Source organism: Caloenas nicobarica, chromosome 5 (genome assembly GCF_036013445.1).
Source record: "Caloenas nicobarica isolate bCalNic1 chromosome 5, bCalNic1.hap1, whole genome shotgun sequence".
In the NCBI taxonomy this organism is placed as follows: domain Eukaryota; kingdom Metazoa; phylum Chordata; class Aves; order Columbiformes; family Columbidae; genus Caloenas; species Caloenas nicobarica.
In genome coordinates this window covers 37,249,514-37,371,081 of record NC_088249.1, presented here as the reverse complement: position 1 = coordinate 37,371,081, position 121,568 = coordinate 37,249,514, and the positions used below count along the sequence as shown (strand labels likewise).

The window sequence follows — 121,568 nt, the reverse complement described above, 5'->3', positions numbered from 1 at the left end:
GGGACAGGACCCAGGAGCTTTCACTAGTGCTGGGCACTTCATAACCTCAGCTTTTGCCGAGTCTGGTGGCAGAAGCAGCTCCTGCAGTCTCAGTGCTTAGTGCTCAGCACCTTTTCTGCAACCAGAAAGCTTTCTCTGGAGCAGCCTGTCATAACTGTTTGCCAACTGATTTCTCACCCACGTGCAATTCTGACATTAGGACCATGCTATTCTTGCAGCCACATGTCAGTACTTTTGGGTTAGTCTGAAGTATTTTTCCCTTCACAAGTTACATGCAAGGTAGAGCAGCCACTTTTTTTTCTCCCTGATTATACACATACCTCCGAGCGGTGCTATTTCAAGCAATGTCCATCATTATCCTCCTTCCCATCGAACTAAACATGGAACAGACTTTTAAAAAAATGTTGTTGGACAGTGCAGTAGTGAAAGTGTCTGGAGAGCCTAAGAATTTGCTATATTAACCTGCTACTTACGCAAGTCCTTTCTGGACTTGTATCTACACAGTCGTCAGGATGTAAGTGCTATCTAATTTCTCCCCAGAATGACAGGGCTTTCGGGACTAGGGAGAAGCTGCCATGAGAGCGTTTGAGCATCAATAATGTTAAGTATTGCATAAGCAACTGGTAAGGGTGTTGGAAAAGGTTTTCCTTTCCTCGTCTAAACCATGCAGTGATTGGGTAGCAGCTGGCAAGCTTGCACACAAGCTTTCTAGAATAAGAGCGGAGATTTGGGACCATGTGGCTAAGGAAACCTGAACACCCTGACCAGCTCTGTGCAACTCCTGTTTTGTCTCATCCACCAGAAGATTCCCCTTGGGACTGTAGGGCATGTCTGAACTGCCTCACTTTGATACAGTTCTTAGCACTTTGGGCTTCACCTCAGACTGGCACTCTTATCCTTGTGGCAGACCCTTTGGGAACTTGCTCTGCTCCAAAGGTTTTGGTGTGCATCAGGATGCTGCCTGTACATATTCTAAACAAAATCAGCTGAGAGCAAGGTGTGCTGGTCAGTAACATCCCCATCAGCCCCTGTTCTGTGACTGAAGCACTATGCAAACCATCACTTTAAGTGCCATAGACCTAGTCCTATAACTCAGACAGCCGTTTTCTTTGCCAGGGCGTCTGCTTCAGTTTGCTGGGATCGTCTGCTGAGATCCACCATGGGAAAGCAGGCGGAAGCGGGGAGACCTTATTGCTGGCTGAGCACTTGGATTCATCTTCCTGATGTGTTTCCTACACGGCCCATTACACCCCTACTTTAACTGCTTTTAGAATGGGGATGTTTATTATACACATACTTCTCAGTAGACCGTGATGCACAATATACCAGATATTTTTTTTATTTACTCTGTGTGTGGGAGTAAATGTGATTTAGATTATACAAGGCTCTTAGCTTTCTTCAGTTTTGTTTTATCTAAAGTGACTCTTCACTAAATTGACTGAGGTGATAGCTGAGTGTTTCTCTTGATGGGTTGTTAAAACAGAAGCTGTTTAGGTTTGTGCCCCGTGGTGGCTGTGCATATGGGGAGGTAAACCTCTCTGCTGGCATCCTGAAAGCTTTTACGACCCACGGTTTGGTCTGTTTCCCTCCTACTTGAGGCTTTAATGGGACAGGGAGTTAAGCTGCTTGGACCCTGCCCCCCATCCCTTAGGAAGGTGCATTTGCCTGGCACTCATTACTGTTATACCCAGGTACCTAGTGGATGTGTCTGAGCTTTTCAATGCAGGCAGAGGAGCAGAATAAGTGCAGCACACATGTGGGTTTCCTTTGCTTGCTCTTGCCTGTGTCTGGGGCGGCACACATGTGTGTATGGCTCTCTTACTGCGTGGGTTGTACCCCGGGGTCTCACCGTTAGCCACAGTTTGACCTCAAAACATCAATGCTCCCTTTGTGCGTCTGGGGCTCTGTACCGCGACCTCAATTCTAATCAGGAAAACAATACATTAGGAAATCACTCTGAGACCCACACCTGGGTCCATGCAGGTGTGCAGGGGGGCTGGCTATGTAGCCACTGGTGAATCAGAAATGTGCAAATTCCTCTTGACATTCTGCTCATGTCTGCCTGACACCTACCCCCCATCCCTCAAAGACCTTGTTCATCCTCACTTACAGGTGTGTCCCTACCTTTGGCTTTTAATACAGCTCAGTGACTGTGCCACATATTTGTTCTGTCATAGGAATGAATAAAGTATTCATCTAGGTCTTGGTATCAGGCTGGAGTTTGAGGGATGTGTGTTAAATTTAGAGTAAAAGGGACAGGCAAGCTACGTGGATTTGAACATGCAAGGTGTATAGGATTCTTCACTGGCTGGATTAATTTTATCCTCACGAAACACTGGGAGTTGACACTTGATGCCCCTGCAAGTCACCATGCTGCCAGGATAGTTTTCTTCCTTTCTAGAATGAAGGATTTTGGCGAGCACAGTGCTGCTGCAGCTGGGAACAGTGCTTAAAATAACACCGAGGCTCCGGCTCAGATTGGTAGCCTCTGGCAGCTGCACTGTGGATTGCCAGGAAGAAACTGTTTGCATCCTCAAACTGCAGGCAATGTTCCTACCGGTGCAGAAATATTATTAATTGCTAAACACTTTGTGCCATGACAGGCTGGTAAGGAGGTGGATTTTCTGTAAAAAGGCAACCTGGGGTATAGACACCAAGTTTGTGCTGCTGCGAGGCTGGATGACTCAGGCTGTGATGGTCTGTGTCCTGCTTAAGAACTTGAAGGGCAAAATGTGCTGCAATGACTCTATCATTTTCTCACTTTAGTGCCCCCACATCTACATCTCAGTGCTGTGCTGTGTCAGTGACAGACCAAAAATAAAACTCTTCCTTTTTTGCACAGGCATTGGACAAAATGGAAAAGGAGCCTTGCTCAGACAGGCCATTGGGTTTAATTTGCTTCATGTCACGAGGTAACCAGCAGCCAAACAGAAGCCACCACCCTATCCAAGACCTGTTGCACACCTGAAGGGTGTTTTATCTGGGCATTCCAAGCACGGGATATGGCACTCACATGACCCTCAGTTTTCCTCCTTGCAAACAAAGGGCTCCTGCTCCCTCCAGGAGGAGAGTTCTCTGTGGGAGTGGGGGACATCTTGTCTCTGAAGCCTTTCCCTTTGCTGGTAGGTGTGATGGTGGCGGTGGGTTTTAATTACAGATGATTATGTGCTCTTTTTACTGCTAGTTGCCTCGCTCTGGGGCAGAACTGAAGCATGCTGCTTGGACAGCATCTATCCCAGAGCTGAAAGCTCCTTATCTCCAGGTCCGTGCAGCAACTCTGAACATCAGCAGAAAGGGGATGTGAATACTGTAGTGGCCATCTTGCATAACCTTTCTGGAGCTTCTGTTGGAAGACCCTGGGAACATGTGTGTATTTACTTTTCTGTTTTATATTCATTGCCCCAGTCCCTTATCTTTCAGAGTACTCAGCCTTTATTTAAAAATAGATTAAGAGTTTCTTGCATTACTATTAGCCGAGAAGCAGCCTTTGATGTGGCTCACCTGGTGCCAGTTCGGTGCAGATGAAGGGGAAGTGGGAAGAACAGCACTAGCAGGTGACAAGTCATGCGGGGCCCCACGGGTGTTACACCTGTCCTTCCATTCAACACCCCTTGTCACTTGTCCAAGGCGGCTGGTGACAGGGCAGGGCTGTTCCCAGGGTGTTACGCCAGACAGCAGTTTTGCAGAGGATATGGGCGGTTTGCTGATCCCGACCCTGGACGTAGGGCATGGTGAGAGAGCAGCTCGGGCTCTTCCAAGGGTCACACAGCTGCATACGGGCAGATAAGGGCTGGGAACAGGAGCAAGGCTTGAACGTGCCTGTGTCTCTGATGCCTGCGGCTGATAGAGGGACTTGCTGATTGTTTTCCTGTCAGGAGCCACATGCCTCTGTGGCAGCTGAAAGATAAAAGGGCTGCTGTGGATAGAGAGGAAAACACCCAGAGCTCACATCTGGGTTCTGCAGCCTGAACCGCACCGGAGCAGGGCTCCACAAAGAAGAGAGGATGCCATAAAGGATCCGTGGGAGGGATCGGCTGGGCTCTGGCCCCGTCGCCCAGGCAGGGTGGGAGCTGTGGGTCCACAAGGAGCAGGTGTGTGCCCAGTCCCTGCACCTTGCTGCCCTCCTGTCGTCCGACATGCAGCTTGTGTGGAAATGGCATTTCACCGAGGGCTTGAATTTTACAGTAGGCGTTCGGTGACTCACCAGCACGGAGCTACTGCCTTCGAAAGCTGCAAAATGTTGTCTTTCTCAGGTGCTGCGGGGCTTTCGGTGTTTCCTGCAAATAGCCTTACACACAGGTCAAGAGCGAGTGGTCAGACAGAAGGACGTCTGCACATCCCAGGCTGGTGACTGGGCACCGTGAAACCCTATGTCCCGTGGCCAACTCCGGGAGCAATGAGCTCCCCACGTGCTCCCTATCTGCCCCTCCTGTCCTACTCTGGCTCCCGTGTGTACCCATGCAGTTTCCCAGTTCCCACCCAGTCGTCTTGGATGCGTTTCCAGAGCCTCATCTGCTAGCACTCACTTTTGCAGCTTGTGTGGCTGTGCCTTTTTCTATGTTTTCAAGTGGATGAGATACTAATTGGTGTAGATCACATCTATTTCCAGCTGAACTGACTTTCTGTATTTATAGGTGCCAATCACAGACTGGTAACTAGGTACAAAATAATAACCAAGGTGAGCGTATGACTGTCACAGAACTGGGTTTTGCTCTTGCAGCTGCTTACATTTGATTTTGTAATGGCTTTTCAATTCTTTTTCTTCTGTTTCTTTCTATCAAAGCTCAGCCTTTTGTCAGTTTTGTCCCAGGCACAGGCTAAGGCTCGTGCTGACTTTGTCTGGCAGTGACCATCACAATTCAAATGCAAAATTATGTGCAATTTATGTGCTTCCAGCTCCCCAAAATGTCTTCCTGACCCTTGTGGTTTCTGTAAGTTGTTCACTGTCTGAATTACCTCGGTGAGCTGTGAGTGGTGTTTTGGCTACCCTTACACATCTTTGAGGTAGTCAAAGCCATAACATATCTCCAACCCAGCAAAAAAGCAACTCTGACAATAAGGACAAGAAACCATAGCAATGCACTGCTGTGACCTTCTTCCCCATCATTGTGGCCCAAGGATCAGGAACACTTGGCAACTACACGGAGTAGTTGTGAGGCACACATTTCTGTGTGCTCCTTTCCTTTCCTGATGAGGAAAATGATTGTCATCTCACTGTCTTTCCTCTTAGAATTGCTTTCCTAACAGATGTCTCTGGCTGCAATTTAAATGAGTGCACATAATAACCAAAAAGGAGGAAAAACTCATAAGAAGAAAAAAATTCAGGATGGAGAGTAGGAGAAGGAAATCAATAGAATTGCCAAAGTGTGATTAAGGGCCATAGGAAGGGCAGACCAACTTTTGTGTGTGTGCACTTAGCACCTTAAATCCAGGGTCTTTGGAAACACTGTTTAATATTCCAGACAAGCCTCTTCAAGGGGTCACTCTACGCTTCAGACACTGAGGAAAAAGGAGGTTAAAAAATATTTTCCATGGTGCAAGCTCCAAGCAGGACTGAAAGTAGAGCCTGGGAGTCCTGCCTCTAAATTCCCTTTTCTGGCCACAGCGCTCTTCTTCGATTTTCTACAAGTCTTTTTTAAATTGAGGTATACATTAGCTTGCTCTCTTGGACAATTACATTCAGTTGTTAGCAAGGATAATGATATTAAAACAAAATGGCTGGATATCTCTGAAGGTCTACAGGGAAGCCCAGGATGCTCCTATAAGAGCAGCACTACCAGGAAAGTGATGAATGTTCTAGCTAGGTACTGAGCAATGTAGCGCAAGAACCAGCCTTTTAATAGCCCATTAAGAAGAAAAATGACATACAGAAGTTGAGGCTATTTTTGGTTTTCAATAATTGTTTCCTAAGAAATCGTTGCATTCTACCCAGATCAGTCAGACGTTTCATTGTGAGTTTTGTGGGCTTTAGCTAACCAAAGGGAAGTTACTGTGTGTGAGTACAGAATGATAAAGCTTTTCTCTTGGTCAAAGTTTAAAATACCCAGCGCGTGTCAGCATCCCTCAGTGGTGGTGTATGTTACACATAGCATCTCTGAACCAGAGTGCTGAGCCCACATAACCCGAGCTGCGCGCTCCCTTACGCATGCCACCAGAGATGATCTCTGTGCAGTGCTTACTGTCCCCCCACCCCGAGCTGGGGGTAGCAGGCTCTTCTTGCCCTTTGGAGAAGGGCACTGGGCCTCCCGAGCACACCAGACCCAGGGATTCAGAGGGGAGCTGGTAAACTGAGGCAGATTGTGGTTGTCTGCCGCACAGTCTGGTGGGCAGAGCGAGTGATCCATCCTTTACATCGGTGGGGCCTGAGGACACCCAAATTATTTTGAAGTCAGAGTACATGGGGTCTTTGCTTCTTCTAGATTTCACTGCATATGCTAATATTTTTAAACCCTTGTTCTCACACACTCTAGTCATATAAAAATAATATTAATGCCAAATGCTCTTCTTTGCATTTTGCCCTTTATTTTGCTCACATTTCAGAGGATCAATGCTCAGCATACAGGGGATGCCTCTGGAAAAGTCCATATTGGTACCTCTGCATCAGCGTGTCTGTGGAGACAGGGAGGCAGGGGCTGGGAGCTTGCCATAGGATACATAGGGAGGGGATATAGATGCGTCTGAAGCTTTACTGGGGAAGAACCATCATTTTTCATGTTAGTGCCCTCCAGGAGGCCACTTATATGTCTTTCATCATCTTCCTACTACAGTTTGGCCATTTGCCTGGTGTTACTGATCTGGGAAGACTAGACAAGTCTGGGCTTAAAGTGTCCTTTTTGGGGCAGGTACTAGTCCTTCAGTGTGTGATGCTGGTACAGCTTACAGTAGCATGTTACACACCTCAGTGCTGATATCCTGGGTTTGAGCTCAGAACCTCTTCTGAATAAGCAAGTCTTCAGATAAATTAGGTGGAAATAATGAGACTGGATATACTGGGAGGTAGAGAGCTAGCTAGCTGGGCATCATCTCAAATGCTCATTGCATATATGGGCTGGGCATATATTTTAATTGAGAGCATCTTCCTTCCTCAGAGTTTCATGCAGCTGTAATCAGACTTGCAGAAAGGACAAAACTGGGTAACACCAGCGTTTGAGGGGAAAGGAAAAGTATGCAGATATGAAATCTGTGAGCTGCAGAAAAAGTAAGAAATCAATAACATGAGGTTTAGTGAAACAAATATAGCGTGATTGAATGTTTTCACTCCATACAATATTTACTGTTTGCAGTAATTCATCCTGGACACAGGCTGTGGTCTGGAGTTATTCACAGGCATTCAAGGATGCAGTTTCTATGAAAGATGCCATCCTAAATAAAGCTGTATTGATTCAAATGAAGGGAATAAACTTTACGGGAGCTTATGAAAGGAGCAGGAAAATGCCAGCTGAGAAGCAGAACCTCAGAAAAGGAGCTGAGGCTGGAAATAGGGTTGCCTCCGGATTAACATCAAATGCTAACATAAAAGTGAAAATGTCAAAATGCTGTTTGGTGGAGAAAGGGGCAGGGCTCTCATCATAACCTGAGGAAGAAAAGTCCTGCTCAGCTCTACAGCTCAGAACCACTTAGGGCCCACAGAGCGGCTAAAGGATGTGAATGATTCAGGTCAGATGGACTTAAATTGCAAACTGTAATTGGAAGTTAATGTGTCCTCCACTGAAGGGCAAAGGAGTGAGGGGATGAGAGCCCAGGGAACAGAAGGTGCTTTTGCCTTTGTTCATAGTACTAATTTATCCTGGAACTGCCCTTACCCTGGGAGCTGGTCTTTGATGCTCTTCTGCATGTTGGAGATGGGGTTTCGCTTTGTGAAGTACCAGGTGTTCCTAACAGCTACTCTGTGCCAGTTTCTAAGTCTTGATCACATTTAATACCCCTCTGATTGGCATTATGGGGTGAATACATCCTTCTTGTACCCAGTCTTTTTGCTGTTCTAGCTCCATCTGGGGACGAGGAAAATAATTTCTGACCTCCCCTAACAGATGGTTGTTTGGCATGCTAGAAAACATCCTCCCCTATAAATAAGAAAGAGATAGGAAAGTCAGACACTGTCACAACTTTTAATCGAAAGAAAGAAGATAATTATTTCATCTTGAATGGCAAGGGGAGGAAGAGATCCCCAATTTTCCTAGACATGTCCTTCTCTCCCTATGCCCTTGCGCTCTCTTACCTATGTGCCTTTGACAAAGACACATGATATTCTGGGCATCACTCCAATAAACAACCTCAGGCTTGTACCAAAGAACAACAACATGTAAAAGGCTGGGCACTCCAGTGGTATCGCTTAGGGGTAAGACTGAGGGCAGAGTGGGAATAGCTGAGCTGGTGAAAAATGGCTGAGGAGAGACATCTCTGAGATGGAGAGCAGGGGACACACAGGAGACCAAGGATCTGTCGGTGTCGTTGGGTCCCCCAAGTCAAAACGAAAATTGATAAACTTAATCTGCATGAGATGAAGTCTGATCCAGAACTAAAATCAGTTTCAGTGAGGGAGGAAATAGCCAAGCAAAGTCTGGAATAGCTGCACACCGAGTTTCAAAGGCCAGGATTCAACAATCTCCTTTTACAGGTGGGATAAGGCTGAGGGAAATATAAAATGCTTCTCAAGTGTATATGTGCCTGTGCATTCACACCCTTTCCCATATGTGCACCCAAGCATGCATGTGTTGGGGGAGGCATCTACACCCAGCTCAGAACTGCACATCTGTTCTTTATAGTTTCCAAGAGAAGTTATAGCTGGTGTCACAGCAGCCACTAGAGAACAACCCAGAACAACTCTGGTACGCTTCTCAGCATCGTGAAATTGTGAATTAAAACCAAACCAAAATTCTCCCCTCACTTCTAATGATGTTAGCATTCCTAGTAACACTTGCTTATTATAGAATATAATTCTAAAAAAAGAGGCAGTTTACTTTTTTGATTTTTCTACACTTCTAGGGAATATCTGTTTTCAGGCTTTAAGACTTGATTTAGATTAAATGCGATGAAAATGAAAAAAAATATAAGTAAAGCATTTAGCTGCTTTCTGGATCATGCTGCAGTAGTTTGCTTTCACAAAATGGTGGGTCCTCCTACAGCTAAAGGAGCTCTGCAGTGCAGGGGCAGTACAAGCTAAGATGAATTCACCACATCTCCCCTCTCCTGCTAAGTCAGTGGGATTCAGACTGAACTCCGGAAGTGAAAAAAGCCACCTCTTTTTCTAACGGATTGTGGATATAATGCAGAGCATGAAATGTGGGGAGGAGGTTACCAACCTGATAGAAAGCCCAGGGTACCCCTGTGAGAAATACTCTGAGAGTGGAAGGAGAGCTCAAAGACTTTTTACCTTAGGAAGGGAAGGGCTCTGGCACTGTAGGCAAAATGTGCAAGGGGACCAAAACATTTCTACATGAACAAGAGGTGCTCTGAGAAGGAAGTTGTCAGGATTTCTGCCCTTGGGGCTGTGGGCTGCAGCATTTCAGTAAGCACAGTCAAGCTATGATCAAACATATTCTTTTTATTGCAACAGATAGTTTTTCAGCAGACATTCAATTATTGTGTGAAATAGACGGTTGAGCATAAGGGAAAAGTTCTCTTTCCAGATAAAGCTGTTCTTCACTTGGGACTCCTGTAATCAGAAAGTGTATTTCTAGCTGCTGGATACTCATGCCTGTGCCAGTTTTTTGGATCTACATCAGAATTTCAAAGGTACGGGCTTTTGAAAGTATCTCTGAGTTACTGGACTCTAATGTCAGACTAAAGTATGTAACATGCTGCAGTGTGGGTGAATAATAAATAGTGGCTTTCCAGCACTGTGACCTTCTTAAGAGGAACAGTAAAAAAAAAAATGGTGTTCCTTTTCTTCTAAATTTATCATCCGTCAGTGACTGCCGGGTGAGATCCACTGTTGATACAAGGAGTGAGCATCTGCACTCCCACCGCCCCTTCCTCCTCGCCCTCTGCCTCACTGGCACTGGCAGCCAGGGTTCCCGGTGGCACTGGGAAAATGCCACCAGGCTGAGGGGACCTCGCCAAGCCAGCGCTCCCCGTGGCAGGGCAGCTCACCCACTGCTGCTCTCCGCCACTTTGACACAGGCTGTGGGCTTGACAGCCACTTTCAGGCCTCTCTTAAAATTAGGCAGTGGCTCTTCCTGCCATGCTGAAGTTGTTTCTGATTCAGAGAGCGATGTTCCCGTGCTTTGATGGCCACGTTGGGATTGCCTGACTGTGCTGTTCCAAGCAGATACCTTGCTCACCTGCTAACCCACCTCTGCCCTGGAAGAAGATTCCTTGCTGTTAGAAAATGAAAGGTTTAACTCTTCTTGATAATTTTGTTTTGTGTACCTTGCTTTCCTTACATATGTGTTTGGGAGATAGGGGATGTCCAAACCTTCCAGGTCCCAAACAAGGTTCCATTGTCCTGTCTGCAAACCTGCCAGGGCAATGGCAAACCCATGACTAAGCACAAGTGCGGCTCAGGATGAACAAGTACAATGGCAGAGCAGATCAAGGTAGATCAATATCGATCCAAGAAAGCAAGCCACCTGCAACTTCCTATATTAAATAGCGAGTTGTTTTAAATGAAAGTCTCCAAGAAGAAGTACATGAAAGAAAACTAATGAGAATCTTTCCAGTGATGGGAAATAGAGAGGTTCTCGAATTCCCTCCATTCTTTGTGGGATTCAATTGTAGAAACTGGTGTAGAGCTTGCGTGGAGTTGGATTAGCTATTTAAGTATCTCCTGCAAACCAAACCCAACCAGATTATTCATTGTGGTTATCCTGCAAGTATACATGTGTGTGTGCCTACCCTGGAATACGTTGAGAATTTCTGAGATGTTAACAAAAAAATTCTCGCTGCAAAGTCACTGTTTATGTTCAACCTGAAGTATTTTACTCACTTGTTGTAGAGCCAGCTCATGTTGATCAGCCAGTTCTCCAGCCTCTACATCACATCAGCACGGCTTCAGTAGTGTCACAAGACAGATACACAAACCAGCTCTCTCATCTACAGCCACCTGAAAGACACATCAGGGGTCACGGCTTCAAGTGTCAAGGAAACTAAACCATTGTAGTGTTTCCTGAAAGGGCATTATGGACAACAGTGTGATGAGCCAATTATCTGTTGTCTCAAAGGTGACTGCATAAATGGCATCAGAGGGTTTCTGGTTGATTCTTTTTCTGTGTCACTTCCCAGTCAGATGTGTCCAGCTTGCAAGTAAACATTGCTTTGTATCTCAGGAGCAAGGAGGTACCTCAGTAGATGAAAACTTGTTCAGTTTGGTTTTGACTGTTACCAGCAATACAATTTCTGCTGTTAATGCTTAGGTGACCAGATTATGGAGCTAAATCAAAGTGTTGAAAAGCCAAGAGACGGTTTGCTGCATTGCTGAGTCTACCTCTGTTTATTGCTGCTGTATTAGTTCCTCCAGGCAGAATCTCATGGCAAGTTGTTTGGATTCTTTCCCATTTAAATACATATATGGATAAGAGTAAATAGATGGATTTTCATCCTGCAGAGCAAACCCATGCCTGCCGAAGAGCTTTTTCTTTCTCTGATATCTAATCCTTTCCTTTGGCAAAGTAAAGAATGAGACAGTTCTACAGATCTGATTAAGCTCCATGCCCCTTTTTGTATGACAGAAGATCAATACTATTTCTAAATCCATTAACCAGTCCTTCACACTTCAGTTGTACTCTGTCTAGGATATATGAGAAAGAATAGAAGGGTATTTTGGCCATTATAAAGAAAATGTATGAAAAAGCCCCTTCTCATGTTCCACTTTTTCTCCCTGGCTCCAAGCTACCCATATCTTCCAGGTTCCTCATCCTTTGAATCTGGCCCACAGGCCAGAGACCTGGTCTGCAGGAGGGACTTTCATCTTTCAATCTCTCAAGCCAGACTTGAATCCATCAGTAGTATCTGGAAGTTCTGGTTTTTGTTTACTCTGATGACAAGTGAGCTGAAGTAAGCCTCAGCTTCTGGTTTAGTTTTTGGTTTAGTGCCTTGTTTTGCTGGCACACTGAGAACTTTCACAGTCCCCAGGTGAGAATCAGGGCACCACAGCTCTGTGCACATAAATGACAATACAGTTTTGCAGCAGTTTTGAGGTCTCATATCCATTTTCAAGCCAATGATTGACCATGTGTGAGGAAAGGAGATAACCTTAAGGACACGCATGGGTTTTCTTCCCAAGCCAGAGTAGAGGAAGGTTTTCTGTGTGGTTTGATGAAGAACAGAGACTTGTCTCTAGAGCTCCCAACTGCAGGCTGGGCTCTGTGCATGCTGGTAACTTTTTTTCAAATGGGTCTCTGAGAGAGGAAATGTCCTTGACATTTTAAAAAACTGCCACAGAAAACTTTGGTGTCCACAATGTGGCACATTCATTGGGAATGAACACCTCCGCCCATTCCTCCTGTCAGTAAAAACAATATTGCTGTGACAAGTCAGTGCCTCCCAGTCATCACCAGTTACTGCTTCTACACCCTTACCAGGAGGTCAAGCAGTCAAGCACCAAAAAAGCTGGGGACATTGAATACCCTTTGTTCACCAGAGATGGTCTCTCCAAATCAGGTAGTCCTTTGGTATCTCAAAAGTTAAAGGCAAAGTGTTATAATAATTCAGAAAATCACGTATGAAACCGGACACAGATCCGTGCTTGTTTGTGGCGCGATGTGACCCCCCAGCCAACTTGAGAGCTCCATCTGTATCCTGCTCCCTGCAACCGCTCTGTAATTATGTCTCATTGTACTGCATTTTGTTCAACAACTCGCTGGCTGTTTTTCACATCGGATGAATTATTCAGCAGCAGACTGTGTTCTTGTTTCTAACAACGGCAGGAACAATGCTTCATGCTCCTAGAGTCCCTTCAAAAGTGTGCTGGAAACTCTATTTTCTGAATTCTTCCACACCCAGCAATAGAAGATGGGGCTAGTTCAATGCAGGGAGAAATGGGGCTCAGCACAGCTCTCTGACATGGGCCAAGTAAAGCAGGGAGCTGCAGAACTAGGAGAGAAGTCGAGCTTCTACTGTTCTACACAACTTCCCCTCTGAGCTACTTTTCAGCAATGTAGCCATATGCCAGATCCTCAGTTACTTTAATCAGCATTATTTCTTTCAATGCCTTGGGGAGATGCCAACATTTGTCTGGATCCAGCCCACATTTTCAGGCTAAATTCCCACGGATTTCTCATGGATACTTAACGGTTTTTTAGATGTCTTTAGCTTACTGCTGCCATTACGAGTGGTGAGTGTTTGGATTATTTCCTCTCTGGGCAGAAGCCAAACCCCACCAAGCTGGGTTACGACAGGCTACGTTTTTGTGTGCAACACACTATTCAGTGAAGGTGGATGCTGCATGTTTGTGTCTGGCCACTTCATGCGCACTTCAAAAGTACACTTGGAACCTGTGTTTGCCTGAAGATCTCACACAGCAGCATACATCACAGGCTTTACGCCATTATTGGTAGCCTTGGAGAGTGAGGGACCTACCTACTCTGCAAGAAAGATCTGGTCTCAGCAATTAACACCTTTTAACATGAATTTGGGCATGGAGCCTGCAATGGGTAGGGAGTTCTCACAGCATCCTACGGTCTGGTTCAACGTAGCCAACCAACTACGGATTTGACTCCGCACTTGCCACAGCTCTCCCATAGAATATCAGATCCAAGTCAAAGCTGGCTTTGCCCTGAAATTAGATGTTCAGTCACGTTAGGAGATCACTAACATCACTTCAGTGCCTTCAGAAACTTCATCCTACCTGTGACTTGTGTGGGACTTGTTTCTTCATTGTTCATTAAAGAAGGAAACACTGGAATGCGTGCATTAAATCCCATGACCTACCAAACCAAGTCCTCTGTTGCATGTACTTTCTACTGTTGGGAAAGAGCAAACAGCAAGCAAATGTCTCTCTGGATGACACTTGAGCTACTCCCTACCTGTGAATACAGGATAAAGATCTGTGAAGAAAAGATCACAGAATCACTGAATGGTTAGGGTTGGAAGGGACTTCTGGAGATCATCTAGTCCAACCCACCTGCTAAAGCAGGTTCACCTAGACCAGATTGCACAGGAATGCATCCAGGTGGGTCTTGAATGTCTCCAGAGAAGGAGACTGCACAACCTTTCTGGGCAGCCTGTTCCAGTGTTCTGTCACTCTCAAGGTAAAGAAGTTTCGCCTCGTATTCAGACGGAACCTCCTATACTTCAGTCTGTGCCTGTTGCCCCTCATCGTATTGTTTGACACCACTGAGAAGAGTTTGGTCCCATCCTCTTGACACCCACCTTTGGGATATTTGTAAGCATTGATAAAATCCTCTCTCAGCCTCCTCTTCTCCAGGCTGAACAGACCCAGCTCTCTCAGCCTTTCCTCATAAGAAAGATGGTCCAGACCCGTAATCATTTTTGTTGCTCTCTGCTGGACTCTCTCCAGTCATTCCTTGTTGTTCTTAAACTGGAGAGCCCAGAACTGGACACAATACTCCAGATGTGGTCTCACCAAGGCAGAGTAGAGGATGAGGAGAACCTCCCTCGACCTGCTGGTCACACTTTTGCTAATGCACTCAGGATACAATTGGCCTCTTGGCCAAAAAGGGCACATAGTTGACTCATGGTCAACCTGTTGTCCACTGGAACTCCCAGGTCCCTCTCTGCAGTGCTGCTTTCTAGCAGGTCCATCCCTAACCTGTACTGGTGCCTGGGGTTATTCCTCCCCAAGTGCAGGACCCTACACTTGCCCTTGTCAAATTTCATCAGATTCTTCTCTGCCCAGTCCTCCAGGCTGTCCAGGTCTTGCTGAATAGCAGCACAGCTTTCTGGTGTGTCAACCACTCTTCCCAGTTTGGTATCACCAGCAACCTTGCTGAGGGTGCACTCAGTCTCTTAATCCAGCTCACTGATGAACAGGTTGAACAAGACTGGACCCAGTACTGGACCCTGGGGAACACCACTAGCTTAGCTACAGGCTTCCAGCTAGACTCTGCACCATTGATCACAACCCTCTGAAGAGTATCCAAAGCATAATCTTCACTGGAATCTAGACATAGATGAATAATTTTTTTTTTTTTTTTTTTTATTTCATTAATCTTGAGCATCTTCTAGTTTTCTGTTCATGGTCAGGTGCATGAGCTGCTAAAAAAACAAGACACCCAGGAGAGCTGTGGATTCCAAACTATGGGTTGCATTGCCTGTGAGCTCTGCTTAGAAGGTTTTGAAAGAAACATTTATCTCTGTCTGACTGAGGGATGCTGGGGAAAAAACTTGCAGGGTGTGGTGAACAATATGCTGGCTCTCAATATTTGTGCTGTTGATCTTGAATGCTCCCATCTTACTCGGGCATTATTAATCCTACTTGTTTTGTATGATCTGAATGTACCTGACTCTGCCAGGTAATCTAAAAGAGCGAAAGGAATTGCTATGCCTGGTGGAAGAAAAGTGTGAGTGATGCTCCCAACAGACTGTGACTCTCAACTGTCACACAGTGTATTTCTGAACTGCTAAAGCTCTGCAGACCTTGTGCAGCTGTACAACATGTTAGCAATACTACAAAAGGGGAACAGGTATATTGATTTCCCGCCATCCAAAAGCTGGTACTTTATGCTGTCTGACTTTTCTTTGCCTTAAAATTTGACCACATCTATCCTTTAAAAAGCAGAGAGATGCAGATCTGTTCTTTCTGTGGAAAAAGAATTGTGATTTCTGATTTCCTGGAATCTAATAATGTCTCAGTCAAACACGATGCAACTCAGTAAGCAGTGTTGGCCGCACAGATACAAAAGAATCTGATGGTGACACGGCAGAAGAAAAACTGGGATGAGTCAAAGCCGTCTGGGGAGAGACTTGCCCATGAGTCAATAATGTCTTGCTAGTGCAAAGAAAATTATGAGTAGGTGTATCGTATGTAGGACTTCTGAAATAATGCTTCTGCTTTATCTTACGCTGGAAAGCCACACCTGGAGAACTGTCCTGCTTTCAGCACTACACTCCAATAAAGATGTAAATCACCTGGAAGAAATCCAGAGGAGAATGAGGAGAATAAGCAAGGAGCTAAAAACCTTGCTGAGTTGTAGAAATGTTGATGGAAGCTGAAAAAGAATAGTCATAGAGAAGAGCCTTTCACAAAGATCAGGAAATGCTGCAAAGCAAGACAATAATTTTTTGGTTGTATCTGCTGTAGCTGAAACAATAATTGGTTTAAATCACTGCAAAGGAGACTTAGTTTGAGCTTTAGTAAAAAGTCTCTTAACTTTCCCTCTATGAAGGCAGTGGTATTCTGTCATAGAAGGCTTTTAAGACCAGGTTAGATAAACATCTTTCAGGAACAGTTTAGCTTTATGTGACCTAAATGTCTTAAGGCAATGGGATAATGTAGATGCTGTCTTGAGGATCTTTTCCAGTCCTATTTTCAGAGTTGGTACTTCCTCCGATCTATGGTGTGAGATGACATGGCTTGGCTTGCTCATCATGAACAGAGCTGTGAAGTCCCTCCAAGGAATCTGTATTTATACTAGTAATGAGTAAAAAGTAGAGATCCCATCTTTTATTAGACAGCCATCTTTCATTAGTTAACTGAGTCCACCTGACATTGGATCATAGAGACATGAACATTTGGGATCCCTAGAGCTCCACATCTGTTGCTAGACTAATAACAGGTTGATTGGGAAATGGCCGTTCCAAAAGACTGAAAATGGGAGAGATGTGTCTCAACAACAGCATGTCTTAGAAGGAGATGCTTTGCTTGAGAAGAAAATCACAGCTCATTTTGTAATAGAAACTTGTACTAACGATGCTGTGAGATCCCTCATTTTTTTGTTGGTTTGAATTCTGACCGTATGACTGTATGCTATAAGTTATAGGATTTTCCTAACTGACAGTGTTGTATTCCCAGCCACTGATCTGTCAAGCTGTGCAGTTACCTGTGATCTGTAGATTCAGACCCTATTTCTGCATACATCTTTTCCTCTTCTTCTGTCATATGGAAAAAATTTTCCAGAAGTCAATCAAATGTTCCAAACTGACAGCCTTAAGTCTGCCGAAAACTTAAATTTGGGGTGCTGCTGCGACATGTTGGTTTGGTGATGTTCACGGCAGGCTTTTCTCTGGCTCAGCCCTTCCATTTTGCTGGGCTGCTGACCAGATAACTATTTTTCTGTGTTTATATGAAATCCCAGGCCCATGTGATACATCAGCAGGCAGCACCGCCTGCCACAAACATTATGAAGCAATGAGCTGGGCCCCTCTGAATCATGAGAGCCTAAAAAAACTCATGGATTTTTACAGTTTGCCTGTCGATGTTTGGAGTCCTTACTACTCAGGATTCAAAGGGCTTTTAGAAACAGGGACCTACCTCTACCTCAGGATGACAGTGCAGTCCCAGCACCATAGACCGGGAGAGTCAAAAACTGTGAGAGTTGTCAGCAATGGGGATATGCCAGTCAGAGGGTGGCCCTGGCTTCACGAGCCACCCCCGCAGCTTCTGGAACGGATGTCAGAGATGGGGCTCTGGACCACAAGCAGGTCACACATCTGTTCTGCCCAACCGATGCCAAGACCTGACTTTTTGTGAGCATCCAGGCTCAGTCCCCATACCTTGCTCAGCCAGAGGCCATCTAAAGGACCCCATGAAAGGGCTCGCATCTTGGCTTGCTAAGCATATTGCAGGGAATGGGTTTATGTGCTCTCCCTGAGTCAATGCTCAGAGCTTGCCAACAGGCAGCCAAGCCTCAGAGATAACCTACAGAATTCAGCAAGCTGTTGGATCTAATTCAGCTCCAGCAAGATGCAGGAGACCAGCTCTGAGTGAAGGAATATGCCACTTGCATGTGGCCACTTTTCTATCTAGAAGCTTGTAGGAGGTAATATGGAACAGCTGGGGTTTATCTGATGCCAAAAGATTTGCTGTAACCCAGTATTGCTGCTGTGTGAAGCGGAGGAAGGATGCAGAGTCTGCAGCTCTATCACCAGCCCTTTTCAGGGAGCTGATGCCACAATCCATCCAGCGCATGACTTTCCCCCGAGGCTGTTCCAGGCCATACTAAGCTGCTTTCTTTGGGCTGCCCTCACAAAATGAGAATAACACTGCCAGTCAGACTGGCTGAAAACCACCCATTGTTGGTTAAGAAAGTGAAAATCCTTGTGTTCCCAACTGTAAATCCCCCAGCTGTCTTTGCTAAGCAAAACCAGAGAAACACTTAGTCCATCTGTTTCATTCTGGGTAATCTGAATATGTGCTTTTTTTTCCTAGCAGCCATGAAAATACTTTTTAATTGTAGTATCGCATGATCAGCAACATTTTCTGTCTAGAACAAGAACTTAAGGTGCTGTTGCAGGAGAAACACAGTGCGACTGCATCTCAGTTTGAGCCACTGCTGAAGCAGAGGAACTGACAGCAAAAATATCCCCCACCAAACTGGAAGAGCAGCCTGCTTTATGAAAAACTTCGGCAAAAGGGCTGGAATCTGAAGTCGTCATGAAAATCAAACTCCTTTATCAGCCTTGGAAAAAAGCTCTGATTTGCTTTGTTTCAGGTCTCAAAATAACTCTGTCCCCAAAACACATATTGAAGGTGGGTGGCCACTTCCAGCTAATATAGGTCTTAAAATTATGACCTAATGCATGTTGTCCCTGGCCCCGCCACTCTGATGCTGCTGTCATGTGTTGAAAAACACAGTAAGGCAAGGCAGCTGGTCTGTCCCTTGGTTCGCCATACGGAAAACAATACAAAGGCAAAAGAAAGGGATCAGCATTTAAAGGTCCAGCAGACAGCCACTGCCTGAGGTCTCCTCCTTGTGTCCTCAGGAAGATATCGGTCTCACTCATCCTCCCTCTGCCTCCAGGTTCAGAACTACGGTAGAGTCTGGTCACCCAGATGCCGAAGTCCTACTTGGCACAAGTCCTGCTTGTGTCATGGATGAGAATGCTTGCTACCAGCTCCATCTTTTCATTTTTCTACCATATTCTATTTCTCTACTCTGTTTTGTTTCACTCCTTCTTGTGTCTCCCAGTCCAAAAACCGCTCTTCCACCCTGGAGTAAGGGCTTCTGCCAGGCCCTTCAAACTTTTAGCTATGGGTATCTGTGTCTCTTTTGCCTTCCTTCCTTTTCCCAACTAAGCTCTTCTTTGAGATACTCTCATTCTCCTTTCTCACCCAAACAGGATCCCAGGCTGTGAACTCAATCTGCTTTGATTGATTTGTGGGGAGACTTTTCACTCAGGCTGGTTTCCACACTCAACAAAGTTCCCACTTCCCTTTGGATATCTCCTTCCTCCTCTCCCACCATGGGGAGTGTGTGTAAGCACTTCTGTTCACTGCAGATTCACAGCCAGACGAAAGCCTGCAGAACTGGAAACTCATAAAAGCAGCAACAGGTAACCAAATAGTTGTCCTGCTCTCATTTCAAGAGTGAAGGAGTCAGTAAAAAGGTGTCAGGACTGGTTGAGCTACAGCAGGTCCTGCTGTGGGATGGAATGGACAGCAGGACAGGGTTTGGTCCAGCTCTGTTTCACACATTTCTACCCTCAGGGCTGCACCCCTTGTGCACCGCCCCCCCCACACACTCACACATGCATAGACTGAGGAATGCCTCTGTAAAAGCTGCAAACAAAGCTCCTGGTTGAGATGATTTAATAGTAAATTTAGCTTCTGTTATTAGTAGCCAGGTCTTTTTCCTTTCATTTGAAAGTGATTTTTTTTCCTTGGCAGAGTTCTTTACATAAAACTCTTCTGTCATTTTCAGTGCTCATATTTTGCATTTCGGATGTCAGTATTCCACTGTAATTAACACCAAACCTTTACAGTACTGAGGTGAGCTGGGGTCTGATACAGAAAATGTACAGTTTCATATGAATCACAGTTTTGATTTGTAGCTCTGACAATAGACAAGAGAACATAGGCTCATATGCTTCTGTTAGCTCAGCCCTCAGGAGAAAATAGTATAATGAACAGAGTACACTGGTGATTCACCCTTCCTCTGAGCTAATCTCCCATCTCTTCTGCAGGCTGTAGTGGGCAACAGGGAGCTCTGGTGAGTGCCATATATTACAGGTGTCTGAATGTGTGTAATCACTGCAGATCTGGTGGCACGATTTGTATGAGGATCTGTGTTGGCTTCAAAGCCCCAGCCAAATTCCTTTTCTTATTCCTTAATCACAGAATCACAGAATGTTAGGGATTGGAAGGGACCTCAAAAGATCATCTAGTCCAATCCCCCTGCCGGAGCAGGAACACCCAGATGAGGTTACAGAGGAAGGCGTCCAGGCGGGTTTTGAATGTCTCCAGAGAAGGAGACTCCACAACCTCCCTGGGCAGCCTGTTCCAGTGCTCTGTCACCCTCACTGAGAAGAAGTTTCTTCTCAAATTTTAGTGGAACCTCTTGTGTTCCAGCTTGAACCCATTACCCCTTGTCTTACTGTTGGTTGTCACCGAGAAGAGCCTGGCTCCATCCTCGTGACACCCACCCTTTATATATTTATAAACATTGATGAGGTCACCCCTCAGTCTCCTCTTCTCCAAGCTAAAGAGACCCAGCTCCCTCAGCCTTTCCTCATAAGGGAGATGCTCCACTCCCTTAATCATCTTTGTGGCTCTGCACTGGACTCTCTCCAGCAGTTCACTGTCCTTGAACTGAGAGGCCCAGAACTGGACACAATATTCCAGATGAGGTCTCACCAGGGCAGAGTAGAGGGGAAGGAGAACCTCTCTCTTGACCTACTAACCACCCCCCTTCTAATACACCCCAGGATGCCATTGGCCTTCTTGGCCACAAGGGCACAGTGCTGGCTCATGGTCATCCTGCTGTCCACCAGGACCCCCAGGTCCCTTTCCCCTACGCTGCTCTCTAATAGGTCATTCCCCAACCTATACTGGAACCTGGGGTTGTTCCTGCCCAGATGCAAGACTCTACATTTTCCCTTGTTATATTTCATTAAATTTTTCCCCGCCCAACTCTCTAGCCTGTCCAGATCTCGCTGGATGGCAGTTTCACCTGGCTACATTATAGGCTATTTCCTCACCAGTGATGGGGAGTTGCCAGAGGTAGCTACGAGCTGGCACAGGTTCGCACTCTCCAGCAGGCAAAAGGGAGTGAAGGGGAGCCCTCTAGAAGGAAACAAAAGTTGTGGGAGTTAGTCGTTGCAAAGCTGCTGCTATTTCTAAAACTTGGCTGGCGATAAGGAGAAAGGCTGTGGGTAGGGCCTGGGAAGTCAGCCTTTCTTGGAGAGCAGCTTCATTCGCCGCTGCCGTGGTTGAATGGTGCCATACACGTGCCCTTATCTGTCCCTGTAACACAACAGGAGCTTCCCACAGGATAAGGACTGAGCATGAAACCAGGGTAACAAGGTAATTTCCTGGGCACTACACAGTCTGTTTATTTCCTGATTCCCCACCACAGCCACTACTGGAAACAGCTGGCTGTAGGCACAGCTCTCCAGGCTGAACAGAGTTTGAGCTCACTCCTTGCTGTGACACCGGCAGCATCTGCCTCCGGGAAGCAAAAGAGAGTTCCCTCCCCTCCCTACATCTGTGGGACCACTTACACGCCCTTCCACCCCACAGGCTGCTAAAGTCACATATTGCCACAGGTTTCTTCTCATCTTCTTATCCAGTATCTATGAATTTAACTTCTTTAAACTGTAGCTTTGACAGCAATCAGGAGGGTTCTCCTTTGCTGAGGCAGTATCCAGGCTGCTGTTGGTGCAGTAGCATAGCCTGCAGTGTGTAGTGACCCAGGAACTCATAAGATCAATTCAAAACAACCTCTGGAAACCATCTCACACCAGCTGCAGTGGTATAAAGTCCTACTAACTGGTTATGTGAACCCATGGATGGTATTAAGGAACTCAATAATTCACTGCACCCTCCCAAGCATCCCATCTGGGTGGCACATTGGCCCACCACTCTTGCTTCTTGTTTAAGTAACCCCTGTCTAAGCCTCTACCCAACTACTGTGGGGAGCCAGGGGTTTTGCAGTGGAAACTTGGGAAGAACATGAGTGTGCTTCAGGGTGCAGAACGAAAGGTGAATAAATGAGCAGAGACGAGGCGTAGTCAGCAGGTCCTGTGTGAATACGGTTTGATTTTCCCCTTTGGCCAGTGCATCATTCCACACCCCCTCCCCCACCCCCCGCCTTTCCCTTCTGCCCCGTGTGAAAGGAAAGGAAAAAGGGTATCATCAAGGGACTGAGCATAAAGAAAACAATGCAGAAAAGCCTCTGGAGATCTCACATGAAGCATCATGAGGACACGGCCGCTCCTGGGCCTGCTGGGCTGTAGTTTGGTGAGAACACTTACACAGATGAAGCTTGCAGTGAAACTCTGGGAGAGCAAAATGGAGATGCATGGCTAAGGGGGTTGCTCTGTACTCAACAGCCTCCTCTTCATCTTACAGGTTCCTGGGTCCACTAGCAAGTAAGAATAGTGAAGACCTTTGCCTGTCCGTCAGTTCTGGAAACCAGTCATACCCTCTTCTTAATTTAAACAAGGACTTCTCCACTCTGTCCAGGCCACTTTTACCAACTGCAATGGTTAACACATATTTGGAAAAATTCTGCAGCTGGCACGTGTTTGTCTTCTCCTCACACTTTCAAAAATGATTGTGCTGGAGGAAGGAAACCTCCCCCTCTTTTGCCTCCTCCAGCTGGAAAATCACCTCAAATCTTACTGCCCTTTTTCCTGCTGCGCATCCTGCCAATTAAAACTGGGTCTTGTTATGAACTGCAAATAACATGGCTAAGCCTCTGGCCAGGTTTTTTCTAGTTCAATTCTCATTCTGCCCATGCATCTGGGTTTGGCTTGTGTTTTGTATCCCATGATCAGTTCACCCCTCTCTCATTTCAACGTCAGTTCCTGCTTGCTGTCAGCTTTCCTACTGTTCTGTTTTCACACGTGGTGGGCAAATGGGCTCACTCCCCATTGCACTGGAGACCTTTTAGCCCTGCTGGGTACCTGGAGGGGCCTGTGTTCATTCCCCTATGTACCAATGTTGAGGACATACGCATATACCATTTGACTAAGCTAAAGACTTATTTGCTTGTTTTGGCTTGCAGTATGTGTATTCTTATGTTTCCATTTGACTGTTCCACAGAAAAATAACCATCGACTTGCAGTGCACATGACCACCATCAACAGAGGATCCTTCTCTGTCTCTCCAACTCCCTGCAGCAATGAGTTGGTAACTTGAGTGGGACTGGGTGGCTTCTGTCCACACCTCCACATCTGGCTGCTCCACATCCTCTGCCCACTCCTCCACATCTGGCTGTCACAGCCAGCAACCCTGGCTGTACATACAGACTGGGGAACGAGAGGCTGGAAAGTAGCTCCACGGAGAGGGATCTGGGGCTTCTGGTCAATGGCAAATTGAACCTGAGCAAACAGTGTGTCCTGGCAGACAAGAGGGCCGCCCGTGTCCTGGGCGCATCCAGCCCAGCATTGCCAGCTGGGCAGGGAGGCGATTGTCCCGCTCTGCTCTGCGCTGGTGCGGCCTCACCTGGAGCCCTGTGTGCAGTTCTGGGCACCACAGGGTAAAAAGGATATAAAGCTACTGCAGAGTGTCCAGAAGAGGGCTATAAAGTTGGTGAAGGGTTTGGAGTGGAAGCCATATGAGGAACGGCTAAAGTCACTGGGTTTGTTCAGCCTGGAGAAGACTGAGGGGAGACCTTATGGTGGTTTGTAGCTTCCTCACGAGGGGAGAAGGAGGGGCAGGCACTGATCTCTTCTCTCTGGTGATCAATGACAGAAGCCAAGGGAATGTCAGGAAACTGTGCCAGGGTGGTTTGGGTTGGATATTAGGAAAAGGTTCTTCACCCAGAGGGTGGTGGAGCACTGGAACAGGCTCCCCAGGGAGGTGTCACGGCCCCAAGCCTGACAGTGTTCAAGAAGAGACTGGACAAGGCCTCAGACACATGGTGTGAACTGTGGGGTTGTCATGTGCAGGGACAGGAGCTGGACTTGATGATCCTTGTGGGTCCTTTCCAACTCAGAACATTCTATGATTCTGTGATAAGGACCACTCACTAGAAAGGTGTTTAACTCTGTTTAACTGTGGACTCTGGAGGGTCTTGTTGTATACATAAACCTCTTTCTTAGGGGCTTGATACTGGGTTCTCTCCTTTATGGCCAATCTTTATTTCACTCTTTTGTTTCCTGTCAAGGCAGTTATTGGAAAAAAACCACAAGATTCTCCCTTGGGTATTCTTACATTCAGCAGTGGCCAGGAGATAAACCTGTCCTTGGTCTTTTAGGGCCTTGCTCCTCCAGAGCTGAAGAGCCCCTTGATGTGCTGGATGTCAAATACGCCTTCTCTTTCTTTCTGCAGAAGACAAAGCCTTTTAGGAAGTTTAGGAAGTTTCAAAGGCTCTTCTCTCTCCCTCTCTCCTCTCTGTCTCTCTGACACATGCAGTAGAAGTGGTGATGTGTCTGCACATCTTTCCAATTAGACTGCAGACTCTACTGGGATGTTTGATACTGCCAGGCAATGCTGGCTACTACAGGGAGAGTGCAGTCCACAGGAGCTCTGTTGGCTTTAGTGGCATTACTGCTGTCTCTCTCCCTGACATGTGGAGGGCCCCCACCTAGAGTTTTGTCCGTGTTCCACTCAAGCTCTGTCTCACTGTGGAAACATATAGATGCTACATAGCTGGCAAAATAGTCCCCGATTCTGGTTTCTCTTTGGTGACTCCTTCTTCCAGCCACTGCTGTGAGTGTGCACTGCTTGCAGCTACCCTGAGGGTCAAGCTGCGTAAGGACAACCATTTTCTGCAAAAAGTAGATTGTTGTGCATTACCTGGAGGTTCTCTGAGATCTTTTTCATATGCATGTTCACAAATTCCTCACTTTCCCCCAGACCTTGCAGTGCTCCTGGAGGGAAAGAAGCTGAGAACTGAGGAGATTGTATTTTGCAGTCTGCTGTGCCCTTTTTATACTAATGTATACATGGGACTGATGCCGTGACAGTATGTCAGTGAAGCCATTGTGAGGGCTAAAATTGTTCCCAGACAAAGTGACAGTCCATGGACCTACATGTCCAGTGACTGGAAAATGCCCTTTCTCTTACATTAAGGCTGTGAGTAACAAGCCTGCCTCTGCTTGCCTGAGCTTTCCCGGGGCAGAGACTGTTTGTGCAGGTGGTGTCCTCTCCTCTTGCATGGCCTGCAGGATGAATCCTCATTTCACTCATAGTGAAGGGACACATGCAGCTGTGGGATGAAACGTCATGAGCAATATGAAGTAGGGGGGTGTCACCTTTATTTGAATTTTCTGTGTGCTGTGATGCATTTATGATACGGAGGACTGCATGAGCCTGAGAACCGGAATCATATTAGCTTTGTGTATAAAGCACCACGTACACCTTACATGCACCCATGTACAGCTATGCCTAACCTTTTTTTCTGATCTATTTAATAATGATCTACAGCATTTCCCTCATTTGCCCTCCGTGTCTTTAACTCAATTGTTGTTCTAGTAGCAGCTGTAGCCTCATTTATTGCTCTGATATGCATAATGGTGGGCAGAGGTGCTTGCTATTTCTGGCACAGATGTATGAACCATGGGCCATCTGAAGATAACCAGTTTTTTCAGAGACAACAAACGAGGTTTGCCTTTTCTCTTGATGTTCCTCTATCAACTCTTTCAAATTTTGGCTAGAGAAAAATGTTACAAGATACCACAGCTGGGATATGGGATGCTATAGCCAGCCGTCTGCAGACACCACATCCACTGGGACCAAAGCATGCAGCACTTGGCTGAACTTTGTTCAGCTCTCTGTGTTTCAGTGTTCATGTTTCAGCTGAGGGACGAGCAAAGTAGCTCTGGGTACACTCACTTCACACTGACCACCATGGGCTGAGATCACTCATGTACATCCTGCAACAGGGAGCAGGTCCGTGTGGGCCACTGATGGGGCAGTCACACTGGAAATGTGTTTGTGCCATTAGTGGCACAAACAGAAAAGGACACTTGAGCCAAGGAGCCTGAGCTCTTACAAGCAATCAGACTGCTGGAGGAGGTCTAAACAGGCCCTATGGGCTGCTGAAATAGGCTCCAAAGTTGTTGATCCTGCTCTGTTTGTCAGCACCATGTTCTCCTATTAAAGAAAAAACTGGACACAGGAAGCATCAACACAAGGTGGGAGAATCAAGACCTCAATCCAATGTACTAATAATACTTAGCACTGTACATCACTGTACTGTTACTTACAAACATTAACTAATACATCCTCACAACACCCCTGCGAGGTAGGGAAGTAGTATTATCCCCAGTGTACAGATGGGGAAACTGAGGCACAGAGAGGCTAAGTGGCTTGCCCAGGATCACACAGCAAGGCATTGGCAGAGCCAAGATAAGAATGGAGACGTCCCTTGCTCCCCAACCCATGCTGCCCCCCACTAGACAATGTTGCGTGTCTGGACACGGGGAACCCAAGAGGTCCCTTCGAAAAGCAATGCCTGAACTTGTTGCCTATTAATAATCTTTATTTGCCTTTAATGAATTATTTCACAGTTTTTCCCTCACACTGTACACCATGCTTTCACAGTCCATTCAGCATTCTGTGGTAGCCCACAGCCTTCTCCTCCAGCACCAGGACAGCTCTGCGGGGGGTTAGTAGGGTGCTCTGTGCTTTCATTAAGAGGATGTTTAGAAACAGTTTTCACTGGCATTAGACTGGGAGCATGTGAGTTCTTACTGGAGACCGGTAACACACACGGGAGACGCAGGCAGAGGGAACTGATGGTAGAAAGGCATTTGCTACTCCCTGCGAAATGACCAGCGGCTCTCTTGGTTTCTTAGCTCTTCCAGGCTCCAGTGAACACTGGGAAACTGTTTGCCTCCAACTTGCCTGGTCGGGAAGTCGTTGTTCTGGGGTTGCTTCCCAAAGGGTAATAGGCAGTCAGCTCAGGACCAGAAATGACCCCCAGCATTGCCTACTCCAGATGTGTGACACCGTCTTGCAACGAGGTTGGCTGTAGCCATTGTGCTCTCCTGCCATGGGGAAGGGGTATTACCACGACTGGCAAGCAGCCATATCCAGCGTCTAAGTCTCTTTTTTTCAAAACTGGGATTCAATGAAGAGCAAGGGAAAGTGGATGGATGAGGAGATGAGGATGAGGCAGAGCAAACAGGAAAATCCACCAAATGGGCTTCTAGGAAGGAAATGTTCCCCCTTGGGCACTTCAGCTGAAGTGGCTTCGTTTTCACATGGCTTCTTTTTCTCTCTGGGAACATCTGCTGAGCTTCATCTCTGTCAGCTGGATATATCGTATGACATTGGTATCTGCAGGGAAAGAGCACACACATACATGTACAGTGGTTATAACGCCCTGTAGAAGACAGAGACACTTCACTTTCATCCCTGGTACATCACCTGGGGAGCAACATGGCTTCAGTGCTGCCTGCAGGAACAGCACCAGGTGGAAGGGGCTCTGAATCAAACCCTACAGCTTTGGTTTTGAAGAGCCTGGTCTGATTTACGTCACCATCCCTGTTGCTCACAAGCTTACCTCAGCTACTTTTTACCTTCTCATTGGTTACTCTTGGTCAGCACAGTTGAATTTGCACAGTTGAAACTATCCAGGTCATCCCTGCCTGTTCTTGTGGAACAGCACCTCCATTGGCTTCCATTCCCTCAGTGCCTGCATGCAAACCTCTAAAGATATTTTGTGTGCAGTTATGCTCTGCCTTTTCACCCTCCTATTCCTTTTACAGCCTATTTCACTCTTCTCACATTTTTTTCCATTATGAGTTGAATTGGGAAGAGCATCCTTCACATTCTCTTTGTACCCCTTCTTTCCTTAAATTTCATATTTGGAGGTCCTTCCAGCGTGACACTATCTGCATTTTTTGTCATATGCTGTATGCTGCACACTGCCCTCTCTGTCCTGTCTAATGAAGCTCCTAGGGGCAGAGAACCACTGGTTCATCCCTGTAGAGAGCTGTGAGGTCCCAGCACTGTGCAAGTAGTAAGCTGAGACCTCTTTTTCCTTCCAGTATTTCAGTGCATCAACACAGCATGCAGAACATGTGAGTTTTGTTTTAACTCCTGGCCTCAGCAATGAGGGAAACTCCTCACCCCGAAGCACAGGCTGATCTAAATGAGTATGTGTCTTCAGACAGAACAGATCCCATGATTCTGCAGTCACAGTTAGTCCTTTCTCAAATCATGTTGATTTACTATCAGGAGGGTGACTTCCCACACACATGGCACCCACACGGCAACAAAAGCCACATAATATCAGAAGCGAGCAAGCAAAAAAATAGCCACTTTCACTTATGTATTGATTGAAAAATGATTCTTCGCTCACAAGCCTTATCCAGGCTCACAGCTTTACTCAGCCAGCCAATCAGGGCCAGATCAGTCCATTAAAGTTATTAGATCCTCAGAAACCAATCTGAAGTGCACTGCAGTCTACAGTCAGAGGGCAATATTGTCTCCTCCTCTTCCAAATAGCTATGTGCCCCACACCAGCTAGGGAAATGAGAAGTGCTTGAACTTTCAAAGAGATGAACAAATTACTGGTAACGCATCCAGCACTAGCAAGTGTGGGTATCACACCCACCAAAGCAGTTATGGGTGCAAAGTTTCCTCTAAACATGAGAAGGGGACATCTCTGGTTTGCCCTCAGCCAGAGCTGAAACAGTGGGAGATGGATTGGTTTCCCTTTCACACAGAGCTCTACACAAATGTGCCATGGGGTAGCAGTGGGCTGTGGCAGTGCTGGTGCAACTTCTCAAGCTGTCTCCGGTGAAGTGGGTCTCCCTACTGAGTCTTCTGTAGGTTCAACTACATTATCCTAGTCAGTCCAGAGGGTGGGATTCAGTGATTAAGCTACTTCCCCCGTTTAGGGCATTTTTAACGAGCGAAGAAGTTCTGCTGTTGCTTATGTTAGACAAGATGCACCAGCATCCTGGGCTGTTCATGCATTAGCACTTCAAACCAACCCAGCAAATTCTAAAGCTGCTTTTTTAAAAACAGGACTGGTTTTAGTTGCATAGCCTCCTGGAGCAAAGAAAGTCAGTTGAGGGGGTAGTGCTGAATTTTAAGCCTAAAGTATAATCAGTGCACGTGGCAGGCAGGTGACTAACAAGCCGCCAGCAATGCAAAGGCAGGGCTCGTGGCTCATGGCAAGTTCGGAGTCCTGCTGCGCTGCCTGCTCATCACTGCAGTGTCTCTGCTCTGTGCCCTTCCAGGCTTTGATGGGCTGCAGCCTGGGTAAATGTCCCTGCTGCAGAGGATCACACCATGAACATCTGCCCAGGACAGGTGACAAGTGACTACTGCGCAGGTATGTTAGGAAATCACACCTGAGTGGGCCTGCAGGGACTCCACGCCTGGCTGAGGGGGCAGAGGTGGTTTTCAGTGGGTAATTGGGCAATGAAAGGTTGCCAGCTCCCTCTGGCTTGCAGGTAAAGTAGCTGCTGATGGCACAACTTCACTCACCTGGGAGATTTCCACATACCTGGGAAGCCAGGGCAAAATCAGGTGTAGCCTGATAAGAGGGTGGGAGATACTCCCACTGTGAGCTAGTTATAAATCTCCTGGGCAGGCCTTAGCATATCTTGCTTCCTTTTTGAGGGCCACTATTTTGCCAAAGAGAAATTATGAGAGTAGCACTCTGTTTACAGAAGAACTAGAGTTTTGTCAGGTCTTTTCCATCAAATAGTACTGCACCATACTAGCTCTGCCTGCAGAAGTATTCCGAAGCTAAATGTTAATGAAGGCTCTCAGCTCTCAGTGAGGAAAAAGTGATCCCTTTCTGCTGATGTGGGAATAACAGGTGAGGACAACTCAGCTGAGGGGTCAGACCCATACAAAGAGATGCTGGTAAAGCTGCGATAGTCTCTGGGCTCTTAGGACCATGCCTGTGCCCTTGTGCAGAGTGACCTCCTGACATTCTGAAGGTCATTTCAGCTCCTGCCTGTAACTTCAGATCCCAGTTGCTTATCTGCTGTGTAGGCACTGTAACCTGGGTTTTCCTCTGAGGATTTCTGAGTTGGAGGTGTTGAAGAAGGCAGCTCCTGAGCTCAGCCGTGAGCCCGTTCCATGCGGGATGGGAAATCTGGCATGTATGTGCAGTCTGTGTGATGTCCAGACATGAGCTTCCAGCGCGGGGCCAGCAGAGACTAACCATGGGTGTTTTGATATTACCAGGGCAGCTGATGGTCTGGTTTAAATCCTAGTCAGGACCCACTTTGATGAAGTGGCCCTATAAGTGGGAAAGGGCTGAATAAGGCTTTAAGGTAAGTGAGGTGTACGTTTGGCTGCCCTTCCTGCACCAGCCTCTGGACACAGAGCTCATGGAGGGCTGCATGTATGCTTTGCACAACCTGTCAGCGGCTTCCCTCTCCCTTAGTAAGGGGGAAAGGCTACACAATTACATCGTTTTTTCTATCTGCTTTTGTGATTTTCAGTTGGAGGTGGCATAAGAAATCAGGCCAAACCCAGCCTTCACCCTTGTCAGACAGTAAATAGCCATAAGGGATTTGCTGTGCTGACAGCCCTTTAGAACAGTAAAATCCTTTACTAGCTAATTCCTCTTTACTATTTAAAATCTCCCCCACCAAAGAGAATAACTGTTAATGATTTGTGCCAAAAACATTCCTTGTTAGGGAAAAAAATCCAAACAAACAAAAAACAAAAACAAAAAACAAACAACAACAAAACAACCAAAAAAACCCAAAACACCACACAGAACATGACTGTAATAATAACCAAGTGCGTTTACCAGTGAGTCTAGTGAAACTTCAGGTAAAGGGAAACAATCGTATTTTGCAGATGGAGACACTGACTTATTCCAGGTCACATAATTATTCTTGATAGTGTTACCCGATTCCTACTGCTGTGTTTTAACAGCTGCAGCCTTTCTTACCGTATGCATTCAGTTATTTCCCCCAAATACCCTTCACATTTTCCATAATCATAAATAAAACAGTGGAACAGTGGCCTTGAATGGTCTAACAATAGCAGGAAAGAGTCTCCGACGCAGAGCTGAAGGCCAGAACTGGGTTTTTTGTATACATTAAGGGCCTTTGGGGACACTTCCTGGTATGTTTTTTGCAGCAAGCTGTGGTATTTGAAACTGTTGCTGTTGAATAAATTAGTATTTATTTCAAGAAGCAATGAGGGATACCAAATAAATAGTATTGGGGGGCAGGGGGAAGCACAGAAATACATATTTTAAAAAAGGAAGCAAAGTGGTTCAGCTAAAAGGACTTTTCCACATCTGAGCCTAGTCAGAAACTCAAGGTTTGGATAACTTCTTATTTTCCACTGACTATTTTTTCTCTTGCATAGGCTTCTTCATTTCCTGGTTCTGGCAAGGGCTGAGAGCAGAAGGGCACGCTGTAAACTAAAATAGGCTAAACTGAGCTTTTAAGCACATTTGCTCAGGGGGTGTGGGGTGCACAGCTGTGCTGTCAGACTGCCCGGAGCCCATGGCCAAGCGCCGCAGATGGGACCAGGCAGCCTTATGGGGGGTGGAAGAGCAGGGAGACCCCAGCAGACCCTCCGTGGTGCTCCTCCAGGACACAGCCACCGCAGGAGCCCTGCAGGGCTGTCGCCTGTAGGACACTGAGCATCTCCCTTGCCACCTCTTGTTCCATGAACATCAGCTCCACTGTTCTCTGCCAGGGCCCAGGCTCACTCCTGTTTCATGCTCAGTTCTTTCTTCCCTTTCGGGTTCAGGCAGAAGAGCTGCTCTGTGGTATTTTCCTTGCACATGGCTTCCATTTTGCTTTCTCACAATCCTTTAATTTTTCTTTGAGTATTATTTAATATTTCTTTGGGAATTGAGAAATTACTTCCGTTTCACAGAAACGGTTTACACAATAGTGTGGTTTTACATCTCTATTAGGCGGTTCTCTGAAAAATAAAAGCACCATATCTGCATCGTGGCCTTCTGCATGCCTTCTGAGGTTGGGTAGGTCAGCACAAAGGCAGCAAGGCTAAGTTGTTCGCATATATAACTTCTTTGCTGTCCCAAAATGAATTGTTGGGTTTTGACAAGTGGATGACAGATACTTGGCTGATTTCATAGTAAAAGTTGAACCATCCTGATGAATGCTTTGTGAGTAAATGCCTCTGTCTCTGATCAAATTACAGTACTAACCCCTTACTGGGATGGTGGACGGCATGGCTATTGGGAATTACAAATAATGTCCTGACTTTGCTAAGGGGAAAAAGCTTATTCTCAAAGAGTCAGAAAATGTAATGGTCAGGATACACTCTTCGCCACCCTGCTTTCTTCTTCAAAAATAAACTAGGGAGGGAAAGAGAGGCAGGATCCCCTCCACACAGGCGGCATCCCAGCAATGCCGTCACCTTCCAGGTTGTGCTGCAGCCTCCGCAGTGGTTAATCTTTGGTCACTGCAACCTTGCTGCAATACCAGAGTGCCCGAAGGGGAGTACGGCTAAGGATACAGTGAGTCATGCTCACCCCTGTGGAAATCAAAGCAATCAAGTCAGGGACAGACTGACTCTCATGAAAAGAAACGCAGAAGCGCTCAACACAAAGCCACATCCCCACTCCCCTCGCCCCCGTACCTGTTGGCTGGCGGGATCTTGCCTCTTTCAGGTAGTAGAGGGCCTTGTTGTAGTCACCCAGGTGGTAAAATGCCACTCCCGATCGATAGAGCGCCTTGAAGTTCTCGCCTTCTTTCTGGAGCACTTTGAGGCAGTACTCCTTGACTCGCTCGTAATTCACCAGCTCAGCCTGGAGCAGGCAGGCTGCAGGGGATGGGGGAGACAGACAGACAGACAAGCGTTATTGCCGTTATTTCTCTCTGCTCCTGCAATCCGTATGGGGGAAGAGAGCAGCTTAGGTGAGGGAAATGACTCAGACCTGTGATTCAGCAAGAGTGCAGTCATATGAATTGTTTGTCAAACCCGATTGTTCACAATTTAAATACCAATGCTTCTATATTTGGCATTGCAAAGTGAAGGGATTGTGTTTGCTCCAGGGGCCGGTGGGAAGAGATTGAGAACGTAAACATCCCTCTGCAGAGCGGGAACACTGTATGGTCTCATGACAGGGACTGGCTTAGTTTGTAGTAAAGTTGCTTCTCAGGCTGACAGCTGGAGCTCAAGAAACTATGAAAAGGCAGTCAAACAGTCATCTGACAATAAAGAAAAAAAGAGACTAAATTGGATCAAATTTTGTATTTGTCTTAATCCAAGGCTGTTAGATTTACAAATAGTATGTAACTGGCTTTTACCCATGAGGTTCTGTATGGAGTTTTGCTGCAGGAAACAGTAAGAGGCTCTGCTCTGTTGGAATGTGCTGCTAACAAACCAGAGGCACCTGGAGTTGTAGTACAGGGAACACATGTGCTTGGCTGTGTGCTTTCTGCAAAGGATTGCAACGCAAGTTCATCCCGACAGGTCAGTTCTGCTGACTTCCTAAAGGAAAAGGTAATCATGGAGAAGAAACCGCGTGCTGAGGGCTCTGTGTGCTGAAGGACAATCGTTGCATAAATGTCAAGGAGCTGAAGAAAATCCCCACAGTGAGTTTCCCACAACTAGGAGCGAAATAAAGAGGAAAGGGCAAGATCCTTGAGACATGCTTTACAGCTCCATGTGTGGCTGGCTGTAGTGCTTACTCCAGTGGGCTAAACTTCATTAGGTGTAAGAATGGTTTTGGGAATGCTGACAACAACAGGACATGGTGCAGTCACAGTCTTCGGGAAAATGAAGAAAGTTGTGCTGTCCACAAGACCACCTGGTGCTGTAACCCAAGGTAACTTTGCGAATGACAGGATTTGGGGAAGGGGGAAGGCAGGCAGGATGCTGCTGCAAGGATTAGTTCAGAGGCTGGCAATGTCAAGTGCCAGGGCATGGAGAGACACTTCCCATGGCAGGTGGTGTTACTCAGTGTGTCTCTGGCAAGGAGACTTGCTGCTCCTGGAAATCCAAGTCGTCACAGTTCAGGTATCACCAATGAACAGCCAGACTTTATTTTTTGCATGGTAACTGCTGCTAAGAGGATATGATGCTGGGTCAGGAATATACTAGAGTTCTTGATCCCCTTCCCCTGTATCCCTGAAGTAAGCCCTGTACCTTCTGTACCTCACTTTACATGTCATGAGCGGGAGATTGGCCAGATGACCTCCAGAGATTCTTTCCGACCTATGTTAGTCCAAGTCTGTGATCAGTTAACGCAGATAGAATACATTCCCTACCCAAGTGCACGTTTAAAGCTTAAATAGCCAACCAGTACAAACACAAACAGGCTTTTACCAGTAGAGAACTAACGGTATGGATGTGTTGAGCAAGGACTGCAGAACTAGCTCCACTGCTGGTACAGTTGGCTGAGTGACGCAGTAATTACGAACAAGAGCTTTGTCCCATTTGCTTTAATGATGGACTCTCAATACATTTTACCAGCTCCTGCCATTAAAGTGCACAGGTATTTCAAAGGCATCTGGTTGCTCGCTATTTGACTGCCAGTTAAAAAACATATATGTTTCTAAAAGCTGCATTTCCTTATCTAGAATTCGTTCCTTCCTATTTGTCAAACATTGATTTTTCTCACTCAGTTTCTAGTGGACCTTGAAATGACTGTGCCTTGTTTTCCTTTATTTTTCAAAGCTATTAAAAAGATGGCTGTGTAAATTTACTGCTGGCTTCACAGCCCTGGAAATGGGATTGCATTGTTTATCTGCTGACCAGTAGCATGTACAGCAGTGGCAGTAGCTTTCTGAATGCTGCCAATCTGATCCAGCCTTTCACGTTCTGTGAAACTGCCTTTCAGAGCAACTGAGGGGAGTGTATTTTGGTCTCTCTGTTCATTTACGTCTTGGTATTTCCAGTCAGAGTCATAGAAACGACTCTGTGAAAAATGACAGGCAGCCTATTCATGTATATTAACTCAGTAATTCCATATTGGACTTACTTCATGGTGTGGTTCAAAAGAAAATGAAAAGTCTCCCACATCCTGCTGATTTATAAACCCAAATGGGCTTCCAGATACCCAGCTGGGTTCTTTCTGTGACTCACGCTCACAGTAAAGATTCTGCAGGGCATCCCCACTACCCGTGCAGGCAGCAGAGAGGAGTCAGTACCACATGGCCAGCAGGACAGATGCATGTTTATCTGAACAAAGCGAGCAGATGGGCGTGCAGGAAACAGTTCTGCTGGAAGAGTTGGCCATTTGGAGAGCCAGCATTGGAAGTGGCTCTTGGAGGTGAACCTGGAGGGAGTATCTCCATTAGAAATATTTAGAGGTGTGTGCTTTCAGTTCTTGGCGGACTGAAATGATTTTAATGGACCGTGATTCAATGCAAATATTGAGGCTGTTAGTAACTCAGCTTGCAGAAATGGAAGAGACATGGAATCCTTGTACTTCCTACCTAATTCAGTCAAGGGGAGAATTGTTTTGAAAATGTGTTGCTTTCCTAAACAGACGTGCATCTCTGGCCGAGAGTGTTTGTTTACCACATCAAACACCTCATCATCCTCCTTCTCAGTTCATAATAGGCCCCCAGTGAATCTTTCTGAGGAACAGATCTCACTCAAAGAGACCAAATCAAGAGGTTTATCCAGCTCCTCCTGCTTTCTTGAAACTGAATGGGCTTGATACCGCACAGCACCATGTCTAGTAGGTCTTCAGTGATTAGAAGTGTGTCCTTGACTTGCAGATGCAAACCTACAGTCACCCGTTCCTTGCAGGTCTCGTTGTCACTGTAATACAGCACCCAGTGGCTACCTATCTCCAGCCCAGAATGTTGGGTGTCCTGCTTCCCTGCAGTGTGTGATGATTATCCATCACACTTGCTTACCATTCTCTATTTGGCAGTAACACCCAATTTTTAAACCATGTATGTCACATGGTGATGAAGAGTCTCTATCTCTGTAAAACAAGCCACTTCAAAACTACTGGGTGAAATGTACTATGGGGAGGGGGAGAAGGTTAATGCTATTAGCTCCAACAGAGGGACCCTGTCCATCTTGCTTCCCAACTGACTGTTGATGTTTATGCAAGGAAACAGGAATTTGTCAGTTTTTCTTCATAAGAGGAGTGTTAAGCCCAGATTTCTAAGGTGGTTTTTTTTCTCAATCTATGCCAGCCAGTTCCATGAGTTGCAACAATTTGAGAGGCACAGTACAGATGTGGTACCAGTAGACAACTGTACTATCAGAGCTAATTTGTGTGGCCTCGCTCAGCACTAGGTTAGGCAAAACAAAGATTAAAGTACCTGTATAGCCAAAATACATCTACACCTTTAACCTTTCCCAGTAGCTGTGGTTAGCAATGGCACAAAGTTGCTACTAAAATCCTGTCAGCTGAGGGGTTTGGATTCTACATTATTGTGCCCTGAATTGATTTTGAATTCCAGAGTATCTTTCAGGAAGATATCTAGGCTTGACAGATGCCAGTAAGAAAGGATACTTGACAGGCCTTTTCTCTCAAAGGTTACTTTGTTTAAGAAATGTCACTACATATCTATATTGATTTGTTTGTTTGTTTACTTGCAATTACTAGCCACCGGTGCAATTACTAGCCACACTTTTGCTACCATGAAAAGCTTCTGTTTTCTTGTTGTATCGGTACTCTGAGACTCTGATCAAGTCACTCCTTCATCTTCTGTTTATAGCCTGCATAAAGAAGTGCCTGGAGTCTCTTTCTAAAAAACCCTGTATATTTCAGCTTTCCTCACTTACATGGCTGTCCTCTGAGCCCTCAAAATGATGTTCAGTTGAAAGGACTGTTAGTTAGCATTTTACCAGAGAAACACCTTCCATGTGAATACCTCTGCTGGTTATGCAAATAGCTCAGTTTGGCCCAAGCTTTTGGCTTCTAGTTTTGGCTGAGACAAGCCAAAAGTCTGGAAGTAGGATGTATGGGTTTTAACATGGAGATTTTAAACAACAATATCAAGAGCCTTGCCTACCTGGCAATTTTCGCCAAAGGGTAAATCTGCCTGCCAGAACAATCCTCCAGACACAGTTTACACCAGCAGCGAAACTCCCGCTGAGCCAAGGCTCAGGACCTACCCATGTTGCAGAATACTTAGGAGAATGAGCCAAATTACTGTGCAAACAACGTCAGCATATCCCTACCCTGTGGCATGTTCCTTAGGTTCAGCACATTGTGTTAGTCATAACAGGAACTCCATTCGCTGCTGTTCGGGGCGATGAAAATGCCCATACCCTACGGGAATATGTGGGGTTGCAAGTTCATATTTCACAAACTCCTGCCTTGTTTGCAGTTTGCTGTCACTCAGGTAAGCTGGTAGCACTGCTTATTTTTCATAGAATCGTAGAATACTTCGGGTTGGAAAGAACCTTCAAAGATCGTGTAGTCCAACCCCCCTGCAATGAGCAGGGACATCTTCGACTAGATCACGTTGCTCAGAGCCCCATCCAGCCTGGCCTTGAATGACTCCAGATTTTAAGGTTGTCTTGTGCCTTCCACTGTAGGAGAGAGTGAGCTGCTTGTAACTTTGTTGGTCTTTTAAGTTTTTGGTCTAAAATATTCCATGTGCAATGTCTGCCTTCGATGTCTGCTTTTGTAAAATGTCAGCCAAGACTGTTCAGGTATTTTTGAAAAACAGGCTAGGGAAACATATCTTATTTTTCCCTTGTTAAAGATCTCTGGTGACTGTCTCTTCAGATTTGTCTCATGCCCTCTCATCGTTTGGCTTTGCAAACTGAAATCTGGCAGATACCATTTGTGTCAAGCAGGTGCCTTCTGTTATCCCCAGGGTAATCTACAGCTGGCCAACTGATAACCTTCCGAAAATAAAACCAGTATAGTACTGCATATTGTATTCCATAGAGATGACTTAGAGTTTGATACCCAAATCCATGGAATATTTTGTTCATCCTGGACACAATCCATTCTACGAAAAACTGGGGATTCGTAAACTCAGAGAGCAGGAAAATTCTCTTACTGGGTCACTGGTTACAGGAAGAAAGAAGTTAAAAAATGAAAATCAAGCTGAGAGGGGTTTTCTTAGTTATGACAGAAAGACTGGCAGACATGCTTGCAAGGGGTGGAGGCTGGGGCTGAGAGCCACATGGGGACACAGGCGCAGAACAGTTGGGGTGGTGAAAGGGGTGAATGAGCGCGGAGTTGAGGTCTGTTGAGGAGGCAAATTCTGGGGGGAGAAGTGGAGTTAAGAGTTTGGGACAAGCTGCTAAGGACATAGAGACACAGTGCAGCTAGCCTGAGGACCAAGAGGAACATTTACAATGCTGAAATCCAAGCACAGCAAACGCATCTCCCCAGAAGCGTATGACAGCACAGCTCCTCTAGCAGAACCTAACCACAAGCGCAGTCCTGCTCCGCACTGTCTTTTTCCCTGCCGAGTATAATCACCAAGGGACAGTAACTTGCGATGCCAAAAGGTAGCCTTTGCTAACATTGCCTGGAGACTGGAGCAGGTGTCCTACGCAAGAGCTAATAGTAAGTCACCTCTCTTGTGTACCCATGCAAAAGGCTCTGAATTCAAACGACCTTTGTTTTCCTCCTCCTATACTGAAAAAAAAAAGGCGCCTGTATTGATTTGTTTGGTTGCAAAGCAGAGAGAAGTAGCTAAACCCATTATTGCTTAGACCTGAAGTAGATATTGTCTTTACTGCATCTATTCTTGACTCCACCACTGGAGTTTAACAGCCTACGTAGATTATTATTCCTCAGCAAGTGCTAGGTACTTCAACCACTACAAACTCAATGTCTGTTTCACAAACCAACAGTGTCATTCCCAGAAATAAACTCTGCAAAATACTTTGCTTTCTGATGTGATCTCAGCCTAAGTATAGGAGTCAGCAGCTCACTTAAGATCTGTTTAAATTGCAGGAGGTGGTGCATATTCTTGCTCTGTTTCCATTTTGGAAAACAGATGACTGATGCTTTGATATAACTGCTTCAGGGTTTTATTCAGACATTTGATTAAGACCTTTATATATCACTGAACAGGCTTTGTCCTCCTATCTCTTTAAGACTTGAAATAATAGGGCAGACTAGGAGACTCTCATACTTCTGTTACTTCAGAAGGATTGGCATCCTTCATGGCAATGCTCCTCCTCAAAAAAGAGAAAACATGATGCTGATAAGTTCTGGTTTAAGTGTTTGGAAAAAAAAATACTGGAATATAACAAAACAAAAGAAACAAAAATAAATGGGATGGGGGGAAGGGAGAAGGAAAAATGCTTGTCCTGGAATAGTCAGCAATCTTCTAACCATGCCACTAATGGATGTATCATTAATATCTGTGTGCTGCAGTCTGTGTAAATGGTGTTTACAAAAAGCACATGGAGCTTAGTGTCCACTGGAAGAATTAAAAGGGATACCATTACTACATGAGATTGAAATTTTCACCTGTGTGTTAATAATTTAAAATGTAATTCTAAAATAAATCAGGTGTGTGTCTCATAAGATGATGCTGAAAATCTAAAGGGTTATCTTAGATTTAAAGTCACCTTGGACTTAAAACACTGTAATTTTAATGTACAGCATAAAAAGATTTGCACTACTGGAATGCTTATCCAAATTCCTCTGAAGTTGAAGTTATTGATCCTGAGTGTGCAGATTGCACAGGCTACATGTGGATGGCACAGCCCGATTTTTAACCTGTGTTAAATTTTCAATCCCAGCTGGCACTGAAAGTAGATGTATAACATGCAGGGATGTAAGAAGCCTACATCAAGGGCACAGAGCAGAGGTAGTAAAGCATCCATATCTGGACAGAGCTCCATGTGTGCTGTGCTTTTCAGGAATGTAACCCAGTATTCCTCAAAATAGGATGTTTAAAGCATCATTTTTTGTTTTGGTGTGGTGGAGTTTTGTTTGTTGGTTTGGTTGGTTTTGTTTGTTTGTTCGTTTTCAGAGAACCGCTGCATGCAGTTTCACTACAAGACTGAGACACTAATTAGGATCTGCAGTGTTCAAACAATCTCTTTCATGAAATATTTCTCTTCTTTCTCTATAGTCCAAGCTTGCAAACAAAGAGGATTTTCTGGCTTCTCACCAACAGAAAGCTAATTATAGACAGCTTGATAATGTCCTGTAATAATCTGATCAGCTGACTCCCAGTTCCTGGACAACCTTAATGGGATGAAAAGGGAATATCAGAATGACAGTACAACTTTCCAGCCAGTGGCTCTCATTATTCATCTCCAGGTACCCAAAAAGCCTTACCATGCCCGTATGTTTCTGCTTGCAGGGAAAAGTGTGGAAAATTAAAATGCAAACTGTACGACAGGTTGTCTCTCTCTGTAGGGAGGGATTAATGCTAAATGAGGTGTGGATCCACAAATGTTTGGAGAGCCCAAAGAGAGCCACCTCTTCCAAGTTGCTTTCCCCTCCTTTTCAGACTGGCTCTCAATTTGTAGACAAATACCCTACTGTTCCTCCTCATCCTGCATTCTTGGCCACACTTTCCTTCCCATATGTAGCATGGTCTCCTTCAGTTCTCCTCTGCTCCCAAGGCCTTCATACCTCTTCCAGAAGAAAGACCCTGACTTCAACATTTCAATTAGCTTGTCTAGGAGAGAGAGAGAGAGCCAGTAGTAGTGACTGAAGCATGCCAATGCTTCCACCATCCTGCATGTTAAGAGGCATCCAGCAGTTCTCAAAGGAGCTGCTGGGTCTGTGTGTCAGGCTTTTTGTGGCTGGCAGCCCACCCCAGGACTCCACCTATTGCCATCCCTTGGGGTGCACAGGGCTGATAACAAGAAGATAAGTAACGGCTAATGTGAGCTGTCAGAACAAATCAGGTTAACTTCAGTCTGCGATAGGGTGATCAATCTTGAAGATAAAGGAGAAACAGTAGGTGTTATATATCTTGGCTTTTACACTCGTCAAATGACAAATTTTAGTGACATTTTCTTAAGCAAATTGAAGGAGAAGACTCTAAATGAATAGACTTAATTCTGTTAACAAAGTGAAAGACAATATTGAGTAGGGTTCTACACTGATCTGTCCTAGGCCCCATGGTATTCAGTATTGTCAATAAAGACCTAAATGACAGACTGCAGACTGCCTTGTCAGTTTTGTCAAGATGTGAGGAGCTGGAGTACGACAGAAGACAGAGCTAGAATTCCACAAGATGCCCACAAACTGTCAGTGTCCTGATAAAAATAGGATACAATTCAACTGGGGCAAGTGAAAGGTCCTACAATCAGGCAGAAAAAAACCCAACCCACTGGATAAGTACAGCAAGGGAACAGTTGGTTGGAGATTAATTCTTCTGAAAAAGATCTGGGGAGTGAAGTGGATCACCAGCTGAAGTCAACAAGGCTACCCTGTTAACAAAGAAAAATGCACACCAAAGTGCATGAAACGAAGCAGTTTGCAAGGTGTGAAAGTACCGTGTCTCATTTTTTAAGCCAATCTTGAAAGAACATGTGGATGAATTCCACAGGAGTACCCTGACAATAACAGGTTGTCCACAGAAGACGGAATATGAGCCCTCAAGAAGACACAGAGGGAAGACTGGCTAACAGTGTTCATATATGTAAATAGAAAAAACAAAACCAACAACACAACCAACCAAACAAGCAAAAAAACCCCACAACAACAACAACAAACTCCCAAAAAAACCCCCACAAAAAACCTGTGATGCAGAGAAGGGCTTAACCAGGATACGATCTGTTCTTCTTGCACTTGGGAAGTAAAAAGAGGGCTCGGATTTCAGCTGGGAAGAACTTTCTAGCAGTGAAGAGAGTGAAGCATTGAAAGAGACCGCTTGGGGAAGTTGTGAAGGATCTGAGCTTTGCAAGTGCTTAAGAACAGCTTAAGAAAACGTTACCTGGGATATGTTTTATTGGTACGCTTGTACCACCCATGGGTATGGATAGAAGACTCCTGAATTGCTGTTCAGCTCTGCCATCCTGTTATTGATTGGGCTGTAACACTCAGAGCATGAATAGTCCTCAGTTCTCCTTGAGGGCTGCCATTTAGTGCAAATTCCTATCAGAAGGTCTTGTTGGAGATGTCAGAGCAACATCCTAGCCAGACATGTGAATATGTAAGCACTTAAGTAACAGCAGGCATGAATGATTTCTGCCTTTGCTGTGTGTTTATGTTCCCATATTTCAGACTTTTCTAATTTTCAAGAGTCCAATTCTTCAGAAGTGTTCATTATTTCTAAACGATTCTTAAGCTACTTTAAGACAAGTGGTGGTTTATGCTTCTTTCTTTTTTTTTCCTCACAAATCCAGTGATACAATACTGCAGTTCTCAAAGGGCCAAAGCTTTCAGAAGAAAGGAATTTCAGCAAACTTTTCATCTGATCCTTAAAGCTTCTGTTTTGAAAGAGTATTTTGACCTACCAGTTCCTGTAGTTACTGGTCTTTCAAGTTAAAACCAGAGGTTTACTGAAAATTCTTAGCTATGGTAATATTATGGAAGTAGTTAAAACCTAGATGTTAAACAAAAAATAACTGTTTTCTGAAACCAAAATCTGCACCCAACTGTGCACCAGCAAATCTTTATTCTACCAAAATAAAGAGCTTAAGGTGGAGATGATCTTCATATTACATCTTTTAATATCCATGCCCTTTGTTTTCCCAGCCAGGAGAGGCAGGAGCAAAGTCCTAACAAAGCCCTAGTAGAGTAAGAGCTTCAGTTAGATTTTAACTACTAGACCGTTTTGATTCTGTGATATCCATAAATACTAGCTCCTCCTGCAGCCACATTAGAAGAGATGGGAGTCCCTTCTGTTTGTTTTTGCCAAGGCTGTTATTGTTGATCTGCTAGGTGAAATGCCCTGGAGGTTTCCTCCTCTCTGACTTTATCTAGTAATCTTTGATCTGTCTTTTAAAATCAGTACTCACCTAGTCCAGTCAATATGACTCTAGAAATGTTTGGCCTTTAGAGCTACTGTTCCAGTTGATATTTATTCCACTGCCTCTTCCTTGCTGTTTGCTCTTGTGCACCTTGTGTTGCCCTATTCTCTCACTGTGGCACCTTTTCTACATCATACACTTTCTTCCTCTGCCTTCCTGCTGCTGTTGACACCCGCTGGAAGAATCTGGTCTCTTGAGTAGTCTTCACAAGGGAAAAGTACACAGAATTTTATCAGAGATCAGCAACATCAGATGGTCACAACCATCTGGTAAGTGCCTGGAGTGCAACAGCAGTCCAACTCTAACAAGCGCTTTCAAATATTTTATGATTCTTACCAGAGTACATTACACAGTGAAATTAAGGTCTGAATGGAATTATTTTTTTTAAACCCATGTGAGACAACAAGGGGATTTCTGTAAGTAGGGGGACGCTTTGGAGGAACTCATGGATTTCAAGTTGCCTTCTCTACTGAAGAGTAAAGCATCCTTTGCTCATAGTGGTTCAAACACTGACAGCAGCACTGTGAAACGCAGCTGGAACAGCTTGAGGGCTCTCAGATGAAGTCACTGACAGTTGTGCATGCCACAACTGTCTCAAGCTTGGCTTACTGCAGCATGTTGCATTTGGGATGAAGGCTAGCACTTTATCCTGTACCACAAACAGGGCAGGATAATACGGCTGCGTAACACCTGTGTGCTGTGCCCCGTGGTGGCTCACAGTTCACCTCCCAGGACATGTGAAAGAGCTGACGATTGCAGAGTCCACTGAGGGGTGAAGAACTGGCTGTCTCTGAGGTCACCTCCTTATGTACTCATACCATGTATAATTGATAGGGACTGAAATGCTTTTGGTTTTTCCTTGAACTCTCCCTAGCTGAAAAAACTCATCTGGGAAGATGGAGGAGTCAAATGGGGAGGAACATTTCTTCGTGGTTACAACAACCCCATGCAACACTACAGGCTCAGGGAAGAGTGGCTGGAAAGCTGCCTGGAGGAAAAGGATCTGGGGGAGTTCGATGACAGACAGCTCAATATGAGCCAGCAGTGTGCCCAGGTGGCCAAAAAGGCCACCAGCATCCTGGCTTGTATCAGGAATAGTGTGGCCAGCAGGACTAGGGCAGTGATCGTCCCCCTGTACTCAGCACTGGTGAGGCTGCACCTCAAATCCTGTGTTCAGGTTTGGGCCCCTCACTACAGGAAAGACACTGAGGTGCTGGAGAGAATGCAGAGAAGCTCAACGAAGCTGGTGAATGGTTTAGAGAACAAGTGTTACAAGGAGTGGCTGAGGGAACTGGGGCTGTTTAGCCTGGAGAAAAGGAGGCTGAGGGGAGACCTTATTGCTGTCTACAACTACCTGAAAGGAGGTTGTAGCATGGAGGGTGTTGGTCTCTTCTGCCAAGTAGCAAGTGATAGGACAAGAGGAAATGGCCTCAAGTTGCCCCAGGGAAGGTTTAGATTGGATATTGGAAATAATTTCTTCACAGGAAGGGTTGTCAGGCATTGGAACAGGCTGCCCAGGGAGCCACCAGTTGAGTCACCATCCCTGGAGGTGTCTAAAAGACATTTAGATGAGGTTCTTAGGGACATGGTTTAGTGCCAGAGTTAGGTTAATGGTTGGAATCGATGATCTTGAGGGTCTCTTCTAACCAAAATGATTCTATGATTCATTAAAATAATCACCCATTCACATGTTTTATCCAGGTTCAGTGTAGCCCAAAACCTTCCTATTTTAATGGTTTTGAAACAGAGGGAAACCTTTATGGCCTCTGTGGAAGGGATAGAGAGGAGAACAACTGACAGAATCAAAGATGCAGGGGATGCCTGAGTCAACTGTTTTCTAACTAATTGAAGAGAAAGATGTGTAAAACAAAGCTTTCAACTTTATTTTCCTTAAAAACACACTAAACAAATGTACACAGCAGAGTGGTTTGTCAGCAATAGGGCCAACTAACCCTGTCTATGTCAGGCTGTGTCACCTGGCTGAGCTTTGATAGACAATGTAAAGTGAGCTTAAGCATCACCCCTTTGTGCAGTTGGGCTTCTAGCATCCTTGCCTCTTCCCTGCCCTCCATTTATACAATATAAACTTGGTACCATTGAGACATCTGTCTCCATCAAATTTAGCTGGTCAACAGGTTTAAAAGCTATTGAGAGGGGACTGATAGGCACACTACGGAAAACATACTTGCTTATGACTTCTTTCCTTTGGAAATCATGCTGAAAACAAATAAACTAAAGACCAGAGGGATGATTCAGTACATGATTTGCTTGAAAAAGTCAGGATTTTAACTGTGCAGGAACATAAGCCAGTTCCCTAATAAGATGTCTTCTCTTTAATATAAGCTGCGGCAAAGTGTTTCAGGTAAAATTCTCACATTGCTCCTAAACCCTTCATTACCCACGTCTGTGCAACGCGTTGCTGGCAGTGGAAGAATGAGGTAGGAGTATGTGTCTGATTAAACAGAGATCGCTAGTAGAATACCTCAGGAATTAATTTCAGAACTGAGCTTGTTTAGTTTTTTGGTTGTGGGTTTGGGTTGGTTTGTTGAGGTTTTTTTCATGTCCCTGATCTAAAAGTAGGAGTGCCCTACTGACAGTGTGAAGTTGGAAGATACTGTCAAAGGGGCTGACAATGTCATGTAAAAAGAACTATAAGACCTGATGGACAGCAGTATATTTATTTGGAATGGAAGTTGATAATACAAAATTTAAGACCATGCTCTGAGGGACTAATAGGAATTTCTTGTAGAATTTGTGAGCTCATGAGCTGGAAACAAGCAAAGAGGAAAAGGATGCAGATATGCTAGCTGATCACAGGATGACTGAGTCATTTATATGACATGGCCATGGAGAGGGAAATGAAAATCTTGGAGAAGTTTATTCATAAATCCTAACCAGTTAGCAGTGGTTCTCAAGCATGAAAATGTAACATTTGCTTTACAGTTTTTATCCTATCTAATGCAGCAGTGAATGTTCTGATTAGTTATATGTCTAAGCCTTCTTTTCTAACCTTATTAGGTTCTTTAGCTTCATGATACCTTCTGGCACTGTACTTCAAGTTAATCAGCCCTGGGTTTTAAAAATTATTTTGTATTCATTTATTAATTTAATTTACATTCCCCCACCATGAGAAAAGCTCCTGAGCTGCCTCAGTTCGACCTCCATCACAGTAGTTAGAAAACGTATAAAGGCAAATGAATAAATTTTCTTTGAACTTCCAGTATAGGTGAGGATCTTATGCTGCTCTGCTCTCCTTGCAACATGAACGCACAACTGTGTCTTAAGCAATTAATCACTGCAAAGCATTTAAGAGGATCATAATCCAGGATTTGAATTATGCTAGTATTAAAAAAATATGGTGGCTAAAGAAGGAGTTGAGGCTTAACTTTGCACCACTTTGTTTGAGACAATCATTGCTACAGACATGGGGCAGAGACTCTGATTTGATTCCTTTTGAAGCACTAGACAAAAGGTGCCTTTGCACAACATTGGCTAGTGCTGACTTATGACGGTCTTCCAGAGCATCACATCAGAGTCCTTCCCTTGTGGTTCTGCTTCTGCAAGGTCAAGTCGGTGGGGTGACCACCTCTCCAAACAGCTCCTGTTCAGGAGAGGCTATGGCCATGGAGCCCATTTATTCTCTGAAAGACTGGACGAAACATAAATCTTTCTGCCCTCTCTCTCTCCAGGAGCCGAAGTGGAGCAGAGGAATGCAAATTCTCTCAGCTTCTTCCCTGCACTTGGTTGAAAGATTGTTCTTTGTATCATAAAGGAGCTTTTCACGTCAGGGTGAATTTGTGGATTAGATGGTGACTCTAAGGACAGCACAGCACACCAGGGGTAGAAGTTTGTTAGTCACATAAGCCCAGGAATAGCCAAAGGAAGTACTAAGTGTCTGATATAAATTTTCAAGCTCCAGACACTTCATCTGCTTTTAATTTGCTTCTAAGAGTAAATTTCCTCTCCCACAGACTACACTGGAGAATGTGCAGGGCAAAGATACCCCATTGCTTTTTCTGTATTCTCGTCTCCATCTGCTTCAGGTAGCAGCTCTGCTGCCTGGAGTCAAGCACTAAGTCTTTCAAGTTGGAAAAGACCTAAGATAAACAGCATCCAAGTGGGCTGATCTGAAATCAGTCTTTGCATGTTAGGCTAAGCCTTACAGATACATCAGACAGATATAGCAAATTTCCACCACTGCCTGATTAGGTTCTACCAAGAGGGCCCTGAACACTCTTGCTTTACAGAATAAGGTGACTTATAGCAAGGTAGATACCTCACTTGAGTTTCCTCAAGTAGGAAATGAGCCATGTAGATGTCCCTGGTGTGGCCAGGCCAGAGCAACACCAGAGGCATGAAAACTGACAGTTGTAATCAGAGCATTATAGGAGCTTTGGAATCAAAAACTGAGGAACACTAGTTTGGTGGCTCTTTGCCGGCTGACCCAGCTGTTCCTTTCGAGCAGCTCCCAGGCAAGTAAATCGATGGCTAGCTTAGCAGAGTTTTGCTGCCTGCCACTCCGATATGAAAGGAGTTGCTGTTGCCATCGATGCAGAACAATCTACGTGACAGCCACCTAAACTGGCAGCAAGTAAAGGCAATGGGCAGTGCTCCTACTAAAGAAAGAAAGGGAATACTGAGCAGCGGCTGTAAGAGTATTTGCTTTAGTAGGGCAGAGATTTGACCTGTCAAACGCAGATGTGTCCGAGAAGGAAAAATGCTGTAGCCCTGCAACCAATGATCAATGGCCTGCGTCCTGAAAGGCTTATGCAGTAGTGTAAGGATGGTTGTTCTCTCCACCTAGGGACAGGTACGGAGCTGCGGTTCCTGCCTTCTTGACGGTACATATGAGTGAATAGGACTGAGATATCATGATAAAGTCAGGAGCCTGGGACACAGGACTTGCCAGGCAGTTCTGGGTTCCTTGGCAAACAAATCCATAACTGCCTGAGATGCAAACAGCACGAAACTGCTCTGTTTTTTTCCCCTGACTCCTGTTGAGAGGCTGTGCAGAACCATTCCAAGCCTAAGGCTTTCAAGATGAGTATGTACTGCTAGAAGGGGCAAAGTTGTAATCATGGCTACGCAGGACATGCACGTGTTAAAATTCACAGCCCTGATTGACGACTTGGTAATTTTATCAAGGTGAATGACAAAGGGTGTGAAGATATGGAATGTAGTCCCATGCTTGCACATGTAGACACTGTTGCAGCGAGGTTCTCCTCCTTGTTATACGTAAATTGATAACCAGCACCAACTGACTGGCTTCCTATAGGTGTCACAACAGAGACAGGCCTTACAGAGAGCAAGGAAGGGAGAGAAGGTCCAACCTGAACTAATATACCACAGGCAAAATCATCTCAAAGGAATCAGGTGCAACAAGCTGCTGTGGGGCAGAGTATGAGAGCAAAGGGGAGAGAGAGCCTCGCTGGCAGAAAAGAGATGGCAGAAGCCTGGAAAGGGACAAAACTTTGGGAGGTCAAAAAGTCTAACAGAGCTGCAGAGAGCTGGGAGAGCAAGCAGAGGAATTCAAAGGCAAAAGGCACGGACTGCATAAGCAGCCCCAACTCCTGCGCTCAAAAATGTGATGGGAGAACTGGGTACACGGGATGAAGCCAAGGAGAAGCAGATGGTGCTATCCAGCCTATGATCCTCCGGGCATGTCAAGAATTTTGGACAGTGCAGAGAATGGGGTGAATTTTGAAGTAAAGATCGTGACGTTAGCTATTGCCTATGGACAGTAACAGATGACCTCTGGCATGTCAAGCTATGACAGCTAAAGATCATTGCTCCCAGCTGTCCCTTCTGCCATGGGTTATCATGGAGAGAAAATGTGACTGTGTCTAATTCATTTCTGTGAATTGTCTTAGTACTGTTCCTAGCAGTGTCCTAAACTCTGAATGGCTACACTGAGACAGACTTTCTACTCCAGTCCCCCCTCAATGGCTGCCAATACCTAGGCAAGTGTGTAAGAACAGGGCAAGCTACAGTGTCCTACCACCACCTCCCAGCCTCATGCCAGTGAGTGTGCTGCATCTGGAGCTGCCTCCAGCAATTCCAGCAAAGCTTCCAGAAACTGCACTGACTCTACAACCTTTGTTAAAGAGAACAGAATAGTAATGCTCCATGCCACCACAAGAAGATTTACCTGCATTCATCGATCAATGTCCTAAGCTTACTGTTTCCCATCCAACATGCAGTGCAGGAACGAACAAAAGGAGACAGATTCCTGAGCAGCCATTAGTAACAACTTTCTGGTTAATGATAGCTAATATTGACTCTCTTTCAAAGCATTTTTAACCTTTAGTATTAGTAACTGATATGCTTGCCTGAATAAGCCGAAAACAAGATTAATAAATAGTTGTCTTCCTTCTATATCAGTTTCCCACCCATGAAGTAAGAGAACAAAGAAGAAAATAAATATCCAGTAAATTTTCTCAAAACTTCATCATGTATTTTCTCCCTTTCTTCATTTTGTTTCCTCAGTTTCATAGTCCTTTGTATGTTATTTCCTATGAGACAGCACAATGTCAAGAAGAAACTGGGACCTGGCAATATTTAGATCTCCCCTTTTATTTTTACTGTTCCTTTCCTCACAGCAGCTCCTTTATCAGGTCTGCATGAGATCTCATCCTGAAATCCTAATATGAAAACTTCTGATGACCCTCCATTCTTGGAGCATCAGTTGCACTGCTCAGAGGATACTGATAAGGAACTGGGGATGTGCTGCTGAACTGATAAGCAGTTCTAGGAGAAAGGCTGGAGAAACAGGTCTGGAGCTGGGTTAGAAATCTCTGGGTCTGAGCCCAAGTGAACAGGAGGAAGAGAAGCATGCTCCACCTGCTGAACCACGCAGAGGTGGCCCAGCTCCCAGAAAAGGAGGTAATCATGGAGCTCATGGGTGTATTTAGCAATAGACTGGGAACCAGCTTTGATTCTGACACTAGGTTTTATTGAACCAGCTGAACCACCTTCAGCACAGCACTGGTGGAAACCTGTGGAGGTATAAGAGAGGCTGTGACTCATTGTGGGACTTCTGCTGGAGGAAACTCCAGGACAGCATTTCAGAAGAGGACAGAGTAAAGGTGGCAGGATGTGCTACTTAGGTAAACACATTAACCACTGCTCTGTTCTTAAGGAAGCTTTTTGATTTTTGACATATCCTGCTTCAGCTCCCATGGTGAGCTGTAGCCAGACTTGGACAGATCTCAGCTCACCAAGACTGCAGCTCCTCGGGGCGGTCTGGCAAGGGGCTCTATACCATCCCAATACTCTCTGTTTCAGGCAAATGGTGACAAGGTCATCTGGGACAGGCTTCTCCTCGGTCAAAGGGAATTAAACATGTGGTAGAAGTGGCTGCAAAAAAACTCCCCCAGAGCCTAAAGTTTTGAAAAGGCTTGGGAAGAATAGTGACATATACAGAGGAAAATGCATCTCCTGCCTCAGCAAGAGAGATGCTGTCAGACGTGTATCACTTAAACCAAGTTTGGAGGCAGCCTGCTGTCCTTTCTCTTCCTCTCTCCCTCCCACGCCCTGGCATCTGGATGTATTTCCACACCATCCTCTCAATGCACAAAAACCTCTTACCTGAACAGGGAGAATTTCATCCTCAAAAATAAAAAGGAATAAGTAAATTCAGAGTATTTTGAAAGAGTAATTCATGACAATGGCTTCAAATCTCACTTCTTTCTTAAACACATGCCAGAGTTTGGGCCTATCACTAAAAAAACCACACAGTCACCGTGTTTATTCTCTGCTGTAATTGCATCTACCTGGAGCAGTAATTGCATCAGGCCTGTAAAACAAGATATTCCCATGCATGCACTCTGGCTGGGCAGACGTATCTAAACCAAGAGTGTCAGGAAACTCTTTCCTCAGTCAGTGAAAGCACAGACCACATCCTGCTCTGCTTGCTGCTGTCTCTCCCATTGCATGGCATCCTTACAGAGGGTGGGTTTTGTTGATGCAGCACATAAAAAATAACTTCACATCAAGCAACAATCCAAGACGGCTTTAACACCCACAGCACCATGTGTCCTGGTAGAGTCTGTACTTGTTAACAGCTATATACTGGGATGGGATTTTAGCAGAGACTCTTTGTGAGGAGTCCTAGTGGGTGGTCAGTGGAGGCAAGTTTTACCAGCTTTTCTCATGTTTATATTTTTACTTGGATTAAGTATTATAAGTATTTTTACTTGTATATCTCAGTGGGACTACTCACCAATGTCTGTGCAACTGGTGATGGTTGGGAGTTGTACCTCTCCCCTGGTCTAGAGCCCGAGGGTGCCAGGAGGCTCCTACCCTGCTGGAAGTGCAATGTTTTGTGGGACTGTCACTATGACCTTTGCATAGTCATGAATGGTACCAGTGCACATTTCTGCCAGTGTAGGAGGCCAATCCTTGTTATCCAGGCTGAGACATATCTTGGATGGCTACATTTTGTAATACTCCGTGCAGGTATGTGTGCTCTCCTGCCAAGACTCCCATACTACAGTAAGCATACCTGAATGGGGATATAAAGCACGTTACATTTAATTTTCATCAAGGTAATTAACAAAGCCCTACAGTATTCCTAAGAGGTCATAAATGCAGCCAGATAAACTAAGGTTCGAAGAATGAAAAGATTTGGTGAAGATAATACAACTGGTTGGCACAGAGAGGAAGGATTAGAAACCCAGATCCCCCAGCACCGCCCCTCGTCCCCAGTTGTCTCTCTGGTTCTGTTTCTCCTGCCAGGATTAGCTCCGGCATTTCTGTGTGCTTAGGAAAACCAACAAAGGTTTGCTTATCGTGCTGCAGCATTCCCTCGTGAGAAAAGCTTAAAACTATGCTTACTCTTAGCATTTTGCTGCTTTGGAATGACTAGGACTTGCTTCTCTCTGCAGAGCAGACATAGTCCTTTTGATCCTGTAAACTTTTAGGCAGTAATGCTGGAACAAAATAACCATTGTGTTTAATGAGAGTAATGGTTGCATTTGTAGGAGGTAAATGATCTCTTCCTGCATGCGATTCATAAAGCATTTAAGTTTCTTCTAGATCAAAGATTCTGTAGGAGTGGAAAGGAGGAGACCAAGACTTGAGGGATATTTGGCCAGTTTGCTTTTTCCGCAGGCGTTCTTCATACATTCATCTTTTTTTGAAAGAACACAAACCACTGACTTGGGGGAAACTCAGCTGAATGTACCATCAGGATGAGATTGTGGTCCCTGTTCTTTATTTTTCCATAGGGCTGAGAGAGGCAAAAAGAGGTCAAGTGACTTCTTCAAGGTCAGAGACTTATGGTGAGTCATAAAGGACGGACTGTTTGCCTTACAGCCCTGCATGCATTCCACGAGGTTCTATGCTGCTGGTAGGCTTTTTCGTTGCCTACCCTAGCATTTCCTGGGAGCCTCGACCGTGCTGCTGCTCTTGCATCTGGTGACATTTATCAAAGAGACTTGTGGTAAAATGGAGGGGTATTGGCAGGCCCGTGTGAGAATGCAGCAGTGCTGGATTTTGCAGATGTGAGGGGGAGTCCCTTTAAGGCAAAACTCTTTGAGCTTAAACTGAAGCCCAGCTAATAGCTTAGAGAAAGAAATGCAAGTGGCATTGCCAATGGCAAGCTGTGAAAATCCTAGGCCAATTTAAAATGCAGTAAAAAAAAAAAAAAAAAAAATCGAAATCACCAGCAGATTTGGGATTCTTTGAAACAGGCTAAATAGTTTAGGTCATGGAGGCGCCACATAGCTCCTAAACAGGGGACTTCAGAAAACACACCAAATAGTGTGGGGCTCTGGTTAAACACAAGAGTTGGCCACCCCACCTCACAGTACAAGAATTGCCTGTTGAAGGTGCTCTACAACAGAAGCAGAGCTCAACATGAATCTGTGTGCACGTTTGTGCCTAAATTTACATTCTGCAAGGCAATACATGCACTGACAACAGTTTAGTATTTGCCCACATATTCTTACTCATGTAATCAGTCAGATTAAAAACAAAAAAACCCCAAAAAACCCCCAACAACAACGAAAAAACCCAAAACAACAACAACAAAAACCCAATAAACAACCCAACCAACCCCAGCCTTTACCTATGAGATTGCCCCAAATTCCCTTTGGGTGTATACTTCTCACCTGCTTACTGAGCTAAGTGCATATTTACCCGTAGTTGATGGTCTCCTCTGACTGGTATGCTGTATCTAAACCAGTAATTGTGTGTGTGTGTGTGTGTGTGTGTGTGTGTGTGTGTGTGTGTGTGTGTGCGCGCACCTATGTGATGCAAAACATCTCTGACAGGTGGATGTGTGGTGGCCACATGAAAAATGACAGTGCAAAAGCAAGGTGGGCTTCTTAAATGCTAAGCTTAGAGAGTAAGCGGAGGTGGTAAAAGAACTTGATAATAAGGACACTCAGATGACAGCTGCTAATGCTACTGGGTATACATCAGAGCTAAGCAAAAAAACTGCCTGCTCTGGAATAAACATGTCCTGCTGCTATGCTCTCTGCACTATGCAGATTTATTTATCTTAAAAACAGCTCTAGGCACCTATTCAGTGCTCAGAAGCAAAACTCCCTGCATCTCCTTCTCCTCCCCATATCAAATAACACTGATTTCAACTCAAACAGTGTGTGGTGGTGCCTCTGCCAGAGCCCACTGTGTAAAGGAACCAGTGGCTTCTGCTGGACCACACTTAGAGAATAAAATCTCACTACTGCACTTCTTGAAGTTGCTATTAGAAAGGTATAATAATTACTATGACAGTTCTGGGGAAAGTCCCTCCCCCTTCTTCCCTTCAGACATGAATTCATAGATCCTCCTGCTAGAATGGGAGCTCTGGGACTGGGCTAGGAGTATCAACACTGCAATTCCAGCTTAACTGCACCCTTCTCTCTCCAATATGCAGGGCATTTCTTTAACATTGTGTGTAGACAGCTCAGCAGACACACGTGAAGCTATGCATTTCTGAGACAAATCCTGTTCCCTGCTCTGTGCATGCCATCTACTGAAAACATGTGACAACCGGCTGTGCAAAATGACACCTTGACCTGCTGTGAGGTTATCCCAGGAAAAGCACTGCTTGCCACTTGAGGGTTAATTAGAATCACCTCCTCTTATGTTCACACTGGTTAAATTTAGGAAAAAATCTGTTCAAATCTAGGTTAAAGATGGAGTACGTTTCTCACACTGATTGCTACTGCTGACAAGATCAAGTACAACCAACAGTGAAAATAATTCCCCACACAAACCTGAAACAGTAAATAAATTTGCTGGACAACAACCATTACATAGCACAACTCTGTCAGCAGGAGCGGACACACTTCTAGCAAGTGGAACTGTGCACTCAGCAGAGAGTGCCACAGAAGCAAATCCCATCCCTCCCTCCCACTTAATTTACCTTCTACCTACCACATCTCATTTGTAGCTAGCAGAGATATTTCCTGTGAGTACTTTTTCAAAATCAGAAACTCACCAAGCTATCTTGTTCAGAGTATTATGGGCTCTTTGTATAACGCTGCCAATATAAATGATCCTTGCCAAACACAATGGATTTTAATATACCCATGAACAGAAATTCAGAGAGACAAAATTACAGCTATGCAATTATGGTATCACTCTGGAATCTCACCTGCCTCTCCCTCTATGCGATTTCAACAGGCTTTTGAAGGAAGAGCATTTGAAAACATGATGAAAGGAGGATAGATTGTGCCTACCGTTACATCCCAAAAGACATATCACATATAACAGTTTGGCATGGATTAAGACAAGATAAAATTCTGACTTGGTGTTCCAAACCATTTGCTTTATTCTGCATCTTTTTTAGCACTAGACGACAGGAAACAAAGCTAACCAACTCTGTCTAGAGAGCCAAAAGACAAGTGATCGTGACAGCTGACACACTGATTTTCACCATTTTTCCCCCCCAAGGATATGAAGATTAATGAGTGACCCCTCATCCTTCTGGAAAACAGCAGGGCTTTATTAATGCTGTCGTTTTGTGCACATTGTTCACGGTATGAACATCCTCACTCTGTACACACCTAGGCACAAGTTTTTGCTTTAGAGATGCCTTCAGACTTGGAAAGAAAATATCCATGTGCTGCTAGGGACCAAAAATAACCTCTGATCCTGCAGTTCTTGCATGGGTAAAGCTCCTTGAAGTCAACAGGAGTTCTGCCTCTCCAAGGACTTCATAACTGGCCCACAAAGTACAGGGTGTTTCAAAAAGATGGACCCAATTTCAAAAGGCAGTGATTTCATATCGGGTCCATCTTTTTGAAACACCCTGTAGTTCAACTCCCCACCCCTCCCTTCCATCTTCCTGCAGCACTTCTAAACAGATGGCAGGGAGCAAAGGGAGTGATGATCAAATGTCTACTGACCACAGTGGTGACTGGTGGCTAGTTGAGAAGCCAGCACTATATTTGCTTTCAACTTTCATTGTTAAGAGGCCAAAAAATTCTTTTTCTATCTAGTACTATTCGGAGCTATTGCAGCAGTGCCCAAACCCTTCCCCTTCCTTACATCAAATGTGGTAGAAAGAGTCTCTCTCTCTCTCTCTCTGTAATACTGTTAATTACAGGGACCAGAATTGGAGCTGTGGTGAAGGGACTGAAGGGCATCGCGGGCTGGAGGGAAAAACACAGCATGCAATCTCGGCCAGTTCACGCGCCACAATTCCCGTAAGTCTGAGCATCATCCCACGTACGCACCGCTGCCCCATCACCTGGCTCCCGGGGGAAGGGGACACGGGGATCAATCGGCGGCGGCTGGAGCAGCCCCGGGGAAGGGCTGCGGGGCCGCGGGGCTGCAGACGAGCCCCCGCGCAAGGAGCGGCCTGGCCGTGCGCCCCCTCCCAAGCGCTACCCAAGGCAGCCGGGCACCGAGCCGTGCACCGGCGGCGCTTGTGTGCCAAACGTGAGAACAGAAATAAAAATGGAAGGCAACGGAAGGCAAGGAGACGAAATGAGCAGAGAAGAGAGGCAGCGCTCTTTCGCGGAGGGGAAGGGAAGGGTGCGCGGCGCAGGTGAGGTGGGGGGACCCCGCCGCCCCACGCCCCGCTGACCTGCCAGGCTGTTGTAGCAGTCAACCTCGATGGCCTCCACCGCCTGCCGCTGCTCCTCGCTGAGCCCGGCGGCAGCGGCGGCGGCGGTAGGGCGCTGCCCGGCCGGCTCCTGGCTCAGCAGCAGCAGCAGCGCCTTGAGCTCCAGCAGGGCGCGGTGGTACTTGCCGATGGCCTCCCGGAATTTCTTGTCCTTGTAGCACTGCGCCCCTTCGCTCTTGAAATCCAGCGCCCGCCCGATGAGCTCGCCCGGCTCCGCGCCGCCCGCCGCCGCCCGCGGCTGGGCTCCCCCCGCGGGGCCGTGCCCATCGCCCGCCCCGCGGCCGCCGGCGTTCAGCTTCCCCGCCGCCGGGCTCGCCCTCTCCATGGCCGCGGCGCCGCCCGGCTCCCGCGCCGCCCTACGCGGGCGATGCCGCGGCGCCCGCCGCCGCGCTCCCGGCCTTGCCCCCGCGCCGCTCCCCGGCTCCGCCGCTCGCTCCCATCCTCCGGCGGCCGCCGCTCCTCCTCCCCCGCCCCGCAGCCCGCGGGGCGCCCGCCTCCGCCCGCCCCCGCCACCAGCCGCCCGCCGCGGGCACCGCCGCCCCCCGCACCGCCGCGACCCCCGCCCGGCGCAGCGCGGGGCGGCGGGGGCGAGGCCGAGGTGCGGGTGCGGCGGCTCCGCTCCCCGCTCTCCGCGCTGGCCGGGCGAGGGGCGAGTGCGTGGCCGGCCCCTCTGCTGCCCAAACTGGCCGGCCCCACAGACCGCCCGCCTGCACCCCTGCTCTCCCTCAGACTGGGGTCCCCGCAGCCCCCCCGTAGCCGAGTCCCTTCCCCTCCCTGTGCCTTGTCCTCCTGCACCCTATGGTCCCATGTCCCTGGCTGCAGGCTGGGATCCCATCTCCTCTTTTATCCTCCTCACCCCGATTTCCCTTCTCCCTCACCTCTCCCAGGTCCCACCAGGGACCATCCCACCAGGGACCATGCACCCCCACACCTGCTCATGGTGCCTCAAGGTGTTTTGGTGCATATACTCCGTATTGCTGGGCAAACAAGCGCCAGGCAAACAAGCCTGCTGTGTCCACTGCATCAGGGCGGCAAAGGCAAAGGCCTGGCAACCACCCTGGCATCAGTCACTCAGGGACTTTGATTTTCCTGAAATAGGTTTTCCCATGTGCTGCTGAAAAATGGGTCGATGCTCACTGATACCTGGAACATTGCCTAGTTCGGGGGTATTGGTGGGGAATGGCTCTCCTCTTGCAGACAAATGGTGGAAGAACTGCTGTAAGCACCAAGCTTTGCTTTATTAGGCCAAACACCATGTCTGCATTGTGTATTAGAGCAGTCTGATGTATTCTGGGTGCATTGTTGTGCCAAAATATTTTGTAGTTTGTACCTCGTGTAAAAATAAGAGGATGGATGAAAAAAATAGTGAGATTTTTTTTCTCAATAATATATTGGGGGGCATCTTTTCATTACCCATGTAACTTTTACATGGTAAAGCTGCAGCTGTGGTACAATGTGTTCAAGGCTCCCTCTGGAACCAGGAAGACATTTTAAAATGGATACTTGAGTTTCTCTTTGAGATATGTCCCCGTAATGTGATAGCATGTGGCGGTGCTGTACTGGGCAAACTGGGGTAGCTGTGCAGCACAGCTCCGTGCAGGGGTATTAAGGCAGGTCTGGAACTGGTGCCTGGATAATTCCTTGTTAGCAGGGCTAATAAGTTTGGGTTTATGCATTGATAATGTGAGTCTGCTGCTGCTAGGTTTCTGGACCTTGCTGAGGTTGTGGTCACAGTGTGGTACAGACACATGCCTATTATACTTACTTGAATCCAAGAGCCAGAGCCTCAAGGAGAAGCAAATAGCATCATAGTTGCGATAAAAGTATAATTTTGAAAATACTTGCATGAGAGAAATTAGAGCTAAGACATTCAGCAATGATTACATGATATCAAGTGCTTTGATTTCCAGGTGCTCTGCTAGATACATCTTCACAAAATCGTACTTCATGTAAATGGATGCTCAGCATTTCAGGTTTCTCAAGCCAAGAATAAGTTACTTAAAAATCTTGCTCAAAGTATGCATGGTCTAGAATTAGGAAATCCTGGGGGCCGGGTGAGGTGTTAGATATTAGTCACAGTAGCTAGAGTGGAATTGAACCTAAAAATTAAGGAAGGAAAATTCCTGCTGGGTCATTTTTTAATCTGTCTGGTGATCATATTGTACAAGGTAGGTTTAAGTAATTTCAGAAGTTTCATTGTACCGTTATTGGTTGCTGTTCAGGAGACTTCACAAGGACAATGTATGTCTCTTGTGTTGGAACACTGACTTTGCCAGAGGAAAGAAGATTGCCACATTTTTAATTCCTGAGATCTGAGCAGCTGCAGAAACAATTGAAGAAGGGACTGGTTTCTTGCACAGTGGTGTGGCAAAGTGACATTGGGAGTTGATGTTGCTTTCCTCTTTCAGAATTTGCCTGAGCCCGTGGACATACATGATATAAGGGGCACTGAGACATAGGTGACTTTTCCTTCTTTCCCCCTATGCGTTAGCCATAAGGAAATCTTTGAGATTTCTTCCTTTGGTAACTGGTCATCAGTGGATGACTGAAACAAGCTATTCAAAGCTGAAGTTTTCTTACAGAAGAGCCTTGCAGTGGTGACTGCCAATATGGGTGCAGATCTGGTCAGAAAAGGTCACAAAATATTGACAAAACTGGGTGCTCCTCACATTATGAATTATACTGAATATACCGAACTGTGGCTTAGTCCCAAATATTGCTTAAGCACCCAAATGAGTTTTCCATCTTGTAGTTCTTCCAGAAATGTCCAGGCTCTCTTCCTGACAGATTGCTGGTGAATATGAAGACGAATGTCACAACTGTGTAAATCCCAAAATAGATGATAGCAGAAGTGTTGGAATGATTGCTGTTTGTTGGCCAACTTAAACTCTATGTTGATATCAAACGGTATCCCTCAGTTGAGAGCTGAATGTTTCAGCCAGAGAATTTAAAGCTGCCATAAGATTTGTGCAGGATAACTGGTAAAGGTCAGTTTAGCCCATCAGCTCCTTCCTCCTAGAGAGGAACAAAGTAATGTGCTGGCTGCACTAAAATATTTAGGAAACATCACAATCTGTCATAGAGCCACCACATTGACTATGCTTGTAAGGGACCACTTTTGTTTGTTTCTTTTTTAAGGGGAACCTGGTGTTTGAGGGAAAACATGAGAAGCTATCGCCCTTCCAAGACAGATAAGTTTTGCACCTGAGAGGTACCTCACATTTCATTTAACATGTGACATGATGTCCAGATCTAGATTTCAGCTCTCTGGGGCCTACCAGACTCCTCGTACAGCCTTGCAGATGGTCAACACCTGACAGGAACCTGAAAACATCAGAAAGAGGAGGTTTATATACTATATAGGTAGACTGGACTGTGAAATAAGGCATACATTCATATAAAACGAAGCCAGTTTGCAGTCATTATCTGTATGCCACGAGATGAGGTCATGGTATTGGTCAGTATTAGCTGTCGTGCCTGTCTTTTGTCCAATGCTGAGGTTTTTGTCCATAGAAGCAGAACGTGCTTATCTGTCTCATTCTGTACCAGATGGGGTGTGCCTGTCTGTCTGGATGCCCCTAGGTGCCATGAGTGTCTAAAACTGCCTGGGTGTGCCTGTCTCTCCTCCTCCAGGCTGAGATTTCCTTAGCACGTTCCAAAAGCGTACACTTGCATTGCTCAGTTATTACTACTATTATTATTATGCAGTGGTCACATACTTCATAGTGATATTTTAGGATCTGTGACTCACCAAACCATAATTTCCTGCACACGGCTTACCTGAGGAAAATTGTGAAGTCCTGTTCACAGTGGGGAGATATGTTCTTGGGTGAAACTGTAAATATTGAGAAAGATGTTGGACACATACCTGTGAGATCTTCAGGTCTTCCTTTAGCTGTGATTGTTTGCATCTGTCCAATGGGATGATTAGTTTGCAGATGTAGGACAGATTCCTCTCATTTCAAGACAGTGCTGTAAGGAAACTGGAAAGGCTTCTGAGGAGAGCTAAGGAGGTGGGCTACCTGAGTTCTGGGGATGCATTTTTCTAGCTGGATGTGAATTTGCTGCAGCATTTATGCTGTTGGATGAGATTTTTTACAAATTGAAACTTTGAGGGCTGCCATGAGGACTCAAGTCTGTATGCATTCAAAACCAGATATGATTTTAGAAAGTACTATAGGCTGCAAGACCTCAGTCCAGCTCTCCTTGTGCATTCATTGGCATTGATGGGACCACGTGATGACCACGTGAGAATTGTTTCATCAAGTCCTTTATGAACAGAGAGGCAAACCAAAAGCCTCACCCCTTTCCGAATGGGCCGAAACCAGATTGTGATGACAATGGTGTCAGATCTTTGAGAACAAGAGAAGAGGTCCCTAACTCCCTCTGTTCAGCTGGAAAGAGAATTCCCAAGCTGCAGTGAGCTTTCAGCATACACAGCTGCTGCTGCTACAGTCTGTCACCAGATTAGTCAATCATCCATTATTTATTTCCAAATCGTATGCAAAGCTCTGTGTCATAGCCTTTAGTCCATGTACAGGGAAAAGAAGAGATAGAGCTTCTGAAAGACCTGGAAAAACAAAAGCAGAGAAACCTCTGAAATCCTTTGCTTGGAACGTTGTCTTATGTAGTTATATCCAAGGAAGAGAGGAAAGGGACATAAAATCATAAGCAACAAAATGTTGCCACCTTACTACAAATTCCTTTGATCTCTCCGTATCATTTGTTGTAGTCAACAATTTCTTTTAGCACGAGAGATCCTTTGTCTACAAGTGTTCACCAAATGCAACACACTTCACTCAGAGAGTATCGTGCATGTGTTTTCTTCCACAGTCTGGATTGTGTGGTGGGTCAGTCGATCCTGCTGGGCTGTTTGATGCCTGCTGATTGCCTGGCAGAGAATGGTTAATCAGGACTACAATGAATTTCCCAGGAATAGTATACAATCAAGGAAGAATAGTCAACAGAAATGTTTGCAGGCAAATAAGAATGTCTCTGTGACAAGCCATTTCTTGGGTGTGTATATGAGCAGCATCTTTGTCACAGAAGTGTTTGCTCATAAAGAATATTAAGAGGCAGATGCTTAAACAGAACAGCTGTTCAGAGTTAAAATGGCTGTTCCAAATACTGTTTTCAACATACCAGATTCTTTCTTTCTTTTTTCCTAAAGACAATAGCCAATTGCTAACAAAGAGGCTTAGCCATGGAGACTAAAGGACCCAGGATGGGCCAAATCAAAACCATGTATTATGATTCCCAGTGTTTCTTTTTGCATTGTAATTAAAAACGAGTACTCCGATTTGCAAAACAGTCACATTGGAAGGGAATGCTGCCGACAAAGTTTGAGAAACACTTTTAATCTCTTAAGATCAGTTGTTGACAGCCCATCTGCAGGTTGCAGCTATAACCTCTTGAGTGAACCCTGATGTTCTGGGAAAGCTCTTGCACTTTACTCAGACTGGACTGAAGAGCAGCGAGGTTGATTCCTCTGTTGTGTGTGAAGAGTACATTTGGGAAAAAGCCCACCTACATGTCTCTTATCAGGCAGATAATGAGAATTGCAAAGTAGGCACTTCTTTATCTTTCAGCCCTCATTTTTCTTGTATCTTATCTACTGGCATCCAAGGCTGTCCTAATTCTGAAGACACGTCTATGCCAGGCGAAGGAGCATGGTGTGAGGGTTTTGAGCTAGCAGTGACCTAGATCTGACTTGAGAGCAATGCTTTTACTGAGACCCGAAGGAAGCAGACCCTCGCTCCATCATCCCAGTTACTACTCCCCCAGGGAGACCTGCAGAACTGCATCATGTTGTGCCACGGCAGGATGGGCTGGAGTTGCTGTGCATTAGCTGCTCCCCCTCAAGTGGCAGGGTGCCTGCTCTGACCCCTCCTGAAGGTGAGGACACGCATTCCTGTAATGCTGAAAGATCATTTGTTGTGCAGTGTTAGTGGGGAATATGAGACTGCATAGAAGCTGTTGCTGCAGGGCTGCTCGTGTCTGGCATCCCCTTACTGCCCAGGTAAATGGCAGATAGTTCAAGGTTAGTAAGGATCACTTAACTTCCAGAGATGGAGCAGGTGATACTTGGTGTTCAGATATGCACAGGAGTGTGGAGTAAGTCACCTAGGTTTGAGTCTAATCAGACTGTATGCCAGTGTAACTGGAAATCGAATCACTGAACAACATAAAAAGAATCCTAAAATGCACTATTTCCCCATAAATCTTGGATTGTTGGCAGTCAGAAGAGAAATACCATCCAGTGACCACCAGCAGCAAAGCCTGCTCAGTTGATGCATCCATGTTAGGACTGTTACCTAGTCTTTATGTCATGCTTACACCTTCAGGATCAAGCCGTGATTGCAACTGCACTCCAGGATAAGAGCATATTTATCATTACTTGCCCATTACCTACATAGCTAACGCCAGCACCACTGGGTTGAATTCACAAGTATTTAACTACCCCTGAGCTTGAAAAAATGTCTCTCTCAGTTTTGTGGCTCAGTCTCTGTTTATAAAATTAAAAATGAAGCGTGGGAGCAAATGGGGACACTTGTGTTTCTAATTGCTTGCTTTGTGCGACAGCCAGACAGTGCAAGGCACAGCTATTCCCAAACCATTTTACAGCTGAAGTGCAAGAGGAAAACTGTGAGCGCTAATTTTACAGAGGAAGCAGACCTGCTAGAGAAGTGGCTGCCTTTTTAATATCTCTCCCAGTGACGTTGGAAGGAGTTAAGATCTCACAACAAGCTGAGTTGTCTGGAAAGTTCCTAGTTTGGCTATATCTTTGAAAACCAGGGCTTACGTGAATGGTCTCACATGTGGCATCCGTTTTTATTGTCTGATGTCATGGGGCAGTCTTCACTGAGGTGAAGATTCAGTGGCTACCAACTTTGTCGTGCCCGACGAGTACCAAACCCTGCGCTCTGGGAAGGCCCTTGCTGTGCTAGATGTACCTGACTGGGCTGATGTCAACGGGAAAGTTTCTGTGGTTTTCCTGTCTGGTCTCAGAAGTCCCTGCAAGTTCTAGAGGGTGATCAGGTGAGAGGCCTCCAAGGAGAAACAGGCTATTTCAGGAAGCGTGGCTGATGCTGCAGTAAATGGTACTCTCCCCTAAGAGAGTACTTAGCCACTCTATCAGCAGACTGGCAGGCCCTGCAGCTCAGTTAACTCTGCTATCTGGGGAAGAGAGGTGAGATGAAGGTGGTTTATACTCCTGACCTTTAATACACTGTTATTGAGTTTGAAGTTTAAGCTGCAAGCCCTGGGTCAAATTTCAGTGTAAATGCATTTGCACTTGCTTTTACAGCTGGATGTTGTTATTCTGCTTGCTTTTCTCTCTATCCTAACATGCTGAGGGTGCTGCAGTGCACAGCTAAGCAGATGGCTCACTTCATCCTAGAGACAGATCCATTTCTGAGCATGGGGATTCATGTATCTAAAGAAGTGCTTGAGTGAAACCACTTCAGTGAAAGCTACAGTGGAAACGGGAGATCTTTAAGGTCATTTACCACATGTATGGGTGATGTGCTCACAAGGAAGGAGAAAAAGGGAGAAAAGGTCTGCAAGAGGAATGCTTCTTGCTGCATCTCCAGCATTCATCATCCTGCAGCACGGGGGATTTCCTGAGGACACGCAATCCCATATTTGCTAGAAACAAATTTGTAGGGTCTGGTGAATGCAAGGCCCCAGGCAGAATGGTCACAGGGTTACCATCTGTGCAGGATCCTGGTAGCATCAGGCCTGCAGTTCACATATGAGGTTCTTGGCTTTCTTCTTTTATTTTAAAAATCGTTCTGTTCCCCATCCAGGCAGCTTTCCAGGCCAGACTTCATCTCCCAGAACACTGCAGTGATGGAAGGTGGCCAGTACAGTGTGGTATCAGTATAACTCTGTGTATAGTGCGAGCTTAAGTGAACCTTAAGTGAAGAAACATCATTGCTTCATTCCTGCAAAGAGAAGAGAAATTCTAATGGACCTTGATCTATGAAAGCCTTTCAAACTCACTTAGAGGGGCCACGTGATGTTGCAAATGGAAGGTCCCAAGTGTGGACATGGAGAAGTTAGCACTATCACTTTTAAATCAAAGCTCACTGAGGATTTCACTGCAGAAAAATAGTATTTATTTAGTGGTTCCTACAACACACTGTTGCTGCATTATTATAGTGTTCGAAAAGGTTTCCTTCCCCATAAGCTGTTTGGCACAGCTTGTATTAGAGAGTCCGAAGAGCAGCCTTCATGGCCCTACTTGTCTGTGCACAGCTGTCACAATAATTTTTTAGCCCTGAACACGAGTGTCCTAGTAGCTCAGAAAAGGAAGCCTTCCTGGTGTTGTGGAGATTTTGGCTGCTCTCTTGGCATTTGAGTTTTCTCTACTGTTTTGAGATTTTTCCTGTTGCAGCCTACCTTGGGAATTTTCTGTGCCTTTTCTATGATTTCTTAATTCACTTCTGCATTTTGTGTGACAGTGAAATGATCCTTGGCCAGGTGGTTTGGCTCCCAAATGTCATTGACAGGCAATATATGAAGACTTTTGATGAAAGGCTTTTGGTGAATGCAAAAATGTAAATCCTGCATAGGTATATGTGTATGTGTACTTATACACACAGGAATTAAAATCCTTAGCTAAACCAGCAGCAAAGGGAATACAATCCAAATACTTTTTTTCTTAAAATAAACACTTACCATTACAAAGTATAGTTTTCAGCATTTCTCTTTATTTATTTGAGCTATTTCTAAATCAGGGTGCATACAAAGTCCATCTAAAATATAAGCAAACTGTAACACGGGTCACTTTTGCTCTGGAGAAAGTATCTTCTACAAGTCGTGTCCCTTGGATAAAACAAGGTTAAATGACACAAAGTTTGAAGTATTTTGTGTATGAATTGTAGGGCAAAATAAAATACATTTCATCAGAATACACCAGGTTAGAAAGAGGTGGTTTCAATGCAGTGATTCCAAATTTCTCAAAACAGGGCTACTGTAAGCTGTATTTATGATCCTCTTTCCCTACCCTGCACTTGCCTTAGAGGATCAGAGTATGAAAATCAGTAAAAAATACAGCACATATTGTCAGACAACTATGGGAAATTGCTGCTTTGAGCATCTAAAGCTGGAAATTCCTTTGTCTTGGACTGCAGCTATGAGCTTCCTTTCTTGATACATCAGTAACATGTTTCCTCCTTTATAATGTCCTATTTAAAAACTTCAGTATATAGAGTATATAGTATTTACTACAAACAGAGATATAGTCCTGATATATGTTGGATATGGAAGCTGGAAGTAATTTTCTACTCCAACCCAGTGTTTCTTTAAATACTGTGTGGTTTCAGGGCAGATAGCAATTAAATACTAGCTAGGGAAAAGACAAAATATATATTCTGAAAGGGACTGAAAAATGGAGAATCAGTGATCTGGAGAGCGTTGGATGGATGCCCCAAAGAAAGATTAGAACATGGGCTTTGAAATCAGAGGTAGTGAGACTATGAAAGAACAAAGACAGGGTGGAAAGAGGAAAAGATGAACTAAAATGATGTTGTGGATGAGGAAGAAAATGGAAAATACTATAAGAAAAACAGTACCTTTACACTTTAGTGAGGAAGCAATGGATGTTTGAAAATGGAGATGCTGGCTGGAGCTCCTGTACAAATCAGGATTTCTAGAGCAGGAACAAAGAGAGGCCACAGCAGCACAGGACACAAAGAGGAAGCAAAGCTAAATGTCAGTGGCAGTGAAAAATCCATTTTGAGGCATAAACAGGCAAAATGTGCAAAACTCTTTTACCTGTCATTACCATACAGGTAGCATTTGCTATCCAGACAACTGTTCTCTGGAGAAGACAATTTAATCCCAAATTAATTAAAAAAATGGCCAGCCTTTTTTTAGTAATCCCTGTGACAGGAATAGCAAGCAGAATTTGTCTGAGCCCTGACTCACTGTTTTCTTCAGACAAATCTGTGAAATTACACACATCGATTGTTTTCCAGGTTCTATCAGAGGTGGATTGTAGTCGAGACTCCAAAGGTGTGGATCTCTGCAAATAAAAAAAGGACATACTATTCCCAAATGAGTAACCAGATTACCGAGATGGAGAAAGGTGGTTAAGGAGAAAACTTGTTTTCTAAACAGTGACAAAAAGTTGTAGGCTTGATTTGGTCCAGCTAAAGACACCCCTTCTACAAAAGATGGACTTGCAAAATCCCTGTTGTGTAAATTCAGAGGTCTGTGCATATACCAGTGAAGTATGTGGGCATGTGGGACAGACTTTCTGAGAGCCTGTCTGCAGACCTGCCAAATCTGCAGTAGATAACAGACTTTGCAGCTCTCTATGATTTTCTCATGCTGAGGTCAGGTGCAGTGCATGAGGAATTCATCTGAAACCAGGCTTTTCTTGCCCTCATTATTCTCATAATTTATATTAACCAAATCTAGACTGGTTGAACAGAAAGAAAATGGACAGTTTTCCTCTAAAATGAAAATATTGGTATTAATACAGATTTATGAAATTGCTCATTGTCCGTGCCTCTGTTTGCTTCTCTGATTGCATCTCCCGTCAACTACCCACTGACTTCATTACCCAGATTTCATTTAAATCTTGGTCCTTTGGTTTTCAATTAAGGATGGCTTGCTCATGAAGATCAGCCTAGAAAAATCTCTCACTGGGCTGACCTTTATGGACTTACACATCGTCATCACAGTGCAAAGCAGGGAAACACCCCTACCGAAAAATGTAGAGCACTTAGAAGAATAAGCTGTGCTTGACCTTCTTAGCAAGATCTTACGTATATAACTTACATTACAAAATGTGAAGGGTTCTGTGTAAGCCACACAGTTTACTCAAATTATTCTTAGGTCATCAAGAGATGACAGACATGGACAAAGTATTTAGAAACTTGCTTATAAATATTAATTGTATATTTTAAGAGTGCTTTAAAATTAAGATGGATGCTGAAATGAGATATTTGAGCTGCATAAAAGATATAGGAATTGATATAATCACCTAGTGTCATGTTTACGTTACAAATCAGATCATTGTGTAACACTGTCTTCTATAGCAAGCAGGTCACTTCTCTATTGCAGGAAATATTTTATTAAAAAGTTGATTTGTGTAGACAGACTGGATAAGCAGCAACATCTTTGTAGCTTCATAGATTATTTTTTTTCTTCTGTTTGAGGGGTGATATTTTGACATACCCTTGCACTCATAAATTCAGTGCTTATCTGCTCAAGACTGAGGTCTCAGGATGACAGAAATGAGAAACACAGCTCCTAAAAATGGCTAGATTCTGGATGTCATTGAGACAAGCTGTTCCACTGAAAATTGGTATGGGACATGACAGAGTTAATATCTGGAAAAGAGATGCTGTATGTAGTCACTTCCACTCCATCAGCAGTGAAAGGTAGTCAGTTTTCAGAAATGCAGTATTCACAAATGAGAAAGTCAGTGTGTCATGAAGGGCCTGAGATCTTTGGGGTGCAACCCAAGAATTTACAGCGCTTAATATATACTGTATTTTTCCCTTAGACAAACTAAAAGAGGCTGTAAAACATACTGATAAATATGATAAATAATGACTATGAAATGGAGGTAGACATAGGAATTTTAACAAATGAGACTCATACAGAGAGAGAAATGTGTGATGGATACAGCTTTCCACATCCACTTTTGTAAATATTCAAAGACAGAGGAGACATTTGATCTGCCATAAAAGCCGCCGTGGATGAAAAAGTAGAAAACTCACGAGCAATACAAAAATTCAGGCTACAGCTTCTGTATCCTTGATACTCACCTGAGGTACAGTACGAAATGATCACTTGTTCTACCTAGAATAGAGTCCAAGGTTTCCTCTCAAAGGCTAGTAAGTCAGAAGCTATAAAATCTTCCTCTCTGCTCCGTTCCCTTTTAGGAAGTAACAACCATCCTGAGTTGCATAGATGGATAATATGGATAGAAAAAATAGCCTAGTCAACATGGAGCTTAAAGCGGAAGGATATTGCCTTTGCCACAGCTCTGCCAGTAGATTTGCAAAAACAAGGAAACTGATTTAGTTCAACCTACTTTAAATCCGAACCTTGTTATAATTTGGAATAAAAAACCAAACCAAAACAGAAAACAACCATGGTTGAGAGATTTGGTAAAGGGGCAGAGACTAAATAAGGGTAAATAATATATTTTGGGGCTGAGTGAACAAGACCATACAGCCTGGTAAAGCTCATGATGTCCTTTTTCAGAAAGGAGCCCAGGGTGATTAGGTAAGGGCATTTTCTGCTGGGTAGAAATGCAATTTCTTACACATGCAATTTTTTACAGATGCAATGCTGCATATGCGAATGAAACACTTTACTACTGATTTGTCCTATACTGGGGAAGCTTGTCCTGGAGAAACAGCCCCGTTGATGGAGGGCTTCATTGCCCTGCCTTGCCTTCTGTTTCCTCAGACAACAGTCTACACTTCATGGCACTGAATCAAGCTATGAAGGTCAGTCATGTGGTATACTGCTGATGGTAAATGTTAATTTTTGACAGATTTGTAGGACATATAGCTTGTCTGTATTAATCTCCCGATGTTCCTGTTATCATTAGTTATCACTGGATCATGATAGCTTCTGAGTCCCAGTGGAGGAACACTGTGCTAAGTACTGTAGAAACACGTGCCTGGCTTTGCAGTTTTGGCTTCGCTTCAGTAGATCAGCTATATTTCTGTATCTCCTGCCTTGCTGTCCTGATTTTTTCCTGTTCGACAAAAGGGATATATAAAACACTGGGAAGGGGGGATTGTGGGGAATGATCAAATAACATCTGCTGCTTGTTAATGTAAAAGGGGAAACATAACCTCCATTTATAAAAAGGGAAAAAATGAAGACCTGGGAAACTACAGGCCAGTTAGTCTCACCTCTGTGCCCAGAAAGATCATGTAGCATGTCCTCCTGGAAACTATGCTAAGGCACATGGAAAATAAGTATGTGATTGGTGACAGCCAACATACCTTCACCATTTGTCAGGCAAATTTGGTGGTCTTCCAGGATGGGGTTACAGTGTTGGTGGATAAGGGAAGAGCAGCTGACACAATCTACCTGGACTTGTGCAAAGCATTTGACGCTCTCCCACATGGCATCCTTGTCTCTAAATTGGAGAGACATGGATTTGATAGATGGACCACTCAGTGGGTAAGGAATTGGCTGGATGGTCGGACTCAAAGAGTTACAGCCAATGGCTCAATGTCTAAGTGGAGACCAGTGATGGTTGGATGGGGCTTTGAGCACCCTGGTCTGGTGGAAGGTGTCCCTGCCCATGGCAGCGGGGTTGGAACTAGATAATGTTTAAGGTCCCTTCCAACCCAAACCAGTCTATGATTCAAGTATCCTTGCTCCACTCTTCATTGCACTGATAGAAAAATTTGAGTTATTTGCTGTATGTGCAACTATCCCAGCACGTTCTGTAAGTTGCCACATACCTACTGACTTCAGTAGGTTGTGCAGAGCAGAGAGGTGCTGTGGCACTTTCAATTATACAGATGAAGCTCTGATGCAGTGCAGGTTTGTCATTTGTTTGGATCACATGCTGGCGTCCTACTCTTTCCTATCAAACTCTGGTGTAAAATACTCAAGACTGGTCCACTCTTGGCTAATGTGGTTGAGGGAATATCCTCAGATGCAGGTTTCTCTCATGTCCAAAATGTACTGGAAGTGTCCTCTTGCCAAGATGGTTTCCAGCTTTGTATATTGTGAGGGCAGGGTTACAACTGCAGCGTCTTAAAGGTCCTGTGAAGTGTCTGGGCTAGACTAACATCAGTCTCTGATGATGGAGAGTGCAGTGCCAGCATAATGGGCTGGTTTTTTTCTGATACCCAAGGGATCAACCTTGTTTCTTTGGGAACACACTGAAGCCAAAGATGAGATAATCTGTATTTGGGGAGGAAAACCCATAATTTTTTATTGCAACCTGTGATAGGAATTTTGCTACTCCTGCTGGAGAAGGGATGGATGCTCCTGAGAATGAGATTCCTCTGCAAATTGCAGTCTAGACCTATTTGAGTAGACTTATGCTGCTATATTAGTTCCCAGAGCCCGTGCTGAGCACTGCTTCACTAGTAGTCTCCTACCCTATAGGAGACTTTGTAGCTCAGAGGCTATTGGGCAACCAGGTGAAGCCTGTAGTGATGCTTTCTAAAACAGCTTCTGAGGGACAGAAAGAGGAACCCGGACCTTCTCAGACACATTTGCGGTGAATGAATAAATCCCATCTGTGAAAATACCTTGTGCAGACTAGCAGGCAAAAGCCCCATGTAGCTGTTGAGCTGAAAGGCCCCCATAAATTCATGTCACCTCTACCAAACTGGAACTTTCCTCAGCCCCAAACAGTTTCCAATTACCTCACAAATAACCTTTGATAATGCAATACTACCTGACAGAGAAGGAGCACTTTGCTATAGCTCATTTTTCACAGACTCGGCAAATGGGCCAAGTTGTCCAGCATAGGTTAGCTCAGTCGTTGGCGTTAATTGCCTCTGGGCCTGAGGACAAGCAGACCTTGCCATGTGGAGATGGCTAGCCTGGCGTCACTGCTTGGGTGACCTGTCTGCCTTTAACATCATGAAGTGTGGAGGCACAGATGAAGAAGGAACATAGCAGTCAGGGTGGAAATAATGTGGTTTTTTATCAGTATGTCCTGGGGGGGAACACGTAAAATTCCTCGGAAGGAGGCAGAGGTGTTAAGGTTACCAGGCAACCACCAGTAGGAAAAAATACTTGTGAAAGGAGAGCAGGGAAGAAGGGCTCTAATCAAGGACCTGCCTGGCCAATTAGGCAATGGAGACAGTGATGGAGTGAGCACATTAAGATTTCATAGTAGGTGAGGAAATCTGTTTTAGGTAGACAGAGAGTACAGGGGAAAAAAAAAAGTATGTAACTAAATGGGCAGAGCAAGGATGAAAATTCTTCACTGAGAAGAAACAAAATCTTTTATTTTAAGCATTATAAGGCCTGGGATTTTTCAAGCAGAGAGATTTTTAGGTATTTCATTCATGTTCTGCCACCAATGCTGCTCATTGGATTTTGAAGCTCCCTCCAATCTTTAAACACCGAAATTAAGCATTTCTTTCCTGATCTGGTCAGCCTGACCATGTTTTACGTCCTCCCACTGGGTAGCACAGGGCTCACTGCCAAACAAAGCCCTGTTTTTTAATAGAAAATACAGTAAACCAGGAAAGCAAATCCTAATTTCATCCATCAGACTAGAAAGACTTCATTTTATTAAAATCTCCTTTCAGATCAGCCAAGTAAGGGCATAAAAATCAAGGACTTTGCAATTTGGCCATATTAGGGTTTATAATGCACAGTAAAATGATGGCATTCAAAGCTTACAGAGAGGTATTCTGCAAACACTAGATCTGTAGTACGATCTGGAGATTGAGGTTATTAGATTATTAGGGAAGTGCAATACAGAGGATGCACGGGGAGGCGATTGCTTTGCTTTTCTTCCCTTTCCCAGACCAGCCTTGATTGTCAGCTGTCACTCACCGCCTGCTCACTGGCAGCCAGCGGGGCCGGGGCTCTGCTCCCAGGGCCCTGATCTGCCCTTTGGAAACTGGGTGGAAATGAAACACCAGCTGACTCCCAGTCCAGGAAACAAAAGCAGACAAGCAGAGCTGTGCAGGACGGAGGCTGTGCCCTGGGGGTACCCGACGGCTCGATCTGCCTCTTCCCCGACGCCAGCCTGCGTCTGACCCCTGTGGCTGTCGGGACATGGGACAACTTCTGCTTCTCCCACCAGTTCCCTCTGGGTGGCCCAACACCCGCAGATTGGACTTGTTGGATCCTTCTCTGCTGTGGGCTTTTGCGTTGATAGTGCCAACGCAGCCGCAGAGATCACACAGAATCACAGAATCACAGAATGTTAGGGATTGGAAGGGACCTCGAAAGATCATCTAGTCCAATCCCCCTGCCAGAGCAGGAACACCTAGGTGCGGTTACACAGGAAGGCGTCCAGGCGGGTTTTGAATGTCTCCAGAGAAGGAGACTCCACAACCTCCCTGGGCAGCCTGTTCCAGTGTTCTGTCACCCTCACTGAGAAGAAGTTTCTTCTCAAATTTAAGTGGAACCTCTGGTGTTCCAGCTTGAACCCATTACCCCTTGTCTTACTGTTGGTTGTCACCGAGAAGAGCCTGGCTCCATCCTCGTGACACCCACCCTTTATATATTTATAAACATTGATGAGGTCACCCCTCAGTCTCCTCTTCTCCAAGCTAAAGAGACCCAGCTCCCTCAGCCTTTCCTCATAAGGGAGATGCTCCACTCCCTTCATCATCTTTGTGGCCCTAATGCTGAGATCAGACACGTCTGCAGAAGCACAAAAGCCAGCACCAGGAGCCTCGGTGTGGTTGTAACATGTGCTCATGCACAAGATGCCACAGGTGGTGCTTCTTACTTGGGAGCTCATTTCCCCCCCTGCCTGCACATATTCGGACCAGAGAAGGCTCTGGGGAGACCTTATTGTGGCCTTTCAGTACTTAAAAGGGGCCTATAAGAAGGATGGGGACAGACCTTTTAGCAGGGCAGGACAAGAGGTAATGGTTTTAAACTAAAGGAGGGGAGATTCAAGCTAGACATGAAGAAGAAATTTTTTACAATGAGAGTGGTGAAACACTGGCACAAGTTGCCCAGAGGTGGTAGATGCCCCATCCCTGGAGGCATTCCAGGCCAGGCTGGACAGGGCTCTGAGCAACCCGATCTAATTGAAGATGTCCCTGCTCATCGCATGGGGGTTGGACTAGATGACCTTTAAAGGTCCCTTCCAACCCAAACTGTTCTATGATTCTGTGATTCTATGTGGCATCCTGACATTTCGTCTTTATTAACTTATTTACAGATAGCCTTTTGGGGTTTATTGGGTGATTGTTTTCAGGGAGCTTTTAGACTGTTTTTTAAAAGGTTTTACCTTTTTTTCACCCATCCCTTCAGACAGGTGACTCTAATAAAGCACTGTGAGATGTATTAAAATTCTCCAGGGATACCAGTAGCATCGTTCTTCTCACTGTCCCCCAGCTTCTCTGCTCTTTGTAGCCCAGAGCTGAGAGCAATGGGGGGAGATCCAGTTTTTAAGAGGGCACCAGCTGCAGCCATCATTGCAGCCACTTTAGTTAGATCTTCCCCGTGGCATTTTTCCAGGAGAAGAAAAGAGCATACAAGCCTGGCTATTTTTTTCTATAGTCAATGCATGTGATTAGTGGTATTTATAAAAACCACGCAGAAAACAGCATCTCAGGAAAAGTAAAAGTACAGGCAGATGTGCTGAACGAAAGGAGAAATTAACAGACTTTGAAGTCAGCAAAAGTGCCTGATTAAGGATTTAAAAAGCAGAATTTTGCAATTTGGCTGTGCTATGGATTTCTAAAGCACAATTCAACAATGGCTTTTGAGGCCTACTGGAAGCTATTCTGTAAATGACTGCAGGTGTACTGCCATCTGAAAATACTGGTAATGTTGTCATTGTTTCTAGGATGGAAAGAAGGAAACTTCACCAGCAAAAATGTTACAACAAAATAAGTGGGAGAAACTCATACTAGCCCACTCAAATCTTCTCTTTCCGTCCTTTAAAATTCGGTCATTTCAGCTTTTTCCTTGAATTGCCCATGACTGCCTGTCCCCGTTTTTTTCATTTTTTAATGTCTTTCTCCCAAATGAGAAGATAAGCATTTAAAAGAACATTTTCCAATCCCTACTTACTACAAAACCAGTAGCAAATTGCTCATTTCGTTGCTAATTCAAGCCCAGCAATTTTGCGTTAGCATAGGAATTTAAATCTCCCTTGTAAATTACTACAGAACTAGATTTGCCCAGAACACGGAATGGGACTTGGGGCTTGTTACTCTTGATCCTTGAGCTCAAATGCAGGTTGGCAGAATCCAAGGCATGGTGATGATCTCCTCCAGCAGCCTCTAATATGTTTTGGAAACTGCCCAGAGTATAATAGGGATACATAGGTAATACTTTTTACCTGAAATGCACAGAGACAGTTTTCCTTCCATTTGTAGAAGTTGTCCTGTCAATTTAGTTGTGTTCCTTCAAGACTATAAGGGGAATCCCTTCTAGTGTCCCCACTGTACCCGTAATGTGACTGGAGTGCTCAGCGCTACAAATGCTGCATTCACTGGAGATAACAAACATTATAAATTAGGAGCAGTCTCTTTTGGTATACATATGTGTAGTGCCTAGCAGAGGGTATAGTAGGTCAAGATTTCTCATTAGCTCTGACCAGAGAAATACATAAAAATAATTCCAATGGGAGGAGAGTGACACTAAAAGACATCCAAACACCGGGGCATGAAAAGGTGCCAGTTTTTATCCAAGTATTTTATACATTTTTAAAACACACAAATGGAATTAATATGTCTAAATATTCATTGCTTAAGGTGCCTTTCTTTGACATTAAAAGCAGTGCACATAGATTCCTCGTTTTACCTGATAGCTTTCATTAGCGCTCTATCTGAAATCCACACCTCCTGCTAGCAAGGACAGAACCGCAATACTCATTAGGACTCTCCCTTCAGAGGAAGCTGGGTGAAAAAGCCCTAGACTTTTATGCTGCAGTAGAAGGTGAAAATGTTACCAGATGAACAATTCTTTCCAGCAGTGCTTCGGCTAGACTCACCATGTAATTGAAGATTTTATTGTAAGCCATCAAGCCCCATTATTTCCCATCCAGGAGTCTTCGCTTTTCAACTCCTCACTCATCCAAAGCCATACTTGCTGAGAAGTGCAGAGTCAGCAGGAAAGGTGGACAACATGAATGATTAAAATGGAGGCTGAGTTCCCATTTGCTACTGAAGAGAAATGGTTTGCCCAAAAATATGGTGAGATGGGGCATCAGAGATGCTCCAAAAGGGGTGGCATTTCTGGTCTCTGGGAGGATTGTTCATGACAGGGATATTAAAATATTCAGTTTAGAAAGGCAAGCTATCGTGATTTCCTTTGGAAACACTCGGCTGTGGATAACATTGGAGAGGTGTGTTTGGCAAAGGTAGAATCTGCTAACAAGTAACAGTTAGCTCATGAAAGGGGATCTGCACTGTGTATGCACATGTGAATTACCCACAGGATAACTATGTTATACAGAATATTATCTCAGTAGCAAAGACAAGCACTCAGAAATGAGAAAATTGAAAAATTAAAGTTAGCTTTGATTTTTAATGTAGTTGTGCCATTAAAGACTATCAAGGGCCATGTTTTCGTGGCTTCCTTGTGTATTCAGTGTTAAGGATGGATGGTGCTCGTGTTCTGTACTTTGCTTTCTTCCTTTGTTCAATCTTGTTTTCTTATTTTTTGTGCATTAAGCAAATCCTGTTTTGAATCAGGAATTATTAATTTCCATGTGACATTAACCAGCCCAGCATCATAATATTTTTTCAGACATTATTAAATTTATTTTCACAAACCACTCTGAGTTAAGGGATCTGTTACCACTCCCTTAATAGAGATGTGGTCTTGTGGCACAGAGATTACAAAAATCTTATTTTGAGTGCTTAAAGTGAGAGAGATTTCAGAGAACTTGACTCCTCAGAATGCAGAGAATTATAAAACACACAAAGCGTGACCAGCATAACTTCATTTGCAGTGAGGGCTCAGCACATTTACAGACCAGATCCCCGGTGTCAGTCTCCAATGAATGAGGGACTGAAACTACTGGACAACTGTGAAACATTAGGTTGAAAAAACTTAATTAATGTAATATATGACTCTATCACTTGCAAGAATAGAGTCCAGTTCTGCAAAGCAGCATTCTTCTGCCTTAACTGTTTGATCTTTTCACTTTCTGTAACCTTCACATGGTAGCTTGGCATCTTTCAATGCCTGAAACATGTAAAGCACATGTTCTGCAGGCAGGTCTAGTTCACAGAAAACAAACCCAGTGTATCTCTGAGTCACAGAGTGACTCCAACATGTTGAACGAGACAGAAATCCTGGGCGGGGGGAAGAGTATGTGGTTATGCAATTAAAGTCAGTCTCATAATGCATCTGTACAAGAGGACGAAGAGCAAATAAGCAGCGTGAGCTCTGGTTTGTCCTTTTTGATTTCTCTTGTAAAATAATAATAACAATAACAACAATAACAACAATAATAACATTAATAATAATAATAATAATAATATCCCTCTCTTGCACTTTATATACCCTATACACATCTCTAACGGAAAGGGAAGAAATTCCATCACCAGTTACCACCCTGAGGTGCCATCAGCGAGGCGGTGAGCTCCAGGCTCCCTTCACAGACCCCGTGCTCCCAGTGACGGAAGGGCTGACCTCGGCAGCCCTCTGCAGAGGCTCAGGTGAGATGGGCACCGGGAGCTGCGCCTGCAGGAGAGGGGGTATTCCACGCTCTGTGCAGCAGATTGGTAGATTGTGGTTCTCAGTCTAGATAAAAAGCTTGTTAATCTTCAGTGCGTGTATATTCTTCCACCCACTGAGTGTTGTTCTTCACCCTATAAATGACTGGTGATGTCACTTAAGAGTCAAAATGCCAAGGACCAAACCTCAGGACAGGAAACGTGCAATGTTCTGGTTGCGTGATCTCAAATATCCTGTATTATTCCCACACGTAATCTAAATGAGAGCTACCTCAATGCGACCAGGCTGGGTGTGATGGTGAGCAGGAACCTGCAGCCCTCATCTCCTCCACTTTGAAAGCGAACAGCAATTACCAGAGGGCCAAGGCGGGGTGAAAATGGTTGTAAAATGCCCGTATCTCTGTTTTTGAGCAAACAGCTTAGAATCAGCATTACAAGCGCATTTAGTTTTTATCACTAACACCGACATTCTGGCTACTCATGGGTAAAAAGCCGGTCACCTTGCCGTTGTGCAGGGAAGCTGGAGCAGCACAGCCCCGCACTTCGCGCTTGTATTTCCCAGCCAGTGGCTACGTGATGGAACCAGGGTCACTCGCCCGGCCCGGCCCCGCCCCGCCCCGCCCCGCCCCGCCCCGCCCCGCCCCGCCCCGCCCCGCCCCGCCCCGCCCCGCCCCGCCCCGCCCCGCCCCGCCCCGCCCCGCCCCGCCCCGCCCCGCCCCTTTCCCCTCCCCGCCGGGCGTGGCGCCACTCTCGTTCCCCGCCTCTCTTGCCGGTGGCACTCTACCCCGTTTCCGGTCCTCGCCTCCTCCCCTGTGAGGGCGGTAGGCGGAAGTGCGCGGTGCGGCCATGGCGGCGGTGGATATCCGAGGTAGGGCCGGGGCTCTGTGGGGTTGTGCGCGCTCGGGGCTTCCCGCTACCGCTCCTGGCGAGGCTGGGCCGCTCCCCGCGGCTCCGGGCCATTGGGGGCCGTCTCCGTGTCGCGCTCTGGGCTCTGTTCCGCCACCGGGCGCGGCAGGAGCTGCGCGGAGCGGCCGGGAGTTCCGGGGAGCGCGGAGGAGCCGCTGCCGCCGTGGGGCTGAGGGAGCAGGGTGGGGTGATGGCAGCTGTCCTGGTTATTGGCGTGCTAATAGTATTCGCTCCAAGGGGCGTCCGGATGACTGGAAGAGCAGGTGCGGCCGGAGCCGTGCGGGTTGTGGAGCTGCTTCGTTATTAGTGCTCGTCAGGGGTGGTGGGGCTACTGAGTTTGTATGTGTTTGAAAACTCTGCACAAGAGGGTTTAGCATCATTGTTGGTTGATCTATGTCATGAGGAGGAACTAGGAGGAAAAGCTGTGTCCAAAAAGCAGTTTTGCTGGGCGTGAGGCAGACTGGGAGGGGGTGTCCAGGGACACCTGGGGAAAAAAACAAAAGCCTCCCTTTTGCTACATTTCTGCCTTTTCAGGTAGAATAAGGAAGTCCCGAAGTGAGACGGTAACATAAAATTTAGAAAGGAGAGTTTTAATTCTGGAATGTGGAGGAAAGTGGGAAACACTGACATGTGTGGGACTTGCACAGAGTTAAATGTTGAGTTTGTCTGGTTCTTAACAGCACTTCGGGTGGATGTGATGAGGTAGGCCAGGTGTTAGGACAGCCAGAAACACAGCTGAAGTAACTGAGAACAGGAAAAGTTTGGGCGAGAATTCAGGGATATGAACAGAAAGAATGTTTTGAAGGAGAAGGGGTGATATTTGAATGAATTATTAAAGAAGATTTACATTGTAAGCAATATACAGGTTAAATTACTGTGACAAGTTTGAGAGAGGAAGAGAGAGTTGCGAGTCAATGAGAATGGAAAGTATTTTTCTCTATAAGAGTGCCTGAATGGAGTCGCACTGAAAGCCTATGTGGTGGAGTCTCAGAATGACCAAGAGCAGAGATTTAGGAAAAGCTCCTGAGGGGTTAATTTTGATAATGCCACAGAGGTTTTCTCCTCTTTTTCTTCAGATTCTTACTTAATGATGTCTGTAGTCCTGTTTGCTTTTCTGCCAGCCTTGTTTCAAATTGCAGGAAGGAGCTATGTGGACAATTAATGGCAGAAGTGCTGTATTAAGTTATTAGCTGGTGTGAGAAACTTCTGCCTCAATCCAGACCATTTACACTCCCTCAGAGTCTTCTGTGGTTCAGTATATTGAGTTTGAAGCCTGATTTTTAAGTTGTCAAACTACTTTTCCTCTCAGTTTGTCAAAGAGTACTGTTGGGCTTTCAACTAATGAGGCCAAGTACAGCACATTGTGTGAATTGATCTCTTATTTCTTGCCATGGTTTGCTGGCTTGTCTCCCAAATTGTTGTGACAATCATGGCAGATTGGTAGTGTTGTCAGAAGCACTTTACTTCTCCATCTGTGATGCAAATCCCACAAAAAATGCTTTTGAGCAAGATGTCCTGTTTTTGAAAGGAACAGGGAAGTAGGAATACCATCCTTTCTCATATCCAAAATAAACAGAAGTACCTCCTTCTTAGTGAGAATAAACATGCATGTCAGTTCATGGATGGCTTTGTTTTTCCTCGACTTTTTTTTCAAGAATAGTTTAAGAGAACAATCTCACTAGTTATAAAGGCAATTATTGGCACTGAGCAGCTATGGATAATTGAGCCTTAGAGCCTAACTTTATATGCTGTCTTACAATAAATTTATCAGTCTATATACAGCATTGTGGATATATATGTGTATATATATGTATGTGTGTATATATGTATATATATAAAAAGCTTGCCTGACATTCCTCTTGAGAAATATTGTTAATCATACAAGCAAGAAAAGTTTGCGTTTGAAATGTAATAAGAGAATTTATTATGGCAAGAATGCAAGCACTTAAGATTTTGGTTTTGTTGGGAAGGAAAGCTTGTCTTTTGGTTTCGAAAGGCATTTAGGATAATTCATGCTAGCACAACTTAAGTGCTTCATAATGGATCTTAGAGCCGTGTTTCTGAGATTTCCTTTTTGTAGTGAGGAGAGAGAATAATGTATGTGAAATAAGATGAATGCCTCTAGACTTTTTTTGGTCCCCCTGCCTTCTGTGGAAGAGTTAGGTTGGCAGTTCTGAGAATAACATGGCAAAATGATTTACACATGACTATTTACGCTGCATTTTTCCTAGTTTGCTGGGCAGCTAGTGTTACTTTATCAACTGTTCCTCAGAGAAGCTGCTCATATTATATGAGCTGACACTTTTGGAACTGATCCAGTCATCCCTGAGCATGCAGAGTTGTCACAGAAGTAAAATATTCACAGTGGAATGATAAGTGAGAGTTCTGGGTGTACATATAATGTATGAATGTAAGGGAATGGTTCCTGTGAGAAGGGAATTTCAGCTCTTTATTCAGTTTTCAATGACTTCTCACCACTTCTGTTTTTTAATTCCAAACAAAGCATGCCTTTGCATATTGCTTTCTTGTGTCTTGGGAATTCTATTTGCTGCTGCAATTTAAAATGGATGAATTTCAGGGTTTTTCAGGGTGCATCATGGATCTTCAACATTAGCAGATTTGTTGACTATAGAACAAATTACTGACACTAGTTTCTTGGTGTCCTTGCAGAACATAATTTTGCTGCAGTGTGATAATAAAATCCAGTGATTTTAATTCAAATGTCCCAAATCTGTAGGAACTTATCTGATGTATAATGATTTGCAGATTACAGTGTTTATTTTGTTTATAAAGCTTGCTATTTTATGTGATTGTTAATACTCCTTGGTTAGATTTCTGTAATATCCACTTGAGTTATGGAATAAGAAATTTGCTGCAGGCAATTCGGCAGATAATTGTGGAATCAGAATCCATTGTTTAAGACTACTGGGAAACATCTGCCCAAAGATAGCATCTTTGTGTATGTTGGGTTTTTTTAATTATAGATTTCACTCACATTAAAAAAAATAGTCTTTGAAATATGACAGTATCAGCTGCTATGATATCATACAGATATGTATTTTAATAACATAATTTCTTGAAGTGTTAACAATGCCACTACTTTGTTTCACTCAGTAGTTTACTCACTGGCAAAAGAAAACTCTTAGTAATTAATAGATCTCTGCAGTGTTTTGCCAATTTTCAGTATCATAGTTTACAGCTTGGGAACTATTTTTGTAAGAAAGAAACTGTTCTAAATGTAACCAGGCTCAGGTTTAGTGTGAGTTGTATCACTTCCCCCCCCACCCTGCCCTCAACTGATCCTAGCTTAGTTTAGTATCATATCAAGGTTGGAAGGGACCTCAAGGATCACCTGTAAATTCAACTTACCAGAGACCTTGCTTTGAAAAGGAACCATGCTTTGGCTTTGTCTTTCTGCTAAGCTAATGCTGCAGTTCATAAAATAAGCTGTATATAATACTACTAAGTAGATGTAGTATGGTAGTATTTTATATGGTAATTAACTAATTAATTAACTAATTAACTCCCACCAATGCAGCGCACACACATGTGCACACAGACCCTGCTCACATTCTCAAACCATAAAGGTATAACAGAAGCTAGTGGTCAAGGAAGGAGAAGTGCAGTAATAAAGACTATATTTACATTGTGTACCTACACAGAACTGCAGAAGGTTAAAGGATATAAATTATTATTTGAACTCTGTGAAACACATTCTTAATTAGAACTGGTTTGTCTGAGGCTGTGTTCCACCTCCTTACCCTGCTATAATCATTAACTGGTGGCAATTTACTCTTGGAGATGTTTGTAGTGTTTCTGGCTGCTTTTGTACTCAGTGTAGATTTCTTTTCTCAGATAATCTCTTGGGAATTTCCTGGGTTGACAGCTCCTGGATTCCAATACTAAACAATGGGAGTGTGTTGGACTATTTCTCAGAGCGAAGTAACCCGTTCTATGACCGAACATGTAACAATGAAGTCGTCAAAATGCAACGGATGACCTTGGAGCATTTGAAGTAAGTTGTAATTCAGAACTGCTACCTGTGCAGTGTCCTTTCTCCTTCCTTCCAGAGGCTTTGGTAGTTGAATAGAAACATGCTGGAAATCTGCTTCTGTTCTATGCTTTTTAATTCTACCATTTGCCAGGGAGCCCAGATTTTTTTGTATTTGCATGTCTTCTGCTTCCTCTTATACCATTTCGAGGAGGTGTTGAGCATGAAGAATTCTATGTATATCTTGAGATTGCAGTCAGTCACCTTCTACGTATTTCTTTGAATTAGAAAAGCTCTCTTCTCTCATCTTCCTAGCTCAACAGAACCTGAGTAATGGTAATGTAGCTAAATATTTATCTATGGTGAGTAGGGTTTATGTCAAAGGATACTTAGAGTTCATAAATAGTGAATATCCTGCTGACCGCATGCCATAATTAGTACATAATTCCTCCAAGGAGCTGGCTTTATAGTATAGATAATAAAAGCAGTGAGTGTTGTAAATAAATTGATCACAGATGGTTGTGTAATGAGATTGCAGCATGTGCAAGTTAACTTTCCTTGCAGTTCCCCATCTGCAGCACAAGTGAGGTATTTGAGAACTATTTAAAGACTCCACAATATGATAGGGAGCATGCAAGCTGAGCTAAAAGTTCATTGGTAAAGTCACTTGTGCTCAGATGTGGTTGTGGAGGGGCTTTTGCATCAGACATGTAGATATTCACATCAGACACTGGTCCTCTGTTTCTGTGTTTAAATGACATCTCTATGATGATAGATTGTGTTATCTTTCTTGCTGTTTGTTTGTTAACATGTTCTACTTAAATGTTGTGTCAGGTGGTTGTATCTCCCTTCGCAGCTACATTTTGATAGCTCAAGAAATCCTATGCCTTTATTTGCTGCACGTGATATAGAAGAGCTTCCAGAGCATCAGAACTTGATCCCATTACTGCCAGGCCATTTGCTAGCTTTTCACATCCTACGGATTTTACTTGGAGGAAGATATTTATTCTGATTGCCTCTTTTTCAGCCAGATGGTTGGGGTGGAATATATCCTCCTTCATGCTCAAGAGCCCATTCTCTTCATTATCCGGAAGCAGCAGAGGCAATCTCCAACACAAGGTAAGGTCACTGAGTTCTTGTCACTGTTCAGAAGGCCGATCAGTTAGCTGCTTTTATCTGTTCCTGATTTGTGTTTAAGCACTTCTGGTTCCCCTTTTCTGTATCTTAAATATAAGTAAAAAGGTATGGGGCTTTGTGGTGGAGTGGAGATATTGTCTGGCAGAGTGACCTCTAATGTGCTAATAGCAGGGATTGCCATCTTGTGGTGAGATGTGAAGAATGCAATGAGAAAGTGCTGCCCTGTGGTAGGTATATTTTGCCGTGGGAAATTTATAAGTGTTCATGCCATGTTGTATTTATCTGTTAGGCTATGCAAGAGTTCTTATTTAATTATTTGAATGTAAGGCTAACAATATCTTTGCTTGGGGCTGATGAGCTTTGTTTGAGCTAATAATCTGAAGTGGCTAGTATGGGATTGATTTATTTGTTGTTCATTCATTTTACTGAACCATGATTTCCATTAGCTAGGGAGAGGGATCATTCATCCTTCTGTTTGTGTCGCAATACTCTCTTGTTTTGCATTATTTCCACCTTCAACTGTGGAGTGGTTATACGGCTGAGTAGGATCTTGTCAGTAGAAGACCATGACGCATGTAAAAAATTACCACAAGATACTGCAAATGCTGGTTGATTTGGTTATTCCTTGGAGAACTGAGTATTTTGGAATCATGAGGGAATCTTGTGACAACAGTACCACTCTTCCTTAGTGTCACCGATGACCTTTCCAAGTTTTAATTTAAATACATTAGCACTTTTTTTTTCCATTTGCATGCAGCTGGCTTCATTATTCCTTTTTAACCTTAAATGTGAGTGTGCATGTGTGATTATTTTAAAAAGTAACCACACTTCAATAGTTATTGGACTGTCTTCTGTGTTTACTGCATGTATATCTAAAAGAATTGGGTTATTTCAGAGTAATTCTGCCCTTCTTCTCTGTAAAAGTTAATGCTAGTTTTTTCTTAACTGTTTTTTTAGTGACTTAGGCTATCCATATGCATTTTGGTCCTGTGCAGGACTTTGTCTTTTCTAGGAATGCTGCTTATTTGCTTATGTCAGGTAATGGCTTCTTTATATTGCAGTTTTATACTGAAAAAAAAGTCCTCCTTTTGATAGATCTTCAAGTTGTTTCTTTATTAAAGCTTTTGAAGCTAGCTTTTAAAAGGTGAGTATGGAAATATCATGAAGCCCTTAATTTCCTGTTTTGACACTTTTTAAGTTTAAGAGTAGAGTTGGAGTTTCCACCATATGTGCGTTCAGACTTCTTCTGTAATGCAAATGTATGTTTGGAACTTAACTGGGACTTGTTTCCCATTTTGACTGTACAGATTGTGCTAGATACATTGCTGGAGTCACGTAGTTCCTTAGGAACTGGTGCAGGTCTGTCTTACGACTTCTGTGTGTGGTTTTTTTTTTTTTTTAAGGTATATTTATATTTTAAATTCTTTAAGCCAAGTTTTTGCCTATTTGAAGTGGTTTTGGAAAAATCTTTAGATCCACTGACTAGGGAGAGTTACCTGTCTAGGAAAGTACAGAGTTGTGAGACAGTAAAGCTTCTGTTCTCTCTCTTGCTTCATTTCTAAGGAAATGCTGAGAATCCTATTTCTTTTGGGGAGAAGTGGGTACTGACTGTGATATGCACCCAGCTGTCTTGGTCTGTTAATTTAGGCAGGTGTCTAAGCTTCATAAAATGCAAGTACTGGATGAATTGGGTCCTGTCAGTAAAAAAGTTGAGACGGAATGTATTAATAGAGATGGAGGAACTGGGACAAAGGTGCCGCAGGTAAGATCCTTAGGAATGTGAAGCTGATAGCATCGCTGTAGTTTCTCAGCTGAAGAATGTTTGGCAGAGTATTATGGAGGCAGTTGTCGTGTTCCTCTACTGCAACGCTAATGAAGTTTTCATGGGTCAGTAGAGGTTCCAAGTCTGATTTAGCAAATGCCTTTGGAAGATTGTCTTTTTTGTCAGAATGTTATTTAGAAAGGCATACTCTGTGTGTAGCTGCCATCGAGTCTGGGAAATCAAGCTAAGAGGACTCTACAAATTGAAGAAAGCTGGGGCCAAAATAATGAGATCTTATGTTGTTGTGGGTTTCTACCAGTAGCAAAGGCAAGTGGAACTACTTCCAGTGCAGTTCACTTGACTCCTCTTGGGTTGCTCTGAAAACCTCAACTCTTGTAAGGCCAAATAGTTGTCCACAGTAGGACAGGACTTAAAGCTGATGTTTTACTGTCTGTAAAGCAGACATTGTGTGCCTGTTGTTGTTGGGGGGTTTGTTTGTTTGTTCGTTTTGTTTTTATTGTGTTGTGTTGCATTTTTTTCCCTTACCAGTCTGTGGCAACAGTGCAAATAAAGCAACTTGAAGGAAAAAGTTAAAAAGAGAAAATTTGGATGAGATGAATATTGCAATTTCTGCTATTCCTGTTGAAATTCAGCAAAAAATGCAGAGTCTTCAGCTAGAGCTTTATACTGATCCTGCTTTTTTTTTTTTTTTTTTTCCCCCCCCCACAGTTATGCCGATGGCTGACTACTATATTATTGCTGGAGTGATTTATCAGGCGCCTGACTTAGGGTCTGTCATTAACTCCAGAGTTGTAAGTGTTCTGTGCATTACATGTATGCCAGTCTATATCTGCTTCTACTTTTGGCTATTCCTCGGGCTATTTCAGTCCCTATTTATCTGTTTTGAGTAAAGATCTCATGTGGGATACAGTAACTTAAACCAAACCCCACTACTTAATATGGTATGTATCCCACACGGAAGTGAAAGAACCTGGGAGAGTGCGATATGGTCCAAAAAGTATGATACATTCTTTAATGATGAAGGGGCAGAATAACTGAACCTATGCAATTGATGGAACAGCATGAAGTTTGAATAATCAGAAGAAAAATCAAATGACAAATACATATGAAATAGTAATTAAAAACATATTCAGTGAAGCTCTGTTTGGAATGTTAACATTAAAATAATGTAATAAACCTCATTTAAAGAGAAATATGTTTGAAGTTAATGTGGTATTTCTTTTTAAATTGCATACTTGAGTTTGTTTTGATTTCTTCTGTTGTAGTAAACTACTACTTCTGACTACCTGAAGTCAGGAAGTTTGTCAGTTTACAAAAGCACTTCAGGAAGGGTCTTATAAGAGCCTGTTAGATATTACATTCTTGGTCCAAAACTAGATGTCCCATGTTCCCTTCCCAGAACAAAAATGAATATAGAATACTAATTTTAAAATCCCTGGTTTCAAAAATTTATACTGTATCTTCTCCTTAAATTCTGAACACTGTCTTATGTTCTTGTTCTTGAAGCTCACTGCAGTGCATGGAATTCAGTCTGCTTTTGAAGAAGCTATGTCCTACTGTCGCTATCACCCATCCAAGGGCTACTGGTGGCATTTCAAAGATCAAGAAGAACGAGGTATGATTCCTAGTTGCTCCTGTTGCTTTGGGAGAGGGCGGGTAATGCAGGGAAAAGCTTGAGGTAATGCGTAGTGATGGTGTAGAGATGAGGTTAAGTGCCTGTCTGATGATGGGGTTGTGATGATGAAGGGTTAGTGCTCCTTGTCAGATGGAAGGAATGTTGCTTTTTTGTGCTAGTGAGGATGAACATCAGACATGGGTGGGAGACAAAAATGTTGAGCTGTGTGTCAACAAAGTGGGCAACTCTTCCACCCACTGGACACCAAAGTACATTTTAAGAAGCCAAACCAGTTTGCAAGGAGGTAAGAATTATCCTTAATCTGTCTTCCACAAAGAAATAACTTATGTCAAAGGGAGAATGTAGCTGAAGTTTAGAGGAGAGACAAATACCAACTTGTCATACAAGGAGCTGCTGAGCAGAACCTTTAATACAGCTTCCTCTTACATTTCTATGACTTGCAGAGAAAGCTAAACCAAAAGCCAAGAAGAAAGAAGAACCAAGTTCTATTTTCCAAAGACAACGGGTAGATGCTTTGCTTTTAGACCTAAGGCAAAAGTTTCCACCCAGATTTGTTCAGGTATGACACTTACGGGCCATAGTATTACTGTAACTTAGAACTTCAGGCAGTTCTGAGCACCTGAACATCTGAAACTGAATGGGAATTGTGTGTGGTTTTTGCAATGATAACATTGATTAGATAATAAATTTGAAATGGAAGGCTCTGACTGGAGTATAGAATAAACCTTTGTAACTGAGGCAGTCATTATGACTTTGGCAAAACTACGAGGGACAAATTTTGGTATACAAATTCCTTATCTAATCACAGAGGGTCTGTTCTTATCAGCCATCAGATTTTGCTGCTGCTTCCAGTTTCCTCCTTTGTGAGCTCAGTCAAGCCACCACAGCTATTTTGTTTTAGTTACTCCATTGTTCTGGAGGCTTATTGATTAGCGTGGAAATTCTTGGCGTCCTGCGAAGTTGTTGTGATTACCTCTGTCTTTAGTAGCCATTTGTTCCACCAGGTTTTCTGCTTGGGAGCAAAGGAAATAATGTTTACAGCATCTCACAAAACTGTTTACTCCTCAGATGTGAGAGAGACTGGCTAGCTGTGTATTTTTTGCTTTAGCGCTTTTTAGTTGTCAGAGGAAAAACTGGATGTTATAAAATGTTAATTGGATTTTGTTTAATGTGTATTTAGAGATCCCTTCTACCCTTAACTCTTATGTACAAGGGTCATTGCTTGGTTTATATTACTAAGTGAGTAGTAGGAAGGGTTAAGAATTATGACTTTTGTTCCACTGATGTGTTGTATTTTTTTTTCTTTCTCCCCCACAGCAAAAGCCTGGAGAAAAGCCTGTCCCAGGTAAAACTCTAATATTCTCACAAGACTTAAAAAATAGGCTCTATATCGCAGTGACTTGCAGTTGCCATATAAGCTCCTTGCTGTTGAGGTGGTTAGGAATTCTGTCATTGCCTAGTTGAGCAAAGTACTAGATGAGAATTCTCTGTGACAGCCAGAGTGAAATTGAAAAATAGTATTCTGTAAGGGTGTACTGCCTGGAGGTCCAATTGCAGGAAATGGTCTTTGAAAGCAGGAAGAGGGTAAAAGGGCAAATGAGGGAATAGTCTGGTCAGTCCAGCACCTTAGTGATTTTGTGTGGTGCTACAAGCTCAAAGTGTGGGAAGGCTTTGAGTTGACCATAAGCAACCTCAGAATAGGAAGATCATAAACATTACCTCTTCAGTCTATTCCAGTTTTTTACCTGCACAGGTATGAATTCAGTCCTTTGTTGTTATTATACATTTGAAATTAATTTTGCCCCTTTGACATCAACAATATTTAAGTGCTCTGAACAGTATTTTAGGAATAAGAATTGGAGGTTTAACTTTCTTTTGCTGTTACTTCTTAAGTGGATCAAATCAAGAAGGAACCAGAACCAGCTCCTGAAGCTGTCAAGCCAGAGGAAAAAGAGACTGTAAAGAATGCTCAGCAGAGTGCTGGCACTAAAGGACCACCTGAAAAACGGATGAGACTCCAGTGAAGGGAGAAGTTGTTACACTTCTGGATTAGTCCAGTACCTGGAAAACAGGAAATTCTGGCTCCCCTTTCTTTATATTTAAGCTCTTCAACTGAGACTGATTCAAGGACTGAAATCCGTGTAACAGCTTTTTTTGTAGAAACCTGTCACACAAATGTTAACATTGGGATATGAGCTGCCTCAAAGGTGTGTTCGGTCTTCATCTTATTTTGAATGTTGGATTCTGAAGATGGACATATTTTGCAGCCTCCTGAAATCTCTACAAACTCTTACATCCCTTATGTCTTGGTTTCCTATGTAAAAAGAAAAAACTTTATGTATATAAAAAAAGATCTGAATTCTTGGCAAATAAAACTCCTGCTGTAATGCCTTTCTTAAATGCACTTTGTTAGTAGCAAATATGCCATATGTGCTGGCAGCATTTTTTATGCTCGAATATCAGAATATATTGTGTGCTATTTTGAGGAAGAAAAGTTCAACTAAAGGATTTAGGCTGCCTGCTATAAATTGCTGTGCCTTTAGTATGCTTGGGATACAGATAAAAGATTTGATAACTGGAGGCTGAAGTCTATGTAATTAGATGTCAGACTGCTCTCAGTCTCTAAATGTTCTTGGGCACTTATTTTACTTAATGGCTAAGTTGTTCTTTTTATTATAGAAGCTAGTGTTCTGTGAGTGAGATTTATGATGACATAAACAGCCTAAAATGTCTTGCTCTTGCACACTCAGTGAAGCTGTTTATATTTCTCCTTTTTCACTGTAACTCAAATACATCAATTACATTGCTTCCTCTGTGCTTCTAGCACTTTCTGGTTGCATCTGATCACCTTGATTAGTCATCTGCCTTTTAGACCTGAGGAGGTAGGGCAGTAGAAGAGAAACATCACTGACAGCTCTACACTTTGCTTTTTAAGCATGGTGGTTACACAAACCTTTCTCTTTGTCTTTTTCCTTTTTTTTTTTTTCAGAAATTTAGAAGTCATCTGTTGCTGAGAAATGACAATTGGTTTGGGTTTGTTTTTTCATTGAAGTAATGTAGCAATCCTTGAAATATAGAATCATAGAGTACCAGGTTGGAAGGAATGACAAGGGTTATCTGGTCCAACCTTTCTTGGCAAAAGCACAGTCAGATAAGATGGCCCAGCACCCTGTGCAGCTGAATCTTAAAAGTGTCCAATATATTGGGGAACCCACCTGCTTTCTTTTCACAACTGTTACCTACTTTCTTGTATTAAATTGTAGTAAGTGAGAAAAAGGTCTGTACATAGCAAACAAAATGTAGATAGGAAGACTAAGACATGCTTAGATAACCTCAAAACAAATTTGGCACAGCCATAACAGACTCTTTTCTGTTTCATTAACTAGTAGTTGTGGGTAGCTACTGAATGGTGGAAGGAGCCATCTAATTTTTGACCTGTAATCCAAAGCTTTAACATTGAAAATGTAGATGAGCCAATAGGTGTTTGCTGTAAGTGCAGATACAGATGTAAAATTCATATATGAGTGTTATTAAGTCTGTATTGGCTTTATTTCATAACTGAGTGCATCAAGTTTGAAGAACTATTTCTCCAGATGTTGATGGAAGTAGATAACAAGCTAGTGTGAACTCGAACTCTTAAAATACATGAAAATACAGAAAGCAGTGATTTTTTTTTTTTGATTTTTTTTTTTTTTTTTGTGGTGGTGGTTTTGTTTTGGGTTTGTGGTTGGTTTTTTTTTTTTTGATGCTCAAAGCAAGACAGCTAATTGTTCAGCATTGAATAATTACAAGGTAGTAGTACTTCATTTAGAACAAAAGAGTATTTATTCTTTCTTGTATTAAAGAAGTTCCTCTGAAAGCAACGAGCTCAGGAAGCACCAAAGCCATGATGGAAAGGGGGATCTCCGGAAATGAGGCATGAGTGGTGAGGAATCTCGAGTCCTTCCTGGATTTTTGATATTCAGAGTAAAGTCCTTGGAAAAGGCCATTAAAGCAGCTGAATTTCTCTATGGTTATTCATACTACTAAGAACCTGTATGTCACTTGAAAAAACTTAAGCAAGGAAGATGATTAGCCTGCACTGTAATGAAGATCTAGGGTGGTTTTTTTTAATTTCTTCAAGGGAGAAAAATTACTCATACACCAAGGAAAGATTTAACATTACTAGCAGAAGAAAGATATCTTGCTTATTGCTGAAGGCACATAAAGCTGTGGTCAAAAATGGATGCAAGAACACATAGTATGCTCTAAGTATTCTACCAGTCACTGAACTTCACCTGAAATAAAGTGTGTTGTACAGGTCAATGTCTGAAAAAGAATTCTAAAGCGGAGGGGCTTGAAGAAGGGCAATGAAATGAGTAGGAGAAAGTTTCTCCCATTAAGTCACTGTGAGGACTAAGACTTCAGTTCTTCAGGAAAGACATTGAGTCTTTATAAAACTAAGTACTGCAAAGCAGGGAGGAAAGTAGAGAACTCTTGTTCTGTCTTGCAGTGCAAGAATAGAGGGACAAATTAATGAAGCTGAGCTGGAGTTACATTTAGACCAAGTTGTTATACTCCATGCTCAGAATTTGAGCTGATTCAGAGATGAGGGTGGAACTTGAAGGGCAAACTGTTGTCACATCTGTATCTCTTAACAGCCTTTGTGCTTTCTGCAGAAATGTCTGGTATTGGCTGGTGTCAGAGGGCATTAGGAAGGATGGACTTTTGGTCCGATCCCATCTGAGTTCAAGTGCCAGCGTCTAACCTATCGAGAGGTTAGAAAGTGGCTTCCATGCATGAAACAATGCAATGTGATAAGCCTCTTCCAGGGGAATCATCTTTTCCAGAGAGAATTATATTATAAAGCAGTAAGGGAAGTTGCCAGTATGTTGACTTCTTAGTAGCTGCCCTTCAATGCCGAAGGTTTGCTATATGAGGAAATGAGGGACTGAAATATCTTCTAATTGTTTTACTTGCTGACAAGATATTATAAAATAATTTTATAAGTTAAGTGGGCTTTGATATTAACTTACTCAAGTGATATTATGTCAGATATTACTGTTAAACTCCAAGTAATTTACTGTCAAAAAGCTGTTAAGCAGCTATCTTCTAGTCAGTAATGTTTTTTCAGTCTATGAGAATCTAAGCCTTTTCTCTCTGGTATTTATACACTGTCTCCTGGTTTGGAGCCTGAGTGCTGAAGTCCAAAGTCCTTCAAAGAACCTTCAGTATTTATTAAGCTTGTAGATGAAAGGGAAATAAGCAGTTCTGAAATCTGCCCTCTGCGTCACTTTCTTTTGCATAAAGGAGAGATTTGGTTGTACAGGAGAGCTATCTCTGCTTTTGCTCTTAGATAATAACCATTCAGACTTCAAAAGGGCTTTTCTTGGCCTGAATCACAGGGTAGCAGGAGCTATAAATGACCTAGAGCTCTATTAGAAACATTCTCCTGAGAGCCTGAAAGTACATATAAATCCATGTATACACAGAACAGATATATGCATACATGTATATACATGTGCACATATGTACACATACATGCAGAAGTCCAGCTAGACTGCAGGAAGAGGGGCAGTCCAGCTACCTCAGTTCACTGTGTAAAGCTAATGGTGTCTAAGATGCAGCAGAAAGACTGGTTTTTTCAACTCTTCTCTAAGTAAGGACTGACCAGGCGATGTGTTATTCTCACCTGTTCCCCTTTGCCACTCTGTCCTCATACTTTGTATTTTGGTAACCTTTTCCTAGCAAAGAAAGATGCCATTTGGAGAGTCAGTACGTGGTGTTTTCCCCAGCAAGCTGTACTTGGAACAAATTTAGAAGGGTACAGGCAATGGGAGGGACAATGCCAAGGGGAGAGATTGGCTTTATTTTGGGACATTGGAGGTTCTCTGTGAGGAGAAATGAAAATATGTTATGCAAATAGATTGTGGCTTCACTGAACCAAAACTGTTGTGGTACACTTTTCAATTTTTGTGATATTTTTTCAGTGATGAAGCAAATGATAATTAGGCATTCGATGTTCAAGACAGTTTTTCTTTTTTCTTGGAGACAAAGGTGAATTTTTGATAAAGTGTTGCTTTGGTCTTGTAATCATGCACAGAACAAATGGTCACTTATGTTACAAGTGTCTTTCTGTAGCCTAATGTGGATCATGGATGGATGATGGGAGAGAAATTTTCTCAGAGGGATGAGTTTTGATGTATTATTGATCTCTCAACTATCAGAAAGCTTCATTTCTTTCTGCCAGGACAGTGGATTTCAGCCTGTGGTCTACAAGGCTGCTGGGGGTCTGTGACCTGTTCCTAAAGACTCAACAGAAGTTAAGTGAGAAAAGTAAACCTCTTGCTGGTAGGATTCAATTCCATAGGAGTTTGCACCTTCCCTGGAAATGTTAGGGGGTACAAGGTTGGAAAAAAAAAAATGAAAAACACTGATGAGTCATGAGAAAGCTAGTTACACTTTCTGCAGCTGAAGATAGCTAAGTAGCTATGGATTGCTGCTCTACTGTAAGGTCAGTCACTTTTTCTTCCAACGGGAATTTTTCCCTCCCTCCCCTTTGATCTTTACCTGATCAGAGTTCAGAAGTACGAGACTTGGTAACCTGAACACAACAGTGTCATCCCTTTTTATGTAACCTCTGCTCTATTCTCTACACCTCACAGAATCACAGAATGATTAATGTTGGAAGGGACCTCTGGAGATAATCTGGTCCAACCCTCAATGCTCGAAGGGCTTGCTTAGGTGCTCAACACACATTGTCAACTTACGTTGACAATTCCCCACCGAGAATAGCCTGCCAAGAATTCAGCAATGGAAACAGTACCTTCTAGTCCTAACTATGTAGTTAGGGCAACTTCAGAGTGGAGGGCTAAGATGTTTCTGGCAAGCTGGCAGAGTGATTTAGTAGGGCCTTTTCTATAACTTAGGGAGTGGTCACACAGCAGAGTATGCATTTAAAAATAGCACTACAGGCACTGCACACAAAGATTATGTAACAGAATTTTTCTATTATGGTTTTTGTGGTCTGAGTTACATTTGTTTCAAAAGACATAATCTGACATAGTTCACGGCCCTGGAAAGCAAAACGGATACTCGAAAAGTAGTGGACAATTATTCAACAACTAACTGCACATACTAGACTTCACAGAAAATAAGTTTCTATAATTTTAATGAGAAAATTAAGGCTAACACAGGTCATGAGTTCGTTCACTTTTAGGTAAAGCAGTAATAAATTTCAACAATATACAATTATGTATATCTAGAAAGATCTTAATATAAGCAAGCATCCTCCTGTTTCCATTCCTTTAATCCGAGGTGCTGAATTACAAGGTGTGTGCTACTAATGCTGGCCATGCTTGCAATGAATGAGCAAGGTGTTGGTTCACAGAATCCGAAGCCCCTTCGGGCAGCTGTTGGTTAGGTCTGCCATGTGCCCAACTCAAGGTACCAGCCCACTCAGGACCCTGGAGTCTCTGAGCACCCTGCCAGCCTCTTCTCTCACTGCTCAGCCTCCTGAGGGGCAGTGCCTGTCTCGGGTAGTTTGCTGCCCATGCCAGGGTGATGGTCAGCACCCAGAACTTGGTGCTGAAAAGCAGGATCCCTGAGATGGAAATGGAATGGTGAGAGGGTGCACCTCCTGTAGCTGAGAAAAACAAGGACCTTAGAAGGTTGGATTTCATCACAGACATGTTTTCAGTGCTGAAAAGGAAGTTGTGAAGAGCTCCCAAAAAATAACAGCTGTGGCTATGTCGAATCCCAGCAGTGCATGCCAAAAACCCAGTGTGTGTTGCTGTGCTGCACAGGACATCCTGTCTTACCACAGTCCAGATCGCTGTCTTCTAGCTGTGTCGTAATGGAGCTGTTCCATAAAACAGGGATGGCAGCCAAGTGGTAGATGTACCTGAGAGCTCTCTCTTCCCAGTGCTCTGCAAGCACAAACCTTTAGAAAAGCTTTTATGTGGGAAAAACGGCTGTTGGATCAGTGCTGTCTGTAATTAAGGCACGTTGCTGTAGGTGTGTAGCAGCTGTGGCATAGTTAGGCTTTATGCTTTTACACTTGCTGCTTTTAGTTTGCCTCTATATTATTGAACGTAGTGGAAATGAATTCCTCCCTGGATCTACCTTTTTTCTTGATGTGTACATACAGCTGTAGTAGCCGTAGTAAGATGCATGCTGAGAAAGGGCACCAAGGAGTTCTGTGTCCTAGTAACCAGCTAGGAGACTACTATTTCTGTACTTTTTTCATTTCAGACCCTAAGCTTTTCCAAATATTACTTTGAGCTGAAATAGTCTGTTCCTGATCTCCACTCACCAATTATCCTTTAATTAGAAAAGTGAACAAAGCAAAAGCCAGCCTTTGAGCTATTAAAATAGATTTTCACCCTTGTGGTCTAACCAAGTGATCCCTTTGCTCAACACAAACATCCATGACAAGGAGCATGAAGCTGAGCTGGGGCCCCTCTTCATCGTGTCTGCTCAGAAGGAGAAACACCCGTTAATTTGAAAATGAAGATTATAAAAAGCTGGGAATGTGCTTGTGGTAGGTTAATTTTTTTTTTTCTCCCGACAAGAGCCTCCATACATGCTCAAAGAGCAGGGGATGGCTGTCTCTGGGCTCCCTTGCAGCCCTCAGATGTGCTCCCAGGCCATGGGGTGCCTTTTCCACAGGGGGAAGGCGAAAGCGGGCGCAATGCCGCTGCTCCCCAGCTGCGGCCCTCCCCGCCAAGGGACAGTTGGAGGCCTCGGGGTGGCAGTTCTCCCTGGGCAGGGCCGTTCTGGACTCCATCCCCTCACGAAGCAGGGCGTGGGGCAGCCCCGGCCAGCAGCGATGGGGGTGCTGCTGGGGCTGCTCGTGCTGCTGGGCCTGTCGGGGTGCCCTGCCGCCCTGGGGGAGCTGTCTGGGGAGCTGCGCGTTGCCGCCAAGTGGGTGACGGTGCCGCGGCAGCTGAGCCCCCGGGCTGACATCGACCCCCCGGCCGACACCGACCCCCAGGCTGTGTCCTACTGGCTGGAGGTGGAGGGGCAGCCGCGGGTGCTGCGCCTGCGGCCCCAGCGGGGCCTGATCTCCCACCCTTTCACCTTGGTCACCTACGGCAAGGACGGGACCCGCTGGGAGGAGCACCCCTTCGTGCAGGACAACTGCTTCTACCAGGGCGAGGTGCAGGGGAGCCCCGGCTCCCTGGTGGCCCTCGGCACCTGCGGCAGGGGCCTCCGCGGCGTGCTCTGGGTGGAGGATGGCACTTACGAGATTGAGCCTGTCCCCGACGATCCGGCCTTCCGGCACATTCTCTACCGCATGGAGGGGGCCAGCGACTCCATGGGTCCCACCTGCGGGCTGACCTCAGACGAGATGCGGCACCAAGAGGTTTTGCTGCCCTGGCTCAAGGCCTTCCGGGCTGCGGAGGAGGAGGAGGAGGAGGAGGAGGAGGAGGAGGAGGAGGAGACAATGAAGGACTGGTGGATGCACATCAGGTATGTGAAGTTAGTAGTGGTCGTGGACAACGTGCGGTTTGTGAACTCAGGCAGGAATGAATCTGAAGTCTTGAGGCAAGTCATAGAAATCATCAACATTGCAGACTCTCTGTACGAACAGCTTTCTATTCGGCTGTTTCTTTTGGGATTGGAGATCTGGACTGAAAAGAACCCTATAATCCTTACGAACGATATCAGCCAGGCACTTGGTAGCTTTAACAAATGGCGAAAATCAGAGCTGTCTCCACGGATGCGCCATGATTCTGCTCACTTATTCGCATATCGGCGCTTTGGTAGGAGGCTGGGATTGGCGTTTCTAGGGTCTGTGTGTGATAACCAGTGGTCATCAGCAGTTTGTTCCTTCACTAATAGGAAGTTGTCCTCATTTATTGTCACATTTTCCCACGAGCTGGGCCATATTCTTGGGATGCACCATGACAGAGAGAACTGTAAATGCAGACGGAAGAAATGCATTATGCACGAACACGATGTCGATACCGATGCATTCAGTGACTGCAGTTACAAAGACTACTTTGACCTGCTTTCACGTGGCCTTGGCTGCATTCGTCGACCTCCAGCACCTGGCACTTTCTACACCTTGAAGCGTGAATACTGTGGGAATAAGGTAGTAGAAAATAGAGAGCAATGTGACTGTGGTTCACCATCAAGTTGCAGAAAGGATCCTTGTTGTCACCCGAACTGTACGCTTACTGCAGGTTCAGTCTGTGCTTTTGGAAAATGCTGCAAGCGCTGTCGGTTCCTTCCAGCAGGAACACTCTGCAGAGGAAGTACTGGCTACTGCGACCTGCCGGAGTACTGCAATGGGACTTCCCCTCAGTGCCCGCTGGATATGTACATGCAAGATGGAACTCCTTGCAAAGGTGATGCTTATTGCTATCAAGGAAAATGTCCTTCCCACAGTAGACAGTGCAAGCATCTCTTTGGCAAACAAGCCGGGGTCGCTCCTTTAGATTGCTTCAAAGCAGTGAATACTCGAGGTGACCGATTTGGGAATTGTGGTATTCGTGACAATACCCATTTTACGAAATGCAGTATTGAGAATATCTTATGTGGTAGGATCCAGTGTGAAAACATAAACAAATTGCCTGTCTTGCAAAACCACGTAACGCTACTCCAAACCCCTGTTGGAGACAAGAAGTGCTGGGGTCTCGACTATCACCCAGGGATACCAATAGATGACATGGGGGCTGTGGAAGAGGGCACGCCATGTGGTAGTGAAAAGCTTTGTATCAACAGGACATGTACCAGCTTGTCAGTGCTGAACTACGACTGCAACCTGACAATGTGTCACAACAGAGGAGTGTGTAACAGTCGTAAGAACTGTTACTGCAGCTATGGCTGGGCTCCTCCATATTGTGAAAAGGAAGGACTGGGAGGAAGCATTGACAGTGGACCCCCTCCACCCAGGAAGCTGTTTGAGGCAGCAAAGACCGGATTCATGGTGTTCAGCCTTATTTTACTCTTTATTCTTGGAGTAACCCTTGCCACACGTTATAGACGGGAAATAATGGGATGGCTTCAGAAGAAAAAGGCCTGGTTCCACAGAAGATAGCAGTTGTTTGAGATAGTGGAAGTGCCAGCGGTTCCTAAAGGAGAATGCCTGCTGGTGAGTCAGAATCTACCACAAAGCAGTTGCCGAAGACCAACAAGCAGTAGCTTTGGATGCTCCTTTGGAAATCTCCCTTGAATCTCGCAGCTGATAACTCTTCAAAACAATTCTTCAACACATTCTGAATAGTTCTAATCTCATGTAATATCATTAAATGCAGAGTAAATGTTATATTTGTTTATTTTAAGTTAATAAATACAAGCAATAAGGCATGCTGTTCTTTTTTTCTTTCCACCTTGAGCCCTTAAACTGAACTAGTTAGGCAAACTGTAGGAATAGATTTTATGCTTCATATCAACAGTTTACAAATGTAAACTTCTTGAAACAAGTGTAAATCCATCTAGTACTTTCTCCAGTTCAGGGGGAGAGATGTTTGTGAGCATCTTGCTTCTGTCATTCATTAATAACCAAAGAGAAAAAAATTGCTCTTGCAGTCTTCATTTAATTCACATTTGTGCCACGCAGGCAGGCGAGAAACACATATTGCAGTGAGATGCAGGTGTCTGTGGCATAAACCCTTCCAACTGTTTCCAGGGAGTGGCCCTTCAGGAGGGAGGTAAATCATAGGGAACAAGGTCTTCATTTTGTCAGACAGCAGAGAAGCATTACCCAGATCATGCCAGTAAGCATTAGATTTCTGAACCATTGGATATACGTCAAGAGTGTAGTGACACTGAACCTGACATTTCACAAGAACAAATTGTCTTTCTTTTCTGGAAGCGCTCCAGTGCCTTGATTGCTGGGTTCTTAGAAGTGTGATGTGTTTTATGGTCGCTAAGAGGAGCCGTCTGTGAGGTTAAACACGTTAACTGGGTTTCTAAAATGTTTGGAACTATTCTGCAAGTCTCCCCCACCAGAATTCCTGCGATATCTGATAGATGTTTTATCTAATGATCTCAGGGGATTTCTCTTAGTTTACTATGTGTTTGCTTCTTAAGCTACTACTGAATGTGTCCTTGCAGCTTTACAGAGTGTCACACAGAAGCACTGTATGTTTCATTTTTTAACAGGAGATAAAATGTTTTTAACATGAAAAAATACGAGGAATGTGGAAGTACCATTCAATAAGTTTTACTTTTATTATTTATATTATAGCAGTGACTAGATCTTTCAACCAGATCAGCATAAATAAGAGTCTGTAGTCCAGATTTACAGTGAAAACTTTATTTTAAATAACTGGTGTTTCTGGATTACGGGCTGTAATGCACTTGCCTGCTACTAAAAGAATTATATGTATTTGGAAAACAAAGACCACATTTTTAGCAAACATTCTAGAAAGGCAGGATAAGTACCCTAACACTTGCAACATTAGGGAAGAAAGATGATGGTGACTCTACAGATGATGGCGGTAAACTCTTGCTGCCTCCCAAGTTATGACATTTGTGTTTTTAAAATACAAAATTTTCCTGTGCATTTTTTTAAAAATGATTTTGTTCTGCATCCAAAAATGGCTGATTACATTATGATTGGATGTGAAATACAAGGGATGTTATTCACAATTCTTCACAGCTTTTTGTTTAAAGGAAATGGGTCCTTGAATTGCAATCTATATTTGTCTAGGGAAACAAGGTAACACACTGTTTGTTCAGCAGGCTATGCTTATTGTCTTGATACAAATGGATGGTTTTGATTCAGATGAAGAAAATTTAACCCTGCATTTATGTCAAAAGACAAGAAAACAAGATAACACCCCAAGTCTATTCCTTATAACTAGAGACGTTTTTTGAGGGGGTGGGAAAGAGTTTGTTTTGTGAGGGCTTGTTTGTTTGGTTGGTTTTTGTTTTGTTTTTTGTTTGTTTGTTGGGTTTTTTTCCTCCTCAAAGAAATAACAATCTTAATTCTGGTGTGAGAACAAGGCATATGTGACAAACAAGGGGGATGTGGATTAGATGAAAGATGGAGATAAAAAGTAACACAAGCACTACGCCCAGCACCTTGCAACTAGCTATGCCCAACTGGTAAGTACTCACGGACATTTTTTTATGTTGCTTTTTAAATACATAAACATCAGTGGCAGAAGTCTTAAGCTGCCACCCTGATGGCCTGTTGTTGATTGATAGTATACCATAAATTGCCAAGCATAGATCTGTGCTGAGACTAGAGAAACACTTGGAGAGTTCTTATTTACAGACCTGCATACTGAAGATACAGAGGTGTAAATGAAAGCACAATTTAGGCTAGAAAGCTTACTTGCAAATGTAGTTTTGGAAGAGACAAAGCAATGAATTGCTGTAGTTCCATTTTTCTCTATGCGTAAAGATTGATCTAAAACCCATGACTGTTAATTGGGAGGAGGCTTTCAACAAGCTTTGGACAGGACTATTTCTGTACACTTTTCTTCTATTTCTGCTTAGGCCAGATGAGCAAGACAAACGTGCATCCCTATAAACCTAGTCTATGTTTTATTAAACGTGTGAGTTCCCTCACTAAGGTTTTCTCCTTGAAAATATTGTTTCTGATTTCGCCATAGCAACAAATGCCTTGATACTTCTGGTGGTTTGTTAGAAATATCCAGGACAACATAACTGTGGGAACTGGACTGAAACCAGTGTGAAACTGAATGCTGTGCTTAAAGGTTTAAGGCAGGAGTGTCAAACTCATTTTCACCAGGGGTCACATCAGCCTTGTGGTTGCCTTCAAGGGGCGCAACTGTAGTCTTTTAGGACTGTAGTCCTAAAATTACATTACATTCCGTCCTTTGAAGGCAACCGCGAGGTTGATGTGGCCTCCTGTGAAAATGAGTTTGACACTCCTGGTTTAAGGAGTCCTCCTGTGGCAGACAAGTCATGGTTTTGCCTGTCATTGCAGGTGTATCTAGGCCTTCAATGCCTGTCTCCCGCCTGCTAGGCAGGAATCCTAACACTCATTTTAGCACTAAGCATTAATGGTGTAGCATTAAGGCATGTGGCACGCTCTTCATCTAACCCAGAGGTGCAGCACCCAGGCTGCTTCTCCCTATTAAATTCCGGAATCCAAAAGTGCAGATAGTCTTGGAATGAACGCAGTCGAAAATATTTGTTATCCGTACTGCAATACTGAACAAATTGGTAGTCTAACAATGAAGAGCAGAGCACCTGGTCCTCATTTTCATCAGAAAAGATCCTGCAATGTGTAGAGGTGGCTGTCCTAACAGTGCCAAGCAGTCTGGAGATTAAATTGCACTGGGCCTTGTTCATTGTTCCCTGTTGTCTTTGTCTGTATTGCCATACTTGTAGCATGTGCTACAATAGATAAAGTTTAATGAGTAAATCAATAAGGATAAATTTTGCCATGCTATCTTTTTGCCAGTAAACTAATGGTTCAAGAACTCCCTGAGGTACAGGAGTCCCAAGTTCAAGTGGCTCCTCTGTTAGGAGGATAACTAGGAGTTGGCATGGATGCTCCCTGTGCTACCTACCTGCATTGGGCTTTTGCTTCTGCCCATCACCGTCTGATCAGCTTTTCAGTTTGCTGTGTGGCCAGTTACAAGGGCTGGGAGCAGGTCACACCTTCCGTTTCTCTGCTATGCCCACCCCGGCAACCGATCATCCGCTTCTTAACCTTCACGAAACCCGAAACTCCCGCCGGGGAGCTAAGCAGGGCCAGGCGAAGGCGCTGTGTGGCGGCAGGGGAAGGTGCCCGCGGGCAGGAGGAGGCCGCGTTGTGCACCCGGGGCAGGCAGGGACGGTTCCCCAGGCCCCTTCCGCCTCTGCGGTGAGAGCCCATGACAGGGGCACTAGGGGACCGCAGGGAAGCCGCGTCCCGCAGGCCGCCGGGCGCTCAGCCCGGAGGATGCCCGGCTCTGCGGAACCGGACTGGCACCGCTTCCGCTGGCACGGCCGGGCCGGCTGCAGGAGCCGGGCCCCGCGGGCACAGGCCGGTGCTGGGCCCGGGCGCGGCCTCGCCCGCCGCCCCGAGGCCCGGGTGTCCGCGGCGAGCCGGGGCCGCCGGCCGGCAGCGGGGCCCCGTCCCCGGGCGGCGCGGCGCGGCCGGGTGCGGACTACAACTCCCAGCGCTCCGCGGCGCGGCCCTCCGGCGGCGGCCGAGGAAACGAAAGCGGCCGCCCCGGGAGCCGACTTCACCTTCAGGCCGCAGCATGAACGGCAGCGTGGCGGGCGGCGGCGGCTTTTCCGAGGAGGTCATCAGCCTCACCCGCAGACCCTCAGGTACCCCCGCCGGGCCCCCGGTGCTTCCCGGGCCGGGCAGCCGCGCCGCGGCCTGCGCAGCCCCCGGCGGGGCGGGGAGGCCGGAGCGGGAGCGCGGGGCTGCTGGTGGAGCTGCCGGGGGGCTCAGCGGGCACTGGGGCGGCGGGAGGGAGGGTGAGCGGTGCCCTCGCCCCGGCACCGCCGAGGTTCCCGGCCCCAGGGGCCTCTCCTGCCGCGGCGTGCCCGTGGAAATGGCCCGTGGCGGATACGCCGCTGCGGGAAAAGCCGGTGACCTGCGAGAGGGAGAGCTGGCTGGGTCCGGCTTTGTCTTCGGCGAGAACCGCGGCCAGGGGCACCCGCTGCGGCTCTAGTCCCGTCTGAAACAACTCAAATCTGTTTTTCCCGGGAGCTGCTGACTCCGGTGCAGCTCCTGTTGCTTTCGAGTGAGGCGCCAGGGGCTCAGCACTCAGCCGTGTTGGGTACCCAAAATTAGGGGGCATTTCGAAAGATGTTAGTCAAAGTGATCGTACCCCATATTGTCAGCTTGGTGTGAGTTGTTGCGGTAGCTGCAGAGAGTGCTTCGGGCTGCTTGGTGAGAGGAGCCCTGGCTGGGAGGGAGAGGGAGCGGCGCAGTCTGTGGGGCAGTTTTTTGGCTTTGCTTTCCCTGTCATGGCAGCGAGTGCTGCCATGGAAGCCTGCAGACGCCTGCCTGCCCTCGTATTTTTACAGGATTTATGATGCCATTCAGATCGCCCTTTCAGAAGTGTGGCAAGTTAGCAGCAAATGTACAGCTCTGGAACAAAATCCTGGCTCCCAAGAACCGCAGGCTCCGGAGGGGTTTTGGAGCTAGAGCTGTACTTCGGTGTGCGAGCCCTTCTCTTTAATTAAAACAAGCATGGGAGAAGATGCAGCAGCCGTTGAGGCCGCACGACTGCTGGGTGCGGCTGCTGCCAGCCTTGGCTCCACGCGCCGCCCGGGCACCCGCAGCACCCGCATCGCTGGCCCGCGTGCCATCTTCCTTTCGCCAGGGTGGAGGTGGCTCCCATGCGGGGCTGGGGTCGGTCCTGGCCCCCGTGCTAGCGATCGCAACCTCAAGGGTGAGCCTGACGGGCATCCCTCTGCCTCCCCTGCTCGCTGGAGTGGCTGCTGCTCTGAAAATTGTGTAGCCCTGCCTGCGCAGCCACAAGCCCAAGCTAATGAAGCCATGCTTGTCAGTGAAAATTATTTGCTAAATGAAGCCAGTTCTCATGGGAAAAGTGTTTCCATACATTTGAGAGCCTAAAGTTTTGAGGGAGGTGGACGGGGGTGTTGAAGGGCAGAGCTGAGAGGTCTTGAGTGTGGCCACAGCAATTTAAATCTGATTGTCACCAGCAGCATTTGTCCCATCATTAAGATGGACTGCGTATTTTTAGAGTTAGGTTTCTAACTACGTCACTTGATTTGAAAATTGTACAGCCACTTACAACCTTTATGCATTTACCATGTGAATTATTAATTTCTGTGGAAGGAACAAAACGCTTTTATCTCTAACGCATAATGTAATCCCATAATCTCTCTAATCAGAGTTTTGACTTCAACTTTTTAAAGTAGGTCTGATGCTAAACATCTCTGGCAAAAGTTTGCTGAGGAGGTTAACGTGTTTACAGAGACAAAACAGTATGTGTATGTCACTTTTTCAAATTTCCTTCTGAAGTACTAGGCTGAAATGAGGCAAAAAAATTCTGGCTTTATGGAAAACTAAATAACTTTATCAGTTCAATCTGCAATATTATTTAATCTCTCTATTCCTAGTCACGATTTTTTTTAATGTATTTTTGAGGGACTTTTTATGTTCCAGGGGGGTGAATGAGGCATAGGGAGGTCTGCAGCCTCAGGGAGGGTCAGAAGTTTAGCCTAGAGCCTGCTTTTAAAGCTCTGCCATTCTGCTTCTGGTCCCTTGTAGACAAGGGATTTAGTGCTCCTTTTCTCCCTGTTGCGCTGTGTCTCTTTCTATGTCTGCATGAGCTGGAAGGGGAGAATAGCAGAGAGCTCAAGGGATGATAGGGAAGATATTTTTAGCCAGAGTGGAAGTTTAAGTGCTGGAAAGGAAAGACAGTGAAAAAGCCTGTGAAGGCTTGACTGGGTCTGGCATGAATTGCTGACTCTTTTTGTCATGAAGGTCTGCTCCTGTCTCATGTTGCCTTTGCTGATGAAAGCTGTGACTTTTGATTGTTTTTCCAATTATGGGTGAAGACTTGCAAAATGTATACTTTTTCATATCTATATATATTTGGGGGATTTTATATATGTGAGAGAATCAAGATACTCTGAAACTCTGATTTCTTCTTTCAGGCTTTTTAATAAATGTTGATTAAACCTTAGCTTTCTATAGTAGTGATTCCCCCTATTCCCAGGTTATTGGCTTCATAGCAAATAAGTTTTAGGTTTGTGGATTTTTTTTTTCTTTTTAATTCCCATCGAAGGGTGTGCTGTTGTGCACAAGCGTCCTTTCTTGGAATAGATATTAGTCTAGCTGAAATGTCAGTGTTTCTTCAATCTGCTGCTGCTTCCATTTTCTTCTTCATTTATCTGAAGGTGCCAGGAAGGGGAGGGAAAAAAAAAGGTGTGGCAAGATTGGTGGCAGTATTTTTTTACTTCCTAGCTGTAGATGCACACTTAAAATAGCATGACTCATCCTGTACATCCTTTGATCTCCTATGACTGATTTAAAATGCTGCTTCCTAGCAGGCACCAGGTGGTTTTACTTTCATTTGTAACTCTCCTTCTCCAAGTTTCTAGTCCGAACTTTAAGAGAAAGCAAGCAAGCAAGAGAAAATAAATAAATCAGCCTGGCTGAATGTGGAGAGAACTTGCCTTTAGCTGTTCTTGACAATAGGTTATGGATGACTGATTTATGTCAGGAAAAAAAGGGTGTTGTGGGTTTGTTTGTTTGTTTTTTCCCTCCATTTACTTTGATTGTATATCTGATTTTCTTTTTTCCTTTGACCTTTCTTTTTTCAATTGTGAGCCTCTTCTTAGGGAACATTTCCCATCCCTTGTCCCCTATTATTATGTACAGAGAAACCTAGCTGCATGTGCAGTGGGGAATATGCTCTTGTAACCTCTGTTTTTCCAGATTTTTAATTCAATTTGTTCTTCTGGATTTTGATGAAACGAGAAGTTTTAGTCTTTAACTGCACTTTAATCCAGCAGCTGGTTCCAGCTAGAGATCTGTAATCAAGGCTTACTTGAAAGAACAATAAGAAACATAGCAAAAATGTGAAGTGGACATAATTTCCGTTTAATGTATGTGTATTCCTTTTTGTTTTGCTTTAAAACAGAGAACTGTGTCTTTACTTCCTGTCATGTTTTGAATTCCTAAAACAGAACACAGTGATTACATACAATCTGAAGTAGCTGCATCTAAGCTCATCTTATTCTTGGAGGCGAAGGACGCCGGTTCCAGCTCCTGAGACGTGGAAGGGGAGCCGTATGAGCTCCAGCTGCCCCCGAGCTGGTAGCACAGCTCCTCTTGCCTGTTTCCTCATCCGTAGACAGGGTCTAATGCTCCTTGCCTTTCCTAACTGTTTTGCAGCTCATGAAATGCTTGTCAGGCATGATTTCTTGTTGCTTAAAGGTAATTATTTACTATAGGCTCCTGTGAAATGCAGAATGCTTTCCTTTCCTGCTGTGCTGAAGAGGCGTATTCCTGCTGAGGGCTGAAGTGGCATCTCAGAAGCGGTGGCATGTCCCTCAGTATTCCCCAACACCCACCCGAAAACAGCTCATGGATGCTTTATGGAGTGCATCATCTGGGCCCTGAGGCATTCAAGGTCTCTCCTCTGTTTTCAAGACCAGTTTCATGAGAATAACTTTTCTAGACAGTGGTGGTTGGAAAGGACAAAGCAGATCTGTGTGCTGGGAGTTTTAGTATGGTGGAGAAAACAGGACACCATGGGAGGGTACAGACCCCAGCAACAACAAGAATTTCTGAACTTTTGAGCTTTTTCTCATCAGCTTTCTCTTTGGCTTACCTTAGGGCTGGGCTTCAACATTGTTGGTGGGACAGATCAGCAGTATATTTCCAATGACAGCAGCATCTATGTCAGCCGGATCAAAAAGGATGGGGCAGCTTACCTTGATGGCCGGTTACAAGAAGGAGATAAAATTTTAGCGGTAAGCCCTTTCTTCTGTCACCCCGTGTGTTCTTGAAATGCTGTGATCAGTGATGTGATATGGGATGCAGGTTTGTCGTTGTAGTGCACAGAGAGGAAGGATGTGATTAATGCAATTAGATAGTGCTGAGCAAACTCCATGGAGGAGCTATCTTGGGGGTGTAGGGAAGGCTTTGAGCACTCAGGAGATGAGTGCCTCCACACATGGGCCCATCTCTTCTGCCTTCTGGATTTGTGTCACAAGCATTCCTTGATGCTGCATTTGTATTTTCTCTGTGACTTGCCTCCCCAAGGTTTTAGAATCCATCAGACCTTCTCTTGCTCACAGTGGATCATCATTTACACAAAAAAGGTCTTCCACCTCTTAAGTTTCCATTTTTTGACTGGTAGCCAAAACCACCTCCTTTTGCTCACCAGGATTTTTAGGCTATAAAACTTCTAAGCCATACAACTCTTCATTGCAGCTCATCAGGAACATGACAGGCTGCTTCTCCTTTTAGAAAAATGTTTTAAAGTGACTGAGGTTCAGTGTCCCTAGTTCTTCAGACAGTTGGCAATCATACAAGACAATATGCTTTACAAAGTGATGAGTGAAGAAGTAGTCTCTCCTAGTGTGATATCTAATCTTTTAATACTCTAATTTTATTTTGTACTTGGTTATTGTGTTACACATATAATCATTTTAGCCTCTATAAATAGAGTGCCTTGTACTAGTTGGAGCCTATTATTGATCCACAAAATGATATTAAGTTAAACTGCAGAATATTATCCTGTCTTTTCTTGGCAGTTTAATATTAATGTACTTGAATTTGGGGAGTCTAAATATCAATAGAGGCACTAGATGTGATCTCAGCAGATACAATTGGGGTAATGGGGATGAAACAGGAAAATTAGGATGAATATCTTTAGTTAGTGAATTAAATCAAGTAGGTTATAAAAACTTGTGCCACAAGAAAGTATTTTAAATTAAGAAAAATCCTAACTTTCATGTGAATGCCAAATATGTATGCAAGTCTTTGTTTTATTACATCAGTATGTTTTTAAAAGTATGTTTACAAGACTCTTTCAAACAGAACGTTTCAAAGGTAGACCAGTAGGGGGAACAATGTGGAAATGATGCTCATAATAGTAATTTTGCTGTAGCAGCTCTTTTATTTTCATTAGCTGTCAGAGTTACACCTTTGATTTGTTTCCAGCAAAGCAACGGGATAAGAAGCTGCTATTGACACAACTCTTTTCTTATATTCTGGTTTTGCTTCTAGGTGGTTTTTTTCAGTACCTCTGTTTTTTGGCTTGGAGTTTCTCATGTTACTTCTCAATGTAAAAACGCATCTATAATATGAATGAATTAATATGGATCTTGCTGATTATAGTATCATGGCCCAAACACAGAATTTTGTGAAAGAGGAAGATTTTTATCTCCTGTCCTTCCTACGTTAGCCTGCATCGTTAAAAATTTGATTTTTGCCCTTCAGCAACTGGTTCTCCTTTTCCTTTTTTGCTAGGTCAATGGCAAAGACTTGAAGGATTTGCGGCACAAGGATGCTGTGGAACTGTTCAGGAACGCAGGCTATGACGTGTCTCTGAGAATTCAGCGCAGGGTATGTTTTACCCATTTCTTAGGGTTATTTTTGGTTCATTTTAGACTGATTTCTATGACCGATAGCTTTCTATTTCATGAAGCAGAAAAATACCATGTCCAGGTACTCAGTGTGAATTATACATATAAATATTTTGTTTGAAATATGGCCTTCTCTAGTTGACCATGGCTGTAATCATCTGTGCCTTACTTGTTTGTGACAGTATCAGTGCAGCAGTGAGTTTGGAGAAGTCCCCAGATTTTTATTTTGCTGGAGTATGGTGTGTTTTCTCACAGATCTCCTTTCTCAGGGGCAAAAGTTTGTCTGTGAGGAAAGAATCTCAAGTTCTCCAGTTTTGTTTCAGAGTCCAAAATCTTACTGGAGACAAAACTCCCGTGTTGTTTTGGAGGTCATTGCTCATGGTAGTGTTGAGACGTGTGTGCAGCCCAGCACAAAGGAACAAATGTGGGCTGCTATAGTTTAAATATACTGGCACCATTTTGGACATAGAAAGAGAGGAATCATTTGAACATCCCTGGCTAGCATTGACATTGACGAAGGAAATACTGATCTGCCTGAAGTATGCTGGTGGGAAGAGGTGGGTTGAGGCCCCTTTTCTATTCCCTTAATAAAAGCAGTAAATATTCTGGGCCAATGTATAGGGCAGGTAAGAAAAACAGAGAATTAGTGATGCCCTTTTCCTGGTAAAGACACCAGGAAGTGGCGTGGTGCAAAGTGCATCAAGAGATGACTGGATGTCATTGTTTTTGCTGTATGAGACGTACGCAGCTCCAGCTGTTACAGTCCTCGTTGTCCAAGTGGCAGAGAAATGTGAGAGTGCCTGCTAGGGACTGGCTACCCTGCAGTAAAGCTTGGTTGGACCAAAGATGTTCTAACCCTCCCATGTGTGGAACATGCAGATACCTGGGAAAACCATCTTGTACATCCTTACAGAACCACCTGGTCCTGACACAGAACTGGGGGTTCTCCTGTGGTGGGCTCTGACGCAAATACTTTTTTTTCCTTGTAGCTGCAGCCACAGAATGGCCCTGTGGGTCATCGAGGTGATGGAGAATCAGGTGGGCTTCCTCTAGCAGCTGTTCTTGTGCCAGGCCTGGCGCTGGCTGCGGCAGCGGTCTGGATCTTGCTGAGGTATCGACAGCGGATATGAAGAGTTCACGTTTTGGATATCACTGCGTATTTTACACAGCTATGATGTAATTTAAAGATAGAGAATCAACGATCTTATCACAGACTGATGTCAAAAAGGATCATTGTCTATCGTAAAGCTGCTGCTGATGTTCTTTATATATTGATTTTGTTCCAGGGTGGATGGAAGCAGAGAGGAAAAGAGGAAGGGAGATGACTATGTTCATGTATAGGGTGGGATAGCTCTATTTTTGACTAATCTGAAGAGGTTTTGCCATCTGCCTCTGTTGCACCATGAACTTTCAAGCACACTCATCTATTCCATGTTTTAAGATGTGATTTTTGGCTAAAGGGGGTGGGGGTGGTTTTAAATCAAAAACATTTTACTCAAGGCTTTGCCTTGTTTCCACTGAATTTTTCTTGAAACTAATGATACCTGTCTGAACCACGAATAAAGAGGAGCAATGTGGAGGGTATTATTTTTTTCCATTGAATTTTTGTTGGTTGTTGCTAAATAAATGCCTTAAGAAAAATGTATAAAATCTAATCTGTGATTTCACAGGTGAAATCATCAGTGTAGCTGCTGATCTAGCAGTAATATGCAGTATTGGTGAGGTATTCCAGTTCTGGAAAGACAGAAGATAGCCTACTGCTGGAAAAAAGACCTTGATTGTCAGAATGACTGCTCATTCTTGAGTCAGAGTTCTAAGAGAAAGCTTTCCACAAAATGCTAGCATACTGGAGAGAGACAGGCAAACAATTGAATCACAAGGATGAATAGTGGTGAGAGATTTGGGCATACTGAAGCTGCAGAAGGGTCTTTAAATTAGTAATGAAGCAGTAGTCCCTCCATCTGTCAAGTGGGTTGAAGTCTGCATCTCTCAGGTTAAAAGTTCGTTTGGTGGGTTATTTTGGGGGGGAATACTTTATCTAAAGTTTTCTGTAGCAGCTAACTAGCTTTCTGCAGTCAGAAAATCTTGTGATGATTGAAAGGGAGAAGCGAGAACAGGCTGGCATTCTCCTGGCTGTTGCTTGTTTGTCAAGATGGATGTGGTGTTCAGGAGATAGACTGGCGGGTGTAAGCCAGGCTGAGGCTTAGCGAGTAAAACCAAAGGGAGAGACCCTTGGTCTGGAAAGCATGTTGCTGAATTTGCCTGCAGGGTCTCATCTCCTTGCTGTGATATGAATGGTTTTAAATGCCCCAGCTGACATGAGCTCTGTGGGGTGAGACCTGTTGCTCTTGTCTTTGTAAAAGAAAAGCAAAATGCATGGTCTGGTCTGTATGATGCCAAAAAAAAAAAAAATTCATATACAATATATGTATTCAAACAAAGAAAAACTGGTGTTGTGGTGCTTTACTTATCTTTATTATTCTAGCAGATCATTGCTGATGTATTTGAAATTGTTGCATGTTTGCTCAGGGCTGTATTCCTGCTGTCTGCTGGAGACAGAAATGGTGTGCTACTACACATTACATTCATAGATCACCATGGGGTTTCAGAGCCCTTAGACCACATGAAACCTTGCTTTGGCCTGTAAACTGCTCTAGTGTAAGGGGAAGAGGAAACAGGACGAATTTTGCCTGATGTTCTTAGGGGACTCTGGGAACAGACTTGAGGTTTGGTGCACGTATATTGGTGTTGGATGGCCTGGGCCGATCCATGCGGTGACTTGCCCTGGCCTGCAAACCGGTTGTGCCTGTAGCATGAGGGCTGCTGCTCGGACAGATCTTTGCAGGTGCAGCATGAACCACCTTGCTTGGCCTTGACCTGCTCTGAATGTTTGGCTGTGGTGTCCACGTGGAGCACACGTGTGTATCAAGATGGATGATTACAACTTGATGCCTTTGCATCCCTGCCGTCAGAATAAAGATGTAGACAGTAAGAAAAAGGTCTGTGTGGGACAAACCTCTTGTTTGAGAACAGGCATGTTCAGACATGTTTGCCATCATTGTTGCAGGCAGTTTATTACTGGAGGAGGATTATATCCAATGCCCAGGTAACTGATTTGGCTTACTGAGCAAGAAAAGGCCCTTCTGGTGCATACTGTTCCTTTGGATTTCTTTTCACAATTACTGAATAATTTTAATACCACAGCATTACCTCAGTGGCTTTTCCAGAAGTCTGAAAAGTAGTTTTTATTTGGAATTTAAACCATCCATTCTAACCCTCAGGAACACCTTCCTGTGTCTACTGCCTTCAAACCAGCGTCTGAGGAGTTCTAAACAATCCCTTTTCCAATGACCAGCCACCTCTTGTCTCATTTATTGACAAAATCCATGTGAAAACTATACCTCAACCTCAAACTGTCCTGTGAGCTGTGGCTCATATTGCTTTGTCTCAGCAGCTGGACTGTCTCACCTAAACTTTGTGTGTTTTGCAGAGTCTTTTCCACCATGTGGTTTCTGTAGCCTTGAGTTTCATCTTTATACTGAATGTTATTTATACATTTTCTGTCATTGTGGAAGAAATGAATTAAAAAAAAAAACATGTAATGAGGACAGCTTGTAAATGCAAGCAATCAGAGAGAGTTTTAGCTTTTGTTACAACTTAAATTTTTGAGTTTTGAAAAAAAAGATAAGTTGAAATCTTGAAGACAAACATAAAAAGCATCCCGTGACTTCTAAGTTTGGGTTTTTGAGAACTAATTTGCTATTAATACTGATGGCAGCTGAAATCTTAAATCTCCGTGTTTCTCTCTCATTCTCATCTGTTCCCTAAACCTTATTGTGAACCCACTAACCTGCTGAAGCCTGGATTTTCAAATCCATAGTTTAAAGACAAATCCAGCTAGTTTGATTTCCTGTACATTCTAGGCACTTGGATTTCACTGAGTCTCCTGAATTATATCTGCTAATAATATGAATTTGGCTTGGGCATAACAGTGAGAAAGAGCAGCCAGACTTGATCTCAAGATAGGAGGATGCACTACTTCTGGCACTTTTTAATTAAAACAAACTAGAAAGGAGCGTGTGGGAGGGAAAGGTGCCTTGCTTTCAATTTGCCTTTAGGTTCCAACAACTGGTTTGTTGGGTTGTTCTGTGCTAGATTAAAGAGGCCTCTAATAACTGATAGTCCCTCCCTGTGAGGGGATTTGTGTGTTGTAATTGCCTTACCTCTCACATTATTTTTAAGAAATGAAGCCAACTGAGCCCTTTAAGATTCTCAGTGTAAGATACTCTCTCTGTGGCTTCCTGCACCCTTTCCAGTGTTTCTGTGTCACTTTGTAAAATGCAGACAACCCCAACCATGTGCAGGACCTCACTGCTGAGCATACCAATGCCATATACTAGAAGTTTTCCATATCACTTTTATCTGCAAATCCTTAAAATTTTTTTGGCGAAGGTGCAGGCACCTGCAAAGCAAACACCTAAGAGCTGTGTTTTCTTAAATAACTTTCACGAATCCCTTAGAAGCGGTATACAGCTTTTTCCCTCTTTGTTTGCTTTCTCAAGTGCCTGAAGGAATCTGTAAACCACAGAACAAACATCATTGCCTTGTGAGAGGTAAGTTCTCTTAATTCCAGTTGGTAGAGCAGTCCCTTTTGGTCATAGGGTGACACTAGAAATGAGTGTTAAGTGTCTGTATATTCTGACTTCTAAATCCTTGTCCATACCCAGATGTGACCTGCCTGCTATGGGTGAAGGTGTCTGACGTTGCATTTTGTTGAATGACTGCATCTCCTGTTTGAATTGGCTGCGCACACTGACAAGACCAGATTACTCTCTCTCTGCCTTGTCTGCTGTGTTATTTACCAGTCCACTACCTTTAGCAGGACTGGTTTTGCCTTCTGCCAGATCATTGGTGTAAATACGGAGTGGAGTTTGGTACAGAGGCACCTTTCCTCCATGGTTATGATTTTTCAGTAACTGTTGGTATCTCCTGATTTTTGGATTCTTTGTCTGTTTAATGGATGCATTTTGATAGAATATTGCATTGATTTTAAAAAAAATACATGTATCAGCATGTTGCATAGTACTAAGTATGTTACATCTGAATGGTCAGTAAACTTCACCTATTGTCTTGCTGGCAGAAGCTGATATAAGCGTAATAATCAGATCAGGTGAGCTCGATGAGCCAGTCTCCCTCCCATCCTCTTTCCTAATTTATTGATGTGGGTTTTACCTCTGGAAGTCATTTTCCTCCACTGACGTTGAAGGAAGGAGCAGGTAACTCACTAATGGGACAGTGTCCCACAGGCTGGGAGCCCAAGAAAGGGATTACATGGAGGGCCTTGACTATACCCTTGTGCTCGGGGTTTCCTCATCACTAGCTCTAGGCAGGCTCATGCTGTGTCCGTGCAGCTGTGCTTGGCATGTGTCCTGTCCGGAGCTCTGCTCTGTCTCTCCCCACATCAACTGAGGGGGACTCCAGGCCTTTCAAAGTTTCCGTGAAGAAACATTGACATACAATGAGGAGACGCTGCTTTAAATGAAGAGCAATGGTGGTTCTTCTTTTCAAATTTGAAAGCTTTTGTCCTTGCTGGTGCAGCTGTAATTGATTGCAGGCAAACTTCACAGTAAAGCAAGCTGTATTTCTCCTACCTGGCTGCCAAAACCAGCTTTCCTTGGCTGGCACTCTTGCTAAACGAGAGTAACTGTGCTAAATATGCAGGGTAATTATTCAAATGGCATGTGAATGACTGGAGGTCATTCACCAAGCTTTCATGCTTATGTTTGTGTCCAAGTCTTCCAGACATGTTTCCTTTCGGTAAAGTTATTTCCCCTCTCATCCCTCTTCACCACCTCTCAGCAGCCTGGCATTTGTGCCTGGCTTGCATTTTTTGCAGTGACTCAAAAGCAATTGTCATAGAAAAATTGCTGCTTTTGCTCTGTGTCAGCAGATACTGGTATCTGTTAATTCAACTGTGTCCCCTTGGTTGCTCTGAACTAGCTATTGAACTTGATCTTGCTTATTCCTTTTCTTTTCTTGTCCCTTTGGAAAGGAATGTTGGCACGTAGTTCTGCGACTGCCCTCGTTCTGCCTGGTTTGTCAGCTGTCAGAGGGCACATCACCAGAACACCAAGCACAAGCGTGTTCTCCTCTGAGGCAGTGGAGGCCGTACAGGTGGAGCAGCTCTGAACTGAGCCCAAAGAAGCCCTACAAGCTTCACACTGTGATTGTGTGGACACTAGAAGCTCTTGCTGATGATCAATATTTTAAGCAGGATGGTCTGGTCTCTACAGCAGTAAGGTCTGGATTCCAGTTTTGGGAATGCCTCTGAAGACCTGTGTTGATGCCGTGACAACTCCCAGCTCCAGGCCTGTCCTTTCTGCCCTTACGATGTGTCTGTCTCGCCTTTCCAAGTTGCTGATCAGGGAGGTGCTGGGACAAAAGATGTTTCCAGTTGTCAGAGTGTGGCAGTCACGTTAGAGCTCTACACCACCTCCTGCTGTGGTTTGGATGGGCAGCTAAGCAGATCTGGAGCTCACCAGCCAGATGACTATACCCAGTACTTGGGAAAGTGCAAAGCATATAATTCTTCTGCTGGGACAGACTTTCCAGAGAAAGAAGAGAGAAAGAGAGGAAGTTTAGCAAAGGCAAGCACAGTTTTAGGAAGATAGCTGTACTTGTGCTTGAGGGAAGGGTGGTCTAGATATCTGTGGCCAAACAACATCTCTGAGAAAAGTTTTTGGGAGAGACTTAGAGTGGTTGAGAAAAGAAGGGCTGAAGAAAACCTGTTTGTTCTTATACATAATGAGTGTGTGAGGGAAGTGTTCTCCTAAAGAAAAGGAAATGAGATTTAAAAGAAATGGCTCGGTAGGCCTGCTTGGGCTGGGAGAGGGAGGGAAAGTTGGGCAACACAGCTGGGGCTGGGTGGTTTAAACAGCATTTTCTGGTAATGGAGAAGTAGCAGTGTAAGCTATAAGCCATGCTGTTTTTTATCTTTGACTCAGCTGCCTGCTTCAGCTACTTTAGTCTAACTAGTAATAAGCACTTGATGAACCATTAGAACTACTCTGGATGTTAACATTCATGTAAATAGACTAGAAGCTCTGTTTCCCTTAATTGCTTAACATTTAGAGTTCATAGATAGTTTTCAAAGTAGGTTGGTGACATTAACTGAAGGGCATCAAGCTATTAAATGGGAGAGTCTAAGTTAGGTGGTTCTCTGGTTATTTAACATTCATGAGTGCAGGAAAATGCTTGGATTCTTAAAGGTGTTTTTAAAATCTAGAATGCTTGGGATACTAGCAATCTGGTGTTAAAAGTTGTTAGCGTATGGCTTCCCAGGTGGAACTGGAGGCTGTATGAAATAAATGACTTAGTTAACTGGTGAAATATTTGCTGTCTCACTTAAGTGCACAGGCTTGTCAGGAGTCCAAATGCAGCGTGTGAAATAGTGGGTTCACAGTTACCCCAAATGGTCTTTTGCATTCATTGCTCCTCAGCATGTTGTAGTAAACTTTTAAATCACTGAAAAAAAAAAAACATGGAAAGAAATGGAATAAAGAATTGTAATATTTAGGGCTTCTTTCACTTCCTTCTTTTTGACTATAGCAAATATGGTGCAAAGTTTGGGAACAGAATTCAGAAATTTAATTTTAAAAGGTGAGTAGTAATCCATGATTATGTGGATTTTTTTCTTCTTTCATTGTGTAGACAATACCATTCAGAAGGGTTTCTAGTGAATTTAGAGAAGACTTTACGCAGCTCTGCTTATGCTCCTCCACACACTGTTGTCAGCTGATGCACAAAAAGGCGTGCTGGTCTAATGGCAAAGAGAATACCTTTGGCTGAAGTGTTCTTATACAAGGCAAGTATTAACGTATTCTTGGCTTTGTCGTGTTGGGTCGCATGGGAAGGGAGCAGAAATCAGGTAGGAAGTAAGGCCAGAAGAGGTGCAGAGGTCTTGCAGCAGCAGGGTGGGCAGCGGTGGGACACGTGGTGGAGATGCGGTCTGCCTGGCAGAGCGTCCTCCTCAGCTCCAGGAGCTTCCCTGCAGACACCAAGCTCCCTCCTCGGCCCCCTCATCCAGGTCCCTGCAGCAGTGGGGGGCTCCTGAGTCCCCGCTGAGTTGTCACATGCCACATAGCTGAACTGCAGCAAGAGTGCCACAAAAAGCCAGTTCATCTGCCAGCCTAGTCCCTGAAGATTGCAGTTCTGCAAAGCGATTTTGGTCTTGAGTCCTTTTTCTTAAATTGCTTCAATTTTTTTCCTAGCAGTGGTACCAGCTTCGCCATTAACTATAAACTGCTGAGGAAGTGTTGTGTAGACATTGTCGAGGAATCTGATTGAACTGTTCACTTTCTGCTGATGGTAATTAAAAGAGAGTGTTTGTATCTGTACTGAACTTACACAGCACAGTGGTTTATGGGCTCCACTGCATTTTGCTCAGAGGTTGAAACGGCTTCAGATGTTCTTGTGTGAACATATAGACATGCTGGGATGAAGAGGAAAGAGCCTTCCTCATTCTGTATTCAAGTTCTCTCTGCCTGGCAAGCTTTAATTAAACTTTCCTTGAACTGCTGGTACATCCCAATTTGCTACTGAATTTCTTTGTAGTGTATAAATACTTATAAAAATCCTAAATGGAGGATGTAAGAGTACAGCCAAATGAGAATGTGTGGTTCTGAAGCTGTGGTGCGATGCTGGAAAATAAAACCAAGCACAATCCAGCACACAGACTTCTGGGGCTGTGGTTAATAAAAACGTGTAGTCAAAATGCTGCTTCAGGGAAACCACTTTACTCTGCTACTCTTGTCGCTAAGTGGTATTTCAAATGCTGGCATCAGAACATGTCTGCTGTTGTTCAAGGTGAGCACCACAGTACGGAGATGCAGGCTGGATTTGAAAGGCACTGATTGTGAAAGATTGGCTGGAGAGGGAGAAAGGTTTGGATAATCCTGGGGACTCAACAGCTGTTGCTAAAGGATGATATTTGGGCCACCTTGTGGCACTGTTTGTGTGTGCCTCTGTCAATGTCTTGTTGAGTATCTGTGCTGATTCTTTGAGAAGCAGACCCTAATGTGCAGGCTTGTCTTTTGCATAAAGCCAACATGCGCTTGATTTTAAGGTGGTTAAAAGGAGATGCTCATAATGGCTTCAACTGACTGAAATTACTTCTGACAGTCACGATATTTAACATTTTAGAGGTGAGATTGTAGGCTGCCCTTCAATAAGGGCAACCATTTCTGACTCAGAGCTTAACAACAGGGGATACAGAGGATGAACATCTTGCATTGAGGAAACAAAAGCAATATTGGGCTGTTGTTCCTGCCACTCCGCTTCTGGCAGTGAGGGCAGGTGGGAGGAGAAGGAGGACGGCAGAAAGTTGTCTCTCTTGCTTGTCAAATGCTAATCTATTTTAAGAGCACCAAGCTGGAAACTGTTCTCTAAAACTTTGCTGTGGCCTTCTGATGACTTTTTAAAAATGCCTAAAATACATTGATTTTTTTTTTTCTGGGCCATCAGCAAAACATGTGACCTTTTTCTACCTAGTTCTGAAAGTCTTCTGCCTGTCACTAGCTCCTCCATGTGCTGGAGGGACACAAGGACTTTTTCAAGCCTGGAATGGAAACCGCAAACTTGAGAGTAAATACACACCGATGCATTTTTTCAGATTTTAACTTTATTATGTTAATCAGATAGACAACTTCAGAGAGAAAAGTGTTTTTTCTCTTTGGAGAGGAGATGTTTAGTTGCCCTTACTGAAAGGCAGAGAGGTATTTATCACCTGTGGGACAGGGTTGGGTTAGCAGGAGGAAAATCGTAGTGTGCCCCAAAGCTGTCCTCTTGAGATTCTAATTCAGAGATGAATTTGAATTGGTTGACTGGCCTTTCAAAGGTATTCTGTACATTTCCCATATGGATTAAATCTAAGGTGTTGAAAGTAGGATGCTTGTTTTGTGAAACCACCAGTAATGGCATAATTCTGTCATTTAACAGTTGCCCTGGTAAATTCTTTCTGATGCATAGGATTTGTGTGGTTTAGCCCCCATACTTTTCATGAGGGCACCTGATATGCTTTCGCTATCTGAACGTATTTTTAAGTGTATAGCAAAGTAGGGATGAAAAAAAGATTAATACTGTGTACATACAGAAATGACCCATCTATACCCAATATATCTGTTGAAGATATATTATCACTGAGCATTAGCGATTTGTTAGCAATTTTCAGTTAATTGGTTCCCAAGATGGCTATATCAAATCAGTGCGGTGTTCTTGGTTATGATCAGTGGCTACTCTAAATACGTATTGATGGTGGTTTTTTTATGGGGAAGGGTCAGACAAATGTTCCTGCAAGTTGGGAAGCATGAATGGGAAGAAGAATATGGAGCAAGGAAAATGAAGGATTAATGCAAATGACATGTTGTTGCAGATGGTGAAGGAGATGAGTCAGACTTGGATGTGCTAATAGCTGTTATTGATGAAGGAACTCTTTCTCAAGCAGTTGTTAGTATGGTTTAAGCTTATCATTAGGGGGCCTGTGTATTTATCCCAGGCTTTAACAACAAAGGCTGTTCAAGAGCCAAGGCTTGTAGCCACTCGTTCACAGCTGCCTGCACACAAGGCTGCATGGAGAGGGTTTCCAGCGAGATTATTTATGCCAGAATCAGTGACTGGCTGTATTGTTTTTCCTTGACTAAGAGGGTACTTGTTGGTTATTGAAATAACCTTAAAAGAGCAGGAAGAGGGCAGAAGAACAGAGGGCTTTAATATTCTAGCCAGCACATCTTCAGCTTTGCAAACCTGAGTAAGTGGCACATTAGAAGTGTCTAGTTATGTACAACAGGAGGAAAATCTGCCTCTCAGTGGAGTTATCTATGTTGAAGAGAGAGGGTGTTGTTCTTGCCTTTCACTTCTTTCACTGTCTTGACTGCAGTTACTTCGTTTTAGAAAAGACTGCATTGATTGTGCTTCTTTCAGGATGATAAAATTGAAGTTTTCTGTGGGAGAGACAACTCCAAACTAGGAAACTGGGTCCAAATGTCACACAAATTCAAATAGACATAGCTGGACAGTGTTTGTTCAGAGTGGAGACTTTGAAAAGCTTATCTAAGTGAGCTGTGCCACAGCTCTCTAAGCCCTAGTTCATAGACACCAACGATATTCTAGGAATCTGGTCTTTATGCAAATCCCTGCTGTTTTTTGGTTTGCAGAGCTTCTGTTGAAGCTCTGCCCTGTCTTCGAATGAAAGGGGCCTTCACACAGATGACTTTGCTCTGGTCAGCTGTTGCAAAAGATGCCTCAGATGCTTATGGGAGCTCAGGGAGAGGCACAATGAAGATCTGCTCTCAAGTGCAAAGGGATTTGGCCGTGTCCTATAGCATATGCATCTGGCCACAAATTCTGCTACAATGGTACCCCTAGAATACTGAATCCACAAGAGGGTCATCAATATGAAGTATATTTAGGTGCTCTTTTTTCCATTAGTAACACAGGCTATAAAAACACACCACGAAGTTCTAGAGCTTTCGATGTCTTATGAAGGTAAATTCTTACCGAGAAGACAAGACAAACTCTATCTTGGTTCCTCCTTTCACAACATTCTACTTTCCTGGCTGTAGAGGAGGAAATTTTTGTCTGGAATGGAAACAACACTTGGTTACTAGCTTTCCTACCAGAGGGTCTCTGAAATGCTGCAGGAAGAAGTATACTTAGCTTCCTGAATGGCTCTTGCTCGCAACCCTTGATATTAACAATACAGAGCTGCTTTGTGTATTCCAGAAGTTAATGGGGAAGCTTGATCAATCCTCTTGGGCATTTGAACAACAATTACCCAGCAGGAAGAGCTAGTGATTGAACTAGCTACATGATATTTCCTACTAGATTAGAGCCTTAGCAGAAGGAAAAATTGAGTCATTAACTAAAAAACTTGCTAAGTGATTTTTATATTTTAAGCCTGCATTCAGTATGAGCCAAGTATATTTTTAAGTGCAAATTATCACTTCTTGCTGTGCTTTTACCTGTGCTGAATTTAAAGTTAACTGGTTGCTTAATAAATGAATGAACTGAATTTCTGAGCTGTGGGAATTCATCTTGCAGGTGAGGTATGTCAACACGTGATGTGTTTTTCTACTAAGGAGTGGAGGCCTGTTTTGAACCCTGAGTACTACTTACTGGCAAAAGAAATGCAGTAGTGAAGGCACATGGGTAAAATAATCTTTTTATAAGGTGGTATTAAAAAAGCCTATGTTAGAAGAAGAGTCAGTGATGATAGAAGGAGAGTGTGTATCATGAAAATAATAGGGATAGAAGTGCCGCTACTCCGGAACAGTCTAGAGATCCTTCCAATTTGGGCCTGATTCCAGTTCCAGTCTGTGTCTGGGACCAGTACTGGCTGTTTCAGATGAAGGTGCAATGGACCTCCCAGAAGGTGTTGAGGAGATGAATCTTTTCTATAAACATCTCTACCTTATATTTTGAAGCATCAAGGTCCCACTGTTATAAACATCTTTATCTACAGATACAAGCATGGCAAGTTTCACAGGAAGAAGTTATTAGCCTTTTATTTGATCAGCTAATAGAATTGAAAATAGACAGGCAGGTTGGAGAAGAGTTAGCATGCGTAAGTGCTGGCTGTTTTCTACCAGCTGTATCCGTTAGTCAAATAAACGGTACCACCTCCCTGTATAAAATTTGCTTTTCTATGTAATGGTATCACTTGAAATACTGTTATCATATTGCTTGTCTTCTCCTCCAGTTCACTAGCATGTATTTTAAACAAAATACATCCAAGTGTTGCAAGTTGATGGATCCTGCTCTTGACTTTGTCACAGAGGAAATTAATTTGTTTATTCCCATTTTTCTGCCCTCAATCATAGATCAGAATGGTCAAATGGTACTTCTTGCAGCTCAAACAATAATTATTCATTACTGCACCATGAGGAGGTGTACTAGATGCCTTCCAAGAATAGAAGTTGGTTGCTAGTTCTCTCCTGCTGTTTTATTGATACAATCAAAGGATTATAACAGAGGATGTTTTTTCTTTGCACCCTAATCCTGCAGGGGTTTCTTCAGGATTCTGCTTTCTAGGAGCTATTCAGCTGATTTATTAAGAAGGCGAGCAAAGTGTAACTTGCCCAGATTGCTGTCTGAGCCTTTTAAAATTAGGTAAAACAAACTTGATTTCTAGTTCTCTGGAAGAGGTGCTGTTCTTAATAAGGCTGCATGTTTTTACCGTGTATCTAGTCACTTGAACATTTAACAGCTGGCCTCACCCTTTGCTGCTCACAGTCCAAATCCCTTTGGGTTGTTTACACTGAAGAAATTGATGGTAGAATTAGGAATCTTTGATGTTACCTTCCAATTTACAAAAATGTTCAAGGTCCTTTTCTCATCTACTGCAGCAGGCAGAGTCTGTGCTCTCTCCTTGTCTCTTTCAGGGAGATACCCAGATCTCACCCCAAAACTCCCTTGCTGAGTTGTTCTCTGAGCCATGTTTCTGCTTGTTCTGGCAGTTTTTTTACTTTCTTTTCCTACTCTTTGCTGGTTCCTGTGGTGTTTCTCCTGACCGCTCTCTCACTCTCCTGCAAGTGTATACGTGCAGCCCTTTAAGAAAACCAATGTACAACTTACCCCCTTTTCTAGAGTCCCTGGGCAGCCCCAGAAATGCCTTTGTTTTAGGCACTGACATATGCTCATGTTTGGAGTGGAGACTGCTAAACTCTTTCAGAGAGCATCTTAAATAATAGCTCCTACTTTTCTACTGGTTTCAGTATGTATTATGTTGGTTATGATAGGTTCTTACCTTTATTATCAAGGTTCAAGTCAGCTAAACTTCCACACGTGGAGATGTGATGGAAGGTGGGTGATGATGTGTCAGCAATGTGCCATAGGTTGTTCCAAAGAGGGAGCTCTGATCCCTTGTCCTGCAGGCAAGCTCTGAAACTTTTAGTTGCTTCAGTCTTTCATGAACTTCAGTTTTTCCTCTTCTTATACCACTCAAATTTATCAGGAGGTATTTTTTTGCTTACAGTTCTCCAGATTTCTCCCTGTGCCTTTTTGGAACATCATACACTGTTTTCTACACTCCTGTCTTCCAGAACAGAAGCTGCTGCACTAACTCTCTAGTGTTTTTGCTGATGTTTGGCAGGTCAGAAGAGTGCCAACTGAAAAGACTCCCTCTGAAAGGTGGTGTGTTTCTTTTTAAGGAACTCTTCTGGGCAACTATTAGTGCCCAGCTCTTCGAAAAGTCACTGACTGGGGTTTTGTGGCTCCCACAAGCTCTGAAATTGTATAGCAGTCAAAGCCAACCCTTTACAGATGGCAGCACCTAGAAAGATTCAGGAAGGAGTGATCTAATAATATTGCAGTGAAGCAAGTGGAAGGACACCCAACAGGTAGTGCTTTGTCTTCTGTGACAATTTAATAAAGCTATAGTGACCCTGTAGTGTTGAGGGAGTAATACATGCATCCCTTAGAGGTAGTTATTTCTGTGGAGAACCAAGTAATTAGTGGTGTTCTAACAGCTCTTTTCAATTTCCAGGTTGTTCCATGCTTGTATCTGGTTCAGAATTGGAGAATATTGGCAGATATATCCACAAAATGCCCTCTCCTTTCCTTGCCTTTATCTTTCCCTCTTTCAAACATCAACAGTTGTGGCAACAGGAAGGTTGGAGGTAAATAAGCAGCTGGCAGTCTTCGTAATGGGCAGAAACACAGGCTGGAGTCTTTCCTGAATTCAACAGCACGGTGGTAGAATTGCAGTAGCGTTGCTAACAGTGGCACAGAATGCATTTTGAGCTTGCAGGGTAGCTGGATTTAATGAGGTGAGGTATTGCTCAGGCTAAACCTGCTACCAGAGCTGAACAATGTGATGCATACGAATGCAGAAAACATGGTCTAAGGTTTTAAAATG

The 121,568-nt window shown here is 44.2% G+C and overlaps 4 protein-coding genes across 4 annotated transcripts; 3 read left to right on the top strand and 1 right to left on the bottom strand.

Annotated features, from left to right (window-relative positions):
• Positions 1-26,311: 26,311 nt before the first annotated feature.
• On the bottom strand, positions 26,312-56,322 carry TTC9 (tetratricopeptide repeat domain 9). The gene is made up of 3 exons (XM_065636472.1): positions 55,845-56,322; positions 32,555-32,737; positions 26,312-27,289 (listed from the first exon to the last, which is right to left on the bottom strand). Exons 1-3 carry the CDS (start codon positions 56,206-56,208, stop codon positions 27,210-27,212), a joined length of 627 nt encoding a protein of 208 aa, XP_065492544.1. The 5' UTR covers positions 56,209-56,322; the 3' UTR covers positions 26,312-27,209.
• Positions 56,323-77,038: 20,716 nt separating this feature from the next.
• Positions 77,039-89,310, top strand: MED6 (mediator complex subunit 6). The gene is made up of 8 exons (XM_065636805.1): positions 77,039-77,090; positions 80,984-81,143; positions 82,147-82,238; positions 84,748-84,830; positions 85,546-85,654; positions 86,119-86,234; positions 86,993-87,020; positions 87,569-89,310. The coding sequence occupies exons 1-8, from the start codon at positions 77,069-77,071 to the stop codon at positions 87,697-87,699; spliced, it is 741 nt and encodes a 246-aa protein (XP_065492877.1). The 5' UTR covers positions 77,039-77,068; the 3' UTR covers positions 87,700-89,310.
• A 4,946-nt stretch (positions 89,311-94,256) lies between these two features.
• On the top strand, positions 94,257-96,701 carry LOC135989760 (disintegrin and metalloproteinase domain-containing protein 20-like). The gene has a single exon (XM_065636804.1). It carries the CDS (start codon positions 94,257-94,259, stop codon positions 96,699-96,701), a length of 2,445 nt encoding a protein of 814 aa, XP_065492876.1.
• A 3,632-nt stretch (positions 96,702-100,333) lies between these two features.
• SYNJ2BP (synaptojanin 2 binding protein) lies at positions 100,334-109,075 on the top strand. The gene is made up of 4 exons (XM_065635604.1): positions 100,334-100,903; positions 104,901-105,037; positions 106,542-106,637; positions 107,647-109,075. The coding sequence occupies exons 1-4, from the start codon at positions 100,462-100,464 to the stop codon at positions 107,785-107,787; spliced, it is 816 nt and encodes a 271-aa protein (XP_065491676.1). The 5' UTR covers positions 100,334-100,461; the 3' UTR covers positions 107,788-109,075.
• The last annotated feature ends 12,493 nt before the right edge of the window (positions 109,076-121,568 follow it).

Coding starts and splice junctions, on each gene's coding strand:
- SYNJ2BP (XM_065635604.1), top strand. CDS start 100,462: ATGACAGGGGCACTAGGGGACCGCAGGGAAGCCGCGTCCCGCAGGCCG. Junction 100,904..104,900: donor CCTCACCCGCAGACCCTCAG/GTACCCCCGCCG, acceptor GGCTTACCTTAG/GGCTGGGCTTCAACATTGTT. Junction 105,038..106,541: donor AAGGAGATAAAATTTTAGCG/GTAAGCCCTTTC, acceptor CTTTTTTGCTAG/GTCAATGGCAAAGACTTGAA.
- MED6 (XM_065636805.1), top strand. CDS start 77,069: ATGGCGGCGGTGGATATCCGAG. Junction 77,091..80,983: donor GGCGGCGGTGGATATCCGAG/GTAGGGCCGGGG, acceptor TTCTTTTCTCAG/ATAATCTCTTGGGAATTTCC. Junction 81,144..82,146: donor ATGACCTTGGAGCATTTGAA/GTAAGTTGTAAT, acceptor CCTCTTTTTCAG/CCAGATGGTTGGGGTGGAAT.
- TTC9 (XM_065636472.1), bottom strand. CDS start 56,208: ATGGAGAGGGCGAGCCCGGCGGCGGGGAAGCTGAACGCCGGCGGCCGC. Junction 32,738..55,844: donor CTGCTACAACAGCCTGGCAG/GTCAGCGGGGCG, acceptor CATCCCCTGCAG/CCTGCCTGCTCCAGGCTGAG. Junction 27,290..32,554: donor AAGATCCCGCCAGCCAACAG/GTACGGGGGCGA, acceptor CTTTCCCTGCAG/ATACCAATGTCATACGATAT.
- LOC135989760 (XM_065636804.1), top strand. CDS start 94,257: ATGGCTGTCTCTGGGCTCCCTTGCAGCCCTCAGATGTGCTCCCAGGCC.